General features: G+C 54.0%; 2 protein-coding genes across 4 annotated transcripts in view; one reads left to right on the forward strand and one right to left on the reverse strand.

Annotated features, from left to right (window-relative positions):
• The first annotated feature begins 50059 nt into the window (after positions 1-50059).
• On the forward strand, positions 50060-119779 carry SHISAL1 (shisa like 1). 2 transcript variants are annotated; one of them, XM_033118118.1, is made up of 5 exons: positions 50060-50304; positions 78577-78672; positions 81044-81257; positions 88817-89134; positions 115626-119779. In XM_033118118.1, coding segments are annotated over exons 2-5 (600 nt in total). In that variant the 5' UTR covers positions 50060-50304; positions 78577-78605; the 3' UTR covers positions 115627-119779. The 2 variants fall into 2 exon arrangements, with proteins under 2 accessions (XP_032974009.1, XP_032974010.1); XM_033118119.1 differs by lacking the exon at positions 50060-50304 and adding an exon at positions 75034-75073.
• An 18089-nt stretch (positions 119780-137868) lies between these two features.
• Positions 137869-141162, reverse strand: part of PARVG (parvin gamma) — a 22925-nt gene continuing 19631 nt past the window's right edge. The window contains exons 13-14 of one of the 2 annotated variants that reach the window (XM_033118354.1): positions 140555-140627; positions 137869-140102 (exon numbers count right to left, since the gene is read on the reverse strand). In XM_033118354.1, coding sequence (XP_032974245.1) covers positions 139993-140102; positions 140555-140627 — 183 coding nt within the window. In that variant the 3' untranslated portion in view covers positions 137869-139992. The remainder of the gene's footprint in view (positions 140103-140554; positions 140628-141162) is intronic. The other variant, XR_004424195.1, reaches the window with a different exon arrangement.

Genomic DNA, 141162 nt, shown 5'->3' on the forward strand with positions numbered 1-141162 from the left:
TCCTTTGCCAGGGGGGACACTGGGCTCCAACGCCTAGGGAACAAGTTCAAAGCCGCCTGCAATGTGTAGGCATGAGAACCTCTGCACAGAGAGGCATGAGAACAGAGTGACCAGCCAGGGCCCTGGACACCGGGGATTCGTTCACCAGGTGTGGTGACTGCTGGTCACGTCCCAGCGGGGCGCTTCCTCCCAGAGGGTGTCATTTGGCCGTCCCCACTCTACAGATGAGGCCCAGCGGGAGGAAGAGCCGTGCCCCGTCAGGCAGCTGGGGGCAGGGCTGAGCGGTACCCACATGTGCTCTGCAGGCCGGGAGCACAGCTCAGACGAAGGGCTGTCCATCCATATCTACCGAGGTCACCACGTGGCCCAGAGCTGGCTCAGCCCGTGCCGTGTGCCGAAAAGACAGACAGGACTCTCGAGGTGCTTGGGGGATTGGCGGTGGCTCAGAGGCATGAGGTCCTGTGGGCCTTGGACACAGGCCGACCCAGGCACGGACCCCTGTCAGCCCCCGACCACAGCAGCCCTAGCCAAGCCACTTATGTCCTTAGCTGTACAAACGGGATGGCAACGACACCTCTGACACAGAGGCAGCCAGCACTGCTCGTTTCCATGAGCATGTCAGCTGGGGCGGCAGGCCCTGTGGACACCCGGGCTGGGGCTGGGGCTGGCACCGGTTCCCCAGGGACCCCAGGCTCTTTGCCACTCCAAGGTCTTTGCACATGGTGTTCCCTCCGCCATGAACACGCTTCCTCCTCCCTACTGCTTGTCTATCGCTAGTTCCACTTGCACGTCTTTGTCCTTCCACTATCCCTCTGCCACCACCAGCCTCGGCGCCTGTACCTGCGCTCGGTGGGTCCCACACCTCGATTCTTGCTGTTCCCTTTGTTTTGAAGGCTCCTCTCCTCATGGTAGGTATCTATTCCCGATGCAAACATCACCTCTTCCAGGGAGCCATCCTGACCTCCTTCCTCTTCCCCACTGGACCTTTAGGAAGGCATAAGTGAGAGGGTCCCCATGGAGAGTGTCTTTCTCTGCCATGAGCTGGGGCTCCTTGAGGGTAGGGACAGTGGCTGATGGAGCGGGACAAGGAGCCCTTCTCCAACCGTGAGCATTGTTACCATGACACAGCAATGCTACAGTGACATGGGGACACATCCCGCCTCCCCTCCCAGCTAAAGAGAATGTTGATGTTCTCCAATGCCCTGCTCCCTCTTTCAAACCCTTCGGGAGAGCGAGTCCTGTGGGGCCAGCGGTTCCTGGAATTCTGACACAGAGTGGGGAAAATGGGAGAGATAGGGCCAGAGTAGGAGAAAAGGGGGCGAGAACCTGTCCACTGGGTCAGCTCCTGAGCTGTTGGGAATTCTGATCAGGGAGAGAGTGGAAAGAAAACTATAAAACCGTCCGGCTGAGGCAGTAAGTACAAAACTAGTGAGCTGGGAGCCAGGTGAAGGAGAGACGGGCGCTACAAAGGTGGAAGAAGAAACAGATTTGGGCAGAATGTGACTCTTTGCAGAGACTGGGCCACATGGATCATGAGAAGCTTCTGGGTTACGTTGTTAATAACCAGGAAATCTGCTGCCTGGAGGTATCCCAGCCTGCGCTGTACCCCTAAATGCCATTGTTGGGGTTAATATCCATGCTGTCCTCTAGTCCTGGACAACTAACCGTGAAGTTGAGCCCCCAGCCTTACTGGCTAGGAGAGTGGCGGTTAGAAAGCCCGTTCCCGCCTCTGTCAGAGCGCCGCCGCCCGGGGCCCTCGTCGTCGTGCAGCAAACCCTTTGAGATCTGTGTCTCAGAGCCATGCTGCGCTCCAAATGCAACTCCCCAGCTGTGTGATCTCCGAGATCAGTCACTGAGAGGGACGAGCAGCTCCCCGCGAATTCCTACACCCACCTGCCAATCAGCATCCGTGGCGGTCTGCAGAGAGAGTGGATCCTAAGTGATAAAAGACGAGAGGACAGTTAAGGCTCATTGTGCCTCCTCATGAATGCTTTCCTCTTCCTGAGAAGAGCATGGTGGTCATCTGTGCGAAAGTGGAAGCCTCTGCACGTTTCAGACTCATGCTTTTCCAGGACCTGCTCATGGGACTCAGGGATCAGCTGCGAAGATGCCAGCTCAGTCCTCAGTCTGTTTACGGCCCCTCCCGGCAAGATGCAGGGGAGTGAGCTCAGGCTTTCTGACCAAGTAGAGCTTACATCCTGGTTCCAGCTCTCAGTAGCTGTGTGACTGCAGACAAGTGACTCAAGCTCTCTGAGCTTCCAGTGGCCTCGTCTGTAAAATGAGGCCCAGGAGGCTCACACGATGCGGTTAATGGGACAGACGACAGAGAGAGAGAGGGCAAGAGAAGGGCCTGGAGCCCCGCGGAGGCTCAGAACAGTGACCACTATTAGTAGGTGTTACACTCTAGCCAGGTGGGGTTGGCAGACCTGGCCCCGCAGGAAAGGACGGCAGCCTGACAGTATAGATGGGAAGGCAAGAAACACTCTCCCTGAGGAAGTGATGTGTGAGCTGAGACTTGCTGGAGTGGCCAGGGGAAGCTGGGGAACACGTGAAAAGACCTGGGGGTCTTTTAGAAAGATCGTTAGAAACCGAAGTGCGACCGTGAGGCTGGAGGGCAGTCCAATGTGTTCCCTAGGCACCTGAGCACATCAGCTGCCCAAACCCGCGGATCTGCCCGGCTCGACAGTGCTGATCTCTGTTATCCCCATTTCACAGTTGAGGAGACTGAGGCTCAGAGAGACAGACTGACTTGCCAAGGGTCACACAGCAAAGGCAGACAGGGCACAGATGCAGGCCTTGGACCCTGTCCAGTGCTATTTCTACTCCAAGCCTCAGCCTCCATGGTGTTTATATGCAGATCTGGCAAATGGTTGGTTTCCTGCCCTTTGAGGTGGAGAAGCCCTCCTGGCCTGGGGTACAGGGGCTGCAGGTGTTGGTGGGACATCCTACAAGAGGGCTCGTTATTTCCCAGGGAGCTGGTGCTTTGTTTTGCCTCAGTGAACACTCAGAGCTGAGTATTTCCTCAAAGAGCCGCAGGCAGCCCTGGGGAGCCAGCAGGCTCAATTCTGCCTGGCTTTGGGAGGCTCTGTTTCTGCAGCCAGGGCTTCTGAGTTCTCATGGTTTTTTAATGCATTTATAATTTGACTGAATTGCAAACTCCAGGGGAGCCCCTGGACGTGGCCAGTCCAGGACCCGAGCCTCCCTGTAGAAGCAGGGTTTTGTCTCTGCCTTCACCTGCCCATGCAGCCGCTGGACAGTGGGTCTCGATGCAGGCAACCTCGGGGGATGGCCCCATCCCCCATGCAAGATAGAGGGATGGAGAGCAGCCAATTGGGCTGCCTGGGTTCAAATCCCAGCTCTGCTATTTACCAGCTCTCCAACTCCGAGTGAGCTAATTCACTTCGTTGAGCTTCAGTCTTCTCATCTCTAAAATGGGCAAAAGTATGCAGGTTTGTCCTGAGAAGTAAATAAAATATTTCACGTTCAATACTCAGCATGGGGCGTGGCACAGAGTGAGTCCACAGGTGTGGGCTGTTGTGATGTTTGTTATTCTGAATTCCACAAGTAACGCCAGACTTATGGCCATCAAATCGCCCTTGGCCCAGGGACAAGTTCCAGCCCGGGGGCCTCAGTGAGTCCTCTCCCACCTTCCTCATCTGCCCACCCAGTTCCTCCACCGCCTCAGTCTTGCTTCCTCCAGCGGCCTCACACATCCCTGGTCCTGTCCACCGTCTGTGTTTTGTACTTGCTGTTCCCTCTGTTCCTTTCCCCTGACTCATCACCCCCCAGCCCCCAGGACTGGCACCACCTCACCCTCCAGGCTCAGGCTCAGCCTGCAGGCCACCTCCCTGACCACCCTGTTGCGCTTCTCTGCTCTGCAGCCACTAGGACCCCCGGCTCCTCCTCAAGCATTAAGCTGGTGGCTGCTTTGGAAGGAGGCCGAGCCCACCACTTCTTTCTAGTCTCGTCCTGTCCCACCCCCGGTGTCATTTAGAAAGTGACATATGCACGTGGTTATATATGATGCATATGCAAATCTCACGGAGACTGTAAAATGAAGAGTAAAAGCTTGCTCCGCTCCCATCCTCCACCCAGACCTTCTCCCCTGAGCCAATGACTCTTCTCCGTTTTTGCTTTCAGTTCTGCATTCTCTTTATAATTTTAAATAATACACTTCTGCCGCTTTCTGATCGACTCTATACAATGTCTGCCGGCTCCTGCTCTGAAATGCCGGGCTTCGCTCGCCCACACTTGTCCCGTCTCTGCTGCCCCCACTACCCCCCAGTGTATTTCTTCTCAGCAATGCTCCCATTGATCCCATGACTTAAAACATGGACCACTCGCCGCCCATCCCCCAACACTGCCAATAGCCAGAGGGAGCTCACTGGAGCGCTCTCCCCTGCTTAGCACCTCTCAACACACACACACACAGCACCTAGGGTCAAGTCCAGACGCTGCCGTGGCCTCCAGAGCACACACGACCTGGCCCTGGGGTCTCTTGAACTCACCGTGCAGCCCTCCATGACTCCCCCCACCCAGCCTCCCTGGCTCTCTCTCAGTCCCTCCAGCCTGGCCCTGCGCTGCCTGTTGCCTGGGCCGGAAGTCAGTCCCCCTGCTGGCTCCTCCTTGCCACTCATTCTGGCTTTAAAACCTGTCCCCACAGGTCCCCCCGCCCCCCCAGACACTCTCCACCCATTGGCGTTGAATTTCTTGGCCTCCCTGGTGTCTCTCTCCTCTGCTGTGGGTTTCTTGTCTGACCCTCCCATTGTGGGGGTAACCAACTGGCTCTTGACTACGACTGTGACCCCCATGCTGTGGCCCGTGCTGTGACCCTCAGTGAGTGCAGGACAAAGAGTCAGCTGAACCAATGAGCAAAGGTATCCATGGCAGTTTCTCCATTGGACGACTGGGGCCAGCACTGCGGGTGAAGCCTCCCGCCCCTGCTGCTCCACCGCCAAGGTGGAGGCTTTCTGTGTTCTAGGCACAGCAACCAATAACCGTTCATCTGAGCTTGGTCCATGGACTGAGTCTACCAGTTGGAAATGAATCCACAGGGCTTACGATGTTAGCATGGTGTAAATATTATTGCCTGAGGAACCGTGAAGTGTGGTTGGGCCTGCTGACCAGGAAGTCTGATCCCAACTCTCGAAAACATGCCCCTCGGAGGAGAACCTGCTGCACCAAGTTCCACGTACACTTTCTGACCTGCCTTCGCATCTCACTGTTGCCCTGCATTGACTGGGCAGCCCCGTCCCCCTCGACACTGCCTTCCCCTTGTTCTCGGTTTGATTATAAGCAGGGTCCCCTGAACATGTGTGTGCATGCAGCCTGGAGTCACGTGTGTGCATGCAGCCTGGACTCATGTGCACGCGGGGTGGGGAGTGAGCCCACTGCCTTCCGCCTCGTCTGGAGAAGTGTCGGTTTTGCTTTCATTGTTGTGGATGGTTCAGCTCGGTGTAGAACTCGGTTCAAAACTTCTTCCTTCAGAACTTTGCAGACCTTGCTCCACCCTCTTCTGGCTTCAGTGGCTGATCGAGTGTGACTCTAGTTCCCTTGTCTGGAATCTGCTTTTTCCACTGTGAGCTTTCAGGGTTTTTCTCTTTCTGTTGTCATTCTGAGTTTCGCCAGGTGCGGGTGTTTTTCCATCATTAGCCCCATTATGCACTTTTCAGGGCACGTTCGATCTGTAACCGTATGTCTTGCTGCAGCTCGAGGGGACCGTTTCTTCCATCATTCTTTCCTAATCTTGAATTTCTCTGCTCACTTGGCCCTCGCTCTCTCAGGTGATGCTCTCAGATGTTACTGAATCTTGGCTCAAATGTTCATATCCCTTAGTCCTTTTGCTCGCTTCTGTCTCTAAGTCCTTTGGCCCCATGTTCCCGAGGTACCTTCACTTGCCTCAGAACACCAACCTGAGCTCCAGGTGAGGCCGTGTGGTTATTCAGCCTCGCTGGGAGTTTATTTTTGGTAATTTCAGGGATCTCCCTTATTCTGGGCATCCCAAGGATTCTCTCTTGTTCCTTTGCTTCTCTGTCATCACTCAGCACCCAGGCAGGACTGGCCCAAACACATTGCCCCTGGGTCAGGGAAGTCAAAGGTCACCAGCTACTGTGGTTAAGAGAGAAGCAGGAACAGACGAGCACCCCCACCCAAAACGGGCCCCCTGACTCCTCCTGCATGCTGACCTCTTCCATCCATCTTTTGTACCTGTTCACGACTATCTTCTCCAGGCTTCTCCAGGCCTGCTAGCAGACCCATGCTGCCTGTCACCTCTGGCCGAGGTGACAATCTCTGCAGCCCAGTGCTGTCCAACCTGCAGGGGAGCTAACTGGTGGCCCCTTTTCTCCCTCGCCAGCACAGCTAGGCGGCTGTCCTCTATACACACACGCTAGCAGCCCCAGGAAGGCCCAGGAGGTCCAGGAGATCAGTGTCCTGGAGCCCGTGGCCCGTCCCATCCTTACAGGGTCCCTGGCTAGTATTCCTGGCAAGTGGATTCACAAGGTTTTTGTTTCTTACCCCTAAAGTAAATATTAAGGCAATGCTTTTCTCCCTGGCTTACCTGCGGGACCTCGTCATCTGTCAGGCATGTGCAATTCACCAACTCCCGGCAGTTCCAGGGGAGCTGGGGCCGGGGGTCGTTGATGTGTTTATTTCTGTTCTGGGGCAATGGCCGGGTGTGGACCTGTCAGCTGCTTCCCTCGCTGGTTTGCTCTCTGCTTGCTGGGCTCCGGAGAAGGGTTGAGGAGCCTCCTGCTGCCCTCCATCAGTGCGATGTGTGATGCAAGTAAGCACCCGGTCCAGGCCGAGGTCCGGCAGGTCCTGGGCGTGTCTCCTGCACAGAATGAGACTCGCAAACGCATGCGACTCGGGCCAACTGCTCTGCGTCTGAGCTACTGCTGTGCCTGGGGCTCACGACATGCTGTGGATGAGTAGAAAAATCCGTGTTCTCAGGTTTGGAAAGTCTGCAGGAGGACAACCAGGAACCCAGAGAGACGTGGGGGCGAGGCAGGCAGGGGTCACACCCCTGACCCTCTCCCTGAGTCCCCCCCTCCACCCCCCAGGGTAGGTGCTCTTATCACCCCTCCTTACAGATGAGAAACTGAGGTCTCATGTGCCTGAGACCCACAGAAGGGAAAGGGGACCCCGCCTGGGGCCACCTTGGGAAAGGCCGTATGAGGAGGTCTGCAGGCTGGGGAGGAGCCCATGAGCAGTGGGTTTGGGGAACCGGCAAAGAGCTAGCATTGCTGAAATGTAACACGCAGGTGGGGGTGAGGAAGGGGCCGGAGATGGGGTTGGGGGCCAGGCAGCCACGCCAGGGAGCTGGGGCTCAGGGCTCAGGGTGACAGTCACATCTACATTTTAAAAATCACTCAGAGTGCCAGAGTGACAGAAATGGTATCTCCAGGGGGTGGGACAGGCATCAGCCAGTGCTCAGGACTCCGACATGGCCAGACCAGGAAGCCTGCCTCCCACTTCCTCCTACCCCCCTTTCACCGCCCTCTTCTTCAGTCTAGCACCCACTCCAATCCTCCTGCTTCCCAGGGGATCCATCAGGATGCAGAGGAAGGAGAAGGCTGACCAAGGGTCACCAGACTCGGGTGTAAAATTGACTGCCAATCTGCTCTGTGACCTTCAGGAAGTCACTCGACCTCTCTGAGCCAAGGCTCTTGCTCTTCTGAAAATGCAAACGGTATTCCTGCCACCAGGAGCTGTCGGGCGGGCCCAACTGGTGATCAATGAGAACAGATCCCGGGAATGCGAGGGAGGCAGGCAGCTGCAGGGAGGTACATTCATTCATTCCTTATCCATATGGATGTCCTGCCCCGGGCGCGAGGGCGCGGGCCACCCCTCTGGCCTGTCCCTTGGCGGGCTCCGAGTTCAGGCCGTCAGCACTCAGATGTGATCAGTTGACTTGATTAATGCACGTTCCTCTCAGCATCACGCCGCAGGGGGAGTGTGGGCCGGAGAGTAATTACAATCAAGTTTGAAGAAAGCTGGTGGTATTAATGAAAATCATTACAGTCCTGGCAGCTGATCCAGGCAAAGGGAGGGCGGTGTTTGAATTCCTGCTTTTACGGCTCTGGTTTCAATCAAGAACACTTTCAAACGACTTGAGGGGAGCTGCTGCCTGAGATCCATTTCTCATAACACGCGCCTAACGCGCTTGGCCCTTCCCCGGGCAGGCGCTGCAGGCAGAAGGGGAGGACGCGAGCCTGCCTGCCTTTCCCAGACGCCCTGTGGCGTCCCTCACTTCTTCCCTCTGTCTGTCCTTCCTGGGAAGGCTGGCCAGGCTCTCTGACAAAAAGCACCTGCTGGATGCCAGGGTCCGACTTCCCAAGACCCAGATCTGCCCACGTCATTGCCTCCTGCTGAAAATTCTCCCAGGGCTCCCTGTCATGCACAGACTAAAATCCAAACTCCTGCCAGGGCCTGTCTGATCTGCTCCCTCACCCCACGCCCCCTTCCACTGACCTCTGCAGCCCCTCCCCAAACAGGACCCTGTGCCATGTCCTTCACCCCTCCATGCCTTCGTCCATGCTGTTCCCTCCACCTGGAACACCCTTCCTTCCTCATTACCCTGGTCAACTCCTCGTTCTCTCTCAACACTCACCTCCTGCCTTGTTTCCACGGGAAGCACCTCCCGGTCCCCCTGCCACCTCCACGGCCTGAGGAGCTCTTTTCTGCTCCCTTGGCTGCCTGCATCCCCCCAGAGCTACAGCGAATCTTTTCCATTCATTTCTGCTGTGTGTCTGTCTCCCCCTGACTGTTACCAGTTCACTAAGAAAGTGCCCTGTCTGGCTCAGAGGTGAACAGCCCCAGGGTCTGGCTCAGAGGGGAACTTGCTGGGCAGTGGAGAGACACAGATGCGAAAGCCACAGCCCTCCCGCCCTCCCCCCGCCAAAGAGCCCCTTCCCGGCCTGGCCATAGGCACAAGTTCCCAGTAGTTGTCACATGAGGTCAAGGTGGGAGGAAATGACAGAGCCACAGTGGGGCCCACGCGTGCTCCTTGTCTGACATCTCAACACTGTAGGCAGCTCTGAGCTTAGCCTGTCCCTCCCATCTGGGACCACCCCAGTGTCACACGCCTCACCATCTACCCGAGTTCTTAAGGAGGGCAGCTCTGCCTTCTAGAAAGTTCCTCAGATGGAGCCCCTTCCTGTGAAGCTTCCCCATCACTGTCCTCAGGACCCAGGTGGACCCCAAATCCCCATGACAGCCATTTGATGGGAAGGCATACTGGGTACCCAGTGGACCACACGGGCCTCTTTCTGAAGCGTGCCCACTGGGGTGGAGTCCCTCCTGCACTGGGGGTGCGGGGCCACCTGCCTTCTACACCCACGGCAGTGAGAGCAGAGCTGTGAGGCTTTGCACAGGTGGACGGCTGCCTGACGCTGACCCCCTCTCCAGCTGGGGCTTCTCGTGCTCCTGGTGGAAACCATCCTCCAGGAAGAAATGGGTTTGAGTCCCACCTCTGCCACTTACTGACTGGGTGACCCCCAGAAAGTTTCCACAGCTCTCTGAGCTTCAGGGGCTTTTAGCATCAGCCAGCAGTGAGGAACGAGGCCCAGCTTGGAGCTGGTACCTCTCTGGGGGTGGGAGGGTGGGGGAGCTTAGCTGTGCATTCGTTTTCTATTACTGTAGAACCAGTGACCGCCAGCCTGGTGGTTGAAATAGCACAATCTAGTCTCTGACAGTTCTGGAAGCCAGAAGTCTGACAGTCTCACTGGTCTGAAACCAAGGTGTGGACCGGGCTGGGCTCCTCTCTGAAAGTCCTGGGGAGACTCCATCTCCTGCTCATTTTGTTACTGATAGAATCCGGTTCCTTGAGGTTGCAGGACTGACATCCGCTCAGGGCTATTCCCGCCTTCTGGAGTCACCCACATTCCTAGGCTCAGGGCCTTTCCTCTACCCTCAGAGGTGGCCCTGGAGGTGGGATTCAGGGCCGTGCGAGGCTTCACCAGGCAGGAAAGGGGCTATGCTTTAAAGGACCCATGATAACACAGGGCCCAGGACAATCTCCCATCTCAGGGTTTGTGCCATCGGCAAAGTTAGTGTCATCTGCAAAGGCCCTTTTGCCATGTGAGTTCCCATTCACAGGTCCCAGGGGTTTGGACCTGGACACCGCTGGGGGCCATTACTCTGGTGACTCCAAGCGATAAAGGGAAGTTTCTGTCTCCGGGACCTCACATTCTAGTGCGGGGAACAGAATAGAATCATAAATAACCATAAATTAAAACCTAAATGCGACCTGTGCAGATACAGAGGAGGGCTCTGAATGAAGGACAGATAGCGGGACGGTGCTGGCCAGGTGGTGTCCGAGGGTCCCAGAGGGCGTGGTGGTGTCCTCTGCACCCACTAAGGCAGGGCTGCTCCTGGCCGCAGGGCTCGCAGCCCAGCGCTAGCCCCAGGGCCATGTGTAAGTGCATGGACAGAGAAGAAAGCGGCCGGCTCGCCTGCGTAACTGCAGCTGCCCTCAGCCGCCGCCCGCCCATGAAGGAGTTCCCCCTCCTCTGTGAACCTTGAAACGCAGCATAAACGGAATGGGGTGGGGGGCAGGGAGTGCCCCCAGCCATCACGGGCTGCCATGGGGGAGGGGAAGCGACGCTGTTGGTAAGCAGCCATTCCTCTGAAAGTTGCTGGGCGATTTCAACAGCTGAGCCTCGAGTTGCAGCAGGACCAGCACCGAGAGAGGTCTAGGGGTGCAGCCTTCCTCACGGAAGGAAGCAGGAAGCGTTCCTTGCAGCAACTACCAGCTCTGGGGCTGCTCGGGTGGGTGTCCCCTGCAGGGGGAGGAGGAAAGGAGCGAATGGTCAGGTGGGGGCAGGTGATACCTGCCTGATGAGCTCCCTCCCCCCAGCGCCAGGAATGAATGGCACAGACTCTGGGGGTTCAAGAGATGAAGGTTCAATCCCCAGCTCTACCCTGAGAAGCCAGGAACCTGCGGGAGGTCATTCCTTACCTCTCTGAGCCCAGGTTCATCCTGCTTATGGGAATAACGCCAGGATCTGCCGCACTGCTTTGGCGTAAGCACCTACTGTGTACTGGGCCTTGCCAATGCCTGACAGAGGTCTGTGCCCATGGGCATGGCACCCAGGGCAGGAGGCAGATGTTAGCTCCCAGAGGCAGGTAACTGCTGTGAGCCCACCTGGGAGGGAGGGAGGGAGGCTTCCCTGAGCTGGGGTAAAGGATGGACAGGGTTAACTAGGAAGGGAAGAGGGAGGAATCGCATTCCAGATAGAAGGAACAGCATGTGCAAAGGCCTGAGGCAAGGAGAAAGTGGACCGACCCTTACAGCCAACTGCAGAGGGCTTTGAATGCCAGACCGGGGTGCCGGCCCAAAGGCCATTGAGGGTTTGGACGTGCTCAGAGATGCGTTAGAAGCTTCCAGACGCTGTGTCAATCAGCCCTCAATGACACCCCTCTGTGCCTGGGCCTGTGTTGGGTGCTGGAGACCCAAAGGTGGGCCCTGACCTTGAGGGGCTCATCCTCGACCCAGAGGCAGGAAAATCAACATCCTGTGTTCAGCGCTGTGATAGGTAAGCCCGGGGCTACTCTAGGTAATCAGAGAGGGCTTCCTGGAGGAGACTGCCCTGAACAGAGCCGCGAAAGCCCGCCAGGCCAGGAATGAGTCACAACCAGGCCCCGCAAGGCTGACCAGTGAGAGAGGCGGGGGTGGGGTGGACAGGAGGAAAGCCAGTAACAGCGGCTGACGTTGTGCCAGGGCCACGCTGCACACCCCCTCCGTGTAATCTCATTATTCTCTCAGTAGCCCCGCCCCGCAGCGGGTACTTTTATACTATTTACAGATGAGGACACTGGGATTCTGGGAGGTTAGGTGAGCTGCTGGGAAGTGGCAGAGCAGGGATTCCAGCCGAGGCTGCCCGAGGGTTCTCGCACGCAGACTGGGAGTCGCCAGCTGGCTGAGCCGTCAGAGGACTGGACACTGTCTGTCCCGAGGGCACTGGGGAACCACTGGAGACTTGAGGCAGAAAAAAGCAAGCTCAGAATCATTTTATAAAGGTTACTTGTGGGCTGTGTGGGGGGGGAGGATTGGATGAGCCAAGAGAAGCCAGATCAATTTGTGGCAGAAAGCTCAGGAAGGGGCATGCCCGGAAGTCATTGGGGCTGTTTGGAGTGTGACATCGATCACCCGAGGTTGGCAGCGTGCACCTGGCTCACCTGGCGGCCCTGAGGCACAGCCCCCACCTGAGCCAGGCCAGTGGTGGCTGGGGGAGGGGCAGCCCAGCCCAGCACATAAACACCCTGACGATGAGGTGATTATGTCTTGAGCTTTGCTTTAAAAACCTTAATGGATTTTTTCCACTCCATAAAGCCGCCCTGCGGTCTAGGAATGATAATTGAGATCCGGGAACAAGACTAATGCCTCTGAGAAGCGCATCCGCTCCCCACCCCCAGCCTCCCTGCTGTGCGGCCAGCCTCGGAGAGAACCCTCAGTGCAGCTTGGGGTCTAAGCTGCTGTCCATCCAGCCGCTCCAAGCGGGTGACAGGAATCCTAGCTGGTGTCCCTGTGTGCCAGCACTCTTCCTGGGCACTGCGAAGAGGATGCTCAGTCGTCACAGCAACCCTGCAGGATAGGGGCTGCTGTCATCATCCCATTCTCAGGTAGAGAAACTGAGGCCCTGATGCCTGTGGGCTCATTCGTTCTCTGTACCAAACTGCCTCTCACCTCTCAGGAGGTGGGGACCCCCTGACCCAGGAGCCCCACCCCTGCGTCCAGCACCGAGGCTTGCACACCTCTGGTGACGGGGAACTCACCACTATTCTTTGCAGTTCTTGTGATCCAGCTGCCTGCTCACCTGTCCAAAGAGAGGTGAGAGGAAGTGACATGCTGGGACATGCTGGGGCCACCTGGCATTTGAACTCCTCTGCCCCAGAGCTTGGGCCCTTCCTAGTTTCCCACACTCCTCCTTGCTGGGAAGCCACTACGATAATAGCAACAACAGCAATAATAATAGCAGCTAACACACTTGCAGAATTTGCAGTGGCCAGCCCCCGTTTTAAGCATCCCTTCACCAGTCTATACAGACGGCACCATAATGATGCCATGTCACTGCTGAGGACATTGAGACCCAGAGAGGTTGACACTCGCCTGAGGCCACATAGCTTCTTAGGTGCAGGAACCAGGGGGAGTTTGTGCTCCCTTGTAACCATGAAGCCACAGGGCCTTTTGGTCACTGAGAGGGGCCTCTGACAATTGGGGCAGTGGCCCCCAGCGCTGGCTCCTACTCCTGGTGTTATGGGGACCTCCAAATAGCTGGTGCCTCTGATTCCAGCTCCTTTCTCTGCTGAGCCCAACTACCCCGACTCTGTTCCTGTTGCCAGAGCAGCTGTTTACTAAAAAGGGCACAGAGGTTCCACGCAGGGCCTGTGCAAAGTGGGGACCCCTTTGTTCCCCGAGAATTTAGAGAGTCAAGAGCCTTCTGGTCTGGTTTCTAGAGTCTAGTGGCAAATAGTTCTGTGGGGACAGGAGGGCTCAGGGTACCACACGCAGCCCTGCCACCATCCCCTGGCATGTGACTTGGGCAAGTGACTTCAGGCCACAACCCCTGCAGCTCCACAGGCCTATGAGGGTTAAGAACCTCTGTTTCCTGTGCACCTACTATGTTCCTAGCACCAGCAGCAGACTTCTACCATCCTTGATCAATACTCCAGTGAGGTGGGTGATGTTTCCATTTCACAGAAAAGGAAACTGAGGCTAGCCTTGCCCAGGGGCACATTAAGCCCAAAAGGGACTGGGGTAGACTCAGCTATCGCCTTGCTGACTTCAGTTCCCACTGCCGGCTGGGCTCCTAGGGCTAAGCCTTCCTTGTTCCTAGATTGGCAGCACTCTGTTCCCAGAGGTCTCTGTTTGCATCCCTCCTGGGGCCCCTGTGTGACCCTGGGGCACGAGAAGAAGAGAAGATTGTTTGGAGCCAACATTTGGGTCAGCCTTCCTCTGGCAGGATTGGAACTGGTTGGATGAACAGCCAGTCTGCTGAGAATAATTTTCATTTTGCAGCTTCGAGCATTGGCCGAGCTTCCACTTAGAGAGCACAGCGTTAAGCCTCCTACTGTGCCATTTACTTCCCTGCTCCCCTGACTTTCTGGCCACCCGAGAAATAGTGTTGTTTCTAGGCAGAGAACATCTGGGTGGTGCGTGATCCAGCTGTAGGGACCGGAAGCCACAGGCCTTCCAGGAGGAGGAAGGCAGCCACAGCCCCGCCGTGGAGACACCATGCACACCATGCACACCACGCTGGGAGTCCCCGCTTTGCCAGGACACAGCCCCACCAGGTGGCCCCCTGACCACTCCTTAGGTGTCTTCTCTGGCCCGAGCCTGTCTCTGTTACTGGAAGCACAGCATATTGAGTTGATCTATGTTTGAATCATGGCACTATGTGACTCTGGGCAAGAGGCTTCGTTTCTTTGAGCCTCAGTTTAACTATCTGTAGAATGGGGTAGTAACACACGCTCTGCAGAGCTGCACCGAGTTTTCGGGGACAGAGAGCTTGCAAAGTGTTCAGTATGGTGCCCGGCGAATAAGCAAGTGCTCTTCTCATCCTACCTGCACCTACCCCCACACCTCCGCTTTCTGAGCCCATTTTCTTCAGGTGGTCACACGGACACCCCTCCATGAGGCTGCCACCTTTCGTGCCCTAACAAACCTCCTTGCCTTTGCTCAAATGAATGTGTTTGACTTGATAGTAAGTCTCAAATCCAGTAACATTCAACGCACGGGTTAATGTGGGTAGAATTAAAACCTTTATTATGTTCAGCCTTCTCATCCATGAACATGGCATAGCTCTCCACTTTTTTAAGATCTTATTTGATTTCTCTCCATAATGTTCTGATATTTCCGTGCAGATGTCTTGCACACTTTCGTGAGATGTATTCTTGGGTGCATTGTGTTTTTAAAGTTATTACAAATGATTTCTTAAAATGTCATCTCCTAATTATTTTTGGATGGTATATACAAATGCAGTTGATTTGGGCATATTAACCTCGTGTCCAGCAAACTTGCTAAATGTATTAGTTCTAATAGATTATCTGTGGATTCTTTTGGATTATCTATCATAACCAGGCATGTTCTCTATACATGCTGACAGTTTTATTTATTTTTTTCCCAATCCTTAAACTTTTTTTTGCCGTATGTACCAGCTTCATCTTGAGCAGATGTAGTGATAATGGATACCCCTGACCTTGGGGGTGATGCGGGGAGAAGTTCTCAATTTTTCATCAGTAAGTGTTATGTTGCTGAAGGTTTTGTAGATACTGTGTATCAGATTAAAGAGGTATCCTCTGTTCATAGATTGGCAACATTTAGAAAACCCCGAATAGGTGTTGAATTTTCTCAAACGCTTTTCTGCCTATATTGAGATAAACACGTAAGTGTGTATTATATCCCTCTAATGTGGTGAAATGAATCACATCGCTTGACTGTCAAATGTCAACTCAGTCTTGCACTCCCAGAGTAAACCCAACTTGTTCATGATACACCGTTCTTTGTATATTTAGCCAGATTCTATTTTGCTAATATTTTATTTAAGATTTTTGCATCTTTCATTTTTGGCCTTTGTTTTTCACCTTTCTTTTTGTATTAGTTATGTATTGCTCCATAACAAAGTGCACCAAAATATACTGGCGGAAAACCGTCTTATCTCTAATGGATTCTGTGGATCAGTCATTCAGACGGGGAATGGTGGGGACGGCTGGTCCCTGCTCTCCAATGTCTGGCTTTTATTTTTGAAGGATATTTTCGTAAGGTCTGTAATTCACTTTAGAGATGCCACCTCTAGTCTTCTGGATTGCAACACTGTTGTTGAAGAGTCACCTGTCAGTCTTGTAGTCTCGTTGAAGGTAATGTGTCTTCTTTCTCTGGCTCTGGTAAGACTTCCTATTTGGTTTTGCGATGATGTGCTTACGTATGGTTTGGGGGGGGGGGTTCATTAAGCTTCTTGAATCTTGGCTTGATATCTTTCATCAGATTTGGAAATTTCTTAGAAATTGTGTTTTCAAATATTGTTTCTGCCTAGTTCACTTTCTCTTCTCCCTCTGGGACTCCAATTATATACATGTTGGATCTTTCAACCGATTCCCATGTCTTTTCTATCTTGTCTGTATTTCTCCTTCTTTGGTCGCTCTGTGCTTTTAAAATAGGTACTTCCTACTCACCCATTTCCCAGCTAATTAACTCCCTATTCAGCCATGTCCACTTTGCTCTCAACCCAATCTATCAAATTCTTGTTTTCAGTTCTTGTATTGTTCAGACCTAGATTTTCTATTTGCTTCTTTTTTGGTATATTTCAGCTCTTGGCTGAAATTCTTCGTCTTCTCATCTATTTTCTTGAACAAACAAATCACAATAATATCCATGTGTGCATCTGATAATTCCTGTTTTTGGCTCAGCAGTGGGTTTTTTATTTTGTCTGTTTTTCTTTTTTTCTCTTGTTCCGGGTACTGGTATGTCCGGGAATTTTTTAGTGAATGTTGACCATTGTATACAAACTTGTAGAGTCTCTTTATAGTGTTATAAGCCTCTTGAGAGAGTTTGTTTACATTAGTTTCTGAAGGCATTTAGATATGGAGAGAGAACCTCAATCCAGTCAAAGCTGGAGCTGATTCTACCCGGGGTTTTAGTCTTTCTTACGCATGCTTTTTCTCTGATTTACCCTATTCCGAGGATCCAGCCATCTTCAGGGGTCTAACTGAGACTGTGGTGTCCCTTCTCCTCAGTGTTCCCTGAACCCTAATACCTTTTCCTGCATGACCATACATCTGCTAAAGTTCTGCTTAGATTGTCAGTTTCTTTGCAGCCACTTTCTGTTATAGATCTGGCAAGTTTCACAAAGGGGAGATGGAGAGAGTACTGGACTCACTCCTCTGTGCTTTTTTTCTCCTGGAATTTAGATCCTTAAGTCCTGGATGTCCTGATAGTCGCGAACCCCAAGTTCTGTCTCCCAGCCCCATGACATTTCCAAGATCTCTGGTTAGCTGTCACTTTCTGCTTAGTTTTCCACTCGGCTCTTCAGCCTCTTGGAACAGCCGCCTACAAACCGGGGGAAAGCAGGGTAGATTGTCAGCGTCCCCTTCTCCCTGAGGCCGTGGGCCCTCCGTCCTGCTGCCTTGGGAGCTCTCCCATGCCTTCAGACAGATGTTTCCTGCATCTTTTCTCACTTTCTTCCTTGCTAAGAGATCAGGAAACAGGGCAGGCAAGAGGCAAGGCTTCAACTCGGCTGGTGGCAGCAGAGATGGCAGAGATAGATGGGGTGAGAGAAATGCAGTCGTGGAGATTCACGAGATGGGGTGAGCAGGAGTCAATGGTGAATGCAGATTGTCCCTCTGAGATGCCGGCACGCACTCCCCAACACCAGGCTGATGTCTGCTCCCCCCCAGACTCCTGCAGGCCTCTCCCGTGGCTCCCAAACCTCCTTGTACATTCCCCATTGGAGCCCTGACCACTCTGTGGACCCCTCTCCCACCAGCTGGGAGTTCCGTGTCTCCTCCACACTGAGGGTCACAGATCAGTGAGGGAATGAATTAATGTGCATTTGTCTAACTGACCAGCGCGGGGAGACCTGTGTCTCCTGGGCCCAAAGGCAGCAGGGGCCTCCTGCTCTGTGCCCAGCAGGCTTGAAGGAGGGTGCTCCCCATGCCCCAGTCCCTGTTCTCCCACAGCTGGCAAGCCTGGGCCCAGCTCTAACTGGGTCACTGGACCAGTCCCAGGGCTATTCCTTGGGCTCCCAGCTGTCGCCAGCCCTCACCCAGTCCTGGCCGGGGCATATCTCATCACCCCCTCCGCTTTCTCAGGTCAGAGAGGATGTGAGCCAGAGGCAGGCCTCTCCCTGGCAATGGGAGGGCTGTGGGGAGGGGTGTTTATAGCAGCCTGGAGGAAGGTAAGAGGTAAACACTACTTGTTATGACTTGGCCCTGCCTCCAGCCTTTCCTTCCAGCTGGTGCAGGATTTACGCCAAAAACAAGCACAACCTCTTGCTACCTGGAGCACCGCGCCCACCCCCCACCAGAGCCCCCGTGCTCTTCTCTCTGGACCAAGTGGGGAACAGCTGTCCCAGCAAGTCGCCACAGCCTCTGCCGCCCAGGCTTCCTCTGTGCAGTGGGACTAAGACCCCTGCAGGGGGCTGCAGGTGGAGGGAGCTCCGGAGAGCTGGCCTGACCGGTACAATGTGGGGGAAGCTCTTTTGATTTTTCAGATGGAGATTTTCTAAAACAAGTTCCACTCAGAGGGCTCTTTAGCCCAGTATTTCTAGGTGTCCCCTGTGGGCTGGATCCCGAGCTGGGAGCTACGTCAGTGTCCTGGGGCTGCTGTAATACATGACCACAGGCCGAGTGACCTAGTTCTGAAGGCCTGAAGTCCCGAATCAAGGTGCTGGCAGGCTGCCCTGCCTCTGAAGGCTCTGGGGGAGGGGCCTCCCTGCCCACAGCACAACCTCATCTTAACTAATTACATCTGCAAAGATCCTATTTTCACATCAGGTCCCATTCTGAGGTTCTAGGTGGACATGAATTGGGGGGATGCTATTCAGCCCAGCACAGGAGCTTAGCGAATACTCGTGACTGAGTCAAAGGAAATGTGCTGTCGTGCTTTCCGTGCAGGGGCCCCCACTGGGCGCCCCAGCCCGCTGCTGCCCCCCGAGACCCTGAGCCATGTCCCGACCCCTGGCTCCCCCAAAGCCACCCTGTGAGGCCCTGTGCGTGCTCTGCCTTCGCTCAGGCCATTGCAGCTAGTTCCTGGCCACAAAACCACAGCAAATTCATTCCCAACGCTTGAGGCTTTGATGGGCCGTAAACACAACCCACGCCAGTGGCATTTGGTTTTGGTGTTGCAGGAGAAATGCCTTAAGTGCTTGCTTACTCGATGGGGCCTGGGCTGCCAGGGGACTGGAGCTGGTGGCCAGAGAGAGTCCCCAACCTTAGGACCCTCAAGCCTGGTGACATCACCCTCCATAAAACCCCAAGGGCCCCCCGTTACCCTCAGGTAGAGGCGAAACATCTCAGTGTGGCAAACAAGGCTCTGTGGGCTCTGGCCCAGCCAGCACTTCTCCCTCTCCCATCTGGGGTCACCCTGAAAGTCCTGCATTGCCTCCAGTATATCCTGAGTTCCTTCCTGCCTCAGGGCCTTTGCACAAGGTGTCCCCCAGCCTGAGAATGCTTGCCCCCACCCTTTCTATGTGGCAGCTGATGCCTCCTCACCTTTTGGGTCTCAGCTCAATTGTCCTTTGCTCAGACCAGGCTCCCCACTCTTCAGTGCACATTATGGGAGACGACCGTGTGGTGTCCCCCACAAGGGACTGCAAGCTCCTCCAAGAGTAGGTTCAGCATTGTATCCCCTGACAAGAACTGCATCTGCCACATATTTGGTGCTCCCTGAACGCATGCTGAATGGCCGTGTGAGGGCTGCCTGGCCGGGCAGGCTGGGGTCTGGGCTCCCGTCTGTCCCGCCCCTGCTCTGTATGAGGTGTGATCAGACAACTCGGCGAATGTTTAAATTTTAAAAACTTTATTACAGCAAAAGACACATTGCTATTAATCCCCCTCAAAATGCTCCTCCTTGCTACGAACACACTTATCCCATTGTTCTTGCCACTTTCTGAAGCAGTTCTAGAAGTCCTCTTTCGTGAATGTCTTTAGTTGCGCTGTCCTGGCTGCCTTGATGTCCTGAATCAATTTAAAACGTTTGCATTTCATGGTCATTTTGACTTTGGGGAAGAGCCAGAAGTCACACGGTGCCAGATTCAGTGAATAAAGTAGATGAGGACACACCGTAATGTTTTTATTTGACAGAAATCGCCGAACCAGAAGTGATGTGTGACACGGAGCCTTTCTGTTGTGATCAAAACATACGGTGAATGCTGCTGCCGAGTGCCATCCAACGGAAAGGCAGGGATCTTCAATACGGGAAGTGGTGCGTGGAACCTTAGTAACAGTGTGTGACAAGTTTCAACTTGTTCAGTGCAGTCAGTCAAGTGTGAGCTACGGTTGAGAGACATTGTGTTTCAAAGTGTAAATCATCCTCCATCACGACAACGCTCTGTGTCACACATTGCTTCTGGTATAAGGCAATTTCTGTCAAATAAAAACATTGCGGTGTGTCCTCATCCACCTTATTCACCAGATCTGGCACCGTGCGACTTCTGGCTCTTTCCCAAAGTCAAAATGACCAATAAAGGTAAACATTTTGAATCCATTCAGGGCATCGAGGCAGCCATGACAGCGCAACTAAAGATCCTCATGAAAGAGGACTTCCAGAACTGCTTCAGAAAGTGGCCAGAACGATGGGATAAGTGTGTTTAAAGTGAGGGGAGTATTTTGAGTGGGATTAATGTGTCTTTTACTGTAATAAGTGCTTTAAATTTAAACATTCACCGTACACTTTGATCACACTTCGTATGTGAGCTCAGGCGCTTTCCTTCTTTTTAACACTTAGTTTCTTCTACTGGAAAATGGCGTTAATCTTGGTCTGTCTGCCTTCCCGAAAACATGGTGTGGGGCTCAAAATCATCTTAGTTTACTTGTTGACTTACCCAATAAGTGTGGGGTCAGGCACCTATTCTGTGCTAGGTACTCTCTAGGCGGTGGCAACACAGCAGTGGGGACACAGCAGTGGGGACACAGCAGTGGGGACACAGCAGTGGGGACACAGCAGTGGGGCGAAACAGACCAAAGTCGCTGTCCTCAGGAAGTTAACATGCTGTGGAGGGGAGGACAGCAGGCAATAAAGAACCAAACGATAGGTAAGAACTAATAGCAAAGCAGGTGAAGGGGCTGAGGGCACAGGCTGGCTGCACAGAGCAGAGCGGGCGAGAAGCCCTTGGCGAAGGTGCCACGTGCGGCCACCTGGGGTGTGCCTAGGTCCATAACAACCTTCAGGAAGGAAGGTCAAAAGGCTAACTGTGAGGCACTCAGGCAGAGGGAAGAGCAAGAGCGAAGGCTGGAGGCAAGAAAGGCAAGGCCAGGGTTCGGCAGATGGCTGCAGGCACGTGTGGCTGGGCAGGGCCGGACGAGAGGCCTGGATGACCTGGGGCCGCTCTCGTCCCCACCCACCAGGGGAGCAGCCAAACCTGGCCCCAGCATTGCTGTGCAATGCAGCCTGAGGAAGATTCCTCTCAGCGGCCCAGGCCTCCCAAACCTCGTAGGGAGGAGGAAGAAGACGTGCCTGGCCCCCAGAGTTCCCTGTACCTTCCCCCAGCTCCCCCAGCCACCTCGCCACGTAGCACACTTCGTTCTAACAGATTGAGAAACAAGAGGGGGCCCTGCAGCTGCCTGGGCCTCCGGGTCCCTCCAAGGCACGGCGGAATTAATCAGGTTAGAAGCAGCTGACAAATGTACCCGTGGGCCCCACACCCGCTGCACAAACCAACCCAACTCCACGCCCGGGCCCAATACGGGCCTTGAAAACAGCTGCTCCCACACGTGTCCCTCCCCAGCGGTGCCCGCAGCACATTCCCAACTGTCCCCCTGCAATCAGCCCAGGAACAGTTCAAGGACAGGTTCTTATCAACAACTGTTCGGAGCCTGGGTGCAGACCCTGCCCTGGAGGGGTTCCTAGCTCTCTGCCTGCTGATCACTGCCTGGGAGGGGCTGCAGGGAAGGAGAACTGGGGGCTGGCTGTGGGGCCAGGGGTCCAGGGGAGCGGGAGTCTGTCCCTCCACCAGTGCGGGGTGGGGCTGGAGGGGGCATTGATTCTGGTACGTGTGACTCTGGGAAAGGCTCACTGGGTATGAAGTCCGAGGTGGTGGCTTGCTTGACGTCCTGGCCCTGCCATGTGCCAGCTGTAGGACTTTAAACAGTCCATCTCATCTTTCTGAGCCGCAGTTTTCTCATCTGTAAAATGGGCTCCCAGGTTTGCCATGAGAGTCAGATGAGATTTAATGATTTCATCTGGGCAGGGGCACCCAACCTTTTTGCCCATTCAGGAAACCATGACTTCAGATAGCTGTCTGTAATAGTGTCTGGGGGTGTTTCTCAATTCAGGATTTTATGATGAAAATGAAAAGTGTGTTGAAGATCCTTGCTGTGAAATGAGTTACGTGTGTGGTTTATTAGACCGTTAGCTATCTATACAAATTTACACTGCATCCTATTGTATGTCACACATAGATACATGCAATAAAATATGAGAACAAATTATGGGGTTCTGTATCCTCTCCGACTTAGCTAAGAGAATGACCTCGGGATTAAAATCGAGGCCACGTTGTTCTTTGTCCCCAGCTCTTCCCTGCTGGAATTGTTGCTTGCTCCATCAAGAGCCTGACTTTGCTCCAGAGAATGTTCAAGTTCATTGTCCGTTGTAGTCACTGCTGGGCAGTGAGCGGGTTTTAGCAACTTAAGCTTTTGGTGTAAAGAGGAATTTCCAGGCCGGGCGGCACTGAAAGCCACTCCCCCAGTACACAGAAGTCTCGAGCTCTTCTCCCCATCCCCACATCAGATGTTAATAATAGTATCAGCTTCTGCTGTGTAACAAACCACCCCAAATCTTTGTGGCTTAAAAGAACTATTTGCTTAACTCATGATTCGGTGGTTTGCCTGCGAAGTGGGTCTGGGTTGGCTTAGCCTGTTTCTGCTGGGGGATGTGTACCATGTGTCTGTGGTCAGAGGTCAGCTGGCAGGTGGGCTGGGGTGCTCTCACTCACATGTCTGGCGGTCGGCAGGCTGCTGGTCGGGGCAACTCGGTCTCCTCCGTGTGGTTTCTCCAGCAGGCAGGCTGGGACTCATTTTACTTGGCAAACCCCATGCACGCGTGCTTTCCAAGCCTCTGCTGGCATCACACTCACTAATGTCCCTTTGGTCAAAGCAAGTTCCATAGCCAAGCCAAGACTCATTGTGGGAGGGACTACCCAGACCAAGGGAAGTGGGATGGGAAGACTAGTTGGCCATTTTTGCAATCTGAGACCGTTATTATTTCTACCATGAACGTAGGGCTGCAAGGGCAGGGAAGCGGGAGGTGGGCCTTCTGTCTTTGTCGGTTGGTGGTGTTGGGGGGAGGGACATATGCTAACTATCCCCCAGCCAAGGTGTCATTAAAAGCCAGCCACTATGACCAAGTAAAAGAAGCTAATCTGCAAAGGCTGCACACACTGTATGATCCCAACTCTGTGACATTCTGGAAAAGACCAAACTATGGAGACAGTAAAAGGATCAGTGGTTGGGGGTAGAGGGGTGACTAAGCAGAGCTCAGACGATTTGGGGGCAGTGAAAACACTCTGTATGACATGGAAATGACGGATCCGTATCATTATACATTTGTCCAAACCCACAGAATGTACACGACCGAGAGGGAACACAATGTAAACCACGGACTTTTTGTGATTCTGACGTGTCACTCTAGGTTCACAGTTGTAACGAATGTCCCCTCTGCTGGGGGCTGCTGGTGGAGGGGGAGGCTGTGCACGTGTGCAGGTGGAGGGTGCATGGACAATCTCGGTCCCTTCCTCTCAATTTTGAGGCGAACCTGAAATGCTCTAAAAATAAAACCAATTTTAAAAAAACAACAAACCCAGCCAAGTCCACTCTGAGAATGTGTGCAGTGCGGGGTGATGAGGATGTGGGAAAGAGAAGGTAGGTCCGGAAACAGGCAGGCGCTGGGGGTGGGGTCTCAGAAAGCAGAGACCTGAGAGGCCTGACGTGACCTCCCATCACTGAAATGGGGAAACTGAGTCACAGGTGCACAGAATGGGAGAAGCGGTGGCCCCACCAGAGCAGCCAAGGCAGGGTCTGAGGGTGGGCTCTGCCATCTGTCTGGCTGCTCTCACTCTCTGTGACCTTGGCCCGCTTGGGCGGAGCCTCTTGTCCGTAAGGTCCATCTGGGATTGAGGGAAGGATTAAATGAGATAACTTACATAAAACATTCACACCGGCACGTACTGGCTGCGTTATTACTGGTCCCAGGTCTCCCGCCTCCAGCCCTGTTCTGTTTCCTCTGCCGGTGTGACGGCTCCCAGCCACATGAGTTTTCTTTGAAAATCTCTCTCACGTCTGCCTCTCTTGGGGCTGGACTTTCACCGTTAAGGTCACAGGTTTCTTTCTGTGATGATGACTCTGGAGGGCGCACGAGTGGCTTGCAGGAGGCAGGGCTGTGTGCACAGGAAGCACCATGAGATGCTGGCATCGTCGTGCCTGAGCCAATACCAGCTCTGCCGTGTGAACTTGGGGAGTCGTAGCCTCTCTGTGCCTCAGTGTCCCCATCTGGAGAGTGGGCCTGATGATAGGCTTCCCTCAAGGGGCCCCTGTGAGGGTAAATGAGTAGCTACTTAAGCATTGGAGGAGAACCCCCACACCTGGGTGCTGGACCCAGTCACTTCGTCCTTTCACTGTTACCACTACTCTCCCAAAAGCATCTGTCTATTCGTTCACTCCTCCGTTCAGTTTGGTGTGAGTCCAGTGAGTTGCTAGGTCACAAGCTGATTTAGAACAAACCAATATCTGACCCCAAAGACCCCAGGCCACAGTGTCAGCTGAGAAGCAGGGAGCCCAGGACTGGGGGTACCCTGGGGGCTGGGAGGGGCCGGGGTGGAAGGGGACCTGGGTGAGGGTCTAGCCCTTCCCCGGGGTGTCAGCAAAGGTCTCCCGGGGTAGTGGGGTCTTAGCAGCCAGGGCAGCACCATGTGTGCAGGTCCCTTGCTCCTCCTGTGGCCTGCGTTCCCCTCTGTGTAACAGGCAGGAGTAATATCCCTTTGTGTGTCCCCCTTTGGGGACAAGATAAGAATCAGGTGCCTGGGCGCTGGGAGAACCTTCAGGAGGCGGGGGGAAGGCTTAGACAGATGAGACAAAGACCCTAAGGTCCCTTCCTGCAAATCTGTGGTCACTGGGAGGGCCGAGTGGACACCCCGCTGAGAGCCGCGTAGATGCCCCCTGCCCAAGGCCTGAGGGGGGCACTCCTAGCAGCCCATCTGCATGAGCAAAGGCAGGGGTGCTTGTCTCCAGCTTTGTTTAATTTCCACCAGAGATCAACCTCTTTGGGATCCAACTGCTGGATTTCTTAAGAGGCATAGAGCAATGAGGGAACACTGATTCTTAACGCACCCCTCAGGGAACCCTCCCTACAGAGAGCAGGCGACATGAGTGTGTGTGTGTGTGTGTGTGTGCGCGCGCGCACATGAGTGAGTGTGTAAGCGTGTGTGTTTCAGTCAATAGCTGTTGAATTGACCAACTGGCTATGGAACAAAGTGCAGGTTGAAAATCAAAGCCTGGTTTCCTCAAACATCAGTTATGCCACGAGGAAATGTCTTTATTTCAAAAATAGTCTGAAGCTTTCTGAATCAGACAAAAGAGCCCTTTCAGACATGGCCTGACTCAGGTTCAAAGGCCTCGTTATAATGGCACGGCTTCAAGGAACTAGGGCACAGAGAGGAAGCAGAAAGCCAGTGCTGCTCCTCGCCAGACGGGAGGGTGGTGCCAAACAGTCTCTGACATCCAGGAGCGTGTTTGTGACGCCTCCGGGTTAGAGCCCCTTCGGAATCTCTCGGTGGTGGGGCGGGGTCTCTGGCCTTTCCCAATTCCCCACCCCATCACCTGGCAACGGATCCTCCCCGCTGGGCAAACATCCTTTTCTAGGATCCCCCACCATAGACTCTGTGGGCTGAGGGTGGGACCAGCTTCATGCTTTCTCGCTTCGCTTCTGGCCTCTCACTACCACCTGGCTGATTCATTCTTCCCACCCTGGCATGAACACCGCAGGTATTTCTTGTAGGTCTTCCAGGCACTTTTGAGTGACACGAAGTCCAGCGGCATCTAATATTCAGTCTTCAGATTCTCATGGAATTTAAATATCCCGCCGGCCTCTGCCCAGCTTAGCTGGTTTAATGGTCAGTTTCTCCTGTGTCCATCTCCTCCCATTAATGGGTGTAGGCTTAGCTGTAAACTTGGGGAGGCCTTGGGGGTTGGGGGAATGGCTAGTGCATCTCTAGGGATCGGCTGTCTCCTCCATACCCCTCTTGCTCCCTTGGGAGTTGTCATAGGGCCCTGGGCTCTGCCAATTCCTCCTTCCATAGGCCAGGGCCAGTCCCCCAGCGGGACGTGGGATTCGGGTGGTTCCACCATTCTGATTGTGAACAAGAGCAGGATGTGTGAGCAGCTGCTGGTGGAGAGGCCAGGTGGCATCTGGGAGACACCTGGATAGGGACAGGGCCCTGCCGAAGCACAGCCACGCTGAAGATTGACAGACAGTATACAGGGCGGGCCCTGGCAAGTTTGCCTCTTCCTCTAGGCCTCAGTCTCCTCATGTGTAAAATGGGGACAGTGAACCAGGCGCGTCTAAATAAGGCGCCTTCTGGGTCAGGGAATCTGGATGTCCTCACACAGTAGGTCACTCAGGTGACACAGGGTAGCCTCTATCTTGTGTTTAGCCCAGAGCAGGAAGCTGATACGCTGACTCAAACAGCACCAGACGAGACCCTGAGTGGGATTCCGGAACGCGCTGGAAGAATGCTGGCAGCTGTCCAGGCACTGCCGTCAACCCCGCTCCACGGGGACGCCTCATTACTAGCTGGGCCGGCGTCCCTGATCCAACGGGCTGGTCCTTCCAGAGGATGGTGGCTGTCCCAGGCAGAGGGACCTCACATCCTGGATGCGAGCCTGTGCCCGCTACCTCTTGGAGCAGTCAGGGCTCGGCCCAGCGGTGGCTCCCTAAGGCAGCTGCACTGGCCAAAGAGGGGAGGAAGGGCCACAGCCAGGTACCACGCCCGAGAGCCTAGTCCTGCCATCACTCTTCAGTTGCTCACAGAACACCACCTGCTCTGAGCCGGGCACCCCGTCCTCCCTGTCCCCCCCCCGGCCCCCATGGAGCTAGAAGACCACACAACTAGAAATCAGTGTCCAGCACTGACCAGCTCAGGCTGACCCTCCCCTGCATCTCTCCCACAGCCACTGGGAGGCTCACTGCTGAGGACACGAGCCCAGCTGAGGGAAGGTCTCACTCCAGATCCCACAGCCACTCTCGTGTAGTCACTCGACAACTGTGTACTGAGAGGCAGGGTAGCCCAGTGGTCACAGACTCCAGCTTGGTGCCCTCCCTTCCAGACTTTTACCTTGGGCAAGTCACTTAGCCTCTGTGGGCCTGTGAAATGGGCCTGATCACAGCATTTGCCATAGGAATGGGCATGAGGAGAGTGCAGAGTAGGGCTAGCACCTGGCCAGCAATGTCAGCATTCACTGTCGTGGTCACTCTCTGTGTGGAGCCTTGTGCTAGGTCCTGAGGGGTGGGGAGGGAGACAGGCACAGTGCCTGCCTGCCTCCAAGACTCTCAGGACATAAACCGCGATCACCCCTGAGCCCAAGGCCCGAGGTGCCAAGGGGAGGGTCCTCTGCAGGAGGGGACATTGAATCAGGCCTCGGCCCGTGATTGGACAACCAAGACGTGTCCTTCTTCTCTCTGTTGTGGATGGAAAAGGTGCACTGAAGGCGAGTTTGAGAAAGAAGAACTCTCTAATCCTTGTCCCGTGGCCCATCAAGGATGCCTCAGCGTGCGTTGTTCCGAAGTCAGCATGGCGGAGATGCTTCGCTTCTGCATGCCTTTGTAAACATCTTTTCCACCTTCGGTGGCTTACTGCACCTCCCCCACCCCTGCCACCCTGTTCTGCTACTTTACCGGCCGTGGATCCTGGACGTGTCCTTCAGCCTCATCAAATAAGAATACAAATCTCTATCTTACTTAGGACGATAAGAAAAATGAACAAGACAACCTAGCAATAGCGTTTGTGGGAGCCAGGCCTCGGACGGCCATTCCCTCGGCATCGGTCCCATTTCCCTCTGTACTTTCCAGACAGATGAGTTGAAGCTACTTTAGACTCTAGTCAATGGACCCGCATGGCTCACTTAACTGTTTGTTTCTCCAAATGATTTGGGACCAGGATGATGCCACCGCAAATGTCTTTGTACCCAGAGCTTCCTCAGGGACAGTCCCTGGAGGTGAAGGCTGGGCCTGGCTGCAAAATGCTCCGGCTTTGCCCCTATTGGGATGGCAGGGGCAAAGAATTTCCTTTAAGAAAAGGATTTGGGGTCTTCTGGGTTGGTGCCGAGGGGCTCCAGAGTAGGGGGGGGGCTCTGTTTCTTCCACACTCCACAGGTGTCATCAGGGGTCCCATGGCTGGTACCTCGCAGGGAGGATTTGAGCCCAGGAGAGGCTGATGAGCATAGCAGTCTTCTGACATCCACACTGGCTGTTTCTGTTTGCTTGGCTGCCAGAACAAAGCACCACAGACTGGGTGGCTTGAAACAGCAGGGACTTATTGCCACAGTTCAGGAGGCCCGAAGTCCAAGATCAAAGTGTCAGCAGGGCTGTCCTTCTGAGGCCTTTCTCTCCTTGCCTGTCCTCTCCCTGTGTCCACACACGGTCATTCTTCTGCACCTGTCTGTTCGTACTCTCCTCTTCTCATAAGGACGTAAGTCATCTTAGATTACGGCCCTGAATGACCTCATGTAACCTCAATTACCTAAAGGTCCTGTGTCTAAATACAGGCACGTTCTGAGGTCCTGGGGGTTAGGACTTCAGCATGTGGATGGTGAGGTACACAATTCAGTCATAACACTGGTGATTCATCATAATTCTAGAATGTGTGAAGCACCAATCATGCTAAGCACAGTTACCACTATAAAAAGGGCTCTGCCTCCTATGGGAAAACCGAGGCTGGGAGAGACTGTGACTGGTCTCTCCACGGTCACACAGCCGGGGCTGAGGCAGGACTTGGACCCAGGCCTGGCTCCGTCCAGAGCCCATCGGCTTTCCACCAAGCTGCAATGGCTTCCTAAAACGGCCAGGGAAATTCCTTCACTCCCCAGAAGCCGCCTTCAGGGGCTGTGACCGGTCAATTGATTTAAATTGGGTTGGAGGTGCCAGCCACGGGCTCAGTCCTGGAACAAGCCTGAGGGGACAGAACGAGACCCGTTTATTTTGGCGCCCACAATGTCTGGCCCCTGCCCGGCACTCAGCCGCTGTTCAGGAATTGTTGGCCGAATTGTGGATGACACAAGGCACAGTCGCTACCCTGGAGGGACACACTCACCGTGCAAGGAGGCAGCTCGCCACACGTTTGCACACCAAGGACACCCAGCCAGGAGCAGGGCCGCCTCTATTGTCCGGTGTGGGCCCTGCCAACCTCCGTGTGACAGCTGTGTGGAGCTGACTTGTGCCCCGTCTGCTTACGATGCCACACTAATTCTGGAGCACTCTGCTGTCTCGGAACTGGGTCACGATAGAGATCGGTGAGATTCCTTGGGGGGTACATCTGGCCCCCACATGTTCTGGCCTGTCTCCATTCGTGCCAGGGCTGCAGCCCATCCCCACACCACCCAGAAACACCCGGCAAGGACGCGTCCTCACGGAATGAAAAGGCCCCTGGCCTCAGCTCTGAATTCCTCACTCCCGGCCGCTTGTGATCCCAGCTGCTGCTACTAGCTGCACACAGCCTAAGAAGACAGCCCACAGGGCAGGGAGCTGCAGTAGCAAAGAACATTTGTCTTGGTCCCAGTTGGAATTTCCTCCCCAAATTCTACTTGATATGGTAGGCCTACTGTGTGAACGCTCAATTTCCAACCTTCCAGGCTATAGCGGGGCAATCAGGACAAGGATTCACAATTAGTCCCTTTATGTGCAGTTGCTAGTCCTGTGTGGTACCCAACGCCCTCAGAGGCTCCACTTAACAGATGGGGAAACTGAGTCCCAGGTCAAGTCATGGCTTGAGGAGCCTCAGCCAGGGAGGGGCAGTGCAGGGATTTGCACTCATACCTGGGTGGGGGAGGGGAAGAAGTTCCTCATCCCGGCCCCCTTGGTATCTAAGTCCTTGGCTCTTTAGGAAGAGTCCTGTCGGGCCGTTTGGCAAGAATCGTTCTACTCTTGATATCTGATCAAGTTCCTTGGGGGAGTTTTCCACCCACTGACCCCCTTACTCTGCTCGTTGGCTATAAATCCCCAGCTGTCTTTTCTGGATTGGAAATTGAGTTCAGTCTCTTACCCCTGTTGCAATAGTCTTGACCCCTATGGCAACGAACATGAGTAAGTCTTCCTTGCTGTTTTTAGCAACCATCTGGTACAATTTTTCTCTTTAACACGTGAACACCCTTTAGGCCCCACCAGCAGAGCCATCCACCCAAAGCTGCCCACCCCTGAAATCTTACTCTGTGTCTTGGTCTACAGCAAGCTGGACATTCAGAGCCCTGATGTTACCTCCTGACTCCTCTCCCCAGAGGGCGCTCTGCTCCCTGTACCTTAGTTCACATCTGTAAAATGGGTACACAGGAGTGAAGGAACCACACCCACAACACAGAAGCAGCTCACCGAGCAGAACAGGTGCTCAGCAAACATCTGTTTTTGTTTTTCCTTCTCCTGCTCCTGTTTGCAAGACGCCTTAAATCTGCCAGCAAAGAAAGAGTCCACGTTGTGGGGATATTCTGTTTATCAACAGGCAAAACAAAACCCCAAGTGGTGAGCGAGCAGCAATTCTCAGAAATGGCGACATCTGCCCCACTCCTGCTCCTCCATTTATCTCGCTATTCCGGTGTTCAAAAGGACAGGCAGGTGTCCGGCCGCAGAACCAAAGGAATAAAAGGACCGCGAAGCTATTGGACGGTCCCTGCAGCCTGGCGGGGTGTCGGTCTTCAGCAAGATTGGCTTGGGGCTTTGTTTTCCCCTCCACTGGAACAGCTGGGCAGGGAGTCTGCAATGTTTTAGATGTTTGCCAGGAGTCTCTTTTCTTATCCTTGGACACGCAGCTCTCAGAACTGGCTGGAATGTCTGCGGTGAGCCCACCCGTCCCAGTGCCTTGCAGGCAATCTGCGTCTTTACCTTGGTTGGCTTCCAGGGTGGGGTTTGGGGACAGTGAGACTTGGAAAGTGTGACAACTCCAAGCTCTCCTGGGGGATGAGCCCTTTGTGGTCTGCATTTTTCATGCAGGGAGACAGGGACCCAGGGAAAGTCCAGGGCCAGTCCAAGGTCACATGGGAGTTGGGGACCTGGATATATCCATGTCTGTCCTTTTGTGCCTAGTTTAAAAAGTCACCTGCTGCCGGAAGCCTTCCCTGCACCCCCCGCCCTACCCCAGGCTGGATCGGGTGTCCTCTGAGCCCCTGCAGCCCACAGGGTCCTGTCGTCAGAGCCTTGATCATGCTGCTGTACAATCACTGTTGATGTCACTGTCTCCTTGGGGGCAGGTGCATCTGAGCTGGCAAAGAGACGGCAACAGAAAGCCTGAATGAAGGAATGCCGCAAACCTTGCCCTCTCCTGCGGGCAGCCTCCTCTCCTGCCCCCGGTGGAGGGCAGACACCCACCGCAAGGCTCTTTTATCTCCAGCTGGCTCAGACCTGGCAACCGACGCGAATTACCATACGAGTAATATGAGCAACAATAAAAGTAGCCACCACACTCCTGCCACCACCGGCTCTGTGCCTTACTACAAGGTGCATTCTCCCCATGTTTCATTGAAGGCTCGTGACAGCCATGGGAGGTGGTATCATTATCCTAATTTTTCAAAGGAGAAACCACAGACTTCTTGTTTGATGAGTGAGGGCATCACTCCCCAACGAGGTACCGTGTTTCCCCGAAAATAAGACCTAGCCGGACCATCAGCTCTAATGTGTCTTTTGGAGCAAAAATTAATATAAGACCCGGTCTTATTTTACTATAATATAAGACCGGGTCTTATGTAATATAATATAATATAATGTAATGTAATATAATATAATATAATGTAATGTAATGTAATGTAATGTAATGTAATATAATATAATACCGGGTCTTATATTAATTTTTGCTCCAAAAGACGCATTAGAGCTGATTGTCTGGCTAGGTCTTATATTCGGGGAAACACGGTATTTCTAGACAGGATGGGGCTGGAGTGGGGGCACAGGGTGGTGGCAGGCCTGTTTGAGCCTGGCAATGGCGTTAGTGACCTGGGCTGCTATGAAAAGCACCACAAAGCAGGTCTCTTAAAACAACAGAAATGTGCGCTCTCGTAACCCAGAGGCCAGAGATCAAGGTGTCGGCCGGGCTGTTTCCTTCTGAGGCTGGGAGGGGTGAAGCTGCTTAGGTCTCCCCCAGCTTCTGGGGGTTTGCTGGTGATCTTTGGTGTTCGTTGGCTTGTAGGTACATTCCCTCGATCTCTGCCTTCTTGCCCACATGGCGTTACCCTGTGTACCTGTCTGTGTCCAAATTTCCTCTTTCTATAAGGACTTCGGTCATATCGGATGAGGGCATACTCCAGTATGATCTCAGCTAAATTAAGTAGATCTGCAACAACTCTACTTCCAAACAGGTACCACATTTGGAGGTACTGAGGGTTAAGACTTCAACACGTGAATTCGGGGCGGGGGAGATGCCATCTAACCTGGAACAGCAATCTAAGGAGGCCCAAGGTGGGGCTGCAGGTCAGCTGAGCCGGCCACAGACTCAGCGAGGTCAGGCCGAGTGCCAGACGGGTGCTGGGGACAGGCCAGCTGACGCAGAGAACTGACGGGGGTACTGAGGGCACCGTGTTCCCGGGGAAACCAGCCACTTGTCAGGGGCGTATTACCCCAGTTCCCTGTCAGGACAAAGGGTTCCACCCTCACCCCACTCCTCAAACCGTAAATCTGGGTTGTCCTGACCCCACCTTCTCCCTTGGCCACCAGATGGGACCCGCTACCTCCTAAAGAACTCTTGAGTCCATTCTTCCCTCACAAAAACGCAAGTACATATATAATGTTGCAGATGGCAAGGAATCCCTCAGCGAGAAGGGGCTGAGAAGGCAGGTGCAAGTGTCAGGAGGTGAGGGGCACCTCAGAGAAGCCTCCCCTCTAAAAAGAAGTGTCCACCGAGACAGGGAGGGAGGGAGGAAGGAAGAGAGGGAGGCAAGAAGGAAGGAAGGAAGGAAGGAAGGAAGGAAGGAAGGAAGGGAGGGAGGGAGGGAGGGAGGGAGGGAGGAAGGCGGAGGCTAGTCACAGAGAAATCTTGGGACAGCAGAACTGTTGGGAAAGTCAGACCAGCCAGTGCAAAGGCCCTGAGGCAGGAGTGTGCTTGACTTGACCCGGGAGAAGCACGGTGGACAGTGGAGGAAAGGAGTAAATAGGAAAGACTGGGGAAAGGAGGCCTTGGAGGTGGGTGTGTACCTCGTGTGCCCTGGCCCAGGACCACGTCTCTGACCCCGGGTTGTCCCCCATGACCTCCACATCTGGTAGCAGGAGAAGTCTCAACATCTGAACAGCCAGCCTGGTTCCCAAACTGGCAAGAACAAACAGTCTGTGATTTTCATTATTGAAATCACTTTATAGAACAATATCATGAACCCCCAGGGAAGACCCGTGAAGAAAACCCCAGAAATAATGAAATAAAGACGTCAGACTCACTATGAACAGAAACCCCATTTGTGAAAACCACAAAAGGGATCACAATATTTCCAAATCTTCCCCTGGCTTTGGTTTAATGGCCACAAAGTACCATTTTTTTCCCCTGGTGCTTTAATCAACCAATTTAGATGTATTACGGTGCTTAACACACGCTTGATTTCTGATAAATGAAACAAAAGTATTTAAAAAACAAACAGGAAAAAACCCTTGTGCAGTTGGGAACAGCAGGCCTGGCTCCCAGCCCATGTTCTGCCTGATGTTTCTGCAGAATCCTGGTTGGTTCCTTCAGCAAATTTTTTGCTGAGGGCCTCCTATGTGCCAGGCCCCAGGGGACAGAGCAGAAAGCAGGCAGATAGAGACCCCAGCTCTGGTGTCTCGGAACTTCAGGTGGCAGTGGCATTTGTAACAAAGTAACTAGGGAGCAAAGTGCACAGAGGGTGAGGTCAGGGGGTGCTTCAGCTATGAGGGAAAACAGAAACGGGAAAGGGGAGTCTAAAGCGGGGGAGGCAGTGAGACCTGCGGACGCCTTATTGAATATCTGACATTTTAGATGTGAAGAGGTGGGCTAGTTAGCTGCGTGGGTACCTGAGGGCGAGAGCCTCGCTGGAAACGGAGGGCTTACCTCTGGGTGGCATGGGACCATGGAGGGCTCGAACACCCAGGGACCTGCTCACTGTGACTTTAAAGGAGTCACCTTAGGCTGCTCCCTGAGAGAAGACTGGGGGAGAGGGGTATGTGAGCCACTGCTTCTCCCCAAATGCCTCAGCTGGGAGATTCTGGGATCCCCAAACAACCTGAAAACTTCCCTGCGGTCGGCATGCCTGGGGTCGGGGAGGGAAGGCTGCGTTCTGATTCAGAAGGTGTGGGTTCTCCAGACAGCTCTGGGGAGCCTGCCTCACTGACCCTCGCTGTGTGCACAGGTGTTGAGGTTTTGGTCAGAACTTTAGCTCTTCCACTGCTCATGCTGGATGGGCACTGGCCTTGGCGATCAGCAGAGGTGGGGGGGGTGGAGAGGTGGGGTGCGGGGCAGGGAGCAGGATGACCCCAGCAGCTACTGCAATAGTCCAGGTGAGAGTGACGGTGGCTCATATGGGGTTGTAGTGGACGGAAATGGACAGAATCCAGCAATGGTTGCAAGTTTGAACCCACAGCGTCTGGGAGAGCTGAGGAGAGGCATCTGATGGGACAGCAGGTGGAGCCTGGGGCTGTGGGAGGGCACAGTTCAGGGACAGGAAGACGGAGAGTTTCTTCTGGGACCTGCTTGCAGACCTAGGGGCCTGAGCAGATGGTAGCGTGGTTTGGCACTCAGGAGAGAGATTTGGCCTGGAGATTTGGGACTTGGAGGCCCATAGATGGACAAGAGAGGGAGGAAGAGGAAAGGGCAGGTTATAACTGAGAAGAAGGCCTGCCTGTCACCTTCTCTCCAAGTGAGCTGCCTACAGCAATTCCTGGTACGCGGCCTTCACCACTATATCCTTGTGGAATGAATGAATGATTATTCCAGCCCGTAGTGGGGGGGCGGGTAAGCTGAGACCTTAGTGTAGAAACTGGCCCTCATTCCATCAATTGTGTAAAATACCCCGGAGGCTGATGGGTATCAGGAGGAGACTATTAGGAAGAGGGGGGAGGAGGCACAGGTGGGAGGAGATGGCCCTGACCCCCGGGGAAGCCCACCTTGCAGACGGCAGGGCAAGGACCCCGGGCAAACACTGGGCCGCAGACACTGTGCGCTCACCTCCAGCTGGTCCATGAGAGGAGAACACAGTCTGACTGCAGCCTCAGGGCCAGTAGATGGGGGCAGCCGTGGGGACGCTCCACAACGGGGGTGGAGTGGGGTGCACAGCTCCGAACCCAGAGGTAGGCCAGCAGCGGCATCCAGTTCCCCGGCATAGTCGGCTTGTGCTAACCAGTGAGCCACATAATGACCCCTCACTGACACCTCCTGGGGAGAGTGGGCAGCAGTGGTTGGAGATGGGCTAGGGTCCCACTCAGCACCTGAGGGGTAACTGTAGGGGTCACCTAACCTCTCTGAGCCCTGGGCTTCTCCTCTGTGAAACGGGGTCATCGAACAGTGCCCCAAGTTGGGGTGAGTGTGTTGTATGGCCAGAGCTCAGGGCAGCACGAAGCAGTTTCATTTGTTCCAGCCCCTAAGACGAGCCCACAGCCCTCTGTCCACCCTGCCCACGTCCTTCACCTGGCTGTGGGCAGGGCGACCATCACCCCATCTTCCCTCCTCCCCTCCCTTGCCCACTTGGGCGATGGGAATAGGAGAGTCCAAGGCCTGGAACGGTCAGATCTCATTTTCAGTCCACAGTCTATACAGCCTGTCTCTACTGGCCCCAGCTCCAGATAAATCCCAGTGTCACGAAACCCCAGGGTAGACACTGACCCTTGTGTGTATGACTAACGGTTGCGATATCCCTGGAAAGCAGAGGACCAGGTTATACTTGATTGCCCCCAGGAATGGGTGACCTCTATCTGAGAGGACTGCTCATTCTGACTGTCTGTCTCAGCTCTGGCAGTTGGGGCTGTTCCTCCTCATCTGCCCAAAAGTTCTTCCTGCTGGCCCAGCCCTGCCCCTTAGGACACAGAGAGCACAGCCATCGCCTCTCCTCCCGGTTTGGCCCCACAGAGACCACCTGTGCCAATCACCACACCCAGCCCACCTATGAGGAAACATGATACCAACATCATGTGCTTCACAAGCACCTACTATGTGCCACTTTATGTGCATATCTCACCCCAGCACCACACCACCATAACGGGACATAATCCCCTTCTTCTACAGTGGGAAACTGGCTGGTCCAAGATCACAAAGCCCGTGAGAGGCTATCTGGGGTTTGCCCCCTGGCTGTCAGGTTCCAGAGCAATTCTCTGAGCTGTTAGATGCTCCTGCCTGCTCCTATGGAAACAGGGGAGACCAAGGTCAGTGTGCGCTGGGCAAAGCTGGGACGAGGGTCTCCACGCTCTGAGTGCCCTGGAGGTGGGGGCTGTGAGCCAGCTCCACATTCTGAATCGCAGGTGTAACTGTTTTCTCACTTGGGAAACAGACATTTCCCTTCCTGGGAGGACAGGTGACTTGCTGAAGGTCACCCTCTAGTCGTGGCAGAGCTAGGATTCAAATACCTTCCCTTGCTCCAGGCAGGACCTCCAGGACAACAGCCAAGTGTGGGCTCAGTTACTTTTGGAGATGGAAACTCTCCGACCCCTCTGGCGCCTTTCCTCTCCCAAACAGCTGGCAGGGCTCAGCCATGCGCCCAAAGATGCCAGCAGCAGCTGGCCACCCCACAGGAGGCAGAGTCCTTTCACTCCTGCTACACATGCGGGTCGGAGGAGTGGCAGGATGTCCAGCTTCCCAGGCTATTCTTAGCTCCTTGGGGCCCACAAATAAGGTCACCTTCCCATCCCTGAGAGAAGTAACTCAAATTCGGACACACTGACGGAGTGCCTAGGCCATGGTCTGCCCTGTTCCAGGAGGCGAGGGCCCTTCCTGGTCCCCCCGGAATGGGGCAGGCCAAGCAGCCAGGTGGGAACCCGAGGCCCTTTGCCCTGTCCTGTTTGCTGTCATGTAGGCAGATACCTGAGGGCACCATTCGATCACCACTCTCCTACAGGGACCAAGGGCCCGAGCCCCAGGGCACCTGTATTCGCTGCATGTCCCCAGCACCCGGGACAGTGCCTGGAACATAGGAAAGACCACAAATACTTGTTGAATGAATTGGCTAATCTGTGCAGTAGCCCCAACCGTACTTGTGAGAAATTTGCTGTCTGGTGAGGGAAGGCAGGCGCTTTGTTAATAACAGTCACCAGCTTCGTAATAATCACCATTTACGAAGCATTTGCTACGTGTCATCTGCCACCGTAAGCACTTTCACACCTCATCTGGTCCTCACGACAACCACAGGGACGAGAAATGTTGCGTATCCTTGTCACACACGAGGGAACCAGCTGAGGTGAAACCGAGGGTCACCCCAGCAGTGACTTCAGATGCCAGGCTGGAAAACTGTGCTAACCTGAAGACGGCAGCTGTGACAGGAGCTCCTGAAACAGAAGGGATTTCACTGGGCCCTGAGATGGATGGTGGAGGCCCTGCATTGGGAAGAGGCACCATATAAGCAATGACTCGGGAGCCTGACACAACCTGTCGTGGAGGAAACCAGAGGCCTTCTGGGTGTCCAGCGTCACTGGCTATGAGACGCTGGGCGCACCAAGAGGGCTGGGTGTCCATGGGTGTGGGGGGGCCAGAGAAGGTCTTGAGTCAGGCAGGTGACAGGATGAGAGCCGCCTGGCTGCCATGTGGAGGTGGCATGGCAGGGGCCGGGGCAGCTGCGGTGGGACAGGGGCCAAATCCAGCAGGAGTTGGTGGGGTCTGAAGTTGGGGTGTCGATGGCTGGAGCTCCAAGGGGTGGGAAGGTGGAGGGGTGAGGCAGAGACGGTGGCCAAGGGGGACACCAGATTCCTGACGTGCGTGTCTAGCGAATGGAAACGCCCTTCCCTGAGGGGGGAACAGGTAGAAAAATATCCAGGCTTCACATTAAGCCCCTTGTCCACCCCTTTGATCTCTTGTCCACTGTCCCCTCCACCCCTCACCTACCAGGACACCCAGCGCCTCATCTGTTGGATCAACACCTCCTCACCTCTCCATCGCAAAACACACCGCCAGCCACCTGCCTGCCTGTCTACCCAGCAAGACAAACGTCCAGGCACCAGCATCTGCCGGCCCACCAAGCCTTCTCCCCCAGCAATAGTTACAAGCATTAAATGAGTTAATCCACACACGTAAAATGCTTGGAGCAGGGCCTGGTTCCTCAATAAATGTTAGCTAGAGGTAAATCATTGTTACTGTTTTTCTTGTCTGTCCACAGGCTCACCCACGCATCGTTCGCTCTTTAACCCATCAGCCACAACCCATCACCCATCCACGCAGCACTCACTTATCCATCTATCAACCCATCACCTTATTTCCTCTCCATGAAGCTCTCCATCCTCCCAGCTGCATAGTCCTCTTTCCCTGAGCCTACTCACCAGCCAGCCAGCCATCCGCCCACCCACCCCTGATGTATTCGTCTGTCCATCCACTCACCTACCCATTGTCTACCCATCTACACATCCATCCTTTCATCCATTTACCTGCCATCCTTTCACTCCTTCCCACATTCCTCCATGCATCTCAAAGTACCTGTTCACTGAAAGCCCCGTCCTCTGCTCATCTCCCAGGGTACAAAGACATGGAAACTTGCATGTGACACAGGAGTTTCAGTGTCGTTGGGAAGGACAGGCCAACACAGAGGGCCTATCAGAATGAGGGCCTCTGTTCTAAAAGCCAGAGGGAAGCAGAAAAAGCCAATTTCAGCAGACTAATCAAGGACGCCTTCCTGGAGGAGGGAGAGCTGTCTAAAACTGTGATTCCCCAGGGGCCTCCCCAACCCCAGTGCACCCAGCTGAGCTTGCACAAACCAGTGCTGCTCCACTCCACTCACTGCCCCTCTGGGTTGTCTCTGTCACCTCTGCAAAAATTATCTTGTTATTTTTCCTGATGACAAAACCAAGCTGTCGAGACAGCAAGCTTATACAAGGTTTTATAATAACAAACATTCCATGCTGAAGGCCTCAAGTCTACCTGTTGGCCCAGGGGAGGGAAGGTTAGAACACGGAAGGGCCCAGGAGGTGGAGAAGAGCAGATCCTTAATATACTGTGGAATTAATCACAGCACCTTTACAAAAGGGACTTCGCACATCATTATCTGCCGTGGGAAGAGCAGCTTATTTGGGGTGTGGGGAGACTTAATTAAAGCTGGGGACATGCTCTCTCCGAGAGTTGAGGATGAGAGGTACAAGGCAAGTGCCAAGTGTGCTTATTAACAAAATATTGGTGCCAAGTTGCAGATGCGACCAGACTATGAGTGGATGTCCCAGAGGGAGCTGGAGGGGTGTTCATTTCTTCCAGGCTCCCGGGGGGGCTCACTGAGCCGAGGCCCGTCAGAACCACTTACACAACTTCTCACACCAAGGCCCGCTCTGGGCTGGGCCCTGTGGTGGGTGATGCTGGAGAAACTGAGCCAGGTTGGACCCAGGCCAGGCCTCAGGGCACTCCTGGTGGTGACAGAAGCACAAACAGAGTCAGTCAGTGTGACCAGGGCTGGGATGGGCAAGAAGCCCAGAGGAGGCTTCCAGGAGGAGGACACAAATGACCTGGGTCCTCAAGGATGAAAAGGAGCAAGAAAGACAGTCCAGGAAGAGAAAACAGAGTGAGCTGGGATCTGGTGGCATGAAAGAATGGCATGTTCAGAGAAGATAAGGGACCGAGCAAGCCCAGGCCTTGATGGCAGGTGGAACCCAAACTTTGTTCTGAAGGCAGTAGGGAGCCACAGAGAGTTTGGAGTAGGAGAGTGAGGCTCTCAGATTTGGATTTCACATGAATCCCTTTGGCCCCCATTTGGAGGATGGCCCTGTGGGCCAGAAAATGGAGTCAGGGAGATTGCTGGCTACTGCACTCGTCCAGGCAGGAGGCAGTGAGGCATGAGGTGGGCAGCACCAGGGGGCACCAGGATTGGCGAAGGGGCTGGAGCCGGAGGGCCCTCGGGGCTCTGCCTGGTGAAGCCCACGTGCCTGGCAACTGGTAAAGATGTGAGCCTGTGCTGTCAGGGGCAGAGTTTCCACACAACTTGGTCCCTGCGTCCATGGCACTGATCCCATCCTGCTCTGACTGCCATGCTGGAGGTCCCAGGTGGGGCCTTGGCCAGGGGCGTCTGTGGAAGTCAGCCCTGTGGACTCCGCCTCTGGGGACGTGCCAACAGCCTATCAGCTGCAGCCATTGCCCATCTACACTCTGCTTCCTCCCTCCTCCCTGGATGTGCGTGCCCCCACAATGGCTCAGGTGTCCCCTTGTGGGTGGAGGAGGGACTCTCAGCTTGACTGGCCAGAGGTGCTGGCCCAGGTTGAAGAGCTAGGCTTTGGGGTCAGGCAGACCTGGGTTTGAGGAGCCCCAGGCAAGTTACTTCTCAGCCTCAGGTACTTTGTCTGTGAGCTGGGCATGATACCAGACTACCTCCCATGAATTGAGACGATGCCCGGCAAATGTCCAACATGAAGCTCACAGACGAGTTGTAGTTACTTTTACGATGATGATGCAAAGTGTCTCGTGCAATGCCTCGCACACAGTAGGTGCTCGTGATCTAGTAGCTGTTATTATGAGCAGTGAAATAGTCGCTGTAGGCACTAGCTACCGGTGGGGATCGAGGTTAGAGGTAGCGCAGCACACAGTAGGAACTCTTCCCTACTGTGTGCAGGCTTTGTGCGAGTGCACTTACTAATATGGCCTCCGCCAAGCATTCATCACGGGGTCCCTAAAAGGTAGGTCTGCCATCCCCATTTCAAAGACGAGGAAATAGAGACTCAGAGAGGAAAAGGGACTTGTCCAACAGCTTCTGTTGATATGAGGTAGATACAGGAGTCCGACTGGAAGCTGGGGCTTCTTTCATAATTTTCACATTAAAATAGGACATTATGGTGGCGAGAAGGTTTAATGTGCAGGTGGCCTTGGGCCAGTCACTGCACCTTTCTGAGCCTCAGTTTCCTCATCTGCAGTTGGGGCTCATGACATGGTTCTGGGGTTCCATCTTTGCAGGTGGTACCCAGGATACTCCCATAGTGCTCTGGGGGCAAAAGGCAGCCTATCCACTCTTTGGACTCCAGTGCCAGGCATCGTGCTCTGAAGGGAACTTAGAGCAAGATGTGAACAAAACTGACAGCAACGTGCCTGGCCCCTCATGTGGTCTGGGTCCAGGGTGGGAGGGCTGAGACAAAGGCATCTCCTGAACCCCCAAGTGAGGTCACATTTTCTCTGATCAACAAAGTGGTGTTGGTGGAAAGGGTTCTGAATCTGGAAGTCTAACACAAGACAGGCAGCAGTTTCTACTCATCTGCTGTGTGACCCAAGGCAAGGTACTAACCTCTCTGATCCTCCCTCTCTTCCGCTGAAATGCTGCAAAAATAGCAGTGCCTCACTTATGGGGTGCTGGTGGGACTCATGATGAAATGTTTGCAAAGCCCCAGGCCTGACATGGGGTACATAAATTCAGGCTCCGGAAGCTGGAGTTTCCTTTCCCTTCCCCCTCCTCCAAGGAACCAGGGCTCCCCTGGTCAACCAGAGGGGCCCTCGGACAGGGCCTGTGGGGCGTCCCAGCCCATGGCCACAGGCATACGCCCCGTCCTCCCCACACCAGCCGCACCCCCTCAGGCCCCCGAGCAGCCCTTCAGAGCTCCTGATTCATCGCAGATGTTGACCAGTGAACAGGCTGTGGCTGGCAGGCAGCCAGACAGGCGGGGGCTACCTGGCCAGGGCTGTGGGCTCCACCCTAGTGCCTGGGCCAGGGCCGGCTTCCCCACAGCCGGGAGCCTCACCGGAACGGAATTCAGACAGATGCTGGAACCCACCACCAAAGGCTCCTCTTTCCCTGGGCTCCGTGGAAACACGAGATTTTGCAATAATAAAGGTTGCTCTGTGAGGCCAAGCCAAACAGTTTACAACATTCAGAGAGGCCACTCGGCAAAATCAAAGAAGCCTGGAATTCCGATCCCAGACACGGGGCCTGAGCTGTCAAACCCCAGACAACCTGCCTCCCGATGCCTAGACTGAACCCACAAGCAGCCAGCACTGGGCTGAGCCTGCCAGGGCCTTACACGCTCTGAGCCAGAGGGGCCCAACCAGAGCAGGTAGGGGAACCAAGACCTGGAGAGGCAGAGCCAGGACACGCTGTCATTCCAGGGCTTTCTACTCCATTCCTCATTGCATCTTGACCCCGAGATCAAGAGCCTGGGCCTGGGGCAGCGGTAGACCCAGGTTCAAATCTCAGCTCTACTACTTCCCAGCTGTGTGACCTTGGGCAAGTCACTTCACCTCTCTGGGCCTGTTTTGTTAAGTAAGAATGCATAGAAGCAACTCCTAGGATGTTTGCGAGGTTCAGGGTCACCTTTCACGTGATACCGTGGGGCACAGAGCACCTGAAAAGTGAAAGCCCTACCTTATTTTGATGAAACATATATTTACTGAGGCAATACTATGCATTTAGCCCAGGAAGGGAGGAAAGAGAGGAGAAGGCACGCTTCTGGCCCCCAAGTAGCTGTCAATCTGATTTGAAAGAAAAGATAGATTTGCATCTCCGAGTTAGGTGACTTGTCCAGGGCTATGCAGCTACAAAGGTGAAACTTCTGTTCTAGCCTAGGCTGCCTGGAGATTTAAAATGGCCAGTCTTCAGAGCAAAGCCCCCACCCCCGTCCCCCAAGACAGAGGCTCCTGGAAAGGGGTGGCCTGGGGCAGGGAAAAGGGCCCTTGCCTCAGAGTCCTCAGATTCCTGCCCCAGGCCGGCTTCTCACAAACAGGTGACCTCAGGCCTGTGACAGGACCTGCCTGGGCCCCCTGCCTGCAGCTCTGCCCCTCCTGCCTGCATTGCTTCGAGATGTACACGGTGTGGAGGGCATGGGAGCTGAGGAGACTGCATACATCCAATTATCCTGATTATCGTTGTTATTCGTGGGCCTGCCCGCGGGGAGTGCTGGCTTGTGTGGAAATCAGGCCTCTTGCTTGGGGTGCTTGGTGCAACCTACCAATTTGCCTCGTAGTAATTCTCGTCATCTGCGCGCTGGGTTTGTGGCGCAGTGGCCACATGCGGGGAGCCTGTGGGGGCCCGCCAGCTGCAGTGGAATCCTAACCTGGATAGACATGGGGAAGTGATGCTGTCATCACCCATGGAAGCTGAGGCCAGAAAGTTTGGGTCGGGGCGAGCGGTCCAGGGGCAGACTGGACTGGGGCTCTGACATATGGGTTTGGGGGCCTCTCCCCAAAAGAACCTCTCTGCCTTCCCTCATGCTGTATGTCCTGTGAGCCCCCGGCTGAGGCTGGCTGTCACCCCGATTCAGAAAGGAGGAAACCAATTTGCCCAAGGCCACTAGCTGGCAGACGGGAGCCAGAATTCCAGCCCAGGGCGCACTCATTCACCAGCTCCTCCTGCAACTCGAGTGCTGGTGGCACAGCCTGTCACCTCCATTCTCCGTGCCTCGCCTGCGAAAACGGTTGTAATGACAGACCAGGTAGCAGCTCCTAGCCCATCAGGCTTGTCGTGACTTAATACACACAATGCACTGAGAAACTGAGAACAGAGCCTGGCAAGACCTGAGAGAAGGTTTTAACAGTGGACAGATGAGAAAACTGAGGCTCGAGGAATCCCTGGGGGCTCTTGGTTTGCAGCTTTGGGAAGTGCAGGTGGGTGGCCCCAACCCCTCCTGGTTCCCCATGCTCCTTGCGGCAGACACCCTCTGGGGGGGCCAGGGCCACGCAGATGTTCCTAACTCCTGGAATATAAGGCCCTGAGCCTCGGGCCAGGGGCAGGCAGTTCTGCAGGGGGATCATCCCGATCTCGGAGTTTTCCAGGGAGTGATACGTGTTGTTAGAATCCGCTGCCCACGGTCCTGGCTGCCGGCTTTCTCCAGACTGACCGGGACTGTGTCTTTTCTTCCCCATTCTGAGTTTTCTAAAATGTGGAACTTGCAACTATGTGTAACATTTGCCAACACGTCCCTGATTTCCACACAACCCGTTCTCAGGGGACATATTTAAAGAGTGAGAAACACCTGGGTGCATGCAGGTGCTGCACTTGAGGATGTAATCCACTACTCACGTCTGATGAGAAACCGAAGCTGCTCTCTGAACAACGCTGCCCGTAGCACTCGTGGGGCAGGGCCACTTGTGGGGCTGGGGGGTAGGAAGCGGAACACGGAAGGCCTTGCGTGTCATACCAGGGACTCAGACTTCTTCCTAAAGGCTTACGCACGGCGGGTCTGCAGGCAGAGGGATGGCTGGGTCAGGGATGAGCTGTACAAAGGCCACCCCGGGATCTGCAGTGGGAGGGATGTGCCATAAGGGTCATCACCCCATAAAAAAATAAGTAATCGGCACGAGTATGTCGGGTTTTCTATCGCTGCCTAACAAACTTGGCAGCTTAAAGCAGCAGCCACTTAAATCTCCCAGTTCTGTGGGTGAGAAGTCTGGGTGGGGTTAGTGAGTTTTCTGGCATATGCCAAGCTGAGCCACCAGGGAGGGTCTCTCCAGGCCCCTTCAGGGTGCTGGCAGAGTGCAGTTCCTGCTGGGTGCAGGACTGAGATCCCCGTTTCTTCCTGGGTGTTGGTTGGGGGCTGCTCTCACCTCCTTATCCTGTGACCCCTCCGTCTCAGCACCAGCCTGCGTGAAGTGGAACCCCTCCACATGCTGGCCCCTCTTTGGCTTCCTCTTCTGCTGCCAGTTGGAGAAAATGCTCCACTTTTAAAGGGCTGGTGCGATTAGGTTGGGTGCATAGGCTAATCTCCCTATCTTAAGGTCAACTGATTAACAATCTTAATTATGTCTGCAAAACCCCTTTGGCTGCTTAACGTCATATCAGAGTAGCACTGCCACGTGCACTTTTGATGCAGACGGAAGCCCTGTCTCCTCTCAGCTCTGAGGGTTGTCAATGGTCCTGCCAGGCCTCCTGCCAGGGCCAGAATAGAAATTGTGTTCACACCTTGTGGCCAGGGGGGAGGCAGGAATGAGCAGGGAAGAGGAGGCTTTGCGGGGGCCGGAGGCCGTGGGCTGTGGCAAACCATCACTGCAGTGCATCTGGCCTCGGGGAGAGGCTTCCTGGACCCAGCACCAACTTGCCGCGTCTTGTCTGCCAAATCTCCAGGACAACAGTCGGCCATACCAGTGGCTTCCATACGTTGAGCACCTACTATGTGCCTGGCCCCGAGCAGTCAAGCCCCACAGGCTGAGAGCATGGCCCAGGCCGCAGTGGGGTGTGGGGTGCTAGCTCAGTGCTCTGGCTCTAGAGCCAGCATCCCTAACCACTGGACTGCTCTGCTGTCCATGTGACCCAGCCCGGTAGCCATTGGGAGGCTGCAGCTTTGCTGTGACACTGGGAGCCTGTGGCCAGTTGGGGAGGGGGAGCAGGGGGGGCACAGGGTGGCAGTGACCTAACAGGCCTCACGCCTCAGCGAGGCAGGGCTGGGAAGCAGAGGCCTGGCTGCTGGCTGGCTCCTGCTGCTCTCTTAGCCCTGGGCCCAGTCTCCCCAGTTCAGGGCCTGTCTTCTCCAGGTAAATAAGGGGGATCCAGCGGCCCATAGTGTGGATACTTCAGCCCCTTTGGGGTAATAAAGAAACAGGCCCAGAGAGGTGAGTGACTGCCCACCACCCATACCTACTCTGTAAGAGGGGTCAAGTGGCCAGTGGTCCAGGACACAAGCCCAGGAGCCAGGCTGACAGTTCCAGTCCTTACTTGGCCACATCCTTGATGGGTGACTGTAGGGGAAGTTTCCAAACCTCTCTGAGCCCCAGTTCCTTAAGTCTTGAATTTGGGAAATGAAGGCTTGGGGTTGGAACCTTAAGATCTTGAAGAGGGAGAAGGAGGGACTTGGGGGTCCTTGGGAGGGTGGGGTGGCTTCCCGAGGAAGGTGGGGGAAGGCGGGGACGATGACACAGAGCTAGGGGCCGCTGTCATGTTCACACTGGAGCCCCTCACCCTGTCCACCCCAGGGTCTGGGCCTCCAGGTCCCTCCCTCCCTCCTTCCTCCAGGGGCTTTTGGGCCTGCCTCATGCCCCCGACTTCTAATTAAATGGCAGCGATTTTGACGTGGCAGGTGATGTTCTCGAAAAGCCTGGTTTTAAATTTAGCTCCCTCCCCAGCCAGCCCTTTGAAAAGGCTGCTCTACACAGAGAGTGTGAGTCATCCACCAGCCGCCCAACCCGGGGAGCAGCGGCCATTGCGGGGGAGCAGGCCTCCCGAAGGCAGAGAAATAGTAAATAGGGGAGGATTAAAGGCACCCCGTGAATGTGGAGCGCCAGTAAGGGTTCCCGGGGCGGCCTGTGTAATTACCTGCACCCCCTCCCGGCACCTCCCCCTCTCCCCCAGCCCAGCCCCGAGCGAACACAACAAATATATGCCAAGTGGCTCCAGTTCACATGCTTGTCACACTAATTCCCCCAGCGGCCCTCAGAGCCCACCCCCATCCTGCTCCACAAATGCAGAGTGAAAGGTTGAGAATGCTCCCCCCACCCCGGCCTCCCCAGTCACCTTCCTGTCCTAACCCTTGGAACTAGGGGATGTTTCATATATGGCAAGAAGGGGAAAAAAAGGAGCTTGGCAGATGTGATTAAATCAAAGAACTTGAGATGGGAGATTATCCCGGATTATCTGGGCCTTTGATGCAACCACAGGTGTCCTTCTGAGGGGATTGGAGGGGACTTTGCACACACAGGAGCAGGCTATGTGGAGATAGGACCAAGAGAGATTTGGAAGATGCTGGTTTTGAAGGTTGGAGTGATGCAGTCACCAACCCAGGATGCCGGCAGCCACCAGGAACTGGAAGAATTCTCCCCTCGACCTCAGAGGGAGGAAGCCGTGACAACAGCTTGACTTCAGCCCAGTGAAACTGATTTTTGGGTTTCTGGCCTCCAGAACTGTGGGAGAACTCACGTGTGTTGCTTTAAGCACCATGTTTGTGATCACTGGTTACGGCACCACAGGAAACCAGTGCACAGGAGTTGGGAGAGGCCAACTGAGAATCAGGCTCAGGTCTGACCACTTCCAAAGTCCACACTTCCTCGTGCCCTCCCTGCGACCTCCTGGAAGAACAGAAGGGACACTAATGCAGATCCAGTACCTACTAAGTGCCAGTCATGCATTTATTTCCAGATAGTCAACAGGACTGTTTCTTATTTGATCTAGTCTCTCATTTAATCCTCACGTTGATCCTTTGAGGTGGGTGGAACCATTCCCATTTTGCAGATGAGGAAACTGAGACTCAGGGAGGCAAAGTAGCTTAGTCTAGGTAGAGGGGCTGACTTCAGGGCAGGTGGTGCAGGCCCTGGGAGCTCAGGGGCGGGGCCAGCCCCCCTTCCCCCCCCCCCCCCCCCCCCCGCACACAGCAGGCGCCAATGGAGGTGTGATGACTTCATGTAGGGACCAACTTGGCCCCCAGTGACTCGGGGGCTTGATGTGGCTGGAGCTCAGGGCACCTGGCTGCAGGGGATGGTGGGGAGGCAGGCTGGGCCGCAGTGGTCAAGACCTTGGATACCAAGAAGGGGTGATTGTGTTTCAGCCTGTAGAAAATGGGTGCTGATGGAGGTTTTAACATCCCACGTGTTACCCACCCGGGCTGTGTGTGTGCTGCCTCGGGCAGTGGCTCGTCTCACCACACTAGACCCAGGACAGACACAGAGCCCTACTCAGTGATGTGGGAGGGGGAGGGGGGCTGTCCGGAACGAGGAGAAGTTCAACATGTCCTGAACGCGCACACATACACAAGCAAACAGATCCCTCACACATGGGGACACACACACACCCCCCCATGCCATACACACTATACACACACCACACACACACTGCACAACCTCAATGGCCCCAGAACACGGGCGTCTGCCGGCAGGAAGCTCAGAAGGTGGTCACCACTCAACCCAAGCCCTGCCCTCGCCCTCCCCTCCCCCAGCACTGGAACCTCGGGCCTGTTTCTTAACCTCAGTTTCCATCATGATATGGGTTGATCGTGGCCCCCCCTTATGGGATGGTTTGCAGGTGCCAGGCGAGGTTCTTCACGTATCCTGTCTCATTTAATCCTCGAAACATCCCATGACGGAGGCGCTGCTGTGACCTTCACTTTAGGAAGAAAACTCACATTTGGGGAGGTTCTGTGCCACACTGAAGGCCACATGATTAGTTAGGGACAAAGTGCCCTCTTGCTCCAAATCCACAAGCCTAGCCACTGGATGACACCGCCTCCTCCCACAGTCAGTCCTTGCTGTGGCTCGGACCTCACCCTGCTAAGGCTTCAGGGGCAGTTTACCCCTGGTCGAAGATGGTTCCCCGGGGCAGGGCCCATACCTGGTCCATCAGGGTAGATTCAGCATTTAGCCCATGGCAGCCGCTCAAAATCCTGTCCATTGGAGAAGAGGGGCATGGATGCTTGGGTCATACATGGGAAACTGAGGCATCCCACAGGAGCAGGCTTCCTGCAGGGGGCACCCTGACACTGTTCTTACCCCCACCCTCCTATCAGGTGCCTCAGGCACCTGGTGGAGCCTGTCTTATCCTGGAAGGGAGCAGAGGACATGATGCTGTCTGGATCCCAGCCCGGTCAGCACTGGGATCTTGAAGGTGAAAGGTCTGCCCTTGAAGGTCTATCTTGCTGAGGATGAAGATGCTCGCTGAAAGTGCTGGTACCCGGGAGCAAGTCACAGATGTGGCATCTGGGGGATCTGTGCTGGAGCCCTGGTTCTGCCCTTCGCTGGCCATGTGGCTCAGGGCAGGTGCCCGCATTTCTATGAGTCCCAGTTGCCCCATCTGTAAAATGGGAAGGACCCACCTAGTGCTGTGGTGAGGAATGAATAAAATGGTGTATAAAGGGCTCAGCCCAGTTTCTGGTGCAGTTCAATCAGTCTGTAAAAAGGAAGCCAGGTGCAGGGCAGTGAGCGACTGACGGAGTCTGTGGGGGAGGGGGCGGGGGGGGGAATCGAATTGCCCTCCAGGGCATTCAGCCCACTCCTGCTGCCCCACTGACCCTCCTCATCGCCATTCCCAATGTGGGGTCCTTGAAGAGGCTGCAATGTGCCCCCCACATAACCGTCTTTACCAGCCGAGGTCACAGGGCCAGGGATAGCGGAAGATGGGGAAACTGATGGTCACTGGCTCGAGGCCAGTCTAGCACAGCCTTGTCCTGAGGGTGAAATAGGGGACCGACAGGAAATAAGGGGTTGCTGGGGGGAGAGGTAAGGAGAAGGAGGGCTGGAACAGGAGAGGGGGGTCCAAGCATAGCCACCACCGTGGTCAGAGAAGTTGGGCTTTTCCCTTGGAAACTAGACAAAGGAGCTTGTCTGATGTGAGGGCTGGAGGCGCCCAAGTCTGACCCTGACATTGACCACCTCAGGCAGGGTCTGGTTAGGAGGAACGTCTAGCTTGACAAAAAGCAAAACGAGGAGGCTTACTGCCGGGTGGGGCCCTCCTGTGGCAGGATGCAGCACCACCCGGCAGAGGGGTCTGTGTCCCCTAAGGCCAGGGGCTGGGGAGCAACCAGGAGGGAAGCAGGTGTGTGTGTGGTGGGGCTAGATGTGGGGATAGGAGGAGAGAAAGAAAGAAGGGAAGGAGAAAGGAAGGGAGAAAAGGAAGAAGGAACAAAGGAGAGAGGAAGGAAGGAAAAGAGGGAGGAGAGAAGGAAAAGGTAGAAAGGAAAGGAAGAGTGAAAAAAAGAGGCAAGGAAGGAAGGAAAAAAGATGCTGAGAAGAAAGAATGCACAACAGGAGGAAAGAAGGAAGAGACTGCTAAAGAAGCAAATTAAAAGAAGTACAAAGCGGGAGCGAACGCGCGCGAGGGGAAGAAAGATTGCGAAAGAAAAAAATGAGAAGGGGGGGGAGAGAGAGAGAGAGAGAGAGAAGAGAGAGAGAGAGAGAGAGAGAGAGAGAGAGAGAGAGAGAGAGAGAGAGAGCCGCCGCGGGCGTAGGAGAGAGGGGGAGCTCGGCGCGGCGGCGGGGCCGGCCGGCTGGGAGCCGCGAGCTGGAGAGGGGGCAGCAGAGAGGGCGCGAGAGAGCGGCGAGCGGCAAAGAGTGAAGTGGCGGCGGCGAGCGCAGGGCCCGGCGAGCATGAGCGCGGCGGCGCCGGGCGCGGCGCGGGGCGCGGGGCCGGCGGGCGGGCGGACAGCGCGGGCCGCCCAGTAGCCGCGGGAGGGCGGAGAGGCATGCGGCCGGCGGCCGGACCACCAGCCGGAGCCCCGGCCCCAGCCCGATCCCGAGCGCCGCGCCGCGCCCCGCGCGCCTAGAAGCGGGCATCTTCCCGGGGCCGGTCTGGAGACCCCGAGTCCCCGCAACCCCCGGAGTCGGGACAACTGTTGCGGCGACGGCCCAGCCCCGCGGGCGCGGCTCCCAGTGGCGGTGCGAGGAGCGAGCGGGCGGCGGGCACAAGGTGAGTGGCGCCCGGGGCGGGCCAGGCAAGGGCCGCGCGGGGGAGGGGCGCGCCGGGCCGGGGTCCCTGAGCTTTGGGAAAAGGGGCTGGGGGGGGCGGAGCTCCTGGAGGAGGAGGGTCCCGGCGAGTGGGGGCGGGGTCTTCGGCGCCTAGACTCCAGAGAAGGGGTGCGGGCGCCCGGGGCGCGAGGGTTGCGCGCACTGAGAGAAGCGGGTTCGGTGCATTGGGGGTCCCGGGTGCTTTGGAAAAGGGCGGCGGACGCCCAGGGGAAGAATCGGGGGGCAGGAGCCTTGTCGGGCAGCCGGTGCCCTGGCACTTGGGGTTCCGCGCTAGGGCTCACCGAGGTCGGGGTCACTGAACCCTGGAGAAGACCGGGCCCGGGTCGGAGGAGCAATCCCGGGCTAATCGTGCCTGGACGCGGCTGGGGCCCGAATCCGTGTCCGAGGCGGGACCGGCTTCCGAGAACAGAGTCCGGTAGCGCAGCGAGCCGGGAGCCCCGTGCGCTCCCGGCAGGGCTCGGGAGCCACACACTGGGGATCCGGCTGGTTCCGGGGTGGGGGTCCCAGCTGGGTGGCGCGGGAGAACAAGAAGGCCCCTCCAAATGCTTGCCTCTAGCTCCCCGCCCGCCGCGTGGCCCCAGCTGAGCCACGGCTGCCTCCGGGGGCCGAATCAATATTGATCTCGCGCCTGGGGCCGGGTAACCCGGCGGCCTCGGAAGCTTGTTAGCGCCAGCGGTTGCCATGGCAACGAGACCCCAAGCGTCTTCAGGTTATATTTATTCTAATTATTATTATCATTATTAGTATTAGTATTTGTTACTCAGCCAGAGGAAACAAGAAAGGAGGGGAAAAAGCCAACGCGTCCTGGCACCTCTAACTGTCTTGTCTTGGAGAGTCAGTGCCCGCTGGTGGGCCCGGCTGGGTCAGCAGGGCATGGGGTCGGTTAGAGGTGCGTGTTGCTGGGCAGCATCCCCGGGGGTGGTGGGGCGGGAAGGGGAGTTATATAATCTGCCGTGGGAGTCAATGGCTGTAAGCCTCTGTGTCTGCCCTGCCTCTCTCGGCCTTTCTGATCCCTTGGCTTAGTGATGGCTCCTGCCCAAGGAGTCCCAGACGGAATGGGAAGAGCAGCCAGTGCCCGGCACCAGGAATCACAGCAGGGGGCCTCCAGCCCTCTCTGCCCTGGCTGTGTGACCTTGAGCAAGATACTTGGCCGCTCTGAGCCTCTGTTTCCCCATCTGTAAAGTATGGTGGGAGCTGTTCCCCCCTCAGAAGGTTACTGCGGAAACCTTGTCAGGTCTGACTGTTGGCTGCTGGCTGCGTGACCCCAGGCAGCTGCCTGCCCTTCTCAGGGCCTCAGTTTCCTCGTCTATAGAATGAGGGCCTGGACCCCAGCGTGCCTAAGGTTTCCTCAGTCACTGGTATCCTGAGATGCTCACTCTGAGCTATGACTGAAATACTGTGCAGCCAGCAAGTTGGGCTTCGTTCAGACGCAGGCTGTGTGGGGAGTTCCAGCACGACCCCTTGCTCCCTCCCCAGTCAGTGGGTCTGAATGTGGCAGGCACACTGTGACTTTTTGCCTACGAGCAGGCTGTGGGGTTGGTGGGAAATGTTAGTCAAAACCAGAATCAGAATAACCCTCGAGTCCTAGTGTCAGCCCAGGACAATCCCCACTTTGGTCAGGGTTGCCCAGAATTGGGGGGCCTTGACCCCCCAATTGTGACAGCTCAGGGCAGGACACCTCCCTGCAAGCAATCCATCTCTCCACAGAGGCTGTTCGGTGTCCTGTCCTGGCTGGGGCTGGAGTGTAGAGCAAGAGGTGGACAGAAAGTTCACTGCAGCCAGGTGGCACTGCCCCTCACAGCTCAGGCTGAGAGCCCCAGGTGGGGGGGTTGCCCCTTTCATTAATGTCACTGTCACACTGAATTCCTGGTTCTTTCTAGGGCATCTGGGAGGCAATGGCCTGTCTTCCTGGGAAGGTGAAGGGAAGCAGTTTGGCTTGGAGCCATGTGTGATGTGTGTGACTGTGGTTGTGAATGTGTGTGTGGTGTGTGTGTTTGAATATATGTGTGTGTGTGTGTGTGTGCGCGCGCGCATGTGAATATGTGTATGTGTGTGTGGTGTGCGTGTGTGAATGTGTGTGTCCCACCCCTGCTCTCTGGGCTACCAAGCCTGGAGCTTCTCAGGACCGCCGGACTGGAGGGTGGGGGCAGGGCCAGTGCTGCTCAGACCTTTGTGAGTGACAGAAAGGGAGTGGGAGTGAAGTCTGCCCCAGGGAGATCAGGAGACTGCTGAGAGCACTGCCTCCGTCCTGTCAGCCATCCGTCCATTCCTTCACTCTGCTTCTTCAGCCAACTCCTCCGTCCCCATGTCTGCGCTGAAGGCATCAGCTTTGCCCTTGGCTGCTCTTGAGAAAACGACCCCCCACAAGCCAGTGGGAGCAAGTCAGAGCTCTGCAAGGTGGTGGTAGGGGACGAAGGAGGGAGTGTCTGCCCCAGGGAGCCTGAGGAGAACTCCTAGGGGGAAGCCTGGTCCAGAGGCAGGCATCAATCAGCCAGAAGAAGGGAGGGGCAGAAGGCCTTCTGGGCAGAGACCCTCTGTGGGCAAAAGGGCAGGTACAGGGGAGGGACCTGTGGGTGGGCGGGGCTGAGACCTGGGCGTGGCAGGGGTGGGGCTGCTGGACTAGAGAGCAGGGCCAGGGCGAGGGAGCTGGACCCCACCACCACCGGCCTAGGTGAGGGTTCAGATAGCAGGGGTGGGGCAGGGTGGAGGGGAGGGTGGCCGCTTACACTGCCGTGGGTGGGAGCTCGTGGTTAGGGTGGGTAGAGGGGTGGGAGGGGTAGTTTGGACGAGATGAACCTTGTTTCCAACTCTGGGACACTCAGTCCGCCCCTCCTTCCTTCCCACCATGCTGTGGGAGCCGACCACCTCAGGGCCGGGTCCTTGGAGCTAGTGCACACCAGGTCTGGCTGCTTCATTGTCTGCATCTGTAATAGATGACTTCACTGACATAGGCCCAAGGTTGCACCTCCATGGCAATAGGACTGTATTTGACGGTGAAAGCCTGACAGCCCACTGTGTGCCAGGCGCTGTGCTGAGCAAGCACTGCGCACCATCATCTCATTTAATCCTCATGCCAACCCTGGACGCTGGGGATTATTGGTTCTATTGTACCGATGAGAAAACAGGCTCAGAGCGGTTAAAAATAACCCAGCTAGGGTCATGCTCCTTACCACTACACTACCCTACCTGGAGCCCTGCCGGGCCTGATGGCAATCATGGTGGCTCTTTAGACACAGTGCACTGAGCCACTGAGGTCAGGATTTCTTGAATCTCACATCCTAGGCATTGTCCTGTTTATTTCCTCTGGACAGACCCAGAGTGTGGTCTGTTTTACACTCAGATGAAAGGTATCACCTCCTTTCTTGGGGATGCTCTGCCTCTAGTAACTCAGCCTCTGTTGCTTTAGCTTCTCCTGAGCTGAGTCACACAGAAGATTCACATTGATCTTAGAATAAACTAAGAACCCCTTCTCCAGCTCCCCCAGAGTGGCTTTTCCCAGCCCAGCTGTACTTTCTAGAAGTTACTAAAACAGTAGTCACACCCTAAGAACAGCGGCACCCTGTTTCCTAAGCACTCTTCTACAAGGTGGGTTCCTGAACGTTTGGAGGCAGCGAAAGTGAGGAGGGTGACCAGAGTCACTGCCTGCCCTGGGCCATGCTTTCCTGGGGACATCGGGTGCCACTCTGCTGCTATGGTTTGCAAAGGACCTGGCAGGAAGGAGGTCCCATCTCTCCCTCCCTCTTTTCTTTCTTCTCCAGCACACACACTCTTTGGCCACTTCTCCCTGTGTGACCCTGCCTTGGGGAGATAAAGGAGACTCCCAAGGCCCCTCAGACCTGCCCCCCAGGAGCTCCTTGCCGAGCTGTGACCAGGAATAGGATCTGTTTGATGGCTGACTCAGCACCCCTGGCCCTGTCGTCCACCCCCCCGCCCCAGGTCAGCTTGGCTCACTTGTAACAAGCCCCTCCCTCTTCTACTTGGTTGTGACTGGGTTGAACATTTTAGGGGGGTCTTCTCTGACTTCTCTGGTCAGGGAGAGCATCCTGACTTTGCCGATTTGCCGACTCAGTGGAAAAGCACTTGCTCACTGGCCTGGGTTTTCCAGTTCAGCGATGAGGGGACAGGAGGGTGGTGGTGGGGAAGGCCCTGGGTAGGGTCTTCAGTGTGGGAGCCCCCACTCTCCATAGCCTATAGTTGGGGGGCAAAGACAGGAACCCCAGCATCTCTGAGGCCCGTGTGCTGTGCTGTGATGGAAGGACGTCCAGAAGGGGCCACGAACCGGCCTGCAGGGAGCCTGAAGCTTGTCTGCTCCCCCATAGACAGATGGGGACACTGATGTCCAGAGTGGGCTGACGACATGCTCAAGGTCAGAGTGCACTGGGCATCCTGCATGGTCAAGGATGCTCACCAATATGAGGCAGACCTGATGGGTATTGTCCAGAAGCCTCCGAGGTACTGCCTAGAGTGGGGGAGGGGTGCAAACCTGCCTTGGACGATGAAATTTGCACTCCAAGGCTCTCCTTTCAGAAATAAGGCTTTAGAATGTCTCCCTCCCTGGCCATCCAAGTGGAAAAGCAGTAGCTGAGATGAAATGCAAATGCCTCCTGTCCCATATTTCCCCTTGTCAGACATGAATGGAACGTTTACTGTGCGTGTTCTCACCAGCCAGCCCCCAGCCCTCCCCGCCTGGGGTGTACACTCCTATCTGCGCCCATCTGTCCGCACGCACAGCCACCTCCACAGAAGCACGCAAACTCGCCTTCCAGAAATTAAGAAATAATGCACGAGTTTCCCAAATTACACCCATTTAACACTGAATTAAGTTCTGGAAGCTCTTAATAGAGCCCAGGGAGGAAAAAGCATTCTTTCTGGTTCACACTTCCCTGGAAAATGAGACAAACCGTGATCTTTTAAAACCTAGCTACATGATCTGATTATTCCTCCCTGGCAAGCCCCAGAGAAGTGCCCAGCGGAGGGCGGAGATGGCGCTGTGAACTGTTGTGAGATTTGCACTGGGAAATTGGGCTGGGAAAGTTTGTCTCCTGTGCCAGATCCAAAGCTCCTCATCTCATAATGGACTCAAAATAAAGTGCCGCTTTCTTAGATATTGGCACAAATTAAAAATAAAGGCAAATTCCTTCCACTCCAGTATGAGCATTTCCTCCCCGACTCCCTGAGCGGGTTACAGAAATGATGGTGATTTGCTTTCACTTCGGGCTCCTTCCCTTTGTCGGAAAAATCTTCCGTGTGCAGCTGGATTTACAGAGTAGCAGAAAATTCATCTAGCTTTCATCGCATTTCCGGAGCACCTGCCCTGTGCCGGACACAGTGCTGGGCCCAGGGGACAAAAGATGATTAAAACAGGACCCTGCCTTAGTAGGGTTTGTAGTGTGTTTGTTGTGGGCAGGAGCACAGAAGGAAACTAAATATCTGCTAGGCCCCACCCTGCCTGAAGGGTCAGGGCGGGCTCCCTGGAGGAGGCAACTTTTGGCTTGGGTCTTGAAGGATGTAGGAGTGTGCCAGGCAGAAGGGGGCAGAGGACATTTCAGGAAGAAGAGCAGCCTGGGGAAAGTCTTGAAGTGGGTCTCAGACAGGCCTGGCTTCCTGGTGACATCGTCAGATGAATGTTTGCAGGTTCCTTTGTTACAGAGCCCTTTCATATCCATTACCTTTGCAGCACCCTCAGGCAACCCTGAGGCCGACCTCTGTGTCTCTCTAAGGAGAGCAAATCCCAGAGGGAACAGAGGTAGCCACGGTCACAGTCAGACAGGGCTCTGAAACCCAAGTTTCTGGATCGGATGTGCTCTGTGGGGTTGGGAGACAAGTATGTTAAGCCATTCTATGGAAATTCTAAAAAAGTCTAAGAACCACAAGCACTAATCCCAAAGTCTACAGGGACTCCCTCCTCCTGAGATACAGGGCTTCTGGGTTTCAGGACGTGAGTGCCGGCTCTGAGCCTTAGCCTCTGCATCCAGAAAGTGGGGGAATGGGGTCTTCCTCTGCCTGTTTGCTGGAAGGCTGGCGTCATCCCTGAGCCCCAGAGGCCCTGCCAGTGGTGTTCAGGCTTCAGCTCAGCGGGATTCCAGCCTGTCCTTCCTCCCCCGGGCTTGTTCTGAAGGTCTTTGCTGTTTAGACTTTTCAGGAAGCAGGTCGGGAATGTGGCATCACCTAGGCATAACTGTCCAGATCGGATCCCTGGGACCCCAAGGCCTTTGGGGAATGAGCTGAGCCTCTGAGCTGAGGCCCATCGTCAGGGCAACGCACCAAGCTGGAGGCGGGTTCCTGGTGCTTGTCCCCCGAGAGCAGCCTGGAGTCACGGAGACCGCGCTCAGGGCTCCAGCCGGGACAAGCCTCCCGTGTGCTGGTTTTCAGCTGTGTGACCCGGAATATGTTACAAAACCTCTGAGCCTCAGTTCCCTTATTTGCAAAACGGGTTATTGTGCGAACTAGATGACATCAATTTGCAGACGGTGCTTAGTTAGCACATAGTGTGCGTGCAAACACCTCTGCGATCTGTATTCTCTTTGTCACTGTTAACAGGAACTTCGCCGTTTCTCTGTTCAAATTGCTCCAGCCCTTTAGTGAAGCAGCCAGGCAGAAACCAAACCTGATTGTCCCCGAGCCCCCAGAGCAGGGGATTCCGTGACAGTGGTTGTTGATTGAATGAGGATATGAATCAAGTGAGCCATTAGCCCACGGTGGTGCCTGTCCAGCGCCATGGCAACCACAGAGCTGGCGGCAGGGGAGCCGGCTCCAGCTCAGCAGCTTGGCGTCACACCCCAGCTCCACCTCCTACCTGCCGCCAATGTCGGGCTGCTTATTTCATTCTCGGAGCCTCGGTGTCCTCATTTCCAAAATAGGGTTGATAATGTCGATAGTAATAATAACTTACAAAGGTGATGGTGAGGATTAGAGGTAAGGATTGTAACATTTCGGGCTCCTGAGTCAATTACAGTGATAACCATCATTTATTACCCCTGAGCTCCGGAGGGACTGTCAGGGTTTGAATCCCAGTCTCTACCCCTTATAGCTGTGTGACCTTGGGCAAGTTACATTACCTCTCTGAGCCTCTCAGTTTCTTTATAAAAAGGGACAGCACCCACCTCACAGATTTCTTGCAAGAATTAATTGATTCAAGGAACGTGCTTGGTGCAGAGACTGGCACATAGTAAGTGCTCAGTAAATATCACTGTTAACTATATTATCACCACCCCTACATTGAATAACAAACATCCAGGAGACACAGAAGCAGTGGAACTTCTGTCTGTCCTCAGAGGGTGGAGACCGCTTCATTCCTGGTTTAGCTCTGTAGCCAACACCTAGCCCAGGTGTCTTTGAACATATCTGTGAATGAAGGGAGGGAGGGAGGGAGGGATGGATGGATGGATGGATGGATGGATGGATGGATGGATAAATGGGTGGATGGATGGATGGGTGGATGGATGGATGGACGGACAGACGGATGGATAGTCAGATATGTGGGTGGATGGATGAGTGAGTGAGTGAATGAAGGAATGAATGAATGATGCCTGCCAAGAAACATCACAAGCCTAAGATCAGGGCAGTTGAGGAAGCGGCTGAAGGACTGGGGCGGAGGCTTCCTTTGAGGGCCGTGGGCAGTGAGGTGGAATGAGTCTTGTAGCCAGAGATGATCACTTCTCTCCAGGAACATTTGATGTCCCCATTTCAGGAGACTGGGGATGGTGGCCCATTGTCAGCCAACGAGCCAAGGGGCTTGTGCCCTTTGGTGTCGCAGACAGTTTGGTTTTGGAGCTGGACAGAGCTGAGTTCAGACTGTGGCTTCCTCTTCTTTCGCGCAGGGAAGACCCTGTGCACTGAGCCACTGGTTCCTCCTCCATAATACGGGGGGATTGTTTGCCTTGCTTTGGGGGCCGTGGTGATATGCGAAGATAACACATGTGAGTATAGTTTGTAATGTGTAAAGGCGCAGTAGTCCCCCTTATCTGTGATTTTGCTTTCTGGGGATTGTGTTACCCATGGTCAACAATAGTTCAAAAATATTAAATGGAAAATTCCAGAAGTAAACAATTTTTAAGTTTTAAATTGTGCACCGTTCTGAGTAGCGTGATGAAATCCCGTCCCGTCCCGTACTGGTCTGCCTAGTACATAAACCTCCCCTTTATCCAGCATCTCCACAATGTGGTGCTCCCTGCCTGTTGGTCACTTAGTAGCCGTGTCGGTGATCAGATTGACGTCGTGGTATCACAGGGCTTGTGTGCAAGTCACCCTTACTTTTTGTTATGATTGTTCTAGCTCATTATTTGTTGTTGTTGTTAGTCTGTTACTGTGCCTAATGTGTAAATTAAACTTTGTTAAAAATACGTATGTATGGGGAAAAGCATCGTATATACAGGGTTCGGTACTATGTGCGGTTTCAGACATCCACGGGGGGTTTGGAATGTATCTGCCATGGATAAGGGGGGGCTACTGTACACTGAAAATCAGAGGAGGTGTTTCGGCTCCATATGGTGAGTGACAGTTGGCACAGGAGGTTTTGGAGCAGGAGGTGGTGTGCAGCAGGCAAGCCTGGGGGCTGTCTGACTGCCTCTAGGGGAGGCCCGAGGCACAGGGTCAGGGAAGGGTGGGGAAGAGGGCACCATCAACCAGCGGGCAGAGGTAGGCCTGCTGAGAGCCCCAGAGCAGCCCCAGGGACAGGGGCGTTGCGCCCGAGGCCCCTGTGAGCCCCGACTCGCTGAGGAGATCCTTTGTCCTCACCGAAGCCCTGTCCTGGGTGTTTGCAAACACACCTGCTTTAATCCTCGGAACACTCCGTGACGACAGGTTTTCATTCCTACCCGAGGCTCAGAGAAGGCATGTAACTTCCCCGTGGCAAATGGCAAAGCCAGGATTCAGATCTTTCCACTGGGGGAGGCGGAACACACTGCGTGGTCAGGATGGACGTTGGCATGGGGGCGTGAAGCCACCGTATCCTGTGCTCCCCGCCCCTCACCTCGGTGTGGCCCCGCCCAGCCCCTCGCTCTACTCTGCCTCAGTTTCCTCCTCTGTAAAATGGGGTCCACAGCAAGACCATGTCTGGGCAAGGGTCACTGAGATAAAGTGCTCCAGGAGGGAGGGAGCCCTCCACACATTTGCACTCAAGTGTCACTGACCTTTGAATTCCTTCTATGTGAGGGAAAAAGGCTGGGTGTAGGAAGCCCCTGGGAAGGGGTGGGGCCTGGGAGGAGCAGGTGAGGAGCTGCACTGGGATTGCCCCAGAGTCATTGTTTGGGCCCCGAGGTGGAGGGTGGTGGGGTCGTGAACATCCAGAGTCTGGGTTCCACTTACAGTACATGTCACGTGATTCTTTACTCCTGAGATTGCACCAAAGGCTTGCCTTGGCAAGCTCACAGTCTGTAGGAAGACTGGGCACAGTTGCCTTTTCTGCCCTTGGTGTGAGGGACTGTGCAAGTGGGGGTCATAACAAGACAGGGAGCAATTCTGCCTCGGGGGTAGGGGTGGAGCATCAAGGAGGCCTTCCCAGAGGAGGTGGCACCTAAGGATATGGAGGATGCATTGACCAGATTGATGAGCAAGGGGCAGGCGTGGGGGACACTGAGGCAGAGGGAACAATGCATATGGAGCCCAGAGAAGGAGTTTGGGAAACTTCCGGTACTCCAGCATGGCGTTCTGTGGCATTTGTGCAAAGCTGAGTGGTTGAGTCTGTAGAAGTCACCATTGGCCTGACCTCCAAGGACTTGGGGAACTTAAGGAATTTTGACTTTATATGTAGACTCAGGATGGCAGATATGTGGCATAAGTGCCACCACCAGCCATGGCTGTGTCTAGAGCAGACATAGCTAATCAATCACAGCACAGGAGTCAGGATGTACCCCAGCCCAGCCCCCGCCTCCCCAGGCAGCCCCAACCTGTCAGTCGTGTAGGTGCCTGAGATGATGCCTGTTTGCCCTGCTGCTGTGGTCAGTGGGTTTAATGACAGTCCTTCCTGGTTGTTTGTGTTGTGTAACTCAGCCCAGCTCCCAGAGTACTTTCCTGATGGGAGAGGAAGGCAGGTTGCAGCCTCCAGTCCCACCCAAGCTGCCACGTTCCCATGTGGCCCCACTGCTCACAGTGCCCAGCGAGTTCGGTCCTTCCTGGGACAGCAAAGCCTTCCCTTTCAGGGACGAGATGTTTCCAGTGGATCCTGAGCATGAGAGCCACCTGGGAGTGCAAACCCTGCACCCCCGTGAGCCCCTGTGCACCTCCTGCAGGTCCCCAGGCCAGCAGGCTCGCCCAGCGCAGCCCAGATGGCCAGCCGGAGCCTGGACAATGGGCAGGGTCACCGGAACAGAGCCGGGGCCTGGCAGAATTCTGGGCAGGACTAGGAAAAGATTAGGAGACGTTTCTCCTGAAATTCAAACAATTGGACAATCTGTTCTGAATCGATTTAGAAGCAGCGAAGAAAAGAAAAAAAAATCAGAAAATATAGTGTGAAAGCTATTTTCTCTCCCTTGCAGTTGGGAAGCGGGATGAGCTGGAATTTATTTGTGGACTGTCTGAGGCCACGGCCGGGGTCTCTCACCTCCTCGCTGCCCCCGCCACCACTGCCCTGACCCTCTCATTCCCCCACCTTTGCCCTCCTCCATGCCCAGTGGGGCATCAGCCCTGGCTCCAGCCTGGAGGTGCCAACAGTCTGCAAGGGGCCGCAGATGTGGACCAAGGTAGGCACCCTGAGGGGGGTCCCTCCTGTGCACACAGTAGGTGAGAGGCACGGAGAGCCCCCTGTCCCTCCAGACCAAGGCACCTCCATGCCAAGGATGGTATGTCTACTTAGTTCGGTCCTGTGTCCTCAGGGCCCAGGGATGGGACTGGCACATAGTAGGTGCTCCGTAAAACTTTCCGGCCTGAATGATGGATGGAAGGAAGAGAGGAAGGGAGGGAAGGGGGCAGGAAGGAAACTGAGGCTTTGAATGAAGTGACCTGTTCACGGTCACATGTCTCTTAGTGGTGGAGGTGGGAAGGGGACCAGATCTGCCACCCCAAGACCTAGATGTCCCCCACCCCATCTGTTCCTGGGGCCAGGAGTAGGTCTGAGACATTTAAGGGCCTCCCACGCAACAACCCCTCTCCTCCCCGGCGCAGTCCAGCCCACTTCCCATGACACAACTCCTACGTTTAGTTTTTCATGACTTGAGCCAAATGCTGATTGTTTTAAAATAAGCATGTTCAGTGTGAGGCCAGACTAGCGTGGGGGGAGGGGCAGGGGTGCCGATTCCCCCACCCCCGCTCCCAGCTTTCCACAGTCTGAACTGTCCCCCTGAGGGAACGGGCTCCTGTGGGGCTGTGGTTATTTGAGTTCTGTGGCTTGGAGGGGTTCAAGCGAGGGTTCAATCTGTGGGACCTCCTGAGTATGAGGGAGAGGGTGGGAAATGGGACCAGATGATTGCAAAAATGGTCTCTTCTGTTTCCTTGGCCGTTGGGAGAGGGGGAGATTCCCACTGCTTTGTTTTGGGGAGTGGCAGCTCTCTCCCCACCACCACTGCTTCCCCCAGTGCCCAAGGCCAAGAGCCTGAGGCCCAGAAAGAACCTGGACTTGGAAAGCAGGCTGCTTGGGCCCAAGTCTCAATAGCTCAGCAGCTGTGTGACCTTGGGCAGGTGACGCAATCTCTCTGAGTCTTAGTGTTCTCATCTATAAACTGGGAGCAGTAGCCTCTCCTTGTTTGAAACTGAAAGGAGATGTATTTGTCAAATGCCTATCCTGGGGCTAGACACAGAGCAGGTACTCAAGGAATACTCTCTCCTGTTTCCACGGTGTGAAGGCCAATTGTTACGAGTATGTACCGTTTAACTCCTGTTTGGGTTCTGCCTCTGCAGCCTGGAGCCTGTGGGCCCCAGTCCAGGGCAGGTCCCCCCAGCTGACAATAGTGGCGGTGTCATAGCATGGAGAATCCTGCAGCCCCAAGTGTCTAAGCGTCTGCCCTCAGCCACGCTGGAGATGTGTAGACTGTGCCAGGCATGGCCAGCATGGCATCGGGGAGAGTGCCCTGTACTAAGGACCGAGAGACCTGGGTGCCAGTCTGAATGAACTATGTGACCCCCCCCCCCCCCCCCCCGAGAAACAACAGCCTGTCTGAGCCTCTGTGTCCTCGTCTGACTCATGCTTCTTGGGTCGTGGGCAGCTCACCTAAGAGAACACGGTGGCAGCTCTAAGCAAACCCTGAGCACGGGAAGGGAAGGGAAGCCCTGTTTACCCACCACCTACTGCCCACCTAGCCTGATCCTGGGTTTTACATATAGTATCTCATTTAACCCTCACACCACCCACGTGAGGCTGGGCTTAGCACCCCACTTTATAGGGAGAGGCCCAGAGAGGCTATGCTGTGTGTCCAGGGTTATAGGGTGACTGTGTCCCCTCTCCCAGGCCAGCCTGCCCTTTCGGTCCTCTGTCCAGACGCGGCCGTGGAACTCTGCCAGGCACGGGCCCAGCCCCCACCTCCTCGTGGAATCCTCCTGCACTATCCCAGTTCTCACTGGGTTTCCTCACCATAGACAGGGCTCTTTGATTCCCCAGAAAATTCTGAGCCAACATCCCCCAAAGCGGCACACTAATTAGACCGTAATCCTATTTATCTGCATGTCAACCTATGCTATAAAAGTTAGCAGTTTTTCTCCATTATAAGCGATGTTCATTTTTGAGAAGCAGGAAGCCTGCTATGGAGGGCTAGGGAGTGGCATTTAGCCCACGGAGGACCTAAGTGGTAAAGGCTTATCCCCCCAGCATAAGGCTCTGCCCCAGGTGACTGAGTGTCCGTGTGGACCTCCCTGGCTGGGCAGGGCCTGTGCTCTGGGCCTAGCTCCCTGCTCCCTCTCAAGCGCCTTCTGTGCCAGGAGGTCGGCAGAGCCCACCTGAGGGGTAGTCAGGGGGCTCCAGCCACCCAGTGGGCACTGGCAGACACGTTTATTAGCGATTCTTTGATTCTTTTGTTTCCAGGGTGCAAACTCAGAATCACAATGGGTCTCTAATTTGGGGCGGGCAGGCAGAAGTGGGATTAGACAGAGAAGTGCTAGCTGGTGCCAGCTCGGCTGGGAGGAGCCCCCAGGCTGGGAACAGGGGGGACAGACAGGAAGAAAAGAGGCCAGTGAAATGGCTCAGAGTAGTTCAGTCTGACTCCAGAGGCCAGCTCCTAATCAGACACCTGAGGGTACCTGGACATGGTGACCTTGGGCCTGAGGGCTGGGCTTCCCTCTGGGTGTCTAGGACGATGTGTCACTACCATCCTCCCAGACTGGGAAGTGTGTCTGAGGCGGCTGCCTGAGAGGGGTCCTTTCCTCTCTCCTGGCCCCCACCCCTCACACCGTCCAGTGGTTGACAACTCACTCTTGGAGATCAGCCGAGGGTGGGGCCGGTGGAGGGAGGCAAGCAAAGCCAGGTGGGGGGCCTTAGGCTGGGAATGGCTGAGAAGTTCAGCTTGGAGTATAACACGTCTGGGGTCGCAGGGGCCTCAGGGGTGGAGGTAAGTGGGAGGAGGCCATTGTCTATTCAGGTCTGGGCGCGGCAGAGCTGGTGGGGGTGAGCAGGGTTTGCAAGCACTCGGGGACGATGGCCGAGAGCTACTTCCTGCCACCTTGGGCAGCGTCCTGTTTCCCTTGCTGTCCGGCCATTGCCACCTTGGGTATGGAGCATCCAGGGAAAAGCCAGGCCTGGCTCACTGAGGGCCAGTGTGGCAAACCAGGGGCAGCTGACACTTTCAAGATGCGCGTCGGTCCTGACCTGGCTCTATGGCAGTCACTGGCTCACCTCCTGCTCAGCAGCTTTGGTGCCAGTTACAGGGGGATGTAGGGGGAGGCACAATAACCCCCAGAAGTGGAGCCTTGTCCAGGAGTGACGCATGAACCTGGGCCCTCCGGGCCAGTCCTCGGGGGTTTAGAGTGCCAGGCTGGGGCTGGGGTTGGCGTGGGGAGAGGGCTCAGCTCCATCCCTGTGGTCTCTGCTGCGGCCCTATTTGCATAATTTTGAAGTTGATTGGCCTACAGGCAACTTCGCTTAATCACAGCTGACAAGTCTCTGGTTGCAAAAGCAGCTGCGGCCAGTTGGCAGCGTTGGTTCCACGGTTTGTTATAACTCACTTGGCAGCCCCCTCCCCCCCGCTCCCCCACTTCCTCCTTATCGGACCAAAAAGGAACCCACAGGGCCCGTTAGCTGCCTGGAGAACCTGCTCCCTGCTGCCTGCTCCCTGTGCGTGCCCTAGGCCAGCGCTTCTCAAACCTGCAGGCTCTCAGGGATGCACTGGCACCCGACCTCTGATTCAGCAGGTGGGCGGCCCAGGAGCCTGCATTTCCAACCAGACCCCAGGAGATGCCCGGATGTTCATCTGTGGACTATACTTTGCAAGTCAAGGCTCTGTCACAGGGGTTCAAAAACTGGGGCTGCCTGGTTTTGTTAACACAGTTTTACTGGAACACAGCCTCAGCCATGCGCTTGGTGTTGTCTCTGGCCGCTTTTCGCTAATGTGGCAGAGTTGAGTCATTGTGACCAGACCTGATGGCCCGCAAATCTGATGATATCTGCTGTCTGGCCCTGTACAGAGAAAGTCTCCCAACCCAGTGGTTCTTGAATTAAGCATGCGTCAGAATCCTTTGGAAAGCTGGTAAAGATGCAGATTCCTTGCCCCTACCCCAGTTCTAATCTAGCAGGTCGAAAGGGGCCTGAGGGCCTGTGTTTCTGACCGGCTTCCAGCTGGGGCAGAGGACCACACTCCCGGCACCCCTGGTCCAGTACCTCCAGGTCTCACGACAGCCTCCGTTCATCTAGTCCTACTTTGAATGCCATCCCCATTAGACAGAAGAGGAAACTGGGGTCTGACAAGTTCCTCGATTCTCCAAGACCCTGAGCTAATAAGCTCCAGCTCTTCCCCACCACATGCTGCACCCTGACCCCGTTACCTGACCCCAGGGTGCAACACACCCCAGGGTGCAACAGACCCGGGGTACAACACATCCTGGGTACAACACACCCCAGCATGCAACACGCCCAGTGTGCGACAACAGAGTACAACACGCCTCAGGTATAACATGCCCTAGGATGCAACACACCCCAGCTGGGTGACCTGGCACGGTCTGTTCCGTATCTGGGTTCCCCGACGGGTCCTGCTGTTAGTAATAGTGACACCTCGGCAAGTTGCAGAGTCCTGTCATTCTCACAGGGTCGAGGAGGGCAGGGTGTCCAGGGCATGGCTGACGGCACGTGGCACCTGGTGGGGCTGCTGTCTGCCCTCCCCCAGGAGCTGCACAGTGGCTGGCAGTTGAGGTGAGTTCCGTTGCCACCATCTGTGTGTTGCCATCTCCCCGCTCGGGGGCAGCCCTGACCTGCCAGCCCTGAATCACGTGATGTCACTCTGTGAATGGTCAGGGGCACCTGTGCACAGCACGCTCTTCATCTCCCTCATCTTCCTGTGACCTGGGAAGAGCAGAGAGAGGCAGGGCCCCCATTGACAGAGGAAGAGACGGAGCCTCCCAGAGGCCAGGTCATCTGCCCAGCAGGTAAGAGGCGGTGGTGGGGCTCTGTGCCTGGGCTGCGTCCGGTGGTTCCACCTGGTCAGGTCAAATCACTGTTACAGGAGGATGTTTCATGACCGGCCGTCCCCAATTTACAGATGAGGAAACTGAGGCACAGGGCAAAGGGACAGGGGTCTGGGCTCTCCAGGCAGAGGCTGGGAATCCATGTGGATCCCTTACTGGAATCAGACAACCCCAGCATAAGGGATAAACCTTGAACCGCCACTCACTGTGAGAGAGGGACTGAGTGCCCTGTGTGTCCCCCGCACCGCTGCAGGACCCACCACCATGACCCCCATGCCCCTCTGTGTCACAGCTGCATGCATTCTTCAAAAGTACATGTTTCACCAGCTCTTTAGCCTTATCAAGTGGATCAGGCCGAGTGTAAGCTGGTGACTTGATTCCTCCCTCAGCCCCGTGCTGCTACAATGTCCCCTCCTGCTTGGTGTGGCTGTGGTTCCTTGCGGCCGCTGTAGAGTGTTGCAGACGCATTTTCCCATCTATCCGTTTGGGTTGTCTCTGGGGTTTTCGTCTTATAAGCAGTGCTGCTGAGAACATTCTCGTACCTGGTGCCCACAGACCAGCAGGGCCTTCGCTGAGCCCAGGAGGGTGGTGGCACCATGTGTCACACAGTCACCGAGCATCCACGCTGTGCATGAGGCTGTCCTGACATTAACCCCCTGGCGTCCCCGAGCTTGCTGTAGGGTCGAACCCCTCACCCCGGCCCACCAGGCAGGCTGGTGTGTGTTGTGATGCCAGCGTTTGTCAAAGGTGAACAAGGGAACCCCTACTGCATCGGTCACCACAGAAGTAAAGGTACAGCTGGACTGTTACATGGCACAGGTGCTCGGGGGCTGCTGCACAGGACGCTCGCTTTGAACAGTAGTTAAAAAACCGTGAGGCAGCCCAGGCTCAGAGAGGGGAAGGGACTTGCCGAGGGCCAAATAGCTGAAAAGTGGCAGAGCCGGGACTCCAGCCCAAGTGTTCAGGCCACAAGCTCAGAGCCCTTCCTTCTGGTTCTGTGCAGGCCAGAGGCAGGAGGGGACACCCCCTTACCTTGGTAACTGCTGCATGAAGCTGGGCCCTGTGCTTATGGCACCGAATGAACCCCACCGTCACCCTGACTTAGTGTGTCTTGGTCCCCCTGTGGGGAACACCCACCCACTCTCACTCATCCTTCAGGAGTCTGCTGCCAGACCCCCTGGATTCAGTTGAGACCCAGCTCCACCAAACTAGCTGGCCGACCTGGGAGAAGTTACTGACACTCTCTGTGCCTCAGTTTCCTCTCTGTGAATTGAGGAGAAATCACAACTCTTCCTTATTGTGAGGATTAAATGAACACCCACCCCCCCCACCCCCATCTGACCGGGTCAGGCACTTCTCCTGGGCCCCCACAGCCCCCTGGTCTCCCCATCATGGCACCGACCATTCTGGGCTGTCACTGTCCACTTGGACCATGGCTAGATAAGGGGCACCCAGGCCAGTCAACTCGGCGCTCTGTCTGCCGTGAGCAGAGCACTTGTGTCTTTAAGAACAAGAAAGGAGGTCTCTCTCTGGCCCAGCTCAGGACAGGCGGGTTTTCAGTGATGGGAGACAGGGAGAGGGAGCTGGCTCCTTTGTGGCCTGGCTTTAAATGCCACCCGTGGCACTGCCCACGACAGAAATGCCAGGTAAGAGCATGACAGAGCGACCACGACACACAAAGGCCTGGGTGTTGGAGATGGCAGTGGGCTGGGGGCGGGTGCCCAGGACACAGGAGGTGTGGCCGTAGAGCCCACTGGGCCCCCTGGCCATGTTCAGATAGTTGTGGAAGCCACGCATGTGCTTCCAACAGCAGCCGGAATGGGCCGCCCTCCCTAGGAGAGGATCACTGCTTCTGGGGGGATGGGCTGGAAGGGGCCTGAGAGGCGGTGACAGCCAGGAGGGCCCACCCAGCCTCATAGTCAGGCAGACGCTGCCCACCACCCCTCCTCTTGGGCTCTCTGTGCCTCAGTTTCCTTCCTCAGAGGGCTGATGTGGGGACTGAATGTGCTTATGTATGCACCTCGCCGAGGCAGAGCCTGGCACGGAGGTGGGGAGCGAGCAGTGATGTCACCGACCCATATTTGATCAGCAGAGCCTAAGGGCCCCGGGAGGGAGTCACACACTATGGAAGCATTAGCCGAGGAGCGGCCCTGGAACCCCACTCGGCTGCTTCCTACTGGCTGTGAGATCTCACAGGGAATGTCCTCAGTTTGCTCACCTGTAAAATGGGACTCTGGATGGGGTGCTGTGAAGACACAGAAGGCAGTAAGACTGGAGCCTGGCTGACGGAATGGTCACCAGATGGCAACCCTAGGAGGCCCTGGCTCTTGCCAGCTCCCCAGTCCCCTCCCTGCCCCAGAGGGACAGGCCGAGTTCCTTTAAGTCCAGGCAGACCGCCGTGTTGGAAAACGCTCCTTTGGCTATACAAGGCCTGCCCAAGTCACCCTCCTTTTATTGGGGTTTAGGGTTGATAGTGTAGGAGAGTGAGAAAGGCCAGCAGCCTTGGAGGGACAGGGTTTCTGGCCTCTGAATCCCAGAGCTGAGCAGATAAGGACGGCCCATGGAAGTTTCCAGATCTGCACATAGGCACACCATCCTGCAGGAGCAAAGCCTTGCTAAGCTCGGCCACAAGCCAGGGTCGCTGCCCTGGACAAGTGTCCAGCCTCACGAAGGAGCCAGACAGAGATACAGAGTGACCCTCAGTGACAGAAGACTGCGAGGGCCCCAGTGAAGGCGGTGCCAGAGCGGGGAGAGCAGGCTCTGGGCAGAGACTCTGGGAGCCTGTGAGGGGCACACAGACGCTGGCACCACACCACCTGCTCAAGTCCCTGCTCCACTGCCTACTGGCTGTGTGACCTTGGGCAAGTTACTGAGCATCTCTGTGCCTCAGTGGCCTCATGTCAAGAGCCTACCACAGAGGGTAGGCGGAAATAGAGTCAAATGCCTGGAACAAGCTCCGTGCTTCATGGCCTATTAAGGAGGGAAGACAGAGGGAGTGGGGGGAGGAGCGTGAGGGTCCAACCCAGAGCGTGAGGGTCCCTTACCCCACCCAACCCTCCACCGACAGTCTTCCTTAGTTCTTAACCAGCTCAGCCGTCTGCCTGCCCTGCCCACCTGCCTGGGTGACTGCTGCTTTGGACACAGCATACTTCCCTATCCTTCCTCCTACCTAGCTCCTAGGATTACTGACTTCCTCTTCCTGTGTGCACAGCAGCTGACCAGGCAGAGGACAGGGTGGACAGACCCAGGGGCCCGCCGCAGGGTCATGGCTGGCCGCCGTGTGAGCTGGGCCAGCACCTTCCTTCTCCCTTCTCTCCCGTCCCCCATCACATACAGGCCCAAGAATGCACAGAAGTGCCTGGCACACAGTAGGTGCTCAAATGGCTCATCCCTCCCCATTTCACATTCCTTGTCCTTTGCTCTGCTTCCCTGCCCCTTCCTCACTGAGAGAGCCGTGACCCCAGCTTATGGTGGTCCTCATGAATTGTGGGGTGGGCCCCCCTGGGCCCTGTGTGCAGCTCTGGCCTCATCTCCCTTCGTCTCCCTCCCCTCCCAGCTCCCATTGCACTGGCCTCCTCCCCAGCTCCGTCCCACCTTTGGCCTTTGCACATGCTGGGCTCGCTGCTGGCCGTTCTGTCACCCCAGACCCACCCTCGCCTGGTCTGGAGAAGGCCTGCTTACCTGTCAGCTCTCAGCTTCCTCAGGGGCACCCCCCCCCCAGATCTGGTGCAGGCCTTCCAATAGGATGGGTGCCCCAAGCAATGGCCTGAGGGCATCTGGTTGGCTTCCTGGGGGTGGGATGAGTCATTCAGTCCAGTGACTGCCTGCTTTACACTCAGTGTGGAATGAATGAATGAATGAATGAATGAATGGTGCCTCCGTCACCTCGTTGGCCCCTCCCAACATCCCTTCAAGGTGGGTGTGTTACCCCCATTTATGGATGGGACACTGAGGCGTGGCATTGTCCTCTGTTCACCCCCATGAAGGAGGGTTCCTGGGCCAGGGCCTCCTGAACAGAGGGAGGCTGAAATCAAGTCCTGGGAGTCTGACGAGAGATCCAGGGCGCCCTCCGACAGGCGTTTTGTGTGTCTGTCTTTCCTCTTCCTACTGACATTTTAAGTGATCCATTCTTCATGTGGTGTTTTTGTGTTTCTCCAGTGGGAGAAAAATGCCGCTGGGATTTCCAGGGTTGTTTTATCTCCATGGTGCAGCCAAATAATTCAGGAGAACAGAGATCTAGGGTTGCTGAGTTGCAGGGGGCCCGCAATGCTCTCAGCTGAGTCCTCCCTTAAATGGGGAGGAAGCAGGCTGGATGTGGGAGCCCCTCGCCCGGTGGCCTGGTGGGGCCCCAAGGTGAAAGCAGAGCATCCATGGGGGCCTCAGCAGCATGGGGATTTCCAGCAGTCTCTCAGCTGTGTGCCCTCGGGCTGTTCTCTCCCCTCCCTGGGCCTCAGTTTCCTCACCTGTGAAATGGGGAGAATGGTGGTGCCTACCTCAGACATTCGAGAAAGTCTGTATGCAGAGGACTTGGTGAGGGCAGAACTGACCCAAGGTAAGGGTTCAAGGATGAGCCTTGTGGAAACAAGCTGAGGTTAGAACTTGAACCCAGAGACTAGCTGGTGCTGGGGGCAGGCGGAGGGTGTTGCCGAGAAGGCTCTATTAGGGATAAAGTTGCTGGCAACCTGCACACCGTCCCAATTATAACACCTGTGCCGACACCCCACACTGCAGTCTGCAGAGCATGCTTCTGTCTCCTGCGTTGACCCAAGAGAAGTCCCATGGAGCAAGGGTTAGCATGCACGCCTGACATGGGGACAGTGGGGGCCGGGGCTGCAGATCCAGGGTGCTGAGTCATCCTGCCGGAGCCCTGGAGGTGGGGTTTATTGGCTAAAGTGACTGCTTTACCGCGAGGCTGGAGCCCGAGGTCACCCCTGGCGGTGGCAGTAAAGCTGGGACCTTGTCTCAGTGGGAGTTTCACCAAGGCCTCTGCCTGGGTCTGAAAGTTTGCCGTTTGCAACAAAGTGCACCCGGCGTCCAGGCCAGTGAGTGTTGATGCAGTTCCTACTCTGTGGGCAGCAAACATTTATTCAGCACCTACTGTGTACAAAGCATGGCGGGGGGATACAGAGGCATAGAGTCACCCTCCCCGAGGAGCTTGTACCAAGTAGGGAAGCAGTGAACGAGCAGGTAGGCGGAAGGAAACCAGGGCCAACTAAAGGCACAAGGACAGCGTGAAAGGAATGGTGTTCAAGCACTTTCATTTGCTAAGGGACACACAGGAACCTCTCAGGAACCTAAACCACTGGCTTTGGGAACTGCAGTGGGCAACTGCAGAGAGGAGCCATTTATGGGGCCCTGCTATCACTCCTGGTTCTTTCTACCGTACCCCAGCAAGGTGGGGTTCTGCTTCCCATTTTACAGATGAGGAAACTGAGGCCAGTGAAGTAACTTGCCCTGAATACCCAGCTAGTAAGTGACAGAGCTTGGATCCCAGGCCAGGGAACTGACTCCAAAGCCTGTGCCGTCACCCCCAGCACCCACTGTGGGCTCCTGTTTGGAGTCTGACAGATCTGAGTTCAAATCACAGCCTTGTCACCTTCCAGTTCTGGGAAAAACACTTAGGCTCTCTGAGCTGCGGTGTATTACCTGAAAAATTAGAGTTGCAGTCATTCATCCACCCAGCAAGTGTTTACAAAGTGCCTACGATGTGCCCTCCCCCCGATGCTGCAAAACCACAGTGGTCTCAGTGGGGCCAGCTTCACGGTGTGTGGCCCGTGCAGTCACGCAGGACCCACACTCAGAAGGGCCTGCGCTGGGTTCCACGCACTGCTGTCGCCGACGAAAGGTGCTTAGTAACTTTTGAATAAAGGGCTCTGTGTTTTTTGTTTTGTCCTGGACCCTGCAAATGGTGTCGCTGGTCCTGATCTCACCCCTTGTCCCGCTTACAGTTCAGTGGAGGAGACAGGCACTGCCCAGAAAGCCACTGCACCAAGCGTGCAACTGTGTTCAGAGGAGAGGGGGGCGTGGGGAGCACACAAGGCAGGTCCCCCGAGTGCGTGCAGGGGTCAGGGAGGGCGTCTGGGGGGGCACAGGCTCCTGCAGATGTGTCTGAATCTGCCAGGTGAAGGCAAGGCACAGCACGGGATGGAAGGGGCATGGGGAAGGCGCTGGAGGACGGGCAGTGTGGCCTGAGGGGCCAGGCCGATTCTGTGGGTGGCCCTTGGAGGGTTTCATCCAGGGGCTGCTGCGATGGATTTGCATTTGGAAAGCCAGCTCTCTGGCTTCCAGGTGGGGATGTGTGGGAGGCGACAAGAGAGGTGCAGGGACATGCCTGGTGCTTGATTGGGGAGCAGGGAAAGGAGGAGTCAAGAGGGGGCCAGCCTCTGTCTTGCAGGTCTGCACGGAGAGGGGTGCAGGCCATCCAGATGGGGATGACACAGGACCCCAGAGGCGTGCATGAGGTAAATGAGAGGGTGTGGGAAGGGGCTGATGCAGGGCTGGGCACCAGCATGAGCTTGGGTCACGGTGGCCGTCACACCTGGTCATGCAGCCCAGAGCCCCAGCTGCAGGCGACCGTGTTGCTCTCCGGCCGGTCTCTATCCTCTGTGGGTAGGCTCCGGCCACCTCCCTGCGGCTCGCCACTCCGTCCTGCGGGCAGGTGTGGTCAGGAGGACACGCCCTGGTCTTGCTTCACACAGGTGTTGCGACTCCTGAATAGTTTATTCCTGGACATCACGTTTCAGGGTGCAATTCCACTACCTCCAAGTGGACGTTGTCCTGGAAACTGAAGTTTAGGCTCAGGATTAGGTATGCACTGCCCAGGACAGGCCCCGGGAACTGGGAACTTGCCGGAGGTTAAACGGTGTGTGCTCACACGTGTGTGCGCATGTGTGCTGCCTGGGGTGTGAACACGCTCGTCAGTCCGTGTAGACAGGACACAGGGGCAGAGCGCGGGGTGTGAATCCTGGCTCTGCCGCTCACCTCCACCCGCACCCTGGAGAGGCGATAGTGCAGCCTGGGCTGTGGGGAGAAGCGTGGGAACTCTGCTCGGCACACACCCCGGTCCAGGGCGGGCACTCAAAAGCCGTTAGCTGCTGTGTCCCCAGGACCCATCTATTGGGCACCTGCCACCCACAGGTGAGGCCCCAAAGGCCCTGCCCTTGTCTAATTACCAAGTCATGTACTCACGTTAGTACTAATGATAATAAGAATGCCCAAGCAGCAGAGGGAAGGGTGTTCTAAGCATGGGGAACAGCATGTGCAAAGGTCCGGAGGAGAGAAGGATCCTAGATGGCTCCACTGCAGGAGCAGAGCGAGGAGAGGCGGCAGCCAGGGCAGGACCACACGTGCCTCAGGAGTGAGCGTGGACCTGGACCTGGAGCTGCCAAGACTCCTGAGGAGGCAGACAGGTGGTCAGGGGGGCACTTCAGAAAGCTGGCCCTGGGGGCCACCTAGGACCTGAGGCAGAGACAAGTAGCAGCCAGGAGCACTCACCATGGGCACTTTTTGAGAACCAGTGAGCACCAGTCCTGTTGCAAATGCTTTGATGCATTGCTTCATTCAATTGTTACAGGATCCTAGGAATTAGACACTGTTTTTATTCCCATTCTAGGACCAAGGACACTGAGGAGATTTGTCCGAGGTCACATGGGGTGGTTACAAAAGGTAGGGCCAGGACTTGGCCCCACATAGTGTGGCCCACGCCCAGGGGCCCAGCTTTCCGGCTGTGCCATCCTTGGCTGGGTCCAGGCAAGAGGTGATGTGCGTGGCCACGCCCGGGGGGGTGGTGGTTGAGAAGGGGTGGGCCGGATGCCGAGAGAGAGGATGCAGAATCTTCAGGTTTTAGGCCAGGGGCCGCCAGGCCTGGGGTGTCCATGGCACCCCGCTCCTGCGCAGCACCGAGACCCTGTCCCCCATCCCATCCTCGTCCAGCCCTGTCCTCCCCTGCCTAGCCTGGCTGACCAAAAACAGATCTGTTGTTGTTCCTGCTGGGGTTTAATTCATCTTCCCCAGCTCTGTTTCTCTTCACATGCCCTCCTTCCTCTCCTCTCCAGCCTCGCCAAATTCGGTGTTTAAAAATAATCCTCAAATCTGGGAACAGCAGTCCCCAGCTGACCCGGGGAGTGGACCGCAGAGATTCGTGCCTGACTCGTCATTGTGGACACGCTCAGAGTTCAGGACAGTCCCACTCATCCAGAATGTTCTTACAGTTATTTGAATTTTATTGTTGGCAATGAGCTACCAATACAGGCAGTTTACCGATTTTCCAAGAAATAGAACCTGGATGATAAATATAATCTGTCTGTGGCTTCCTGGGGGGCTTCTGGGCGACCCTGAAAACTCCTACTGTGCCAGGAGGGAGAATGAGTTTGGCGGCTGGGTTGGCTTCCTGTCTGAGCCATTAAGTGGCTGTATGACCTTGGGCAAGTCACTTGACGTCTCTGAGCCTCAGTTTTCTTCTTTGCAAGATGATCTACCTTGCCAGGCTGATGGGGGATGACCTGAAACAACACGGCGACAAGCTGCAGTACATGTGATAGGCGAAAGCGGGAGCCTGGGCAGGAGCCTCTGAGGCTGCAGCACCCACCAGCCAGGCCTGGGGTGGGAGTGGGGGGCTGGGCGGGGGGTGCTCACCTATGCCCGAAGCTGCTGGAGCAGCTTCCCTCAGATGTCACCGGGGCTCCCAGGTGGTTGTACCTGACGGCGTGACATGTCCTCCTGATTCAGTCCCTGAGCCCAGGTCCCTCTCTGCAGACCCTGCGGAGGGGCTGAGGTGATGGCTTTGGCCTTGAGAATGTCAGTGCTATTGGTCGTGTGATCCCTGAAGCAAGCCCTCTTGTGAAAACCTAATGGGGGTCACCGCCACAGGCCACCAAGGCCGTGGGGTTTCTGACCCAGCCGGGGATAGGGCACTGGCTTCAAAGCTTTGCTGCCTTGGATGTTAGAGATGGAATTTTATGTAACTTTCTGGGGACCTGCGGTGGTTTTTCCTTCCACCATGTTGTCAGCCTTCAGATCTAGCACCAGAGCTGCCCCGGGGGCTGGAAGAGGGGGGTAGGACAGCACCCCCCAACCCAGAGGCTCCCCACCCCAGCAGCCCTAGAGATGGTGGCCAAGGAGACTGAGCAGACCACAGGAGTGCACCGCTGGACAGGGGGACAGACGCAGCCACAGTGAGTCGTGGTGGGGTATACCTGCGGTGTGCAGGACCCGAACACCTACAAGTGAGGGTAACCTTCACAACAGGCCCTGAGGCCTCTCTGGCTTCAGTCCCCCCAGACTGGCCTATGGGCCCAGGGCCCGTGTCAGCTGGCTGGGATTCTCAGCCAGTCTCTGGGTCTCGGGAGCCCAAGCTTCCTGGCCATTGCCCCAGTGGGCCAGGCCTTGGCCCAGGACCCTCATGGTCCAGGAGAAGAGGGCATGGGGGCCAATCACACAGGTAGAGCTGGTGGGCATCCTTGCCCAGTACACTTGAGGGCAGGGGCTCCCTTCCTCTCTGTCCCTAGAGCCCAACCCAGATCCTGTTCAACAGTGAGGGTGAGTGAGTGCATGCTGAGAGAATCATGAATGAATAAATTAATGAACACATTTAGGAAAGAAGAGACGGAATATGATAGGCCTCCGTTCTTCTAGTTGTTGGAATCAAGGCAGGCTTCCTGGAGGAGGTGGCATTGGAGCAGCTTCTAAAGGGGTGCAGAATCTAGACTCATAGAATGAAGGAAGGGCACCCCAGGTGTGAGTGACAGCTGTGCCCTCTCCCCCTTACCCCAACATATGCAGGGATTTGTAGGGAGTGGAAGCAGCAGAAGGCAAGGCTGGGTACTTCCCTGGTTGACTTCCCTGGCCCCAGCATTCAGTCAACAAACCCACCACCTCTCAGACCTGAGCCTCGGCTCCAAAAGTGGGGCAGCCCCATCCTACAGAGACCAGAAGAGCCTGGAGTCTGGAGACCCATCTCTGCCCTCCGTGGGCCTCTGCTTCCCCATGTATAGCATGGGGCCACAGGGGCGAGGGAGTCATCTCAGGGGACTTCTTACTCCCCACCACTGCACAGTGCATTTTCCAGGGCCAATCCCTAGGTTCCCCTGTAGAAATCCTTTCCTAAGCACTTTCAAATGCTTTAATCTCCTTCATCCTCCCAGGAGGGCCCTGAGGGAGGCCAGGAGGATGCCCAGGCTCAGAGCAATTAAGCAGTTTACAGCCCGTGGGGCTGAGCTGGCTTCTGGGTGGGAGCAGAGAGGCCTGCTTGAGAGATGGGGGCCCTCCCGGGGCTGAGCCGCCATCACGAGTAATCACGGGCTAAGGCGTTGCGCGTTATCCTTGGGCAAAACTTCAGGAGAATGGGTCCTGGTACCCTTGGTGCCACCATGCTATCCGTTGTGCAGGTGATAAGACGGAGTCCCCGAGAGCAGGGCCAGGGTGGAATCCTGAGCCTGGCCTTGAGTGTGGCCCTGTCTCTTCTCTCTGAAGCCACCAGCGTCTGGTGGCTTCCTGCTCTGCCTGCCAAAAAGCAGGATTCAGAGCTGCCTAGGGCCTGGCTGTTGTTCCTGTACTACCCCGGACCAGGCTGATGACTCTTGAGGGCCAGGACAAGTCAGCTTGTTGGTGGCCTCCGAGGCCAGGCCTGAACAGGTGCCCCAGGACAGTCTGGGCTATGTTAGAGGCCCACTCCTGTGGGCTACACACGGCCCTGCCCACACTTCTCTTCCAAAACCATGTTCTCTGGCAGCCAACTTCTGCTGTGTGTGTACCTCTCGGATCATGGCAGGTTGGGGGGCAGTGGAGAGCCTCACCAAGTGGGGGACAGGGCGGCCCTGACACCAGAACCAGGATGGAGAGGGCAGAGGACGCACAGAAACCTGCTCTGCAGATGGGGGCAGCCTGGCCAGGAGGGCCCACTAGGGTCTCCACCGAGGCAGGGGCACGCTCTCTAGGACCAGCTCCTGCTCCCACGTGAGCACCCTCTACGCCTCAGTGTAGCTCCCAGCAGCCTCATGTGAGGGTTTATGGCAGTGTCCTGGGGCTGCCGGAACAGAGAGCCACAGACGGGGGCTTACCCGACGGAAATATGTTCTCTCACAGCCTGGAGGCCACAATCCGAGATCAAGGTGTCCACAGGGCTGACTCCTTCTTAACTAACTACATGTTCAACAATCCTAATTCCAAATAAGGTTCTATCCTGAGTTACTGGGGGTTAGGACTTCAACAAATGAATTTTGGGCGAACACAATTCGCACACCATAACGGGGTGCCATGAGGTTCGAGGGTGGTGTGCAGAGCCTCATTGGTCCCAGAGCCTGGCACAGACTCAGTGCGCAGCAAGTTCTTCCCCATGGTGCGTCTCTACCCCTCCCCCACTGGCCTTCCGGTGTTGCTACCTCAGGGCCTTTGCACTGGCTGCTGTCTGGTCTGTGGCACTCCTCCAAGGAGCCACACCTCTGGCTCCCGTCTCACCCAAGTCTGCTCAGCTGTCACCTACACAGTGAGGCCAGCCCGACCACCCCATCTAAAGCAGCTCCCATGCCCCCGACCCCCCATACGCTTTGCTTTATTTCCCTCATAGCTTTTTTTTCTTATGGTGAAATACACTTTACATAAAATTTACCGTTTTAACTATTTGTAAGTCACAGTTCAGTGAATTAAGTAATTCACATTGTGCAACCATCACCATCACTATCCCCAAAATTCCTTCCATTTTCCCAAATTGGAACCGTCCCCATTAAACACTGACTCCCCATTTCCCCTCCTCCAGCCCCCGATGACCTCATTCCACTTTCTGTCTCTATGAATTTGCTCTAGGGACCTCAGATCAGTGGAATCGTGCAGTCTTTGTCCTTTGCTGACTGGTTTATTTCACTCAGCATAATGTCCTCAAGGTTCATCTATATTGTAGCGAGTGACAGGATTTCCTGCCTTTTTAAGTCTGAATCGTATTCCGTGGTGTGTCTAGACCATCCTTTGGTTCACCCATTCATCCGGTGATGGACAACAAGGTTACTCCCACCTTTTGGCTCTTGTGAATGGGGCTGCTGTGAACACGGCTTGACAAGTATCCGTTCGAGTTCCTGCTTTCCATTCTTCGGGCTATATCCTCTGGAGTCCGGAGCATTTTAAATATTCGTCTGTTTGTTTGCGTGCTGTCAGCCTTCCTCACCAGAGTGCCACTGGGGCAGGGGCAGTTTCTATTTAGTTCTACTTCATGTCTGTGTGGTTCACTGCTGTTTCCCTAATGCCTGGAAGGTGCCTGGGCGACGCCCACTTGTGGAGGGGTTAATGGAAGTCACCGTTAGTGACACAGCAGGGGGACCTGGGTCCTGCAAGCCCCGGGTGGAGTGGGAGCTCTCCCCAGCCAACCCTTCTCATCCCCGTGTGCTCGCCCTGCCCACCGGCCTCACCCGCCCCCTGGTTATTTCTACCACCTGAGCCACCCATCCTCCGTTGATTAAGTCTCATTTTGCTGTGAAAAGAAAAGGAGGTGACAGTTGACTGGTGGGGGAAGGTCATTCATTCCAGAAAGGAAATTGGATGGTGCGTTTCATCCTCCACACCAGGCTCCTGCTCCTGGCAAACTCGCTTTCGTGCTCGCACCGCGTCCCCTGCTGTGGGCAGCACAACCAGTGACTGTCCCCGCCGCCAGGCAGCCCACAGCCGGCCTCTCCTGGATCTCGTTAAACAGGCAGCTCTCGACGGATCGATGCAAGCCGAATGATGACCATTTGTGGCCAGCAGTCCTTGAACGTGCTCACCGTCCTCTCGCTGCTGATTTCCGCAGGTAGAACCTCCTTGGGTGCTCCGCGGGAAGGGGAGGTGTGGGGGGCAGGTAATCCCTTCCCGGGGCCAGTGGTAGCCCACCCAGGGTTTTGGGTGCTCACAGGGGGTTCCCCTAGTTCCCTGCCCCACTGGCATCCCCCACGTGAGGAGCTATGGTTCGGGGCTGTGAGACCTACTGTGTGCTGCGCCCTACACACCTGCCCCCAGAGCTCAGCGGGGGGATTCGGACACGGTGGGGTGTACGGTGGCTGCCAGCCAGCCCTGGGAAAGGCCCTCACCGAATTCTCTTCGCTACCCGTGCAAATCAAAGTCAGGTGATGTCCTGGGCATCCCATTGCATTGACGAGGAAATTGCGGCTTGGAGAGGGAACTGACTAGCCGGTGACAACACAGCTAGTGAGGGGCTAGAAGTCTAACCCGGCAGCGTGACGCTGGGGCCTCACCTCCCAACACCCGCCAGCCTCCTAGGCCATCCCCATGACCCCAGGTGGGGCTGCAGATGGGCTCTCACTCTCCTGTTTATGAAGATGGGCAGAAACCAAGTCCTCCAGCTGCTCCAAACTAGACCTGGCCAACAAAGAAGTCCGCCCTAGTCCCCACAGCAAAGGTGGCCGCGAGCAACCCCTGACTGGCTCAGCCCTGGTCCCAGCAATGTACCTACTCTCTGTCTCCATGTGTCTCTCTCCCTGTCTCTCCTCTGTCTCTGTCTTTCTGTCGCTCCCTCCCTTTGTCTCTGTCTCTCGGTCTCTGTTTTTCTTGGTACCCCGTCATGCTCTCTTGCTCATTTCCCGCCTCCAGCATGTCGTTCCCCTAGACCAGTGGGTTGCAAACCCATGCCCATTGGGGTCCCCTGCAGGACTCCCCCCACACCCTGTTCAGCGCTTCTGATTCAGAAAGTCTGCTGAGGGGCCCGAGAACCAGCATTTCTGACCAGTCCTCAGAGGATGCAGACGTGGCAGGTCAAGAACCTCACTTTGAAACCGATGCTCTGAGCCTCAGTTTTCTCCTCTGTCCTATGGGTGTACACGAGACTAATGGAGAAGGTGCACCCCCTGAGGCATACTTGTCTGCATCCGAGAAAAGAGTCTGTTTCCCAAGGTGAAGGCTGAGAATGGGGCCTGGAGCTGCCCTGACTCCTGAAATGCTGGGACCCTTCTCCTGCAGTGGTCAGAGCCACCCCCCCACCCATCCCTGTGGGAGAGAGTGCTGGACTTTGGGGCAGGGGCGCAGGATTTCGCGAGGCCACCCAGGCCACCCACCAGCCAGCGTGGCCCAGCTGGGACTCCCCTCGGGCAGCCCGGGCGGACGCGGTAGCTGTGTTGGCTGCCTTCCAATCACCTCTCACAGAGAGAGCTTCCGACTAGCTGGAGGAGCTTGGGCAAAACCAGTGCCTTTGTGGTTGGAGAAATGTATTCAGCCAAGAGGCCCCTTTTCAGCAATACAAATTAGATACAGCGATCCCTTTTATGAAGATACTAATTAAGTCCGAGACAGCGGCTCCAGGTTTTTTTCCATTGTTATTTGTTCAGGCTTTCTCTCCTGTTTATCACCAGCTGCACAACTAGTAAATGCCATCCTGGGTTGGCATCAGCATCGGTGGCTGAACGGGTCTTTCTCCTAGGAGAGGGCAGCTGTCACTAGGAGGTGGGGGTGACCAGGACAGGCCCTTGGAGACCTCTGGGTCTAGGGCACTGCTTTAGTAGAAACCAAGGTACAGAGGGGATGCCCTTTTTCCACAAAGGCGACCCGGTTCTTGCACCCATGCTGCTCGCCACCCAGGCCAGCCTGGGCTGTTCAGCAGCCCCTACCCCACCCACCCTCACACCCCGTCAACACAGCAACAGAGGTTATTAAAACCAGTGATGGAGACGTGGAGAGGGCTCCCACATGCGGGCAGGCCTGGGATGGAGTTCTACTCCACCACCACTTAGACCTCTGAGCCTCAGTTTCTCCATCTGTAAAATGGGATCCCAGACCTGCCTGCTAGGGTAGCCAAGTGGATCAAATGAGATAGAGCCTGTGAGACACATAGTAGGTGCGCAGTTAGGTAATGTTTTCTAGTTGAGTGCCTGCTGTGTGCAGAGCTGCAGGACGCTTTAGATTTGCCCTGCCCCCAAGGAGCCCTAGTCTGGGGGACACCGTATAAGCAGGGCTGTGGTCAAGGAAGGCCTGGAAGGTGGTGGGAGCCCAGAGAGGGCTTCCTGGCAGAAGTGAGGCTTGCATTGGACCCTCACGCCCCAGAGAGAGAAGAGACAAGCAGAGCCTTAAAACAGACCCACCAGACCCTGCCTCTGGCACTCGTAGATGGGTGAGGGTCTCGGGCAGCTGGGCTTGGTGAGGGCCTCCACTGAGCCGGCGACTCTGTTTTCTAGTCTTGTCCGCACATTTCCGGGTCTGTGAGCCATACACGGACCACAAAGGCCGCTACCACTTTGGCTTCCACTGTCCCCGGCTCTCAGACAACAAAACCTTCATCCTCTGCTGTCACCATAACAACACGGTTTTCAAATACTGCTGCAACGAGACAGAGTTCCAGGCGGTGATGCAGACGAACCTCACAACCAGCTCCGAAGGCTACATGCACAAGTAAGTGCCACCCTGGGGCCACCCCCCGCTGCCACGGCGGGGGCCGGCCAGACACCCCATCCCCCGGGGCAGCTGCTGGGGAACCACTGCAAGGATGGGTGGGCCCAGAAGGAGTCTGGGAGAGTCTTCAGGCGACCCGGTTTTCTGGCTTTGTTCTGCCCTCTGAGCTTTAGCCTTCTCATCTGAGAAATGGGCACCTGATGCCTGCCTCTCAGGGCTGCTGCAAAAGTTAAATGAGGTCAAGTATGTGGAACTTTGCAGGCGAAAAGGAATCCCTGGGACCCAAGTTCCTCCTTCCTTCATTATTTGTTCAACAAATTTTGATTGACACTCTTGACCAAGAGAATAATCCTATGCAGCCCCTTTCCTTCAGGTGATTAAAACACGTGAGACCAGGGTCCTGAGGGAGAGGCCTATGAGTGTAATGAAAGGAGTTTCCCAGCAGAAAAGCAGTGGGAATATGCTAAGATCGAAACAGCACGAATTTCTCTCATTTTGAGCGAAACTGAACATCTTTTCACATATTTGAGAGCTGTTTGTATTTTTTTTACTGTAAGCTAGCTGTTTTTTACTGTAAGCTAGCTTTGCCATTTTCCTGTTGAGTTTTTGGCCGTTTTATTATTTATTCACATGAACTCTTTATATATGAAGGAAATATGATGCGTTACAAATATTTTCCCAGTGTGTCTTTGAATTTGTGATGCTTTTTCTCATGCTTAATTTTTAATTGATATATAACCAAATTGTATTTAATTTTGTTTTTCTTTTATGTCTTCTGGGTTTTGTATCATACTAAAAAAGTCTTTCCCTACTCTGAGATCATGAAAAATTCCCTCATGTTATTTTTTACTTCTTTTATGTTTTAATTTTTTGTCTTCAAATCTTTGATCAGTCAGAAATTTATTTGGATGTAAATTTTGAGGTAGGCATAAAAAAAAAAATTTTTTTTCCCAAATGGGTAGCTAGTTGTCCCAACACCATCCACTGAATTGTCCATCTTTTCCCTGATATGAAATGTAAACTTACCATATCCTATAATATACTAAATTTAACTACCCGTGTTTCCCTGAAAATAAGACCTAGCTGAACAATCAGCTCTAATGCATCTTTTGGAGCAAAAATTAATATAAGACCCGGTCTTATTTTACTATAAGACTGGGTCTTGTATAATATAACATAATATAATATACCATAACATAATATAACATAATATATTACGAGGTCTTATATTAATTTTTGCTCCAAAAGACGCATGAGAGCTGATTGTCCAGCTAGGTCTTATTTTCTGGGAAACGTGGTATTAAAGTATTAAGTACGGAGTATTAAGTATTAAATGGATTCATTGGTTTGTCTATCCATATGTTAGCGTCTTACTAGGTTCACTACTATGCCTGTGGCTTTTAATATGTTTTAAAGTCTTCTTGGTCTATTCCCTCTGACTCTTTTGTCATAGGAACTCTAGACTTAGCTTGTGTAGTACGTCTGCCAGAAAGAATCCAGTTAGTATTTTTCACTGAGATTGCGTTGACTTCATAAATTAATTCAATGAGAATTGACTTTTCATGATGCTGAATATTCCTATCCAAGAACACAGTATGTCTTTCCATTTGTTCAAATTTTCTTTCGTCGTATTCTGGAGTTTTCTTTCTATAGATATTGTATATCTTTTGCATTTATTCCTACTTATTTCTTTTTATGGTGCTGTTAGAAGGTCTGCAGCTACCTAACTGAAATTTCTGATCTTTGTAATACTTTTTCAGTTCATTCTCTTAGGTTTAATTACGCCATTTGCAAACAATACCTCTATCTCCCACTTTCTAGTTTTTAGGCTTCACTTCTTTTTCTTGTCCAATGGTGTTGTCGAGTACCTCTAACACAGTCTTTAAAATTGTCAGGCATTCTTATCGTCTTCCTAACTTTATTGGGGATGTTTCATATATTTGCCCAATAAGCCGCAGGCTGATTCTTGGGGTGAATATATATTTTTTTCATGATAAGGAAATATCCACTTGGAAGGAGTGTTTGTTGAGTGACTGTTGAAGGGACTAGTTGTACTCCTGGGAAGTGGTGGGATGAAAGTCTGAACCCCTATCTCACTGTCTGCTGTTGGGGTTTGAATGCTTTGCCACCATGCTATGCCAGCTCAGTGGAAGTCGCTTCTTTCCTTTGGTCAGGCCAGCTCCCCAGCCTTCCTTTCTCAAATGCACGGGTGAAGATCTTCCCATCTGCTAAGGCCTTAGAATAATTCTGTGTGTTAAGTTGTTTAGCAAGCAAGGCCTGTCTGTCACAAGGGCTGGAATCATGCCGAATCTGACCCAAGCCTTTTATAAGACCAAAGACTGATTCCCTGAGGGTGGAGGGTGGTGCCAGTACTGGGGTCAGGTCCCCAAGTGTAGTTGCCGGCAGCAAGCCAGACAGAAGACAGAGGCTTGGCCAGACAGCCAGACTCTCCAAGGCTCTGGCAACTGGTGTCTGGGATCCTCGTTTTGAAGCCCCCAGATTTCTATAATCTGCACATTTACACAGGATTCCACACAGAACACTCTGTCCTTTCAGCGCAGTGGGTCCTGGCTGCTTCTCATGAAGAGATGGACCACAAAATAAAGGCCTTCCCTCAGGGAGGAACAGATTACTGAAGATCAGAGGTTTAGCTCAGTTCTTACTCTTGAAATTCAGGCGGCATTACAGAGCGTGCCGCATGTGGCAGGCTCTGGGCTCAACTCTGTTCCTCTGAAGTCACCTGGCAACCCATCCTCAGCCCATCCGACACATGAGGAAGATGAGGCTTGGAGAGGTTGAGTAACTTACCGGATTGAGGCAGCCGGTCAGTGGTGGAGCCAAGAGCCAGCCCAGGTCTGGAGGAGGCAGGTCTGAGTAGGAGAGGCCGAGAGTGGGGATCGTCCTCTGTGGAGGCTGCTTGAGCATCCCTGGCCCCACCCACTAGGCTCCAGGAGCACCTCGTCCCCAGCACCTCGGCTCTGACAACCAACCATCTCCTGATGCTGCCAAGTGTGGGTGCAGGATCGCCCCGCTCTGGAGGGAGAACTCCTTCATTGTTCTCCACCGAGCACCCCTCCCCCTGCCACCTCCTTTCCGCAGACGTGGATGGAGACCCAGGGTGAAACGGAGCCTGCCCAGTTGTGCGGTGAGCCTGTCCGTCAACCAGGCCGTCCTGTCACAATGCTCCTGGTGCCCCATGAGGGAGGCGTGTGCCTCCCTGGTGAGACAACTGTATTGTGTCATCAATCCTCACAGCTACTTTGAGAGAAAGAAAGAAGGGCCTGGGCCCAGGCTGGTGCTGTCACCTGTTCCAGCTATAATGGAGACCTGAGGGATGCCTGGGCCTTTGCTCTGGCCACTGGGCTCTGCCAACCCCCACCCCCGCCCTTGTGCATCTAGAAAGCCAGGACTTGTCTGATGGTGGGGGATGAGCCACATCTCAGCCAAGAGGCCACATGTTCCAACATCGCAGTTAGTGCCCACCAGCAGCCCGTCTACATGGAGCAGGGCAGCCACGACCCTGGCCAGGGCCTTACGAAGATGCACAGGTCCATTAGTAGCAAAAACCTCCTGGGGCCTGCCCACCTTGCCCTCCCCGCCAGTGAATCAGCCAGGAGGTGGGATTTGTGATAGGGAAGAGGAAAGTACTTCTGACGACTTATTTATTTGTGTTTTTCTGGAGGACAGAATGGTTCGTTTTGGTTCTGGCTGCCTGGAGGAAAGGCAGGCAGAATGAGGGGTGCAGCCCGGCCAAGCCTAATGCCGTGGTGACGGGCCACCTCCAGCCTCTCAGGCAGAGGGGCCCTGGGTGTTCAGGAGAAGTGTACTGCACACCTTCCCATGCCAGGTTCCAGGTGGGATGCTGGCCACACAGCAGCCACACCCAGGGCCCTACACAAGCAGTGGGAGCATCTGCTCTGGGCACGGGTGGGATAGGGCATGAAGGGTCAGCGGTCAGCTCTCTCTGGGGACAGGGAATGTCTCTCTGGCAGAGGTGGCGTGGAATGGAGTCTTGTTCAATTCATGGGTGTTCCTTCACTAGGCAGATGGGCTTCTGGGGGTGGGCGCGTGGGAGAGGCTTCTAGGACTACAAAGAATCCTCAAAGGCCTCAGGGTGAAGGGGATGGGTTGTCACTCTTCCCCATCTGTACACAAAACCTCGCCCTTTTCTGGGGAGAGCTGTCCTTTCCATTGCCCAGAAGTGTTTCAGCCACGCTGATGGCCAGCAAGTGGCAATTGGCCGGGCCTGAAGACCCCGTGCCCTGGGGCCTGAAGACCCCACATGGGCACGGTCCTGCAAGCCTTCCATCACCATCCAGCACGTGTCAGGCTCTGAGGCCAGTCCCTGAGTGGGGTCAGAAGTTCCAGGATGTTCTTGTCAGTTGGCCAATCCCATCAAGTCCTGTTAGACATACAACCTATACAAATACTGGCAGCCTTGTAAAGACTGAGGAGGTTCTAGCATCCATGGTGTTTCCTAATCTGAATACATTCCCCCAAGCCAGCAACAGGAGACAAATAAACATTTATGAGCACTTAAAGTAATGTGAGGGGCCTCACACCAACACCTTTCGTCTACGTAGAGGTGTTATCTATAAAGAAGGTCCTGCTAGCCCCATTACCCAGAGCTGAGGATCAGAGAGGGTGAAAACTTGCCTGTAGTCACACAGCACACAAGTAGCAGAGCAGGGTTTGAGGCAGGTGTATCAGTCATCCAGGCTCAGTTATGCTGACATAACGAGCAGCCCCAGATCCCTGGGGCTCGAGACACAAAGACTTATTTTTGGCTCACACTCCATGTCCCTCTCAGGTCACCTGTGGGTCTGTTTATGGTGCATTCTGTGTCCCAGGCTGATCGAGCAGTTTCCATCTGTGGTAGGATGTCCCCACAGCAGAGAGAAAAGAGAGGTGGTGAAAGGAAAGGGTGACTCCCACTCTGGAGCATCCATGACACTTCTGCTCATGTTTTCTTGGCCGAAGAGTATCACATGGCCAAACACGTTACCAGCAGGGCAGGAAGAGGCGCAGGACAGAGCCTGTGGGCAGGCTTGCATTAAGGGACAGTGAGTATAATGAACTCCACTTCATGGGCCCAAAGCTAAAAAGGTGCCCTTGGGCCCCGTTCCCACATGCCTCCCTTAGCCCCTGTGGTTGCTGCCATGGCAACCACTGAAGAAAAGCTTGATGCTTAGGGTAAATCTGTGGGGGCTCGGGGGAGGCTGCAGAGAGGGTGCTGGGGAAAGCAGTGGGTCGGGGGCTGGAGCTTCTTCTGTCCTTGTGGACCTCTACTCTAGGACTCCTGCCTCAGCGTGCCAGACGGGTGCTGGCCTCTATTCCCTGGGAGGAATTCCACATCCAGAGGTCTCCAGACAAATCTAGCTTTCCCTTGAAATAAGGCTGTCAGTCAATCATTCACACCTTAGCCTAAACAAGCCCGGGAGACGGAGACGGCTGCAAGCCTCATGGAGGTGGTGGCTACAGGTGGAGCTGTCGGAAGGAGTGAGAGCAGCTGTGATACAGTATTGTCAGGTTCCTTCTTCCTCAAGCGGATACTAAGCCCCGAGCACCTGCAGTGCCTGCTCCGTGCTAGTGCTCAGGACACGCATGCCGAGGCCTCCCCCTCAAGGGGCCACCAGTGAAGGGGAGGAAGGCCTTCCAGGCAGAGGTGAGCCCAGCCTGGTAGGGGGCTGGGGGAGCGGGCAGAATGGGGGAAGCAGCCGCCAGCTAACTGCTGAGGCCAAGGCCGGGCTCGGGGGTGAACCAAGCCAGGAAGATCCAGAGTCTAGACACTGAGGCCAGGAGGGATTCCACACCACCTCCTCCAGGCCCAGAGAGGTGCAGGGATTCCTCCAGGCCACACAGCAGAGGACGAACCAGACCTCCTGGCTCCAGGCCCGTGCTCCCCAGCTCCAGATAGGGCCTAGAGGGACCTGCTATGGGGACCCAGGACAGGGAGGGGCCCGTCTGGCGAGAGCTGGGTCGGGTCCCTCCCTGAGGGATGTGGGCAGAGAGGCTGGGCACTCTCTCTGCCTCTCAGGGGCGTGCGGTCTCCCCACCCCCCGCCAGCACCCTCCCCCCTGAACAGGTGCCTGCAGCAGGGAGCAGACGGAGGTGGTATCTGAGTGATGAATAAATCGGTTCCTTTACGCAGCCACAGTCCCTGGGGAGCCCTGTGTGGAGCACAGCAGCCCCAGCCACAGCGGCAAGCCCAGGGTGCAAGGGGAGACGCTGGCCTGGCCTGGGCGCGGGGACATACACTGAACGGACAGCGTGGCCCCAGATGGTGGGCGCTGGGCTTGAGGGAGGTTTTGCCCTAAGGAGGGGCCTGACTCTGCCCTTCTGTGGGGCAGACTCTGCCTGACTCTGTGTAAGAAGGGCAGCATGTCTGGAAGGCTGCCTGCGGGAAGTGGTCTCCAAGACGGCCCAGTGGGAGTCAGGCAGGAGAGGAAGGAGTTGTGGAAACAGAACAGGCAGCCCAGGCAGAAGGCACAGCTTGTGCAAAGGCCTGGTGTGGGAGCAAGCAAAGCACATTGCTCAGTGAAGACACAGCTTGGCCGGGGAGCCAGGCTTCACAAAGGGGCTGTGAGCTTTTGCAGCTTAAAACCCTCCATCATTTCTGCTTCTGGAGGGCGGAGCAGTCCTTGGTGGGGAAATGTTGGGTGAAAGAATAAGAAAAACGATGTCAGGGGGCCCTGAGACCCCCATCAGCATACAGTCTGGTGGTGCCTGGCCAAGAGGACTTAGTGGGGGAGGGTGACTGACTGGACGGACAGGACTAGTGACTGCCGTGTGGGGTGTGGGGAGGGCAGCTGAGCTGACAGCTGGGTTCTGCGAGAGAGAAAGACGGAGCAGGATGGAAGGGAGCTGGTGGTGGGGGGGTGGGGGGCGGGGGAGGAGTGCCCTGGCTGAGTTCCACACAGCACGTGGGGGTGTGAGGTGGCCTATGTTGATGCGGAGGGCTGGGGTTACAGTCTGGAGCTTGGGTCAGTTTGTCCTAAGACAACAGACTTCCTGCATTTGCCCTGGGCCCAATAAGATGGGGAGGAGCTGGCAGTGTGGGGGGCAGTGAGGAGAGCAGCAGGGGCACCCCAGGTGGTGGGAACAGCATAAGCCAAGGCCAGGAGGGTAGGCAAGCCGGGGCCCCCACAAGAGACAGCTGGCAAGTCCAGGAGTAGCACCAGTGTGGGGTGGGGCATAAGGGTGAAGGTAGGGGCCACCACATCCTGGGAGCCCCAAATGCCCAACTGAGAATTCCTTCCAAAGGGAGAAATTGGATGGCTTTCCAAGTTTTCATGGTCTGGTCAAAGGCTTAACAGTGGGGGCCCCCAGGATCAGGGTCCAAGGACTTGGGGTTCTGGGTAGATGCTCGGGTGGGGGCAGGGCCCAAGACAGTGGACTCCAGGGATCTGGGAGGAGGCAAGCAGAGCAGGTGGGAAGAGGCCGAGGCCGAGGAGGGTGGGCGTGAGGAGAGGGCGCCAGGACTCCTCCCCCACCCCCACCGTTCTGGGGCAGCGTGGCTGCCATCTCCTCTCTCAGTCTCTCTCTCTGCTTCTCCCCAGCAATTACACCGCCTTGTTGGGAGTGTGGATCTACGGCTTTTTTGTGCTGATTCTGCTGGTCCTGGATCTTTTGTATTACTCGGCGATGAACTACGACATTTGCAAGGTTTACCTGGCGCGGTGGGGCATCCATGGACGGTGGATGAAACAGGACCCCCGGCGGTGGGGGAACCCTGCCCGGGCCTCTCTGCCGGGGCAGCCAGCCCCGCAGCCCCAGCCTCCCCCGGGTTCCCTGCCACAAGCCCCCCAGGCCGTGCACACGCTGCAGGGAGACACCCACAGCCCACCGTTGGTGACCTTCCAGAGTTCGTCTGCCTGGTAAGTGGCTGCGATCAGGGCCCAGGCCTCCCTGGGTCACTTGTCTTTGACAGGCTTGGAAGATAGCAGATCACTGGTGTTTGGCTGGTTGATGCATGATTATTTGGCTTCTCTTATTTGCCAAAAAGGATTTTAAGTTGCCCATGGTGACATGTGCCTGAACAGGAAGGTCAAAGTGAGAGGTGGAAACAGAGCTTGGAAGCACAGCTTGTGAGTGTGTTGCACGTAGAACCTGATGTGGGAATAATTGTCACCGAGCATTACATAGAGTTGTGAATTTCCTGGCTGCCATGGCAATAGGGGCAATTAGATGGCTTTCCAACTTCTCATGGTCTGGTCAAAGGAAACAAACCAGCCTCTTAGGGGCTCAGGAGAAGTTCTTTTCAGAATGAAGTTAGAAAAGCAGCGTATAACTGGGTTCCATCGTGAGCGTCTGCAAAGTCCCGGAGAGCATCTGGGGTGACACAATACAGGCGGGCTGTGCAGTGATGGCTCAGGGGAGGGAAGGAAGCCAGCAAGGAAGGTGGGCTCTCAGGGTGTTGTAGGGTGGCTGCCCCAGCAGAGCCCTGCCCAGGGAGTGGATTCCAACCTGGCCTCCTCTACTCTGAATGCCATGTTTGCCTAGTCCCAGTCTGGGGGTGTCCCTGGGCAGTGCACAGTTGGAGGAATAGAGGAGGGCCTGAGTGTTTTGGAGCAGGAACCCACTGTGCAGCCGGCCAGCGCCGAGGGCGGGAGGCAGGCTCTGCAGGAGCCGGGCTGAGGGCAGATACCTCGATCCAGGGGTGGGCTGAGGGGTTCCAATGCTCTGTGCGGGCTGAGCTGCAGCCAGGGGAGCATCATCCCAGCACCTCACAACACGGAGCCCAGGCTATAGGATTGAAGTGCCAAACCTGCGACACAGTGGTCACTGCCAAGTCCATGAGCTTTGCAGGCAACCTGACTTGGGTTCAAGTCCCAGCTGTGCCACTTACCAGCTCATAATTTCAGGAGTTACTTCACCCTCCTTAACTTTCCAATCCCTGGGAAGGAGCGGAGAGTAAGAATGTATCCCTCCCTGGCTTGTCTTGAGGATTAAATGCCTGGCACAGAGTAGCTGCTTGGTTTACTGTTGCTACGTCCTTGCAGGAGATGCAACCCAGCTAGTTAATGATCATTTAAATAGCTAATGGGTAGTGACCTTTTCAATAATGAATGGCTTAAATAATTAATAAGGTACACTTAGATCAGCTTGTGCTTATTGATCAGATAATTGCCCCATCTATCATGCAGGAGACAAAGACACAGGCTTGCTCAGCAAAGTTGGACAAATCTCGACTAAGCAGGTCCTCTGGGTGGGGGTCCTGGGGATGTAGAGGTGATGGATGGGGAAGAGGCTGGTCTCCCCCTTGAGGAGTGGGGAGCAGAGGCACAGCCCACCCAAAGGTGCAGACAATGAAACGTCTGTTGGCCCAGCTCCGTTGGTAGGGCTTCCTGAAATATGCGTCTCTTGCAACGAACACACTGGGGTGTTTGTCAAAATAAATGCCTGGGTCTCATCCAGACCCTACTGACCAGGAATCTCTGAGAGTATTGCCTGCAGGCACTACAGTTTGAGAACAGGAAAACGTTGTTACCAGCAGCCGAGTTTTTTGAAAACTGAGCCTCTATCGTTTAAAGGATGGCGTCCTTTCTCTCTTGGCGGGCGTCATTCCACTTCCCGAGTCACAGCCTCTGGCTGGATAGTTCTCAGTCTCCCCCTTGCTGCTTCCCTCTGTCTGTCTCCTTAGGCTCCTCCTTGCCACTTTGCATGCATTGTGCACTGCTGTGTGCAGGCACTGTGCTGTGCAATCTTCCTGGAGTTCAAGGACGCCAGCTGGGGAGGGGGAGAAGCTCACCCGGCCTGGGGGGATTGTGCGTCATGTCCATATTTGTAGGATCGGATGAGGGTCTGAGCGGGGAGACGATTGACTTTGGATGTCAGAGCCTCTTCGTGTCCCACCTGGTTCTCATGTACTTGTACGTGGACTCAGAATGGTGTTTCCATAATCATATGAGTGTTCATTGAAAAAGGATCGTCAGAAACCTACAGGGATGTGATGTCAGCTCAGGGATTCACGCAGTGCCTTCCAGCTCCATTCTGTCCTTGACACGGAGCTGTGACCTTGAGTAAGGAACTTCCTGCTTGGGCTTCTGTTTTGCCAACCAAGGGGAGAGAGGATGGACTTGGAGAGGCAAGCGGACCTCTACCTCGCTGGGCCTGCTGGCGAGTGGCCGTGGCTCTAGCCACATTTATTGAGCAATTTATTGAGCACTTGCTGTGTCCAGACACTGTAATTCTCACTACAGCCTCGTGGGATAGGTGCCAGAAGCACAGAGAAATGGAGTAGCTTTCCCAAAGTCACCAGCAGATGAAGCAGTCTGGCTTCTGAGCCCCCTGCACCCCCGCCGCTTGCTCCAGGCTCCCTGTGTTCTGTGCCACAGGCGTCCCTACACCTCCCGTGTAAGGCTGCGGAAAGGGCACCAGGGGGTGTGTGCCCGTCTTCCTCTAAATTGTTCAGTTTGGCTCAAGTTTCCCAAACAGCCCCCACCTCTGGCTCTGTGCTGGGTGCTGGGAACACAGGACACGTGGGGCACACAAAGACACAAAGACACCACAGAATGACGTGATACAGCCTGGGGTGGCACAGGCAGAACAGGGACAGCCAGGGCAGAGCTGAGCAGGTCTGAGGTTCAATAAGGCTTGCCTTGTACACCAGAGGGGAGGTGGGGTCTCAGGTGTCCTGGACAGAGGTGCCCCAGCCAAGGCTTTTGGAGGTCTGCTGCCATGTGGTGGGTGTGGTCACGTCCTTGTTATCGAGTGTCACAGGGAGTGTGGCTAGAGAGGCGGCTGGGGCAGGAGTGGGCTGTAATCAGTGTTTCTCCCAGAGCAAGAGCTAGGGTCTATTCTGCTTCATTTCCAAATCGTCCCCCTGGATCCACCAAACACCCCCATTCCAGCAGGGGTGACCACTTCCCCCTGCATTGCCTAGATGCGTCCCCGTTGAGCACAGATCCCGTCAGCTACTTCTCTGCCTGTTCACCTCTAGGGATCCCCGTACCCCCACTCTGGCCCAGCACCCCCCACTCAGCTCTCTTGTCTCAGCAGGAGCGGCACCTCGTTCCTTCCTGCCCAGAGGCCTGCTTACCCCTCTTTTCCTACATCCTGATGTGGTCCCTCCTTCCCCCAAACCTCTTGGCCTCCCCGGGGACCCTTGGTTCACAGCTGACTGTGACCTGGGTTGAGCGCCCCTCTGCCCTCCCTGCTCTCCCCGGTCAGCAGGCCTCTCCCCGCAGCAGCAGGGACCACTCACAGTCCCCCCAGGTCACAGAGTCCTGCCACCAGCACTGGGCCTGACCTCCGGCTGCCGGACTTCTGACCGAAACCTAACTCAACCCCCAGCCCCTCGTGGCCCAGCCTCCGTCTGGTGTCATAGCCACCACTGGTCGGCCAGTCACCATGAGCACGTCACAGCCTGGCAGTCACATCGAGAAATGCCAAAGCATGTGTGCAAGGCCAGGAAGCTCTTTAACACTCAACAAATGACTTGAAAGGCTTCTCTCCTCTCTGTGTCCCTTTCAGGAGCCTCCTGCCGATGGCAGCTGCTCCCTAAGCGTCCCCGCTCTCTCTCATTTTCGACTTCCATCTCCAGAACGCTGCAGCCTGTGGCCTCTGTCCTTCTCCCTTCCCTTGTCCCAGCTCTGTGTTTTGTGGGTAACCCTAGCTTCTCCAGCTCCTGGAGCTTCTCCTCTCTTGGCCTGCTCCCCACTTTCTCTTCATAGAGGAAGCAGGAGCATGAGAAAGGACCACAGTGACCTTTGAAGTCACATGACATTTGCGGATTTCCTGTTGCCTAAGGGAGAACCATGCCCTTTGCCCTAATGTTCGGGGCCGCTCAGCCTGGTCAAGAACACCCTCCAGCTTTTGGCAGAAACCATTCATGTCTCAGAACCTCCTTCCTGACGAAGCTCAGGCCCCGCTTTCTTCCTGCCTCTGTGGCCAGAGTCCTTGGTGTCTAGTTTCTGCAGGAAGGACACCAGCCAATGGCGAGGCATGCCAGACAAAAAGGGGAGAAGACCAAATATCTTCTTTCCTTGGCATCACATTCAATACCAAGGGCTCCGGATCGGAATTCAGAAGACAGGGAATGTCCCAAGACGGACGGGAGTTTCAAATCCTTGTGGCTTCCAGCTGGATGAGGAAATGCTGGACCTGTCCCCTCTAATCCCTGTCCTTCCCGCCTGGGGCCTGGCCTCGGGCCTGGCCCCCGCCCACCCTAGCCGAGTTTACATGGCAGGCCCTGCCCCTCCTTCACCTGCTCTGTTTTCATCGTGTTCCCACGGCTTTAACACGGTGTTTGCTCACTGTCGCTGCTCCATGACCAGGGAGGACCATGGGGGCGGGGGTGACAGAAAGGCCCAGAGACAGACGCCTCACCTGCTGTGTGTCCTCAGAGGAGTTGCTGGCCCTCTCTGAGTCTGAGTACCTCCCTTGGATAATGACGATGAGAGGTGAAGGAGGGCACACAGAAGTTTCTGGCCCAGTGCTAAGCACACAGTAGGGTGGAAGGGAACGTTGATTTTCCCAGGGAACACCCCTTTGTCCTTCAACCAGCTACCCCTGGGGAGGGCAGGCGAGGATGCTCACAGAGCCAGACGTCTTGGTAAAGAACGGGAGGCTTAGCCCCAGGAGGAAGCTTGGGTTTGGTGCAGGGGAGCGAATTCCAAATAACAGCCAACCCTTGAACACAGGTGTAGGTGGGCGCCATGCCGAGCGCTCCGATGGGTGCCCTGTGAATATAAGGATGAGGGTTTTGTCTGCTTGGTTCGATGCCTCATCCCCAGGTGTCAAACACTTATTGGACGCGTCCCTATTTTGCAGATGATGAAACTGAGGCACAGAGAGGTTAGGTAACTGGTCCGGATCCCCCAGCTGGTCACCAGCAGACGCAGCATTTGGACACAGGCACTCTGTTCCGGCCAGCTTGGAGGACTGCTCATCTGTCAGGGCCGGCTCTCCAGCCGGATCCCCACCACTAGGGAGCCGGCCGGGAGAAGGCAGGCAGGAGTCAGAAAACAGAGCTCAGGGCCTCTGGATGCCACTGAAGCCTTGGGCCGGAAGCGGAACCATGGGCGGGGGGAGGGGCAGGGCAGGGGGAAGGCGGGGTGTGGGGTCCAATTCTGGTCCAGAGAGGAGCAGGTGATCCACGTCTGTCCTGGGCCAGGCCCAGTCCTGGGCTGGCTCGGGTGCACACGATGGCAGTGAGCCGTGATGAGAGGAGCCAGGGGGACCCGGGCGCAGCCTGGGCATCAGGGAGCACTTTCTGGAGGAGGTGACGGCTGGAACGATCTTCAAGGATGAGTAGGGGTTAAAGGTGTGGTGGTGCCAATAGGCCGAACAGCGTGTGCCAAGGCCGGCTTGCGGGTCGGGCCAGCGTGCGGGTCGGGCCTGCGTGCGTGCGGGTCGGGCCGGCGTGCGGGTCGGGCCTGCGTGCGTGCGGGTCGGGCCAGCGTGCGGGTCGGGCCTGCGTGCGTGCGGGTCGGGCCTGCGTGCGGGTCGGGCCGGCGTGCGGGTCGGGCCTGCGTGCGGGTCGGGCCTGCGTGCGTGCGGGTCGGGCCGGCGTGCGGGTCGGGCCTGCGTGCGTGCGGGTCGGGCCTGCGTGCGGGTCGGGCCTGCGTGCGGGTCGGGCCTGCGTGCGTGCGGGTCGGGCCTGCGTGCGGGTCGGGCGTGCGGGCGGGTCGGGCCTGCGTGCGTGCGGGGCGGGCCTGCGTGCGGGTCGGGCCGGCGTGCGGGTCGGGCCTGCGTGCGTGCGGGTCGGGCCTGCGTGCGGGTCGGGCCTGCGTGCGGGTCGGGCCTGCGTGCGGGTCGGGCCGGCGTGCGTGCGGGTCGGGCCGGCGTGCGGGTCGGGCCGGCGTGCGGGTCGGGCCAGCGTGCGTGCGGGTCGGGCCTGCGTGCGGGTCGGGCCTGCGTGCGTGCGGGTCGGGCCTGCGTGCGGGTCGGGCCGGCGTGCGGGTCGGGCCGGCGTGCGGGTCGGGCCTGCGTGCGTGCGGGTCGGGCCGGCGTGCGTGCGGGTCGGGCCGGCGTGCGGGTCGGGCCGGCGTGCGGGTCGGGCCGGCGTGCGGGTCGGGCCGGCGTGCGGGTCGGGCCTGCGTGCGTGCGGGTCGGGCCTGCGTGCGGGTCGGGCCAGCGTGCGTGCGGGTCGGGCCTGCGTGCGGGTCGGGCCTGCGTGCGGGTCGGGCCTGCGTGCGGGTCGGGCCGGCGTGCGTGCGGGTCTGGCCGGCGTGCGGGTCGGGCCGGCGTGCGGGTCGGGCCAGCGTGCGGGTCGGGCCTGCGTGCGTGCGGGTCGGGCCGGCGTGCGGGTCGGGCCGGCGTGCGGGTCGGGCCGGCGTGCGGGTCGGGCCAGCGTGCGTGCGGGTCGGGCCTGCGTGCGGGTCGGGCCTGCGTGCGGGTCGGGCCGGCGTGCGGGTCGGGCCGGCGTGCGTGCGGGTCGGGCCGGCGTGCGTGCGGGTCTGGCCGGCGTGCGTGCGGGTCTGGCCGGCGTGCGTGCGGGTCGGGCCGGCGTGCGTGCGGGTCGGGCCGGCGTGCGTGCGGGTCGGGCCGGCGTGCGTGCGGGTCGGGCCGGCGTGCGGGTCTGTGCAGGGAGCAGCTGTCCAGGGCAGAGTGCACTTCAGGGTCCTTTTTCTGATAAAATAAGATTCTTTTTCTGTGAAACGCTCTTTACTGATAATATTCCACGAGAGGCCAGAAATGCCCCCCAGGGAGTCTCCCGGGGTTAGGGGCCTTCTCTCTTTCTGCTTTTGCCCAGTCCCCGGGGCCACCGTAAACCCAACAGAGACCCGACTCCGCCCTTGAAGGAAGCAGAGTAGGTGCCCAGGACACAGCAGCCCCCAGGGTCTGGGACAAAGGACTGGGCCACCTCCAAAGTGACTAGGGTCTGTACTGGTGGATTTTCCCACTTGACTTTTTCGATTTACCAATGAGTGAACTGTGGCGTTGGAGCAGAGGGGAAACCGCCGGGCAGTCCAGTGTTCGAATCCCACAGCTGCCTCCTGAGTCACGTGACGCAGACGGGTCCCGCAGCATCTCCACCCCTCCCTGCCCGCAAGGCTCCGGGGTTGGCAGGAGGGGGCGATGAGATGCCCGGAGAGGCCCCACGCCCAGAGCCAGAGCACGGCGATCATTCTTGCAAGTCTTAATTATTCTTTCCCCGTTTTAGCTGCTTCCTCCCCGCAGCCCTCCACCAAGAAGCAGTCACAGTTTCCTTTCTTCTTAGACCTAATTTTTCATCATAAAATTGCCCGTGCGCGCTGAGAACGTGGGGAGGGTGGACACCAAATGGCCTCGGCGCCGAATACAGCCCATTGACCCCTGCAGCCTTCGTCGTCCTCAACACATTGTTTCACTTTATAGTCTTTGCCATCCGCACATAAAATGGTGCATCTCGGATTTTTAATTCAACATGATGTCCTGGCGAGCTTCCTGTGTTATTGAGAAGTTTTTGTAACCACTGCTTTAATGGCTGCACTAATTGTCCACTGAGAGGTTGTGGTTCATCACTCAGTGGCCCACTTCCCTGTCTCGGGCCACCTGGGGGGCTTCTGGTTTCCCACCTGTACTGGTTCTCTTTCCACTTCTCAGAGCATCGCCGTGGCTCATGCCCTGGGTCCCTCGGTCACCAGGATGAGAGGGATTCCAGATGTGGGCATTGAAACGCTTCCACATCCCGGCCCGGGCGAGGGCCGCCCGGTGATCCAGGGCTCACTTCTTCCAGAAGCCGAGCACCTACCTTTGAACAACTCCATCTGCTACAAAACACTACTTTTTTACAGGCAGGGAGCAGAGTGGTTGGGTGCAAAGGCTTTGGAGGCTGACAGACCTGGGTGCAAATCTTGATCCATGTTTTTTGATAGCCGGAGGACCTCCAGCAAGTGATTTAACCACACGCTCCTCAACTGGAAAGCAGGATGACGGGCTGTCTGACAAGGTGCTGTCTGGCTAAATGAGAGGAGACGTGGGACGACCCTGGCACATAGAAACTGCTCTATCAATGTCCCTTATCTGTCCTTGGCATCACATCAGGGCGTGGCAGGCTGAAGACAGCAGTCAGCAGTCCCTGGGCTCCACAGCCTTCTAGGCTGAGTACCAACTGGCCAGGGAGCAGTGAACACACATAAAGGGTTTCAATGGATGAGTAGGAGTTTTCTGGAAGTGGAGAAAGGGCAATCTAGGCAGAGAGCAGCTCAGGCAAAGTCCCAGAGGATGGAAAGGGCTGAGGAGAAGTGGGGAGCGCTAGGGAGCCCCAGGTCCTGGGCACCATCCCCTCGTGATTCCTGGTCCCTCACTGGCCACCCCCTTCTCCGTTACCTTCCCTATTCTGTCCTCATCTCCCTGACCTTAGCCATCAGAGGGCCCAGGGCTGCTTCCCTGAACCTCTTCTCTCCATCCCCCCCCAGCCCTGGGAAGCCCACCTGGCGCCAGAGCCCCAGTCCCGTCCATCTGCCCCTGACTCTGGGGCCCGTCTCCACTGCAGCCACCACGGACTCTAGCCTCGTCCGCGCAGGTAGCTCCTTCTGGGGCTTCGGTAGACACTACAAACCAGCACGTCCAGTGTTCCCTGCCCCTCCCACTGCCTCCTCAGCACAATTTTGGAGCCAACCCGGCTCCCCCTTTTGCTCACTTCATATATCTTGTCAGAATACATGGAAAATGAACCCAGAATCTGCCCTCCACACCCCTTTACTGAGACCAACCTTTCTGGTCCATCTTCTCACCCGGACTGGGGCAATGGTTCCTAAATCTCTCCCCGTGTTTTATTCCTTTGCCCCCATGACAGCAGAGTGATCCTTTTAAAATATAAATCAAAGCCCAGCCAATGACTCCCCTTCTCACTAAGAGACGAACCCCAAACCCTTTCATTGGCGCACACCGTGGTCGGATACCCTCCCTGGCCCCTCTGTCCTCGTCTCCCCCACTGGCTTCAGCCACACCGGCCTCCCTGCCGTTCCTGGAGCCCACCAAGCTCACCCCCACCTCAGGGCCTTTGCACCTGACACTCCCTCTGGGCAACGCTCTCCACCAGATGCCTGTGAGGCTCCCTAGAGGCCTGTCAGGTGTCACCTGATCAGAGAGGCCTTCCCCAGCCAAGGTTTATAAAACAGCAGCAGCGTCCCCACCCCACCCGCCGTCCCTCTCTACTCCCCTCATGCGCTGAGTTTCCTTGTGGTGATCGCTACCGGCCACTGTGTTTGTTTCGTTGTCCACTGTCTCCTCCGCCGTAAGGAATCCTAGGAGAGTCGGGATTGGTTTGTCTTGTGCTCAGCCACACCCCCAGCACCTAGTAGTAGGTGCTCAATAAATGTGTCGAGTGACTGCATCTCCGTCTGCCCAGTGCCTGACACATAGTAGGGCCTCTGGTAAGCGTCAGGTGGATGACACAAGTGCATTATTGTTGACGATAGTATCTCCCCCTTATGGAGGACTGTTGACCTAAGCGGCTGCAATAAACCGTGTCATTTAAAGTCCCAACAGCACTGCAGCTTGGTCCTCCTGAGCCCTGTGTAGGAGGTGGAAACTGAGGCTCAGAGAGTTAGCGACTTTGCCCAGAGCTGCACAGCGGCTGGGCTGGGATTCACACCCAGGTCTGACTGACTCCGGAGCCCACATCCTCGCAGTGGGAAGCAGCAGCATTTCTGCCTGTACATCTTCCTGTGAGATCGAAACCCTAGGATGGTGTTTACAAAGCACCTGGCCCTGTACTGGGCCCAATGATGGGGTTCCCTGTGCAAGTCAGGTCTTCGCCGCCCCTGGGATGGGAGCCCCCAAGGCACGTAAGGTCTGGGGCTCACCAAGCCCTCTCCAGCCTGGGCCTAGTATCCATCTGAAATTTGGTGTGGGTTCCAACCCAGCACTGGCCCAACACAGCTGCCCGGTGCTCGGGGTTGGGTTGCGTAGTGGGTTTGGTTTGGTTTCGGGGTCTTCATCCTTTCTCTTGCACCATCTGTGAAGGTCTTTCGCAGCCCTCAGAATCTTTCTGGAGCCCCATGGAGGAGCTGAGTTGGCCAGGCATCCACGTTCCATTCCCCTGGCAGCTCACCACCTGCCTCCTTCCTCTGGAAACCCTGCCCCATCGGAGGAGGACGCGGCAGCGTGCAGGCTGTTTTAAAGAGAATTTTACTTCAGAAATCTCTTGGCCGAACTCTAGCAAACATTCAAAGGTGGGCTGTGTGGCCTCAGAGTCAGAGCTGGGCTCAGATTCTCCTTGCATGTGCTAGCAGGGAACCTTGGGCAAATCATTTAACTGCTCCGAGCCTCAGTTTCCCTGTCAATAAACTGGACACCAGTAGACTTGCCTTGTTGGGACGATTATGGGGATTTGCACAAGGCTGGCATGTGACAGGTGCCTCGGAAAATGCTAATTGTAGTTAGTGTTGGGGTTATTAGTGCAAGAGTAAAACAGAGAAAAGCCACTCAGCAGCGGTCCCCCTCCCCCACCACCACAAAGACAGGTATTTCCCATTTTCTGCTTTCTTCTGCACAGGTTCTTGCACTTCCTAATAATGATGTGCACGTTTTTTGGCTTTCTAATTGTGCTCACTTGGCGTTAAATTAGCCACCCTCCTATCTGTGGTTTTATTTAATTTTTCTAGGTATCCTCTTAGCAGCTGCCCAGTTATCCAGATTTCAGGTACTAGCCTTAGTTTAGCCGCAAGGAGGCATTTATACAGCTGATAGATTCTTTTACTGTGACAAATAATATTGCAGGGGGACACACGTACTCCAGGAAATAGGGAGTGGCCACAAACACCCGTATTGATGGTTTTCCCTTTTTTTGGCTTCTTCCCTCGGGGTAGATTCCAGGTCGGTAAATTATTGACTCAAGGGTGGGGGGGTGACAGTTTTATGGCAATTTCTACCTGTGCCAGCCTCATTCCTAAAGGAACTGTGGCCAGCAGCAGCTTTTGAGGACACTCACTTCACAGCCCCCTGCCCAGCAGAGGCTCCCTCATTGTGATACGGTTTGCAGGTTTGCATTGCTTTGATTGTTGAACAACTTCCCTTTCGTTTGTTAATTAATTGCGGTTCCTCTCTCGCGGGTTGCCCATTTATTTTACTGTGCCCCCAAGACGGGATAATTGAAGTCATTTCCATGGAGGCCCATTTAGTCCCCAAACTCCCGTTCCTAGGTGTTCTCATCTGCAGAACTCCTTCCCCCATACTATTTACTTAATGTATTTTTAATTGACTTTAAATCAAGTCTTCTTTTTTTTTTTTTTTTTTTAGAAAACTCTGACTTGCTCGAAGCACTGATATCTTTGGTTTAAGCGTTACACGTTTCCACTGTAAAACAAGTGCATAAACGTATCCAAGATGTGCACGGCTGCCTTGCGCTGGCTCACCAAAGCTGCTAGTTACACTTTCAGGAATTTTGGGGAGCCCTTTGTTCAACACTGCCATGACAAAAACGAAACAATACAAACTTACAACTAAAGAAATTATATCAAACCCAAAAGTAATAGACACTGGAAACTCTTTGTTTCCTAATTATTCTGCTACATTTGCTTCTAAATATGCTGTTGCGTTTTTGTAACTGTCCTGTCTCTGTAATGAAAACCTGCGTCGTGCTGGCTATCACGCATCTCTTCCCAACGCTGAGTTGGGTGACATCAGGTTGGCAGTAGTTATACCATGGAAATGGGCAGCAAATGCTACAAATTAGGGTGTGTCCCCCCCCACACTGCTGCTTCCACCCCCCTGCTGGAGAATTGGTCGTTAAAAGTTTACTGGCACCCCACTGTCTAGAACAGCTCCAATGCTCATGCGTTCAGCACCTCAAATGGCCTGCCGGCCCCAGTGGTCTGTGTACCTCACTGTGGAGAAGCAAACGTGTTCTAACGTGCTTGTGAAAGCGGGAGCCGTGTCTCCGGGGACACCCATGAGACAGGCGTCGGGCAGTGGTAGTAGCCAGGTGCTGGAAGGGAGATTCACCCACCGTCTCCAGTCCTGGTCCTTCCAGAGCAAAGAAAGCAGGGCAGACAGAAAGGCAGGAAGATGGGTCAGACCTTCTTATCACACATGTTGTGTCTGGTCGCTCCGGTCCTGAAAGGATTCACAAGGCAGGTAGAAATACAGAAGGAAGATTTGTTAAAGTAAGAGGAGGGTCGGCTGGGCAGAGTCTGCTGGAAACTACGAAGTCGAGTCTTCGTGTGTCTCCAGTTTTATGTTTTCTAACCAGGATGTAAATTGCTTCGACCTGTAGTGGAATTTTCTATTGAGTTCGGCTTTGTCCATTGGGGTAGGGGAAGCGGTTAAACTGGTTATTGCAACCTTTGCATATGCTGTGTAGACTTAAGTTGGAGCCAGGAGTGGATCCTATACAGATGCAAAACCTCTCCCAAGTCACTGGGCCTGCATGGCTGAAGCAAACAGAACCATCGAAACTGCTCCGCATAGTAAATGTACAGCAAGCAGAGCCATCAAGCCCTGGCGGAAAGGAGGCAGAGGAAAGAAAGCTTTCAAAAAGTCCTCAGCTAAATTATACTTGTTAATTCAAATTACACCAGAGGTCCAACTCTCAAAATAGAAGATTTAGTGCCATCAATACAATGCCCCCTGTCTCATCAACACATCAGCTCTGGGTCCCCAGAGGAAACCCCCCAGGCCGTCAGCCCCTTTGCAAACTCCAGCTGCATCTCACTTTTCCCTCTCAGACACAGTCTGCTGTGAGGGAGCAGCCCAGACACGGTGAATTCAATCATTTACTCAACAAGCACTTAGGGAGGGTGGGCCATGCCCTGTGCTAAGTGCTGGGAATAAAAGATAAGAAAAAAAAATGTAAAAATCAGTGCAGTCAGCCACAGGGTGAATATACCTTAGAGGAGGTTTTGGAAAAGTCTCTTTGAAGATGCACTTCTAGAATGAAGCTACCCCCTCTTCCAGCCCAAGTTCCAGCTGGAGCTTCCTCTGTCTGTGGGCTCAGTGGGGTGCCTGAGCAAGGGCCTGGGGTCCCGCCAACCAGATCTACGGGCCCTGTGACTTTGGGAGAGTCACTCGCTGCTCCCAAGCCTGTTTGCCTGTCTGTGAAAATGAGGGCTCAGGAGGTTAGGAATGTGTGACACACAGCAGGTGCTCAGCCAAGCAGCACCCCCATTCCCACGGATATGCCGTCCAGTGGCCGAGTCAGACATACCTTGTCCTCGGAGGGGGCTCTGCCATCCTGCCCTGGCCCCCACTGACCCGGCCCCGGGGGAGACCCACGCTGCCCACCCAGCGCTCTACTCGAAATCTTAATTAAGGTTCCCTAACCGACCGTACCTGCAGCCTATATTACTGTGTAAACAGAGATGCCCACGTGCCTGAGAAATTAGCGAAGAGATGTTTCCACGAAGGCCTGGGTGATTCTGGAGGGTCATTAACTACCCTCCAGAAAGGAGGATGGTCCTCTATGTCAGTTGGACAGGAATTCGTGTAAATGTCCTCGGGGATCCCGCGAGGACAGTGTGGACAGTCAGATCACCATGAAGAGAAGACCGTGGTTGGGCCGATGGCTGTGATACCCCCCAAACTGTTTAGTTCAGGGACTCTTACTAGGCCGGTTACCCCATCAAGCGCCTCTGAGCAAGAAGAAGGAATTTATCTGCATCGGTGCGGGTCAGGGCGGACCAACGGATCTTTCCTTCATTATTACCCCGCCATTAAAACTCCGGCTGTAACGGCTAGAATATTTGCTTCTAAGAATAGTTGCTTGTTGGTGCAGCAAATGTCTGCCCACATGGGCATTTCAGTTCCCATCAGAATGATGGAAACCAACGCTTGTCTGTGGGCCACGAGGGCGCCCGCTCCTCCCAGACGCCCTCCACAATGGTCTTCCTGTCCTAAGTTCCCCGGGGAGTGCCAGGGGCACTTAGTGCTTTGGCCGTGAGCTCTGGGAGTGGTTCCGTCATGCTCATTGCTGGTCACTGCAGCCCGGGGGTGTCAACAACAAGGGCTCTGCGGTCCCCTGGGCTGGGCTGGCACCGGGCTCTGTGCTGCCCAGCTGTGTGTCCTTGGGCAAGCTGCTTCACCTCTCTGAGCTAGACGTCGACGGGGGAGCAGATAATCCCCACTTGGCAGGGGGATCACGGGGACGGAATCCGAGAGGCTGTGCAGAGGACCTAGTCCAGCACCCCACTCATAAGAAATACCCCGCAAATATTCCCTTTCCTTGTCTCTGTGCACTCTGTGAGTGGGAAAAGGGTGCCTGCCAAATGCCACCCCTCCCCCAAAGTTTGAGGTTGCTGAGAGCTGACCTCATAGGTACTCTACCCAGAATAGAAAAGGGGGATATTGTGCTAAATTGTTCTGTTGTGTCGCAGAATCCTTTGTGTGGCAGAATCCACTTCCTGGTACGGCTGACTGGAGTTGTCTGAGATCAGGAGGTGGAAACAGCTGTTTTACAGCTGGGGGGGCATGGCCGTAGAGGTGCCCCAGGACCAGGGAGTCCTCAGGTTTTCCTCTGTGCTCAGCTCTCCTTCCTGACTGCTGACCCCACAGACACGTCCCAGAGATCTCATCGTGGACTCCCCTCCAGCCGCCCCCCCACGCCCCCTCTCCCCCACTCCCGCACGCTGCCAGCAGGCCCTGCCCTGCTGTCCCATCCAGCACTGTGACCCTCCTCGGAGCCTTCCCTGCCCCCAAGTATGGAAATTCGAGTCCCTGTAGTAAACCCGTTATTCCATAACAGGCCAGCGGCCGTGTGCCTGCCTGGACCTGATCTGTCCTGTCACTTACATGACTAAGCATCACGTCTTTGTCACCTCGAAAGGCCTCTAACATCCAGATGTGTCCCCCACTGACATGTACATTTATTTGAGGGAGCACTGCTTGCTTCTTTCCGGAAAAGCCAGGTACAGGCCATGGTGCATCTCATAGTTCATGCCATGTGAGAAGGGAGGAAACGGGGAATCCGTGCAGCAGCCATCACGATGGGGACAGGGCGTGTCCATTAGCTTAAGGAAAACAGGTGAAGGGCCTTGGGCAGCTACTGGTAGTGACTTGGTCCGATGGGAGTTTCGGTGAGAGCGCCCTGCCTCGGCCGATTGCAAGGAGGCAGGGAGGCCGTGGGGAGGCCGTCACTGTGCCCCAGGGAAGAGGCTACAGGCTGGGAGGAATGGACTGACTTGGAAGTATTTCGGATGCAGACAGGACTTACAGAGGGACTGGATGTGGGGTGGGGGAAGGGAGCACTAAGGACGACTGGAGGGTCTGACTGAGGGACAGAGTGGTGTTGCCACAGACAGGGAAGGACAGCGCTGGAGGAGAGGTGGGGTGGCAGCTGTGGGCAAAGCACGGTGGATTTCTTGTCGCAGACTTTGGTGGGAAGCCTGGGCTGTGGCCCCAGGGGAGAGGAGTTGTAAAGGGTGGATATACATCCTTTGGGGGAGGATTGGGCAGGTCACAGGTGAGGGGATGGAGAGCTGCCAGGAGGGACAGGTGGGTGCCTGATGGGCAGTGGGAGGCCCCAGGAGGGGTGGCGGACCCGGACATATTGCCCATGATGGATGGCCCCCTCCTCGGCGATGGTGCCGGCCAGGAAAGGAAACGACGTGTGTGTGTGTGTGTGTGTGTGTGTGTGTGTCTTATTTGTATCCATAGTGTGGGTATAGTGTGAGTGCGTGTGTGTAGTATGATGTCCATGGTGTTTGTGGCCATGAGCGTGTTTTGTAGGCACACATGCATGCTGGGTTGTGACCATGGCTTCAGCCTCAGCCTCTCCAGCCACCTCTGTCCTTACCCAAGGGCAGTGGAGAGGGCATGGGGAGTGGACCAGGGCGAGGGCGTCTGAGGCAGGCCAGGGGAGCAGGAAGTAGTAATGGGACCAGATCAGCACTCAGACTGGAGGGAGCACAGAGATTCAGACAGAGCTGGGCTCAGGAGACCAGGAGCCACGCACAGTGAAGGGCAAGGGGAAAAGACCCCCAAGCGAGGAGGCACATTTGTTTCACAAGGATTTACAAAATATGGACCAAAGTCTGGACCCCCAGCCAGAGCTGGGGACACAGAGTGGATCCGACCAAGTCTCTGCTTGTGAGATGCTCACTCAGGCCTGGTCCCCTCCCTGGTCCTGGACTCACGCCTGCCTGTTTGACTTCCGCTGCCCCTGCTGGCTTTTTGTTTAACCTTGGGCAGCCACATCACCCCACACCGTCACCACCCCAGCCCACCCCCTGCCCACTTCACTTTCCCCTGTGTAAGACCGGAGAAAGTTTAGATGCTTCTACAGTGTCTTTCAAATTAAAACCTCTGCACTTGTGCCTGGCTAATGGAGACGCCTATCAGGGACAAGAATGGATGTGGAAAGTGCTTTGAAAAATTCATAGCAGGAGGCAAAGGGAGAGAGTCTTTATTTTTGTAGAGCTGGAGGAGGGGGAGTCAGGAACAGGGGCTGCGGAGGAAAAGGACAGCGTCTGGAGCACGACGTGGCATTTCATGTTGAACTCAGATCTCCCGGAAAAGCAAGGGCATCAAATATTTACCAAAGCGGCATTAAAAATTAACCTTTTGGATGGAGATGTTTCCAGACCCTGAGGTCCCTGAGCAATGTCCAGAAGTCAGGCGGGTGAGAGGACGCAAAGGAAGGCTACGCAGGGTGTGAAGAATGAAGCTCCCAGAGCCAGGGACAGGTCCCCAGGGACCCCTCGTGCCCCGCTGCTAAAGCCACAGCAGCCTCCAGCCTTGTGGCTGCAAAGCACCTGGTCAGCCCCCTCGGCCATCAGCCCCCCCCCCCCCGCCTCACCCCCAGCCCCCTGCATTCCTGGCAGACGGACCGGACTGTGTCTTTCCCATCAGCTCATCTGCTCCATACAGCCGGGGCTTCTGTGGTGGTGCGTTGGTGCTCTATCCCAGCCCTGAGAACTTGGCACGCACCCTTCTCTGACTCTGTCCCGCCTGCCCCCTATTTCAGGGACCCTTGTGGTTAGCCTGAGCCCACCTGGGTAGTCCAGGACAATCTCCCCACCTCATGGTCCGCAGTGTATACACACCAGCAGAGTTCTTTTCAGCACGTGAGGTCACAGCCCCAGCTCCTGAGGAACTAGTACAGGGACCTCTTTGGGGGCCTTAGCTGTGCCTACTCGGGCCTATATGTAGGGTCACAGGACCGGCTGACGTTCAGCTCTCGTATGTACTGCCAGCCAATTTTCCACCGTAGCCAAACCAGGGTTCCTCTCGGAATCTAAGTGTTCCTGGGCTTCTCCACGGCGCTTGGTGTGGTCAGTCTTTTGTATCTTGGCCCTTTCAGTGGGCTTGTAGGGGCAGCTCATTGAAGTTTTACATTGCGTTTTCCTGATGCTTGCGTTTCCCTTTCTATGATTATTACGAAGCACACCTCCTCCATGCAGCCTCCCAGGACCACGCCTTTCGTGGCTGAGAGCTCCGCCCGCCCTGGGGACTGATCCCACCTGCACGAGTTTGCCATCTCCGTCCCCACAGTTCACACAGCAGTTCTGCACCGTCTGCTCCTCTGTAAGATGTGCTGAGTAGCGTCTCCATAGCTATTGCTGTGAAAATGCGACGGAAAACGTGCTGAAAGCTCCTCGCCCCACGCCTGGCCTGCCGTGTCGTCAGCGCTAAAAGACTGTCAGCTATTATCAGTGCTGAGGGGGGTGTTTGTGTGCCTTTCACCTCGCAATTAGTCCTGTTGTGCCTCGTGACTCCTCTGCTTTTGTCGGATTGTCACAGACTCTCAGTGCTCTGGAAGCCTTCATTGTTATTCAAATTGCCAGGTGCTCGGTCTTGTCTTTCCAATTCGTGCGCACGTGTAGCCAGCTGCAGGGGGACCCCCCCCCCCCCGCCCCCGCTGCTGGTTTCAGGCTCTGCACCTCTGTCACCAGGGCCTGCTGGCCTCAGCCCCCAGGCCACTGCCCCGCGAGAGCAGCCGGGCACCTAGCAGTCCAGGCTGGACTCCCAGCCCCATCACTAACTAGTCTGTGTGGCCTGGGCAAGTTCCATGACCTTCCTGAGCCTCTGTTTCCCCATCTGTAAATGGAGGGAACGATGATCTCCCCTCACGGGGTGCTGGGAGAGCTAAGTGAGACGATGCACAGAAGAGCTGACACAGAGGAAATCCCCAGCACGCGTCAGCCTGAACTCTGCCTGTGTTATGCATTGGAAGGACCTTCCTGTCTGCTCCCAGGGCCCTAGGACGGTCCAGATGCCGTCGCCTGGCAGCTGAATCACTTGGTGGCAGCCACCTCTCCAGACTCACCCTTACCAGGAGCATTTGTGCCTCCTGCTGCAATCTTCCCAGGGACCGGGCTCTGGCTGCGCCCTCCTCCTGGAGTGACTTCCCCTCTTCTTGACTAACTGCTCAGGCCCATCCCGGCAGCAGCTCCCCCAGAATTCTCCCTGATCCCTTTGCCCCTGTCCCCATTCAAGGCCGTGTCCCCCAAGATCTGCTGGGCAGCAGTAAGGATGGTCCTACCTGACTGGAGTGGTGACAGGTGGGTTCTGAGGCCCAGAGAGGTTAAGTGACTTGCCCTGGGTCACACAGCTTGTAAAGGGCAGAGTCGGGATCTGAACCCAAGCCTGTCTGACTCTGACGCCAGTGGCGTTTCCTGCTCCCAGGCCCTTTCCAGTGCCGTGTGGACTGACCGTCAAGCTGTATGGACGGGATGTCCGGTGAGCAGGGTCTTGAAGGATGAGTAGGAATTTGCCAAGTAGAAAAAGGGGAGGATGATCCCAATTTGTGGGAGAGTGTGTCATCACACTCGGGCATTCTGGAAAGAGAGTTCTTTAATGTGGAGGGCACAAAACTATTAGGCTGGCGCAAAAGTAATTGCGGGTTTTGCAATTTTTTTAACCTTTAAACTGCAATTACTTTTACACCAACCTAATAGAAACAGTAATAGATGCCTGGCAAGGAGAGGCCCCCAATGTCCAGCTAAGGCACAAAAACATTACCCGCTCAGAAACCATAAGCAGAATTTTTTTAACATTATTGATTTTGGAATATTTCATGTTATGCAAAATATATATATATATATATATATAACGTCTATATGGGCATAAACATACTGAAACGAACCTTATGTTCCCACTGCCCAGAGAAATAGAGCGATGTCGTACTACAGAGGCCCTCAGCCTGCCCCATCCCCTCGAGGGTCACCAGCTTGGAGTTTGTGCTTATTGTCCCCAGACAGAGGTGTCTCCCAATGGAGGGACTGGAGCAGCTTTTGCCGTCCGGAGAAGTCACTTTGGGAAAATACAGACGCTGGCCTGGACGTAGGGCCCAGAAGCAGGGACAGAGCGTGGAGGCCTTGACCAAGGTCAGGGGTGGTGCTGCCTCCACTCGGAGACTGGGAGCCTCTTTCCATGTCAGCCTGGAACAGCTAAGATGAGCAAGAAGGGATGTTGACTGCTGCCCCGATATCTCAGAAGGGCCACTGTGTAAACACAGGAGGGGATTTGGCCAGCGTTATGAAAGTTTTTCAACTAACTGAGCAGCTAACAGGGTGATGGGCTATAAGGTAATGAGCTCACTGTCCCTGGGGGGAGCCAAGCAAACCTGGACAAACACCTGGACTTCTTCCACAAGCCTCCTCTGACTTGCTGTCCCTCTTCCCTCAGCCCCTGGAACTCCCCATGACATCGCTGCCCCTCGAGTCTGAATCTCCTATGGTCCCTCCCCACCCAGTTGTCAGGCTGGGCTAGAGCAGCAGACACAACAGCATATAAGCCCTTCCCTCGGGGGCTGTAGGAGCCGGAGGGAAGGCAGACAATCCTCAAATGAAGAAGGCAGTAGAGCAGCTGGTGGGCGGTACAGCATGGAGCAGTAAAGCAGGAGGCTCGGGGTGCAGGAGGGTCAGGAAGGGCTCCCTGAGGAGCCGTCTGCACCGAGACCTGAGGTAGCTGAGAAAATGAGCCTCACACAGATGCATAGGAGAGCAGTCTCGGCAGAGGAAACAGCAAGTGCAAGGGCCCTGAGGCAGGAATACCCAGGAATGGTGCAGGAACAGCAAAGAGGCCAGTGCGGACTGAAGAGTGACAAGGGGGCATGAGAGGAGATCACGTCAGAAAGGTACCAAGGGTGCAGCATGGGGAGTCAGCAGGGCCTCTGTGATGAGAAGTCGTTAGAGGGTTTCAAGCAGAAGAGATGCACATATATATATATGATTCTGGCTTCTGTGTTGAGAGTGCACCATAGGGAGGTGCAGGCAGAGAAGTCAATTAAGAGGACTGAAACACTCCAGGCAAGAGAGGATGGTAGTTTGGACCATGGTAGTGATGGTGGAAATGGCGAGAAGTGGCTAGCTTTTATATGTCTTGAGTAGATGAGATTGGCTGATGGATTGGACTTGGGTGTAAGAGAAAAGGAGTCGAGGACAGTGCCCAGTCTTTTGACCTGAGCTACTGGAAGGATGGGCCTGCCCTCAGCCGAGATGGAGAGGACCAAGGAAGAGTGGGTTTAGAGGGAAGCTCAGTTCAGTTTGGGATGTGTTAAGAACAAGAAGCCTGTTAGACATGCAGTGGCATCTCCAGGAGGCGGTTGGAATTCAAGAGTAAAGTCTGGGGGAGAGACCATCCCGATGACTGAGCTCCGGGATGGAAATCAGAGAATGAGGGGTCTCCGAGGGTGGCGTCCTGGGGCAGCAGACAGCCTGGGCTCCTGGACAGCTGACATCGCTGACATCTGCAGTGTTCGCCATCGTATCAGGAGCCACTGCTTTTGAACCAGTGCCTGCTAAGGGACATTTCATTGACCCTAACCTTCTAATCTTTACCCACATTGCTGCAGTAAGCAAGCTTGTCTGTATTTTGCCCTTGGATCGTTAAGTGGAATTGCTGGTCAGAGGGCGTGTGCTTCTGTGACTTTGCTATGCGTCACACTGCCTTCCACAGAAGTGACCCCGATGTCGGTTCTGCCAGGAGCGAAGCAGAGGCTTCTCCCTCACAAACAGCAAATACACGGGGCACAACTTTTTTGGTCTTTGCCGATGTGATGAGTGAAAGCACGTGGAAGCTTCCTTTTGTCTGTGCCTTGGTAAACTTTTTCATGATGGCTTTGATTGTGTTTCTCTAAGTTAGACTTTGAATTCGCAATTTACTGGTCTTTTTCTTTCTTCTTGGGAATTACTCTGTGTTGATTCTCTCTTCCTGGATCCTTTGGGTAATTTCTCTTTTCCTGGAAATCCACCTATTTCCTCGAGATTTTCTGATTTAGTTGGACAGAGTTGGGTGGTAGGCTCTTTTGTTCGTCTCTGGTTACTTGTCTGTTCCCCTCATCTTCACTGAGCACCTGCTCTATGCACCATTATTGGTCCTGGGGACATAGGGGTGGGACCAAACCAATGAAAAGCCTATTTTTTATGGAGCTTACAGGCAATTTAAAAAAATACATACCGGAACGTAAAATATATGGACAGGTAATGGTGATAAGTGCCAGGGAGAAAACAACCTGAGAGCAACAGAGAGTCTAAGGTGGAGTGCACTTTAGAATAGGGTGGTCAGAGCGGATCTCCTTAATAGTTGGCTTGAAGGAGATAAGGGAATAAGCAGTGTGTTTATCCAGGAGAGGAGACAGGAGCCTGCTAGTGCCGGTCGTGTGTTAGTCTGGCTTCTCCAGAGAACCAGAAGCAATAAGACATAAACATAGGAACAGATTTACTCTAAGGAATGGACTCCTGCACTTATGGAGGCTGAGAAATACCAAGGTGTGCAGCCGGCAAGGGGGAGACCCAGGAGAGCTGCTGGTGTAAGTCCCCGTGCGAGTCCCAGTGTGAAGGTAGGAGAGGACCGATGTCCCAGCTCAGAGACAGGCAGGCAGAGAGGGAATTCTGCCTTCTTCTGCCTGCCTGCTCTGTTCTATTCGCCCTCAGTAGACTGGAGGACGCCACTCACGTCAGGGAGGGCCATCTGCCTGATTCAGTCTGGCAATTTCAAATATGAATCTCACGCAGAAACACCCTCCAGACACACCCAGAAATAATGTTTAGCCACATCTGGGCCTTCGTGGCCCAGTCAAATCGACACGTAAAAGGAGCCACCACTGTTGTAGTGGAGTGAACCAAAGGGAGAAGATAAGGGATTTGATCAGAGAGGATGCAGAGGAAGGTTTCGGCTTCTACTCTGAGTGAGTTGGGAGCCATTGAGGGTTTTTGAGCAGAGGACTGACATGATCTGATGCAGATTTTCACAGGATTCCTCTGGCTGCCGTGTGACAATAGACGGAAGGGGTTGACCAGTGGGGAGGTCACTGAGAGGATCCTGCTGCCTTGGACCACAGTCGGAGCAAAGGAGGCCGCAGGAATTCCAAGGAAGGAAGGAAGGAAAGGGCAATGGGATTTGCTAATGGATTGGATGTGGGGTGTGAGAGAAAGAGGGGGGCCAGAGATGCCCTGGGATTCCCAAAGATGGAGTTGTATTTGCTGAGATCGGGAAAATCGTGGGAAAAGTGGTTTGGGGAGCCAATCTGGATTTTAGTTCAGAGCATATTAAGTTTAAGATGTCTATTAAATATCCAGTTGGTGATGTCAAGTGGACAGTTTAGAGATTTGACTTCAGGTGAGAGATTGAGGCTGGAGAGTCCTCAGGGTATAGGGTGTTTAAGTCCTTGGGGGGAGATGAGATCTGCAGGAGTGAGTAGGGATGGAGAGGAGAAAAGGATGCTGGGAAGCTGGGGAGGGGCCTGCAGAGAAGCCTAAGAATGAGGAGGAGAACCAGGAGAGAAGCGGGAGTATCCTGAAAACACGAGGAGTGAACATCTGTGTCAATGCTGCCAAGAGGGTAAGCAAAAGGAGGACCAAGAAGTGACCACTAGATGCAGCAACGTGGAGGTCTGTGGTGACCTTGACAAGGGCAAATTCTGCAAAATAGTTGGGACAAAAGCCTGCCTGGAGAGGTTAAGGGACAGTGGAGAAGTGGAATAGCTGAGCATAAGTACAGATAACTTCCAGTGGTCACTTTCCTCCTTCTACTTTACTAGGTTCACCAACAGTTTCATTGTTTTTCAGAAAACCAAAAATTGAGTTTATATATTCATTCCTTCCTTTTACTGTTTTTTTAATTTCATTTCAGTCTTAATTTATCACTTTCTGATGCCCCTCCTTGGGTTTATTTTGCCTTTCTTTTCTAATTTTTTGAGTTGGATGATTAATTCATGTTTTCTTGTTTATTAATATCCATACTTAAAGCTATAATTTTTCCTCTGAGCATTGCTTTGGCTGCATCCCACAAATTCTGAGCTGTAATGTTTTTATTTGATTATTGTCAAGTTGTCCTGTAATTTTTATTTTTGGCTCTCTCTTTGACTTGAGTTATTTTAAAGAATTTTAAAACTTTTTAGTCGTAGAATTTGTTTTGTGGTTTTGTTAATATCGGTAATAGTTTCAAATTCTAGTATATTGAGATTAGAGAATGTTGTCTTATCTCTACTTTTTGGAATTTACTTTCTTTGTAGCCTGGCAGTCATTTTGTGTGTGTGAATTTTCAACAGTATTTTAAACAGAAGGTAGATTCTGCTAATAACACACAACAACACACACACAGACACACAGTGTTATTAATTAGATTATTTAGCTCCCTATATCCTTATTTATGTTTTTGCCATCTTCATCCCTAATGGACTGAAAGAGGTGAATTAAAAGGCACTAATACTAGTATACTCTCATACTCTTTTTTCTTTCTACTTTTCCAGCAAGTTCTTGCTCAATTGAATGTTGACACCATGTTATTTGGTGCATAGACACGCATTACTTTTAGATCCTCATGGTGACTCTTATCTTGATTTCCACACAGTGTCCTTCTTTTTCCCATTAAATATTTCTTGCCTTAACTTCAGCTTTATCTAATAATCAGCTCAAACCCCTGGTTTCTCTTGGTTTGAATTGTTTGATATGTTTTCTGCTCATCCTTTTTTTTTTAATTTGGTAAACCATGTAACATAAAATTTACCATTTTAAACCATTTTTAAGTGTACAGTTCAGTGGCATTAAATACATTCACATTGTTATGTGGCCATAACTAGAATTTTTTCATCATCTGTTTATTCTTTCATATTAAGCCTTTCTGAATCATTCTACCTTCAGCAGATTTCGTTTGTAATACAGTCTGAGAGTCATTTTTCTTTTTTTTGCAAGTGTATATGGCTCATTAACATTTACTGATATGGCAGATGTATTTGGTCTCAGTTCTGCCATCATAGTTTATTATATGCTTTCTGCTTTTATAGGTTTTGTGGGGTTGTCAATTTTCACCATATGGTCTCTGTTTTCTTTGTTTTATTTTTTTGTGTATATTCTACTGACATTTTGGAAAGCTGTGTTTTTGATCCCTTGGTTATCTTCATAATACTGTTATATGATACCCTTAATCCTCTATTTATTTGGACAATGTTTATTTTCTCCCTGGTATGAATGATTCTCTTCCCTTCTCTACCTCCCATTAAATGATTTTAGTCGATTCTATCATATGTTATATTATTTTTCTATTTACCTTTGTAGCTCTAATTTTACTTACACCTCTAAATGATTCTGTAGATCTGCAACTATAAATAAATAAGATACAGTTTATGTATATTACCTCCCTCCTTCTCACCTCTACCTCTCCTGTTATTTATATTTGTTCTCTATTTTCTCTTTCATTTTTTTCTATAATAGTCACAATCTTTAGATTTGTTTCAGACACAGTCCTACAGTTAAATAGATTCTCACTGCCAGTGCTCTGCCCAGAGTTACTTCATCTGCACTTGGGTATCCTAAGTGTGTCCTCTAGCAATTTATATAAGAAGGGCTCGTGGGAGCTATAATTAAAAAAAATACGAGTATGCAAGAAGTTTTTCTGTTGGCTTTATACTTAAAACATGGTTCATCTGGGCTTTAATTTCTTGGTTCATTCATTCATTAAACAAATATTTATTAAACCCCTACTATATGCCAGTTACTATTCTAGACCCCGACAATTCAAAATGAACACAACACACAAACACCTTGGCCTTCTTGTAGCTTACTTTCTAGTTTGGGGAGGACAAATCATAACCTGGACCAGTAAGTACAATATGAGATGTGCTAGACAGAGATACATGCTGTGGAGAAAGATAAGGCAGGTGGTGGGGGATTATGACCTAGTTTTTAGTCTGTGAAGCACAGGAGAAGGCTCCATGGACTCTCTCATCCTCAGATGCCATGCACATAGTCCCAGTGATGCAGAATGGGGGCTGGGCTCAGCCCCTTGGAGTATGACTCACTCCAGAAAGATGGGCTGTGCTGCTTTGTCAGATTCCCCTCCCTCAAATTCTCCGCAGCCCCTGCTAACATACTCTAGAGCTTGGTCGAAGGTGTTTCATCAGTTAAAGAGCTATAATCAGATGCAAGCAGCAGAAACCCAGACACTAGTTTTGGAGGTGGACAGTCGGGGACTACCAGAACCAAGTGTTCTCTCTGCTTTCCATTCCACCTGCATTAGTGAGGTGCTTCATTCTTGTGCTCTTACTAGATTCATATCCCCTTCCAAGTAGATTTCCACTTACACGGCATTGGCCAGATGGGGTCATGGGACCGCCCCTGTGTTCAAGGGAGTCTGGGAAAGTGAGTATTTGTGACTGGGCAATTGTCCCAATGATGGATATAAGACAGGGAATTCACAATGCCTGCCACAGATGGAGTTTGTGTTTCTCTTCCTCACTGTCCTTGTTTGGAGGTGATTTGAGAGAAGAAAGGGCTAAGGCAACTTGACTCTGCCTATCAAAGGTGTAAGTGCCTATGCATCAGTGTTTACACTCCTGATCCTGCCCTGTTGGTCTCCTGGCCTGTCCCTGTGCCAGCAGTGCCCTGGTTTCCTCTCCACGGCTTTGTACGACACGGTCATGTCCAGTGGTGTGACTCCAAGATGCATAATGGTTTTTATTATAATTATGAATGGTATCTATATCCATTCTTAATATTTTTTAGTTTGTTGTAGCCAGGGTGACCATATAGTTTATCATCAAAATCAGAATGCCTTTGAGCGTGAAAGGGGAACAATATTAAAAATTATGTCAGAACAACAGTTGTCAACTGGGACTGTCCAAGCCAAGACAGGTAACCAATCACCTTGGTAATTGTTGAGGTAATGAACACTGTTGGTTTCTAAGTTGATCTGATGTCTCACAGATTGAAAATTGTATCTTTATGTCTGCATCTCTGTTCTAATAATTGATTCCCTTGGATTCTCTATGTATTTCACCTGCAAATAATTGTAATTTGGGTCTTTCTATTCCACTCCTGACGCTCTGCATTTCTTGTCTTATGCATGGGCACGGGCGCTAGCACTATATGGAACTGTCGTGTCAACAGGTTTGCTTGTCTCGCTTCCAGTCTTAAAGTCAAACAGTTCTCAATATCCGGAAGACAAAAGCAAGTCATGGGCTCAGAGAAAAACTGGCTTCTCCTGGTACTGAGAAATGTCCCCAATGTGTCCCCATGGAGGAGACACCATGTGATATTTTGTTTCCTTCTGCTTCCCCAGAAAACCCTTTTGCCGTGCCTCAGGATGGGGGAGGTAAGACCCGAAGCACCCGGTGCAGCCTCCAAGAAGAACAACTTCCACAGAGACGCCAGGGAGAGCCGAGGCGGCTGCGGTGGTGGCAGAGGAGGAAATGCCACCTATGCCCAAAACCCCCTTCTGAGACTTCTAAGAGTAGGAGCACACTCAGGGGCAGGGGCCCAGGGGTGCAGGGGAGGGGATTCTGAGCCACTCGTCCGCAAGCAATAGTCCCATTTGGGCTGGTGGCTTCTGAGAGGTGACACCATTGTGGACTCGAGATGACCAACACAAAGCTGCTCTGGCCGATTCAAGCTGGAAGGAGTTAGGCCTCTGCGTCGTGTCCGTCCCCTTGCCTCTGTTTCCTCCAGTAGTGGCCTGTGGGCCTCTCCATGTCAGAATATTGAATGTGAGTGTGTGTGTGTATGTGTGTGTGTGTGTGTGTGAGTGTGATTTGGGTGTTCTTTTGTTTGTTTGGTTGGTTTTCATTGAGTTCCCCCAAGTTCCCTGATGGGCACATGTCATGTTGTGGTGGCGGTTCCTCGTCAGCGTCCTGGGTTCGCTTTTTGCTACAGCTGGCAGCTGTGAACCAGACGGAGTTGGTGAGCCTGGGGCCCAGCCCTGCTGTGTTTCTGGGGGCGCTGGGGATTTGAAAATGCCAGGAAGGATTTGTTCTTAGGGATGTCATTCCCATAGCAACAGTAACAATAAGGGCGGTGTCTTGGGTCATCCACAGGGCGGGGCACTCGTTGGGTGTCTTCATGCGCTTCCTGTCTTGCCACCTGGGTGGGGATGTGATGAACCCCCTGCAGAAACAGCTCAGAGTGGGGATAGTGCCAGGTCACACGGTGAGGAGGAGACTAGCCCCTCGGTTGACCTCAGGGGGTAGGAGCCCAAAGTTTAAGCTCCCAGCAGAGTCCCGAAGCATCTCCCAGTCACTTTCTGGTGGACGGGCCATTCCCTCCTGGTTCTCTACCGTCACTTGCCTGGACCCTGATTCACGCAGCACATTCTGCTTCGGCACCTGCTGTGTGCCTGGCCCTGTGCCAGGCCGTGTAAGGATGGGCGATGAGTCAGGTAGTCCTTGGCCCTGGCCCCGGGGAGCCACCATCTGGTGGGAGAGACAGACACACAGATCTCTGCCAGGCAGGGTGATAAGCAGTAGGGAAACCTAGAGGGGAAGGTTCCAGAAGCCCTTCCACTTTAAGGGGGGACTTCCACACAAAGTTGGATGCTTGAAACATTCATCCACAAAACTCACTGTGGACACTGCCCACCCCACTGCCCTGGGACACACAAGGAACGGCGTCGCCTGGGGATGTGATCACATCAGTCTCGAGGGCCACACTGCCAGTGTAGACACACTCACTCCACCCGTGTCAGTCATACCAACTCCTACCCCCAACTCTTAGCTCTGTGGGCCCTGCTCAGTAAGGCCCTGATCACGTATCCGCACTTCGCCAGAACAATGTTCTCACACCCAGACTCCGTGAGACACAGCGGTGAGCTGGCAGGCCCCTGCTCACCGCTCATGGTACCGGTTTTCTAGCTGGGGAGAGAACAGGGAGGGAGCACATAAGTAGTGAATAAGGAAGATACAAATAGTGGTGAGTGCTCTGCCGAGCATTCAGTCACAACCACGAGTGCAGGTCGTGTTGAGCTTGGGCCATCTGGTTAAGCTCAGATCTGAATGAGAAGAGCCAGCCAGGGGAAGAGGGAAAGAGCATTCCAGGCAGAGGGAAGAGCTAGTGCAAAGGCCCTGAGGCAGCAACAGGTTCAGTGGTGGCAGGGACTCGGAAGAAATCCAGGGTGGCTGGGACCCAGAGGGAGGTGGAAGGGGATGAGGGTGAGGGAGCCCAGACTCTGTGGTTCATTGTGAGTCAGCATAAGGCTGCACAGTACAGCCCTCTGACCTTTGATAAAGCAGAAAGAGCTTTCCAGGGTATAAAGTGTTTTCCACACAGCTGGTTCTTCATCCTCTCAACAGCCCCACAAAGAAGGGACTCTCCCCATCTCATGGACTAGGAAACTGAGGCTCAGATGGGTCCAGTGGCTTGCCCAAGGTCACACAGCAGGCTGTGGAAGACCCAGGCCCATAGCTTCAGTCCCATGTTCTCCAGACAGTGGTGCCAAGGCCCAGGCAGACAGCTTGGTAGAGGCAAAGCAGGAGAACTTTTGCTTGGGGTCTTAATTAGGGATGAGCCTGGCTTCCTTGCCCTCAGATGTGAGTCATGCCCGGACATGTGCCAGGCCTTGTCCATGTAGAGAATTGACGGCCATGGAGGGTGCCCAGCAGCCGTTTAGCCCAGCTAGATCAGCCCACACCTGCATCCCATGTGAGGAGTCTCAGGATCAGGGGAACCTAACTGCAGGTGGTTGGGGAGAGGTGGGCACAAGACCCAGATCCTGACATCCACTCTGCATTAAGAGCAGTGTGACCTCAGGTGAGTCCCATGCCCTCTCTGCCCTCAGTTTCCCCATCAGTAAGAGGGAGGAGTCAGACCAGGCATTTAGGGGATTGCATGTCTGCCTTCCTGTGGTTATGGGTGACGTTCATGCAGCTGCTCACACAGAGATGCTTCCTTTGCCATAAAGGAGCTGGTGGCCTTGTCTCCCTGCCCCAGAGGCCCGGAGCCAATGGTCACTGTCACATAGACCAGCTAGCACTAGGATTCACCTGATCCGTAGCCCTGAGATTTACAGGTTGCTGCTCCTGGCCCCAGCAGAGGTCTTTTTAGGAATGACCAATAGATAATTCTCTTGGGGGTTTACTGTCTCAGCTGGGCTTGGGATGGAACTATAGCTCAACAGACATCACAGATGCAAACAGTACCAGGGCAGCCAGTGGTGCAGAGAACGCAGCACTGCTCCTTTCCAGCTGGGTGGCCTTAGGTAAATCGCTTTCCCTCTCTGAGCTTCAGTTTTTCACCTGTCAAGTATGTAGGGTGGGGACTCGGGGGAGGTAACGACATTCACAGCCTCATGGAGTGGTAGAAGGGATGAGGACACTGAACGTGGTGGTGAGTGGCCCTTAGAAGGCAGGTGTGTATAATTCAGTCGCTGCCCACGTCAAAGGCTCCCCCAAACCCCACGGAACCCCGGACCATCCCATCCCCATCCTACTGTGGCGGGTGGACCTGCCAACAGGAGTGTCCCTGAGAAGAAGATGCAGGGTAGTAACAAGTTCAAGTAGAGATATATAGTGTTAGTGTTTTTTAGTGACTCCCAAACGTGAGTTTTTAAGCTGCCTCCGTTTACTTTTTACTGTGTGCTTCTGGCTATCACCACGTAATTTGTAAAAATAACCATAAAAATATACAAAAAAGAAAAGCAAGAAGAAGAGGAAGAAGATGACAACAAGGCCTCGGTATTCGCCGCTGGCCTGTGTAACTCACTCCGTTTTTGTAGGACTTTTTTCCCCACTGGGAACTGTGTGTTATTAACGAGCAGTTTTATGCTTTCCATCTCGTCCGAGTATGGTAGAATCGTGGTGTGTTTTGGAATCTCTACTCAGAACCCGTAGCTGGGAGCACCCCAGGCCTCTCGCCTTCACCTTAACCTCTGAAATCGCCCTGGAACTTGAGGAGTAAGCAGCCTGCTCCTGCAGACGTGCCTGGAGCCGCCGGCTGCCAGGCGCACACTTGACGCTGACCAATATGAAACAGGCCTTAATTGAAGACACGCACACATGCACACACATGCGCACACGCGATTCTGCAGGTAGATCCAGTCTCTGTTGTTTTAGAAAAAGAGCAGGTAGGCAGCTAGCGAGGGTGGGTGGCATTTCCCGTCATTATTGGAAAACCTCTTCAGGCAAATTTGGGCCCCAAGACTGGAAAGAAGGACTGAGGGGTGTCAGGGAAAACACGGCCGGGAGTGGGGATAACAGCCTTCTGCCGAGAGACGCTTCCCAGCTCACGGTCAAATCCAAAGCTCCCCTTAGGTTATTTCAGTTACAACGAGACTGTGACGGCGGCCATGCCAGTGCTGTTCCCCACACTACCAGCGGACCCTGGAGACCCCTGCCCATGCCAGGAAGGGATCGGCCTCCTCCAGCCCACTGGCCCTGCCCAAGCCCCGTTCCCTGGCCCAGCTGACACCCCATTCATCATGTGTACAAGAGGTTGTGCCGGAAAAAAGACAGGGTCACTTTTAAAAAATTGTTATTGGTTTATTTTAATTTTTGTCGGCCTAACTAATTGGCCCCCACCAACAGGAAGAGTCATGCCATAGGTGGCCTTCAGAGTGTTTGCAGAGGCCTCCATAATCCAAATTGACATAACAGCCCAGACTGGAGTTATTGGGGGCATTTCTTGTCAATGTTGGGGGCCAGCCACGTCATCGCAGACACGTCTATGTGGGGCTCCCCTCACCTGCTATGCAAATCGGGTTGGGATGGTAGAGGCGACTCTCGGGAATTCTCGATCTTACTGCTCATCTGGCAAGCAGCAGAGGGTGTCAGCCTGCTCCTCACAGACCATTTGAAAGGTCAGAGGGGCAGCCAACCACCCAGTGAGTGGGTGATACTATGCTCGCTGCCCTGGAACACGTTACCAGGCTGGGGTGATGCCCTGTGCCCTCCAGAAAGCAAACACTACACACCTACTAGCGTCACACAAGACTCCCAGTCCCTCCTTGTAGCACAAGGACAGCACCAGATGGTAGTTCAGTGAATGTACGCAACTTTGGAGTTCAAGGCCAGGAAAAGTCCAGTGATGAAGCTGGGCAATCAGGGGCGTTAGCAGACCCTGGAAAACCCATTTGTTCATCCATGCATTCATTCACCTAGTCAACAGATATTTACCCAGCTCCGTACCCAGCGCCCATCTGGGAGCAATTCCGGCCGTAGACAGAGATGTCAGGAAACACCCTGTGTCCGAGGGAGAGGCTGGATTGTCTGTGAAATGACTGCTTGTGCCTAAAAGGAATGCTTAGATTCACAAAGCAAGTAGGGAACACTTACCTATCCTGTCCACGAAAGTGACCTTGGAGGTGGCATTGTCTTCCCCTCCCACACCCCAGTTTCTAGTCCAAGACCCTGCCAGATAGCTGGTGCTAGAGAGATGCTTGGTGAGCGAATGGCTTTGACCATCAGTCACACTGTAACTAAAACTCCTCTCTTCACGTCAAAGCCCTGACCCATTTGCCCTTGACAGACTGAAATTCGGGGCTGCTTGCAGTGCCCAGCTCCAAGGGGCACCATTCACAACGCTGTCACATCAATGGCAGCGGGCTCCCAGGGCACTGTTCCTATGAACTGCGCCGTGAATGGTGATTCCTGGGTTTGTGCCATGAGGGGCCCAGTTGAATTGCCCTAAATCACCCTCCAAAATCTGCAGAATCCCGTCAAAGTCAGAGGAGCCTGGGGGAGGATCACCTGTGCATGTGGTGGAAAGTTACAGATGGCACGGCCACCGTGGGCACCCAGTGTACCTACCACTGGAAGCAAACTGGTGACCCGAGAGAATCTCTTCTTGGAACCTCACCTGAGCTTCTCACGCACAGTTTCTTCCTATTTCTTCCCCCGTTTTCTATGTTAAAGTTAGTGGGATTCGTTACAGTCTAATAACCAAACAGGCAGAGGCTGGGTGACGTGCAATAAGTAGTGGGGACTCCGAGGGTGAGGGGCTCTGTCACCCCAACAAGGCAGGAGTCTCCCAGGTCGGTGTGTCCCCTCAGGGTCAGTGGGAGAAGGGCATGCAGCTAAAGGTGGGACAGAAACGTTCTCTCCTGTAACACCCGACTTCACGTGAGCAGGCATCGGGTCTCTCTGAGAGTTGATAACCAGGAAAACCAAAAACCAATAATATTCCTAATATTAATAATAATAATATAATGTAATAATAATAATGTGTTTTACACTGACTGCTGTTGCACTGCTTTTGTCTTTATATACAGTCGTTTTATAAACATGTCCTTAGGTTTTAATAAAGGAGTGTCATGTTAACTGTTCCCTGTATAAAAATTTGCTTTCGTGTCTCAAAACGTGCTCGCAGGGACCTGCACACGTATTGTGGGTCACTCTCTTGTCAGAGAGGGTGGAGGACAAGGGCCTAAGGTCTCAGCCGAGGAGCTGTCAAAGGGGGCCTGAGGGTCAGCTGGTCACATGAGTCCATCCTGAAGACCTCAGGGTGTCCAGAGCCAGATCAAGAGGCAGATCAAGAGGCCAGATGGGCACCACCTCCCAAAGCACAGAAAGGAGACAGAGCCATGAAAGGGAACTGGCGGCGCTGGGGGGAGCTGGGAGCAGGCGGGCAAGGCACAGACAATTACAGATGATGTCACCCTCAGTGTCCCTTGCTACTTTTTTATCTGGTGTAATCCTCCTGCCTGAGGCTGATGCAGTGAGAGTCTATTTCAATACCTGGCTCAGAAGATAGAACCAGTGACTAAGCATCAACTCCAGCCAGTGGGTTCATGGAGAAGGACCAGACCCTCTGCACTCGGGGAGGGACGCACACTTATTGGGCAAATAGGAGTCTTGTGCCTCCAATAACTGCTGCCCACAGGGGCCACTTTGGACCTGCTTTCTGCCCAGGTCTCAACCCCATTAACAAGTTGGCAGCAGTATTGCTCCAAAAGCACAGAGCCTGGGTCTAGTCCAGTTCAGTTTCAAATGCCGGTCAAAGCTCTTCTCCCACCCTGATGGTCCTGAGTCCCATATGATCACCTAGTGGGCGAGGGCAGGGGGTTGACTCTCAACACACTCTGCTCCCCCAAACCCAATCAGCTTCAGGGCGAAGGCAGAGAAAAAAGACCAAAGAAGGACAGTGTCGGGGGCAAACAGTCTTCTTTGAAGAGCTCCAGGGGAGTCTTCTCGTGCCCCTATCAAACCGATGTTCACACAACAACCTGTACGTGAATGTCGATAGCAGCTTTCTATCCCCAAACTGGAAGCGACCCAGATGCCCTCCAACTGGTAAACGGTTAAACAAACTGCCCACATTCATACCAGGGACTCCTACTCAGCCATAAAAATGAATGAACTTTTTATTGATATGTTCAACAATCTGGTTGAAGCTCCAGAGAATTACACTGCATGAAAAAAGCCAATCCCAAAAAGCTACCTACTATATGATTTCATGTATGTAACATTCTTGAAATCACTCAGTTATAGAAATGGAGGACAAGTTAGTGATTTCAGGGATTAAGGAAGACATGGGGTCAGGAGGCGAGTGTAAAAGGGCCACAGGAAGGATCCTTGTGGTGACGGAAATGTTATGTATCGTGACAGTATGTGTCAACATCCGTGATGGATATTGTACTATAGCTTCTGCAGATGTTACCAGTGGGGGAAACTGGGTAAAAGGGTCTCTCTACACTACTTCTTACAAATACGTGTGAATACACAATTATCTCAAAAGGAAATGGTTTAATTTTAAAAAACAGATTAGACACAATTGAAGAAAGAATTAGTGATCCTGAATATATATCAGAAGAAGAATGAAGACCCTGTAAACAAAAGGATGAAAAGCACTTAATAGTCATATGAAACATGTAACTGACATGTAATTGTAGATCCAGAAGGAGAAGGGAAAGAGAATGTAGAAGAAATAATATTTGAAGAGATAAAAGGCAGAGAAATTTCTACCATTGATTATAAAGACATCAAATCACATATCCAAGAAGCCCTACGTCTTAATATAACATTTCCGTCACCACAAGGATCCCTCCTTTGCCCTCCCAGAGCTACAGCCACTTGCCTCCTGCCCCCACCCCCTTTATAATCCCTGACTATCACTAATCTGTCCTCCATTTCTATAATTGTGTCATTTCAAGAATGTTATATAAATACAATCATGTAGTATGTAACCTTTTGGGATTGAAGCAGAGCTGCTCCAAGCGAGTAGTCCTAATTCAAGAAGCAAAAAACAATCTTAAAAAAGAAAATCTTAAAAGCAACTAGCAAAGGAGTGGGGGTGGGTGGGGTGTTGAAGAGAGATTACCTAGACAAACTCAAGACTTTACAATATAAGTAACGGAAAACAGAGGACAGTAGAATATTATTTTGGATGTACTAAAAGAAAGTAACTGTCAACCTGGAATTCTAAACCCAGCAAAAATATCTTTCAAGAATGAAGGCACAACTGATAGAAGTACAGGAGAAACAGACAAAACCACAATGACAGTGAGAAATTTTGACACACCTCTCTATAACAGGTGGAAAATCAGACGAAAAACCAGTTAAGAGTATGGTAGTCTTGAACATGATTAAGAAAACTGCCTAGTGGCTATATTTAGAACAATGCTTCCAACAAATATGAAAGACATTCTTTTTCAAGCAATACAGAACCTTTATGAAAAGTTACCGTATACTGGATAATTAAGCAAATCCCAGCCAGCTTCAGAGAACATTATTTGATCAGAATGCCATTAAGATAGAAATCTATCAAGAAAAGAAAAAGATAACTAGAAAATTCCCACTTGTTTGGGAAATAACAAATATAACTATAAATAGTCCAAGGTCAAAGAAAAAATCATAATGGAAATTAGAAATTATTTAAACATAAACGAAATGTATGATGCAGGTAAGTAACTTAAAGCTGAAAAGCATATATTGATTAAAAAAAAAATCAAAGAAGATCTAAATAAATGAAGAAACATACTGTGTTCCTGGATTGGAAGACAACATAGTTAAGATGTCAATTCTCCCCAAATTGATATACAAATTTAACTGACTGAAAAACTAATGAATCAGCCATATTTCTTACAAATTAAAAATAGAATAGTCAAATAAACACAGACTAAAAGAAAAAGAACAATGAAGATAAATGCAAAACTAACAAAGAAAGGAAATAAACATAACACAGAATCAGTAAAGGCAAGTGCTAGTTCTTTGAAAATTTTTAATAAAATTGACAAATCTTTGGCAAAATTCATCAAGAAAAAGAGAGAAGACACAATTCCCAGTATCAGGAATTAAAAAGAAGATACCACTACACATCCAGCAAAGATAAAAAAGATAAGAGACTGTTAAAAATTGTATCCAAAGCAGTTGAAAATTTAAAAGAAACAGATAATTTTCTTTTTAAAAAATGCAAGTTTCTAAAGCTGATACTTGCACAATAGAAATCTGAAGAGACTTATAATTATTAAATAAATTGAATCCATAAACAAATCTTTCCCACTAAGAAAACTCCAGGCCCTGCAAATTCAACCAAGCACTTGAGGAAATAATGATCTTATATAAATTCTTCTAGAGGATAGAAAATGAATATAAAAGAGTATAAAATGGCCTCAATTCGTTTTATGAGGGCAGAATAACCCCGATACCAAAACCTGACAAAGTGAGTCTCAATCATCAAGAAAGATGCAAGCATCCCAATCAAAATGTAGCAAATGGAACCCAGCTTGAGCTCTTCAGGTGTACCCCAGAAATATCAGGTTGGTTTAACATTGCAAAACGATAAATACAGTTCACAGCAGTAGCACAGTAAAGAGAAAAACATATGATCATTTCAATACACACACACACACACACACACACAAATTCAATACCCATTTGAAGCGAAACATGCTAGGCAAGCTAGGAATACAAGCGAACTTTCTTTAAAAGAGTTAACAGATACCCATGTAAAACTTACAGAAAACATCTTATGTGTCTTAATGCTTGAAATATTGAAAGCTTTCCTTTCAGATCAGAAACAAGCCCATAATACCTGCTATCACCACTTCTATCCAACATTGAAAATGAGATCTTGGCAGCACTGTAAGGCAAAGACAAAAAATAAAAGGTGTAAGGATGAAATGGAAGAAATTAAAATGTCATCTTTCAAGATAATATGATTATAAAGGTAGAAAATCCAAAATTATCTAATTTGAATTCAACTCAGTGGCTAAGCATAAAAAATATGCATCTCATTCTCGCACTATCTAATGTGGGTTGGCGAGGACCGTCTTGTGTACACCACTCACGGATCCAGGCCCCTCCATCCTGTCCACTGTCATTTCATCTTGTGGCCTCCAGAGCCGCCATGGCAAGGAAAGACAGAGTGTGAGGGAAACTCACCAACACTTTGACCTGGAAATAACAGGGACCACTCCCACTCACGTTTCACTGGCTGGGCCTACCTAACTGCCAGGGAACTGGGCAGTGTCGTCTTCCTTTGGTCCCCAAATATTCAAGTCACTCTTTTTCCACAAGTATCGTGTTTCCCGGAAAAAAAGGCCAGGTCTTATATTAACTTTTGCTCCACAAAGACGCATTAGGGCTTATGCTCAGGGGATGTCATCCTGAAAGATCACTCTAGGGCTTATTTTCCGGTTAGGTCTTTTTTTCGGGGAAACACGGTAGAACAGTCTCACACCTTCTCAAGAGAGACAATTTAACTCCTTGGGTCCCTGAATCCAGCTTGAAATCTCGGATCTTTGAGTGAGCAATCTATCCAGTGCTCTCCAATGGGTCTGTACCTGCCTCTTCTTGGCCTGGAGATTTACAAACTGAAAGAGAGATGATCTTATACAGATCCAATATTCCGTGAGGGAACAGGGTCAGGACAACTGCAATAAACATGTGGAAACAGGAGTAATGGAGACAGGTAGCAGTCACCGTTCCATAGCAATTCTGAAACCCTGCTGGGTCGACGTTGTGAAGGCTCCATCCCTGGGGTGACAAACGTCTCTTGATTAGACGTCTCTGGTAGGAAGTCCCTTGTTCATTGCTCTCCCTGGCCCCTGACTACGTCATTCCATCATCCTCTTTGGCTGCACCTGAAGTGGACATGAGAATATGCCATCCCTGAGGGCTGTGAAACTCTCAGCTGCTGTCCGCTTCTGGAGACGCGGAGCCCAAAGCTTGTTTTCAGTCACAAACAACCAGAGCCTTGTTTTAGCCCAAGCGTTGGGTTTCTTTTATAATACAATGTCCTTAAAAAACTTAATAAACTTATGATTTATTTGTTTCCAGTGAGTTCCGTGCTTCATACCTCCATTCAAAAGTTCTTTCTGAGATCTAGACCTCAACCTCACTTAGTGGCCTTTTTTGTCTCTAGGTCTCACTCACAATAGAAACACTCTCGATGTAGAGAAACATCCCTAACCAAGACCAGACACCCAGGGGCTAGAGAAGAAATGCTAGACATTAGGAAATATTACAATTCATTGTTGTATGGCAAAAGGTAACACACATGTGAACAAGAGATTTAAACCCAGAGAACACCTATGAGTATAAGGCTTATTTTTAATTTACAGAGAGCATGTGCAAATTGACAGAAAAAATAAACAAACCAATCTCTAGAGAAAGAAAAAAGAACATCAAAAGACAATTCGCAGGATGAACCTAAAGGACAACAAACATGAAAAGACTCAAACACACAGGTGTTTCCCCGAAAATAAGACCCGGCTGGACCATCAGCTCTAATGCGTCTTTAGGAGAAAAAATTAATATAAGACACGGTCTTATTTTACTATACTATAAGACCGGGTCTTATATTAATTTTTGCCCCAAAAGATGCATTGGGGCTGATGGTCCGGCTAGGGCTTATTTTTGGGGAAACACGGTATGCGGGGAAGGGAGCAAAGTGAAATAATGAGATACCACTTTACACCTATCAAACTGGCACAAAATAAATTATAAATCTCTCATTAGCCGCCGTATGAGAAAAGAGTACTCTTACGCGCTGCTGCTAGAACTGAGAATTATTATAACCTTTGTGGAAAGCAATCTGAAAGTATCTATTAAAATTGAAAATAATAACACTCTTTGACCCAGAGTGGATGGAATGGAATCCCACGTTGGGATGGAAACCAAAAGATACTTATCAACAGGGCGTCAGACTCAGTGGGGTGCTAGTGAATTGGCAAACAACCAGCTCTCTAGGAAAAAAAAAAACACGTATGCGTACGTGGACGTACCATTTTATAAAAAACGCGTTCACAAAGGATATGTGGCAAAATTGACCAATAATAATAAGATGTATAATGCTCTTCGTTGTACACTGTACACCGTCAACTGACTCACAGAATGCTTATGCTGATTTTTGCCTAAAATCAACTGCAGCCAACGAACTTGCAACCAATGAACAAGTAAGCGTCGGTCCAAGACGAGCATTCACTGACAGTTGCGTTTTTGTTAAAGTGCACGATGAAAGCGAGTCAAAGAAGACGTGTGGAAACGTCACTCATCCATCAGTGGCACGACTGCCCTCTTGGTTGGACTAAATAACAAACCGGGGCGCAGGGTGCCTCAACTTTTTTGAGCTAGTCACAAAATGCTGTAGCTACAGATGTGACACACTTTTAAGCTGAATTTGCAGTATTAGTGTTAATGTTTCTCAAGTCTGGGCAACCAACATACCGTCAATCAAGTCCTGATTTGGCATGTGTGGCCGCTCCGTGGTGCGTGCTCTTTCACCAAGGCCACCTTTGAACTGCCCCCGTGACGGGTCTGATCGCAGACTGGGGAAGGGCTGCCAGAGACCCACCCGCTCTTATACAGCATTATAGAGTACTTATTGCCCCTGTTTTTAATAGCATGTATTTAATTATAAGTTTACAGAATTTAATTTTTCACTGGCTGCATTTAATAACTGGCTCACAAAATTCCAGAAAAATTAACAACAGGCTGTCACGAGCCAGTGTGTGCTGGCCTCCAGCACGCCCCTGGGAAAGTTGACTAATGTGGAACGGCCACACTGTGGAAATTTATGCAACTATTCAAAAGAATGAATTGGAGCTCGACAGGGGATTTGGAGGGATTGCAGAATCAGAAAAGCAAAATACAGACAAGAGAGTATAGCACTGATCGCATGTTTGTAACATAACGACTCTCCCCAACAAAACCTCTATATATGTGTCTGTATATATACAAGGATCAGTGATACATGAGTGTTCAGAAGAATAAGGCAACTTGGGGACATAAGGTGGCACGTGTTGGAAGGGGAAAAGGGAGCCAAGAAAAACAGGAAAACACAACAACACAAAGACCACAACAGAACAAACTGTGCGTATGTGAACACACTTTGTCATTCACGGGTAAGATATGCATGTACTTGTATGGCTTCAGGTCATTAAAATACTTTTTTAAAGCAAGTCCTCGGTTGGACAGTTGCTTAGGTTATCTATGGTTGCATAACAAAGCACCTCAACACTTAGTAGCTTAAAAGACCCACAACCATTTGCCATGACAGACAACTCTGTGGGTTGAGCACGTGGGTTTCCCACCCCATGGTGGCGGCTGGGGCACTGAGATGGCAGGAGGGTTCAGCATGGCCTGCCTCGCATGGCTGGAGCTGGATGCTGGCCAGAGGGGCGCTCCGGTGGGGACCTCCGCTCTCCTCCGTGGGAGCCTCTCCCCCTGGTTACTTGGGCTGCCTCACAGCATGGCGACTGGAGTGAGTGAGAGGTGAGCGGAGGAAGAGATGTTAGAGAGGGTACAGGGGCCAAATTATACGAGGCTTGGAGACCCCTGTAAAGACGGGCTGGGATTTCGAGTGAAAAGTGGGAGCATTTGCAAGAGTTTAAGGAGAGGCGTGACGTGCTGCAGCTGAATGTTTTTTAAGGCTTATTCTGTCGGCTGTGCTGAGAGCAGACTGTAGGGGGCAAGGATGAAGTGGCCGGAACCCAGATGGGAGCGGGAGGTGGTGAGACGCAGTCAGATTCTGGATGCATTTGGGAGGCAGAGCCGACATGAATTTCTGACAGATCAGATGGGGGAGTGAGAGAAACAGAGTCACCACGGGCGAACACAAGGCTCGCGGCCTGAGCAGCTGAATGACTGAGACGGGGCTGCCGGCAGCCGAGACGGGGAGGCTGGGAAGAGGTCAGGATTCAGAGGTAGATGTGCTGGGCTTGAGAACAAGTGGCTTTGACATCCAAGTAGCGCTGTCACATTTCACAGTTGGAAACACAGTTGGCGGTCAAGACAGAGGTCCAGGCTGGAGGTCTAACTTGGGCATCACTGGCAAATCAATGGTAGTTAAAGCCACAAGCCAGGATCACTAAGGGACAGAGTGGTTCTTACAAAGAGACACAGTCCAAGGACTGAGGTTGGGGACATTCTAACGTGTCAAGGTCACGGAGACAGGAAGAATCGGCGAGAGAGTAAGGAGGGACTGGCAGAGAGCATGCCAGGGTCTTGGACACCAGGTGAGGGGAGGGCAGCCAGGGGGAGAGAGGGTTCCCTCCGCAGAGTCGGATAAACCCAATCGTTTAGAGTTCTGACAACTATACTGACAGCTGGGTCAAGAAGGCACTGCTCATGGCCTCCCTGCCGGGTCAGAAAGCTGAGGGCTGGCCGACAGTGGATTTCGGGCTGGGGGGAAAGGGTCTGACTTTATTCAGAGCAGTTTCAGGGAATATGTGGGACGAAAAGCTTTCTTGGGGTGTCGGGGCAAATTCAAGAAAGATGGGGAAGAGTTTGCTCTTCCAAGGAGCTTTGATATCAAGGGGGAAAGGAGGCGGAAGAAGCTTGTATGAAGATGGGAGGTCCAGCTAGATGCATGCGTGCTGACGCGAAGAGCTGATGATGGGAAGGTCAGCTGAGCACATATCCTGAGCCTGGCACTGGTGGGCGGGGCCAAGCGCACAACAGGAAACAAAGCAGACTTGACCTGACCCAGGTACCCTCGGCTTTGGTAGGTCTTTCTAGCCAGAGGGCATTCATTGCACCCACCCTGGCCTGGCTCTACCCTGCACACCCCCTGCCAACTCCTGGAGGAGGGTGAGCCCCTAAAATGCACAGGCTCAGCGCTGTGCAGTCTGGAGCAGCATGCATCCTTCAAAAAGAACAGCCTGACTGCTGTCGGACGCACCACCTTCCCATTAACCGCCTCCGAAAACAACCGAGAGCAGCTGGCAAACAGTCAAGCCACATCCCAGTGGGGGAAGCAGCAAGACGTGACATGAACGAGGATTCTGCAGCCTGAGCCCAAGAGGGAGGGCCAGACAGGCACCCGTTAGGAACGTCTATTTGTGGCTCTCCTGTCTAATTTCTGAATATGACAATGAATAAATATTGGTCTTTCCTTCTGCAGCCTTTTCCATCTGGGTGGTTCAACCAAGTAGATGCTGCCACCTCTTGTTTTCTAGAACTGGGGAGAGACGGGGGTCCAGGAATGGAAAAGGTGTCCACCTGGCATCTCATAGAAAGATGGTAGCAGGACATTCAGAGGAGCATGGGAAGGTCAGAGCCTCTTGGAGGGGAGCTGGCGTTGCTTAAGCTTGAGCTCTACCTCCTGCTTTTGTCCCTCAATGTACTCGGACAAGATCTCATCCAACTACTACTTGAATACCACCAATGATGGGAAGCTCACTACCGCCAAGTGGTTCATTCCATTGTTAGATGGTTCAGAATGTCAGAAAGTTCTTTCCTTTGCAAAACTTCCGTTTTGAATTCTTACATCATACTGTTCTAGACATGGGAGGCAGTGAATAAGACCTGCAGGGTCCCTGCCCTCAGTGGAGAAACAAATAGGAACCTTGACAGATAGCAAAGAGAAGGGAGGGAGGAGATTCCAGCTAGTGCCCTGACAACTAAGCTGACAACTGGGTCAGGAAGACACTGTGCAAGGGACATCAGCAAGGACGGCCTTCTGGACACATAGCATGGGGACCCGGCTGGCCTCTGAGGCTGGGGGACCCCCCGAGGGGGGAAGACATCTTCCATACACTCTTCCAGGAGCAGAAACTGGACTGGGCGACTGGGTATTTGGCAGCAGGGCACTGCGCCTCCTCTCCGAGCCCCGGGGGGCAGGGGCTGTCTGGGTGTGTGCTGCCCCTTCCCGGCTAGGCCTCTGTGGGACCTGGAGGAGCCTGTGCTCTGAGCCGTGCTGGGAGGGCCGCAAGGCTCTGGAGGCCACAGCGAAGTCGGAGGGGAGGACCTACGGGGTCTCCCCCACCCCAGAGGCCTCCCGTCCTGCCGGCCTTGGGCCTCCCAGGCTTAGTATGTTTATTGGACTGTGCTCAGCTCCTGTGGGCTCTGAGCCCAAATCTAGCTTCTCCCGCTTCGCCCTGGCTCAGCCCCACCCTCCGGGGCTCACATGCCTGCTCCTCTTACCTGGAGACAGCCCCACAGGGACCTAAAGAAGGCCGATCCCATCCCTCCTGGCCCTTCTCCAAGATTACAGTAGGCTGAAGAGAGTCCCCAAAACAATATGTCAATATGTCCGTGTCCTAACTCCCAAGACCTGTGACTTTGGACATAGGGTCTTTGTAGATGTAGTTAAGGTGGTCATTCTGGATTTAGGGTGGGCCCGAAGTCACATGACCGGCATCCTGATAAGACAGACGAGAGGGAGGTTTGCGACACAAACACAGAAGAGACCCCGAGGGAAGCCTGTGTGAGGATGGGCTGAGGGAACCACCAGAGGCTGAGAGACAGCCCTGGGCAGTGTCCCTCAGAGCCCCCAGAAGGACCCAGCCCGCCGACACCTCGACCTTGGACCCTGGCCTCCAGACTGTGAGACAATATGTTTCTGTTGTATTAAGTCTCCCAGTGTGTGCTGATTTGTTACAGCAGCCCCAGGAAACTCCTGCAAAGACTGACAACCATTTGGGTGACAAGTGCCCAGGAATACTAGTAGAACGAGTGAATGAGGGCAGAGTTAAGCAGCGCTCACCTGGTGCCTTCTCTTTCTGTTAACACTACAAGGTCACATCCATTCTTAACATCTGGTTCTAGCTCCCAGCTAAAGCCCTGGGCCACTTGGGGCTATCACATTTGAGTCCCCTGGCTTGGTCATGTTGTGGCTGTGTGGCCCAGAGCAAGTTATCAACCCCTCTGGGCTCCTGCCAAATGAGTATTTGAGGACTCCCATTTAAGGTTATCTTGAGGATTCAAAATAGTATTTGCAAAGCTCACTGCTAGGAGCTGGCGCTTAGTAGGTGCCATTAAGTACAAACTCCTCGATGTGACTTCAGTCACAACTGCAAGTTGCGATTAGGATATTTTTGCCTGAAGCTGGTGTTTTTTTATATGTAATTTTACTCTTATCAATAGAGGCAGCTTATAAAATGTGTAGCTAAGTGTGTTGAAAGGATTTTACACTTGTGTAAGAATTTTCCTAAAAACACCTTCACAAATCAAGGGGGGATGTCTTTGCCAGACCCCACATCCTGTAGTGGAGATGGAGGAACTGGTCACTGCTGCCCTGTCCGGCGGGATGGGATGCAGCCCCCGGCCCTGTGCCCGCACACTGGCCAGGGCTGCTGTGCCTGGAGGATAAATAGCCCAGACGACCTCCGAGCCAGGATCTGGCCATCTTTCTTTCCAGCTCTCTTGGACCTGCCAAGTTGGCCCAAAAGTAGCCGTGCCAAAAAGAAAGCTGCGTTTAAAATATTTTCTGTCTTCACTCAAGAGAGGACCTGGGTCATCCACTCGCCAGGGAACAGCCTGACACAGGCCAGCTGTCCATGGGGCCTGCCTGAGGCTCCTTCCCCTGCTGGGCTCACCAGCTTGGTCCATCCTGGGCTGGAACACTTCTCCGGTCCCATTTGCCCTCTGTGTCCACGTCTCCTCGGGTCCCGGGCTCTGGTCTCACATAAGCAATACCTGCTCCTTGCATCTCAAATTCACCGTTGCCAAGTCTACCAGCAGCCAAGTGTGACTGTGGCAGCCACAGAGCCCCGTGGATCCTGCCATGTGCCTTCCAGTCTGAGTCACCAAAGGCCACTAGCTTCTTCTTGGGACACTCGTAGCCTGGTTCATCTGTCATGAGAAGCTCGAGGCAGACAGAGTGGCCACAGGTACTCAGTCCATCAGCCGTGCCAACCTGAGTTCAGACCAGACGGGTGAGTGGGACGCCTCCTGGTGATTCCCTGCTTCCTTCCCCCAAAGTCATGGGCAGATAAAGGGCAGAGGAGAGATTTGAACCCAGATGTCCCGTCTTTAAAGCCAGTTCCTACTTTGCTACAGGGTGGTTTCGGTGGGTGAATGATAAACTTGATTAGCTGTGTCGCCCCAGGTTGGGGGAAGGGAAGGAAAGTTGGGGGAGTCTGAGCAGAAGAGGGAGTCCAGGGGCTCCACTGGAAAGAAGTTGCAGAGCGTCCTCGCCTGAGGTCCTGAGATTCAGCGTTTCTGGCACATCCCTGTTTTAGCAGCACTGGGTCCAGGTGTTTTGGGGCCCAAAGCTTCTACAGCTTCTACACCGGGGCTGGGCACTGGGCACTCAGTGGGCAGCAGGCTCCCATTCATGTACGTGGCACTCAGAGCAGGGCTCCAGCCGAATCAGCTGGGGTCAAGGCACAGAGAGGTCACACGCAGTGTGGTTTCAAGCCAAAGCTAGAAATGACCACTGTAGCCCAGAGATGGCAGGACGCAAACAGAGATGACTCAGGGGAACCTAGAATACGCAACTAGGAAAGAAAGCCCAGCCGGATCTGAGGGTGTTTTCTCCTGTTCATGCCGCCTGGCCGTGGCCATCCATGGCCCCAGGAGGGATCAATCGGGGCCCGTATCTCTGTGTCTCTTTTTCACGTCGGCCGTGTTTTCTCACAAAAGACAGATATTTCTCCACTGAAATGGAAGATAAACAAGGAGGGGCTATGGGTTTCTATTTCCTTGTGGTCTGGAACCATGGCTGCATGTTAGAATCACCTGCACAGATCTAGACCTCCCAGTGCCTGGGAGCCTGGACCAGGGACTGAGAATACCTACAGGTGGGACGTGCGATCAGGTGAGTCCAGCCACATCACCTGGAGCTTGTTAGCAACTCAGAGTCTGACACCCAAGTGAGAGCAGCAAAAACAGTGTACCAGGTACATAGCGTGACCATCAGGGATGCCCCATTCCCACCTTCCATGGGATGCTGCAACCCCATGCAGCCTCCCCGAAAGGTGGGGGTACTCCCTTCATTCGCACACCTCTAAAGCAGCACATGCCATCTGTGCATGGCCTCGGCCTCATCTATTAGAAAGCTCTTCCTGATACTGATAAGGAATCTGCCTCCTGGGCCCTGGCCAGTGACAGCTGGGGGCCTCTGCCTCCCACAGGTAGGCTTGGGGGGTCTCGTCTCCATCTCAGGCTGTGGGTGCCTCTGCATCTGTTTCTTGCTTCCCTCATCCTGGGACCGCAGGCCAATTCCTCCCCAGAACAGCTGGGACGAGGTGTTCAAGGAGATCGACTCTCCCCAGCATACCCCACACCAGTTTCATGTTTGAGAAGCCTTTTGTAGGTGGCATATACTGACGTGACTGGGAAAACCACCTATGGGTAACTGCTGCCCCTCCCCCACTGTCTGGCTGGATCAGGGACAAGGGTTAGAAGACAAGACTGGGAGGGGGTATTGAGTGGCCTTGACCAGGAGTAGAGAGTGGAGGAGAACGGGTGGGGGAGCAGATACCTACATCCACATGGAGACTTGGTGACGGGAATGCTGGAGAGAGAGAATTTCAAAGATGCTTTGCTGCTTATCAAAAATCTACAACGTGCAACCAGAGAAGGACTTCCGTTTTCCACACTAGGGCAGATTATTCACTGAGCAATAGTCCCACGGCAAAGCAACGAAAAAACAACATATGTGTATGTGTACACGAACATGTTGTTATATATACATATATACATATATAATACGTGTATTAAAATGCATCACACGGAACAAGCAGAAACAAGGAAAATCCAGAGAACCGGGAGTGCAATTGCCAGTCCGCGGAGGTAAGCAGTTGCTAAAGCTGACTTTGCCCTGGGGACATCTGCCAAGCTGGTCACCTGATCGTCCTTTGCCACAACCACACACTGCTCTGGGTGGGAAAAACACCCCGGGCCACCAACACGAGAGGCAGAGAGGGAGCCCACCTGCGGCTGGGCTCAATAAAAGGGCTGTGCTTTTACTGTGGGAATAAGCTGGGGGGTGGGGGGGAGCCTGAAGACGGAAAGCAAGGACACTTGCCTAATATCAACCCTGGTACTGGGGGAAAAGAAACAAAATCTCCTCGAAGTCATAACCACAAACCAGCCCTAATGTGGTGTCTACATCAGCTGTGTGGACCACACGTCTTAGACTAGAACCTGAACTTAAAGGGAGCTGACTCGGAGTGACCCTGGCCATCCGGCTGAAGCAGATGTGAATTGTCTTGGGAGGTGCCCACTTTCAACGTCGATCTCGGACAATGCCCAGTGGGTAAGTAGAAGGACCATGGGCGGAGCTCGCCGAAGACACACACGGAAACACACCATGAACGAGAGTCAGCGCAAACAACAGGCAGCGGGAATGGACCACAGGTGGGCTTCGGGCATCAGCTCGTCAGGCGCAGAACATAAAACAAAGACGCCAAACATACAGAAAGAATTAAAAGAAGGAATCAAAAACGGGAGTAAGGAACAAGACCCTATAAAATGGCTGAGAAAATGTGAAAAGGAAACAAATGAAACTTCTAGAAACGGAAACAGAAAAACCGTATGATTGAAATAAAACAAACGGATTAAACAGCAGAATCCAAGCAGCTGTTGAGTCAAGATGCCACCAGCTGCTGCAACAAACACCAAAAGGATGAAGTTCAAACCTTTCTTACTCACGTAAGGGTTCAAAGCAGGTGTCACTGCCCGGCAGGCTGCTCCCCACCCAGGGTGATTCCATCAGTGGCTCCACCAGGTTCGGCACATGGCTCCCAATTCCACACTTGTCTGCATCACCGGGTCATCATTGCACATCAAGGAGCATCGAGGGGCTTGCAGGGGACCAGGTTTGAGGACCAGGCCCAGCAACGGCAACGTTGCTTCCTACTTGATTCACATTTCATTGACTAGGGGTCAGTGACGAGGCCACGTCAAATTACAAGGGAGCCTGGGAAACGTAGTCGAGCTGCACGACCAGCATGGGAAGGAAATGGGTTTGATGAGCTGAGTGGCCAGGCCACGCGGGCCACAGCTGCTGAAGAAAGGTGAGCGTCCAGTAAATGTTAGCCATGGCTATTGTTTAGCTGATAGCATGACAATAGCTAACTTCAAACCCTGTCTTCATTATTTCAGTTCATCCTTATGACTCCCACCCTGGGGATTAAGCTGAACAGGGAGGATCATACTATCTTATCGGTAAGGGAACTTGTGCTCACAGAAGGGAAGTGCCTTGCCTAAGACGACACAGCTGTGAAGAGGCTCAGTGGTCTTGGAGCCCAGGACTTCCCGGGACAGGACGTCACACTGCTGCCTCTGGCTATAGATGACAAGGGAAACGGAGAGATCCTGAAACCAGGCTCCCCCTGTTGCCTCTGTGTTTTCAACTGAGCTGGTGAACCCACAGACCTAGCTCGGGAGCCACGGGAACTGGCCAGAGGACAGAGCAGTGAATACAGAGTTGAGCTCAGTTTTAATGCGTGTCCTGGGGTGTCAGGAGACTAGCTGGGTGGGCTCAGGTCAACACACCTGGTCGGCATCTGCCTCAGACTGGGAGAGCTAAGCGGTCACTGCCAGCAAATATTTACCCAGTGCCTCCGACGCGCTGGGTAGTGTTGTGAGTTCCACCAGCAGAGCTCACCTGATGCGGTTCACCTGCTAAGCTAGCTCCTTAGTGCCTGCCCTGAGCTTCCCACGCTGGCATGCAGCTGGACTACATTTCCCAGCCTCCCTTGCAATTTGACTGTGTGCCAGGGCCCTATGTCACGTCATGACATTCTCACCAGGACCCATGGGCTTTTTTTTTTTAATTTTTTTTTTGGGGGGGAATATTGGGGAACAGTGTGTTTCTCCAGGGTCCATCAGCTCCAAGTCGTTGTCCTTCAATGTAGTTGTGGAGGGCGCAGCTCAGCTCCAAGTCCAGTGGCCGTTTTTAATATTTAGTTGCAAGGGGTGAAGCCCATCACCCCATGTGGGAATTGAACCTGCGACCTTGTTGAGAGCTCGCGCTCTAACCAACTGAGCTGTCCGGCCGCCCCTCCGGAAGCTCAGCGGCAGCTCGTTGTCTTCAATCTAGTTGTGGAGGGTGCACAGCTCACTGGCCCATGTGGGAATCGAACCTACTGAGCCGTCCGGCTGCCCCTAGGCTTTTAATTCTGTTTTAGTAGGTGTAGTGGTGATGGTGATGGTGGTGATGGTGATGGTGGTGATGGTGGTGATGGTGATGGTGATGGTGATGGTGATGATGGTGATGGTGGTGATGGTGGTGGTGGTGGTGGTGATGGTGATGGTGATGATGGTGATGGTGGTGATGGTGGTGATGGTGATGATGGTGGTGATGGTGGTGGTGGTGGTGGTGATGGTGATGGTGATGATGGTGATGGTGGTGATGGTGGTGATGGTGGTGATGGTGGTGATGGTGATGTCTGACATTATTGAACGCTGAATGCCCAGCAATGTTTCAAACTCTTTAGATAGATTCTCTTCTTTAATTTTCATAATAACCCCACAAGGAGTAGATTCCCTATTACTTCCATTTGACAGTGAAGGAAACTGAGGCTTAGGCAGGTGAGTGATTCACCCAGCATCACAGAGCAAATAGAAGATGCACCCAGGACTTATGCTCCAGAGTCTGACTCGAGCACTACGCCACCCTGTGTCTTCCATCACAGGCCGTGTGTGTCTCCAGGACACAGCCTCCGTCTCAGCTGCCTCTATGGCCTCATCTCGAAGCCCAGGGCCTGTACACAGTGCGTGTCCAGGGAAGGTTTGTGAGTAATGGCTTGTGCACGAGGATTTGTATGGATATGAAAACCCACCGGTGCACGGATGCATCGTGTTTGTGGGCAATAATCATACCAATCGATTTGGAACGCAATCGTTGGCCCACCCAGGTCCTTTGGCCGGCTCTTCCTGGAAGAATCATTTCTGGGACATCCCCACTGTCTGTTTTCCAACCAGCCGGGCCTCCCAGAGTCTGCTGCCCCAGCTCAGCACAGGGCCCCATGGACCAAGTGGCCCCGGCTGCTCCCTGGGTCAAATCCCCATCGGTTTAGGCCCCTGTGAGCTCCGAGGTAAGAAAGGCCCGTGAGGCCCTCTGCCTGGCTGCCCAGATCGTATAAGGAAGGAGACCCATGGGGGCAGGGACGGGGGTAGGGGCGGTGGCAGTTTTGATCTGCTGCCAAAAGCGAGAGGAGGAGGAACACACTTTTCTCCAGACAAGCTGTTCGCTTACCAGCTGACTTTGGTAAAAGAAAAAAATATTCCTAGTGCCATCTGTTCCCAGAGTGGGGCTGGTGTGGGGCCTGGGGCTTCCCGCAGCTCAGGCAGCCAGACCCAGTTTCAGAATCCAAGACAGCTGCCCCCTGGATTATTTTGGGAAGCGGCTCAACTCCGAGGCACCCCGGCCTTCGAGGCATTTCCCATCACTCCAAAGCTGTTTGCACACCCAACCCAAGCCTGCCAGCTCCTTCTCAGGCCCTGGACGTCTTCCACTGACGCCCACTATAAATATCCTGCTTCTAACTTCTGCTGCAACTTTAACTGGAGTCAGATTTCTCGGGATGGAGGAGAAGGAGAGTGAGCGCTGAATGGAGAGAGCAGCTCCCTCTCCCTTCCTTGCCAGTCTTCTTTGTGGGAACCACTCCCTGCACCCACCCACAAGCACCGGGATCCCCCAGGCGTCCACCCTGTCCCAGGGCTCACCCCTCCGCCATTCTCTCCGCAAGGATGTCCCCACTCCTTTTGTGAGTGACAAGCTCCTGAGGTGGGTGGGATGAGGGCACCTCAGGCAGGGACGACAGCCTCAGAAAGGCTTGGAAAGAACACAGGGCTTTCAGCTTGGAGAGGCTGGGGTGGAGTAGGAGACAGAACATGGTCAGCAAGAAAGCCGCAAAGCCAGCGACGCTAGGAGGACCCACAGCACCGGACACCTCCCTGCAGGCAGACTGGGAGACCATCTGAGCCATGAATCAGTCACAAAGATTTCTGCTTCGTGACTTGGGTAAAGCTCATGATTTCAGCCAAAGGGGGAGGCCTGAGCCACAGTTCCTCTGGCAGGTAAGTGACCTAACTTCCCCGAGTGGCTCAGGAGCGTGGGTTTGGAGCCACGTGGGGCTCCTGTATCTGGATGATAAACCTGGGGCCGTCATCCCAAATAGGAGGCATGGGGGCGACAGCAGCTGAGTGTGGGCAGGCCAGCTCTGGCCATGAGCCCTGACACCTGACAGCCCCTCCCATCCCAAAAGCCACATCGCTGGGCTCTGGCTGCCCCCAAGGGCGCCCTCAGAGGTGAGAGGCCGAGCACCTTCCATGCTGGCCCCATGGGGAGGGAGGCTGCGTACAGGGGTCAGCCATACTTACGCATATTTAAGAGTCCTTCAGGGGACACCAGCAGGCTCCCAAAATCCCTCCCAGAAATACATTTGTTAAAATAAACTGAGCAGGGCCAGGGGTTGGCTCAAAATGGATCCATGCCTAGTGGGTTCAGAGATATTCAGACAGATGGAAACAGGAGACGGAGGTGGGGGGCCCTCCAGCTGGGCCAAGGGGGAGGCTCTGAGAAGCCACTTTGTGGGGCAGTGATGGTTAATTCGGGGATCCACCAGGCTTCCTGTCCATGTTCTCTTTCAGCTTGTGCTTGCAAAACAGGCTGTAGAGGACCCGCAGTGTGCTCTTGGTGTCTTTGTTCACAATGTCTGTGGACGGAGGAAAGCAGGGCAGCCAGTCAGGTCTGCGCAGGGGAGGGGGTGACCCACCGTCCCAGTTTGCCTGGGACTGAGGGGTTTCCTCGGACACGGGGCTGCAGCACTAACTTGGGGATCCCCCGGCAAAGCAGGTAGTTGGTCAGGGTAGGCCTGAGTCCCAGGACCCGCCACGTGGTCCCGCCCCCTCCTCCTCCCTCCCAGTGCCCCCCACCCCCCTTTCTGCACTGCAGCAACTCCTCAAGCTCTCACCTCGCTGGACAGCGCGTGCCCAGGGACCCCTCCACCAGGGGGTGGGCGGGTGGAACTGTGGGCGCAATGCCCCCCTAGGAAGCCTCAGCAAATGCCCATTGTCCACCCACACCAAGAAAGACAGCCACACAAACACACACTGCCCCCCAACCCCGGCGAGAACAGGGACCCAGCCCACGTGTGCCCGCACTCACCCTCGGGGCTGACGGGGTAGGTGAGCAGGCCTTCGTCCTTCAGCAGTTCCAGGGCCAAGGTCACATTGTGCACCTACCATGAGAAGACCCCGTCCGATGTTGGCAAAATGAGGGAGCCCCACCCCAGGCCCTGGTCCCCAAGTGCCGGGCCCACCCCCCCCCCCCGTGATGTCCATCACGCATCAAGCAGGCCGCCTCTCGTGGGAGGGGCAGTCACTGAGGAGGGCACCCAGCCTGGGGCTCAGGGAAGGCTTCCTGGTGGAGGCGACACCTGGGGGTAAGTCCTGCCAGTGGAGGCGACGTAGCCAGGGATAGGAGCATGGGTTCATCCCAACCTCTTCCCATGCAGCCCCCAACCCTGTGGGTGACAGATCCCCGCAGAACCGGCTGAACTTCATGGGCAAAGCACCAATGAGGCAACCAAGGCTCCAGGGGGCCAAGGGGCTTATCTGAACTCATGAGACAGAAAGTGCTGGAACCAGGTATGTCTCACCCTGATGCCCATGCAAAGCAGGCTGCAGGCTGGCAGAGTTGCCCCCGCTCAGGCCCACTCGGGCCCTCATTCCCGCTTGGTCAGTGGGTGACCTTCAGCAAGGCGCTTGGCCCCC

This window comes from Rhinolophus ferrumequinum, chromosome 10 (genome assembly GCF_004115265.2).
Source record: "Rhinolophus ferrumequinum isolate MPI-CBG mRhiFer1 chromosome 10, mRhiFer1_v1.p, whole genome shotgun sequence".
Lineage (NCBI taxonomy): Eukaryota > Metazoa > Chordata > Mammalia > Chiroptera > Rhinolophidae > Rhinolophus > Rhinolophus ferrumequinum.

What these genes read in the sequence shown, in the direction of transcription:
- SHISAL1 (XM_033118118.1), top strand. Translation starts at nt 78,606, where the DNA reads ATGATGACCATTTGTGGCCAGCAGTCCTTGAACGTGCTCACCGTCCTC. An exon ending in CTCGCTGCTGATTTCCGCAG is followed by an intron (nt 78,673 to 81,043) that starts GTAGAACCTCCT and finishes TCTGTTTTCTAG; the next exon opens with TCTTGTCCGCACATTTCCGG. An exon ending in TCCGAAGGCTACATGCACAA is followed by an intron (nt 81,258 to 88,816) that starts GTAAGTGCCACC and finishes GCTTCTCCCCAG; the next exon opens with CAATTACACCGCCTTGTTGG.